Raw genomic sequence first — 143,282 nt, 5'->3', positions numbered from 1 at the left:
CCTACCTGAAAAAGAAGGATGATAGTCAAGAAGGGAAGGAGCAGTATTTCCAGTCAGTGGAGGACAGACAAAAACTGGTAAATTAACTAAATCTGCTCTGTGACCCGTACAGACCTTAGATGTGATAGAAGACATCCAGCTATCATCATGGAGGACTTCATGTGTTGGTTAACATGACAAAAAATGAAGACATGGTTCATAAATGCATTGTATGTAACTGAGAACTGGTCATGTTACCACTATCTTAGCATATTCATTAAAGATTTTTTTAGCAAGATTGTATTAAAATGAATGATATATTTAAAAGGATCACACTCAGTGATAGAGTGATGCTTTGTCGACAGAGTTACAGAAGACCATAGAGACAGAATAAGCTGCTAACTCTAACTCTTTCCACAGGATGGCCTGTATGAGTGCATCCTCTGTGCGTGCTGCAGCACCAGCTGTCCCAGCTACTGGTGGAATGGAGACAAATACCTGGGTCCTGCTGTCCTCATGCAGGTGGGTAAAGACATGTTAAAAACCTCTGTCTTATATGCATGTAGTTGGGTGATTAATATATCAGTCCCAGTCAGAGTTTTAGGGCTACAATATCTGGAAGTTCTACAGACACTGCCGGAGATCCTCCAAAGGCAGTGAATATTTCCATATTTCAAGAACACTCCGTTATTATCCCACAGGCCTACAGGTGGATGATTGACTCCCGCGATGAATTCACGGAGGAACGTCTGTCTAAACTCCAGGACCCCTTCTCGCTGTACCGCTGCCACACAATCATGAACTGCACTAAGACTTGCCCCAAGGTACTTGAAAATCACTGGTACACACACTTATTCACAGAGCTAAAAGAGGTTCTGTGTCTCACTGTCTGACGCATTACTCCACAGGGACTCAACCCAGGAAAGGCCATCGCAGAGATCAAGAAAATGATGGCCACTTACAAAGAGAAGAAAGCCGCAGCAACATGAGCATCTGAAAAGGAAACTGTCTCAAGGTCCACTAACATTACCTCGAACTGACTTAAGAGGAAGTGATGGGCCAACCACAAACTTTTGCTTACCTCGCCACCTTTTTTGATTTGAAAGCATATATGAGGTGTGGGAATATAATTATTTGTACGCGAGAAAAGTGTACAGGACATACTGAGTGTTGCAACATGTTGGACCACAGTTCTGCTATTTGTCTGCATGCTGAAAAAACCAGGCTCTTGTAAAATTGTATTCATATTTAAATATATGTTGATCTCTTTATAGAGGTTTCACACATATCCTGTAACTGTTTGTTGACTGTACAACTTACCTTGTAATAAAGTGTGCTAAATGATCTGTTGTGATGAGAAAACAACAAAACTTTTTTGTTGTGCGATAATTCTGTTTGGTTTTAATGACAAAGCGGCGCATAGTGAGAACAAGATTAAATACTGATAGAAACACCACACATACAACATATCACAGCCCATTTTGATTTGTCGCATCCAGGTCATGATATTCTTAGATGTTTTAAAAAAGCAACCTTTTGGTTAACCTGTCATAGAAGAGGATTCCTCAGGTCCAGGTTTGTATTGAGGACCATCTGCAGGCCAGAGAAAAAACTGTATAAGGGTAAATATATTAAGGGTACTATATACACTGCTCAAAAGAATTAAAGCAACACTTTTTAAGTGGCAAGGGAGGTTATTAATCAGTTTCCGCTGCTTTGGTCTTAATGAAATTAACAACAGGTGCACTAAAGGGGCAACAATGAGGTGACCCCAAAACAGGGATGGTTTTACAGGTGGAGCCCACTGACATTTTTCCTGATTGTGTTTCACTATTTTTGCATTTGGCTAGGGCCAGTGTCACTACTGGTAGCATGAGGTGATACCTGGACCCTACAGAGGTTGAACAGGCAGTTCAACTCCTCTATAATGCCACATCAATACATGCCATTGCCAGAAGGTTTGCTGTGTCTCCCAGCACAGTCTCAAGAGCATAGAGGTGATTCCAGGACACAGGCAGTTAGTCTAGGAGAGCTGGACAGGGCCTTAGAAGGTCCTCAACCCATCAGCAGGACCGGTATCTGCTCCTTTGTGCAAGGAGGAACAGGATGAGTCCTCTAGTGGGCCCTATGCACCATGAAGCTTGACTGGCATTTGTCACAGAACACCAGAATTGGCAGGTTCCCCACTGGTGCCTGTGCTTTTCACAGATGAGAGCAGGTTCACGTGAAAGGGTCTGGAGAAGCCGTGGAGAACGTTATGCTGCCTGCAACATCTTTCAGCATGACCGATTTGGTGGTTGGTCAGTGATGGTCTGGGGAGGTATACCCATGGAGGGACACACAGACCTCTACGGGTTAGACAGCGCTGCCCTGACTGCCATTAGGTATTCAAATCCTTGGACATATTGTCAGACCATACACTGGTGCAGTGGGTCCTGGGTTCCACCTGGTGCACGAAAATGCCTGACCTCATGACGAGAGTATGCAGGTGGTTCCTGGAGGATGAAGGAATTGATTCCATTGATTGGCCCCCAGGCTTACCTGTCCTAAATCCAATAGAACAACTCTGGGACATTATGTTTCCAGGTTGTACCTCAGACAGTCCAGGAGGTCAGTGATGCCCCTGGTCCAGATATGGGAGGTACAGGACTTTGTCAGGCATGCATACAAACACGTGGGGGCCATACAAACTACCAAGTACCAGTTTGAGTGGCAGCAATGCAACTACAGTCAAATAGACAACCCTGACGCGTTTTTTCTGGTGTCTTTAAATTCAGCCCTCTGTAGGTCGATCATTTTTATTTTCATCACACGATGTAGCATCATTTCATTCCAAATACATTACCCAGTCCATATCAGTATAGATATCCAGCATGATGATGATATGATGTGTTTTCAAAGTGTTCTTTTAATTTGAGCAGTGTTTATCAACAGCTTAGGTAACTTACAGTTAATTGAAAAGCCAACCTAAGTTTCTTAGGTAGAGTTAAGTGGAAAAAACAAAGGTATAAGTGGTGTAGGGTGAATAGACATATTGACATTATTGAAAATAATGACAAACATAATGATACTGAGCAGTACTGAGATACAGAGAAAATTTGTGTTTTTCTTTTAGTTGTGGAGGAAGCTCAGCAGCAGTGCTAAGAAATGCTGATGTTATAGGCACCAATGACCACCAGTAGCATAGCAGCAGCCGTAACCATCTCGTGCTGTGGGTGCAGCGGTCTCTGGATGAGGGAGTTAGATCCCAATTGTCTCAAACAGGAGGTGAGAGGAGTTGTTCAGGATGTCTTACAGTTTGGTCAACATCGTCCTCTCACCTACCTGTTCCACTGATTCCAGAAGACAGCCTCATAGACAATGGTTGAAATATTTAATATTCTGTGATAGCATCTCTCAGGGAAATATCAATTAAGCATTTGTTAACAGACATTAATATCATATACAGCTTGTCTGCATCGAGATCCACGTCATCATGGGAAAGCAAATTGAAACCTAAATAAAACAAGATGGACAACCCTTTGGTACAAAGTCCCAAGACATGAGCGTGCATTTGAGTGAATCATCTCTAACTTTTCAATCATCTCTTCCTTTTTGATCAAGCTTATAGTTAGGGCTGGACTGAACCATCCCTTAGTTATGCTGCTATAGGCCTAGGCTGCTGGGGGACGATGCACCAAACACATGTCCTCCTTCTTTCTTCTCTCTCCTCTCTCGCATCCTCCACTTTCTTTCCTCTGGCACAGAGCTCTTGCCCTCTAATTTCCTATCTAGCCTACTACTAGTCATGCAGTTCTGTGCTATTACTGTATAGAATGTTAACTGCTGTGTGTCCCTCCCCTCCCCTCCCCTCCCCTCCCCTCCTCCTCCATCTGAGTATCTCTGGCCTGGAGTTGTGTGTTTCCTGTGGAGCTACATACTACATCTGTTGTCGTGGTCTCATCAACCTGTCCAGTCTTCATGGAATCCTGCAGTTATCCACTCCTACCTGAATTTTTCAACCTGCCTATGATTCTTCTTACATTTTCAAACTGTCATGTAACATCATCAGTTTGTATCATCAGATTCCACATGTACGCTTTAGTCAGATATGTGTATCTATGACAGATGTATGTTTCTCCTGCTGTTCTCTTCTCTCTTTCTTCTGTCTGTACCCGGCTGGCCTTAGGCAGATGGGTCCCTCCATATGAGCTGGGTTCTGCTCAAGGTTTCTTCCTGTTAAAAGGGAGTTTTTCCTTGCCACTGTCGCCCTTCAGGCTTGCTCTGGGGGTTTCAGGCTGGGTTTTGTAAAGCGTCTTGAGATGATTTGTATTGTTATTGATGCTATATAAATAAAATTGAATTGAACTGATTTGAACTGAATTAAATACATTCAGGAAAAACACAGGTAACATCACTTGTGCCAGCACAGCCAGCAGTCATGCAATACCCTGAAACTGAAGCAGCTAGATGGAATCCAGCACTATCAAATTTTCAACAAGCAACTGTGTGTTATTGGGATATAATTTGCAGAACCTTGACAAAAAGCATATTACGGTAACAGTACACCATCTTATTTGTTCTAATCAGTCTGCAGTGGTTTTGGAAATAGAATGTAAACCAACCATGTCCTGTCAACAAAAGCTACTGACAATCTGGTCAGCTGACAAAGGCTTATAAGGGACAAAGATGCATGTAGTTATGTAGTTGAGAAAAGTCTCAAAAGAAAAGGTAGACACTTTTAACTCGTTTAAGACCTTATATATTATTCAGATACGATGTAGTTATTTTGATGAACAGATAAAATGATAAAATGATCAAGTGAGCTGATGATTGACAGCAGTAAAACACCATGGCAACCGCTACGTCAACCTCATTCCCAACCGCCATGCTCCTTGGGAAATTTGGACCGTGCCACTTGCCGTAGAAATGTTATCGCTGTTGTAGTTACATGTTTTCAAAGAGACCTTTCTGTCCGATCAGAGGACAGCTTGTCGTTTACTTTACAATGTTGTCAGAGTAGTTAGTCGGCAGCTGTCATCGTGACTGGAGGATGGACAGGCGTGGTAAGTGTGTGTAGAGTGACGCTTATTCAAGAGATCAGTCAGTGAGGTTTTGCAGCATGTTTGCTAACTGTTAGCTGCACGGTTAGGAGACATCTCTCCGCGCTGAAGACAGCTGGCAAATGTTGACTGACGACAGGTTCTGTTGCAACAACTGACACAGGAAGCTACTGCTTGCTCGGCTACAGCATTTCTCTGACTTTTCTTCCCCTTACAATAAACTCGACAATCTCCAGTCACTATGTGCAACACTAATAATGAAGCATTGAAGGAGAAACATTGGTTAACATCAGAACACCAACGACAAAAAAATATTGATTAAAGTATTTAAAATCAGATCTGTCAGAATTTACATGTTGTCTCTGTTCCTGCATGGGTTTTCTCCGGGAGCTCTCTCATAGTCCAAAGACATGCACGTTGGTTTTCAATAATAAATTATGAGTGTGAATCTTTGCCAATGACAGCTGGAAATTGCTGCGATAGGCTCCAGCCCCCTGCAACCCTTTGGGAGAAGCGGTTACAGATAATGAATGCATGAATGAATAGCAAAATATGCCAAAAAGTGTCCGTTTTGGGGCCCCTTTATCATTTTTGAACAGGGCCCCAAACAGTCCCGTGGTTTGACTGTCCTGACAGTGTGCCCCTGGTCCTACGTGGGGTCCTACGTCTGGGGGCCCCTGGTTCTACGTCATATGACGTGACAAGTTTCCATGATGGACAGAAACTTTGTCTATTGAATGAATTTACTTTAGTCAATACTTTGTGAGAAAAGACACTTTTTGACACACATCTAAAGAGTTATATTCTGATATTCTCATTGATGTTTTGTGGCATGTAAATGCATATATTTATTTAGCGTCCATTTAAACAATTAATTTGGCATCTCTGATCAGAATGATTTTAGTCAGATTGGATACCGTGTCAACATAGTGCTGAGTGCTCACAGTTCCTCAATCAGCTCACCTTCCACTCTCCTAATTAATTCCCTTGGTGCAAACTCTTACTCACTTCCTATTTTGTTTCATTGAACCTCCCTTGGATGTCTAGTTCCTGTGTATGTATTTCTGTCTGTCTGATTGTTGAATTTAAACCAGCTTTTTGTTTCTTTAGCCTCCCTCCTGTTTCATACTTTTGGCTCCCCTCTGGTCTAAACTCTGTCAGAGCAGCTTACACTTCCTGATCTGCTAATAATACTGCTGTTATGTCAGTGCAACAAAGTTACAAACACTGATTTAACAGAATAGGGAAAGTGGCCCAGGGCATCAGGGTGGCTATTGGACTTGACACGTGGTGAAGCCTGTGTTGTTCTATCTGAGGTCGTGGGGTGTTTTTGCATCCTCAGCTCAGATGACTGTCTGGCGTCTCTCTTGTCACACACCACTCACCACATTTCTCTTTTTTTTTAACATTGCAGAAAGCTTGCTCTGCGTAAAGATAAAACTGAAAGCCTGGATTTTTTTAGGTTTGCCCACAACTTCTAAGCAGGAGGTCATACTCTGTCCATGTGACTGTGATTCAAGCTTGTGCAGTACTTTTGATCAGTTACACTTGAGCATTTTCTCTCCATTTGTTGTATTTAACTATTATTCTTACTATTTTTGTTTGATATTATTCTCTGTTTTAATGAATATATTTAAATTGCCTGTTGAGCACTTGTAACAAAGACAATACAGAGCATTTTTTTCCCACAGGGAAGTTTTATGTTATTGATGAGAAGCTCTCCTCACTTCCAAATTTAGTTGGCCCCTTGAACAGGGTTCGCGATTGATATCTGCTACAATAATGTGTATCTTGCAGAAGCCTAGAATTCCTGTGGGTGTAGAGTCAGTCTTCTGAGAGAGAGCATGTGAATGAATTGGTTACTCGAAACCAGCTGGAATTCAACACCACATTAGCCATTATGTAGCTGCTATGTGCCACACAGCAAACCATCAGTATTGACTAGAAACTCTAAATCTAAAGAAGCTGGTTTGGTATGGCCTAATTAGGAAAAAGCATGTGATTTGGCAATCTAACTGAGCTGTGCTGAACTTCCTCATGGTTTTATTAGCACATAAAGAGATGACTCAGTTCTTTCTGCTTTTTGTGTCAGTATAGATGGGGCTATGCTTGTAAAACAAGTTATTCCGGCACAGGACACAAGTTCTGCTTGCGTACACTCACTTGCCAATTCATTAGGTACACTCGTGTAAACTAATGCATTCTAACATAACAGCCAAATCTTGCCTTCATGAAAGGGTATTCAGCATAAAAAATAAAATAACAGGTTCATAGTACATGATTCTATTATTTTGACAACCCCATTTAGTCAGTTGGTCAGGCTAAATAATAGTTTTGTGCTTAATGAAAGTCAGTTTAACAGCAGCACAAACCACATCATCTGAAATGATCATACAGTTAAATTACAAAAGGAATGTAATTTGGCAGATTTATATGAAGATTTTGGCATCTGATTACTCAAAGCTCAGTTACAGAATTAGACTTTAAAAAATCTACAAATTTACATTGTTTAAAGTATTAAATGGTAGTCTTTTCATTCTTGATAGAACATTCGCCAACATGCAACTTGCATATCTGGCAAGCTGTACTCTCTGCATCCTCCAAAAATGAATCTCTCCATGAATGAATGAATGAATGAATTACCACACCGTTCCAGCATGAACATTATAACAGTCATGAAGCTAAGAATTAGTGCAGGGCTGTTATATTAGAATGCATTTCTTTTCACTGGTGTACCTAATGTTTTGGGAAGGGAGTGTACATTGATAACCTTTCCAGCCGACCCAATCTCATATAATGTAGAACATGTAATTTGATGTTTAACAGTTTAAATGTTGATTTAAACTGTTGATTTTTAAATATTTGGTGCTTTAAATAGACTGTATGGAGATTAACAATTATCAGACATTTACTGATTATATCAAATTAAGCCAAAATTTGAAATTACTGTCTATCTTCCTATTGGGTTTTGGTGTTGTCATAATTTGTGATGATGTGATGATTATTTCCCGTGGTAGGGTTTGCAGTTATGTAAGGAAATAGAAGGGTTGTTAAATGCCGATAGTCTGATGCCTCTGAGGACACGGTAATGTTGTGTGGGTTTAATCGCCAGTGGTAGCTGTGGAGGACCGTGTCCCAGATTTTCCTCCAAAGCTGGTTGACAGGTCAGGTATCAAGGGCTCGAGGCGGCGCACGGGCGAGAACAGGAGCCGCAGCAAGGTAGCGTTCATTTAAATATACCGACTAAAAAAATGAGGAAAACATACATTTAATGCTCACGGCGTCGAGTTGACGGTAAGCTCAGTTTCTTCCTCGAAGGTGTTTTTAACCTTCAGAAAGCTGGATTTGTGTCGATAGCCTATTCTTTAAATCTTTGGAAGCGGAAGTGAGCATCTGTTCAAACGATACTTTACTGCATTTACGGCGTTTTTGTTTTTTGTGTTTTTTTAGTTCCCTTCGTTATTGTATATTCTATTATATCGACTTTACTGGTTTATAGCAGACATGCAATAATACTTTATTAGGCATTTTAGTTCCTGCCTTAGCTTTAAAAGTTAATGTTTATGTGGGAGCTCAAAGTGTTGCGGCGATACTGAGGTGCGTTTAGGGACCTTTTTATTGCGAATGGTGACAGTTGATTTTCACTGTCTTGCATATTTTCTTAGAGTTTGACTGTGTTTGTGTTGATGTTTTTTTTTACTGTGTCGACCTTTAAAGGACGAATAGTTGCAAGTCAATGAATGAAAATGAGTGGACATGTACAGCGTTTAACCATACTAAACCAGACTTGTCACTGCAGTGGTGTAAAGTATAGGCTACCTTCCTCACACTTTACATACAAAACGATGCTGCTGTATTTTCCACCACTTAGTTAATTAAAATAATATGATTTAATATATTGCCTCCAAAAACGTTCTTGCAGTTTGCAGCTAGAACCAGACAGGAGCTCAGCGTGTGTTTGGTTAAAGTGTTGACTTTGAAGGTGTGCTGTGATACGTGGCTCGGTTCATTGCCACTACATTAAAACCACCCGCCTTATATTATGGTATGCATGGTCTCAGGCACTAAATTAGCAGTAGGACTCAAGGTCTCCGTGAAAAAAATTGACGAGAGCATCACAATGCCTCCACCAGCTTGCCTTTTTAACCATAGCGTATCCTGCTGTCAGCTCTTCTACCTTATTGTATACGGAATAAAAATGAAATAATATCTATTACATGTTGTATCGTTCTTACATTTCCATTGTCAGCCCTCTTACTGGTCGATGGGAGTCAGCTTCACAGCCCTGTACAGCATTCTGATGACCTATCATATCCAGCATTAAGATTTCCAATAGTTTGTGCCACAGTTACTCTTCTATGGGATTTAGCCACACAGGCCAGCTACTTTTGGTAGTTTACTCACTGAAACTGGGAACACCTCACAAGACCTGGCCTTTTGGAGATGCTTTGACCCTGTCATCTAGCTGTCACAATTTAGCCCTTATCAAAGTCAGGATGCCTTGTGACAACTGCCTAATATAGCCCACTCCTCGAGAGGTGTCATTGTCACAAAATAATCAACGTTGTTCACTTATGTTTTTAATGTAGTTTCTTTGTGATCTGTGTACAGGCAGTGTGGTGGACCTGCAGAGCGGACTCCCCTCACCCAGTCCACGAGACCCCTGGCTCTGCCCTGACTCACACATGGTAAGACCCTTCTCAGTGTTTCTGCTGGACTGACGCTGTCCACCAGCGTGGCAAATGATTTGTTTGTTGTAGCAACAGCAAGTACGATGTAGAAGAAGAAGAAGAGGAATGACAACAAACAGGAGCCAGATAGCCAGGTAGCTTTCTTGATGTGGTGAGTGGCACCTGTCACCTGCAGATGTACTTGGTTTCTGTATCCTTACCATATATATATATATATAGATAGATAGAGAGGAACCAGTGGTTTTGGTTATTTGGTTTCAGTATCACAGCTGAAGGCAAATCTAATCCCACTGTCACGTTGGGTTTTTGACAGCAGCTCTTTATCATGTAATGTAGCGACTGGTGAGATTTATAAAAATGAGGTTCTGTTTGAATGTGGAAACAAACCTGTTTATCTCTTTGCCCCACCAGGATGTTCAGGGGTATAAGTGGGTGCGCTGGCGGATGTGGTTGTGTCGTCTGGCTACCGTGCTGTCCTTGGGTCTCCTCCTGATTGTGTTTCACTGGCGTCCGCGGCTTGCTGTCCTCGCCCGCTGCTGCTCCTGTCCTTTGGCTTTGGCGGACGTTCTGCTGCTAAGAGTGAGAAAATGAATCAATTGCTAGTCAGAATTTAAATCACCCTGACACGGGGACTTTTCACTGACAATGGATTTCTCTTGAAATTGCAAGGATTGTGACTGAGCTTCCTATTCCTATATTCCACATACGCATTTCATGACCTATGAAAGTTAGAGTGCTGTATTTAGGCTGATTAGATGAATCAGTCACATCTATTATAATACTCATCTATAATAAAACTCAGACTTTCTCGATATTACTTTTTAATTATGGTTATCCTCAAAAGAAGTGTCCATTGAGCCCTTTTCCAAATTACAAGAAATGAATGACAGAAATCATTTAATGGCTTGTTTTGCATCGCCAGTTTCTGGCTAGTATATGATGATCAGCTATAACATTATGACCACCTTCTCAATATTGTCTAGGTCTCCCTTGTGCCTCCAAAACAGTTGTGACTCATCAGAGTCAAAATTGGGTCAAAATTTCCCTGCAGAACATCGAATTGTTGGTAGATGGTCAATAGCCCTATTCGCACGGGACTAATTTTACCTGGGTAATTTCTAATAATACCGGATGTTGTCTGTAATCTTAATCCCTTGTGAATCGCCCAAGTCCGTCATTTGTAAAGTTAAAATTATACCACAAATTACCTACCTTATTTCTGGTTACACAGAGGTCCTCTGATAATACTAATTCAGTGCAAATAGGCATCTGTGTGATTTATCCCATATCCTATGCGAAAGCGCCACATGAATCACAGGACGTCTCCAGGTAAAACTAATCCCGTGCCAATAGGGCTAATGCTATTCACTTCACCTGTCAGTGGTCATAATGTTATGCTTGATAGGTGTATATTATTCACGCTTCCCATGATTCACATATTTCTAGTTGGAAGTGTGAATTATCAATTAAATAACTGTTTAATAATTAATATTCGTGATCACACTTTGACCCACTTTCCAGCAATGACGGATGTATTTACATGGTATTTTTTATTCAGGACAGTTTTGGCAAGCAGCATGTGGTGGAGGTCCTCACAGAGGAGATGGAGGAAGGCAGGTGAGCTCCGTGTCTCTGTACTCTCACAGTGTATCTTTTAGTCAATGCTATTCACATACCTGAAACAATTTTCACAAGCAAACTTGGGCCAGTGTTTCCTGTTTTACATGTGTAGCAGACAAAATGAGATCTGTGTCAGATGCATACCAAAGCATTTTTCCCACTACAACCTACTCCGTTCAAGCAGACATTACACAGACTTTGTACTAGAGAGGTGCCAAGTTAAAATATCTAGGTCTGGCCAGACTGATGTGGACATTTGCGTTCTCACGTACAGATCTTCCAATGGATTTCTAGGAAAGTTGCAGTGCATGTGTTGCAACAGCTTTAGACAAGAAAAAGGGATGGCTGTATGTTTTCGGCTCTACTTAGTTGGTTGTTTTCTTCCAGCTTGGAGTTGCTGGGGCAGCAGGAGGATACTGACTGGGGAGATACAGTTAAGATGTACAAGGATGAGGTAAGGAAGGGGTGAGTTTTTTGTTTTTGAAGAATAATGTGCTGAGTGATATTCCTTGCAGGCCTGAAAGTGACATTTACTGTGTTACAGAAAACGCTGCTGCGCTACTACATGTTTGAAGGGCTGCGTTACGTCTGGCTGGACAGGAAAGGAGCTTTCTGTCGTGTTAGGTACAGAAACAGCAAAACTTGAAAGCAGTGAGATTTAGCTAGACCAATGAGAGGTTTGGTTAATTGTTATATTAAAAATATTTTTAAACTCTTTCATCTTTAGCGTCCTCAACGAGGACTGGACTTGCAGGGACCTGTATGGCTTCCAGAACGGCCTGAGTCCCCTGGAGCAGAGCTTGAGGTAGGAAAGGTTGTATACATGAAGAAGTAAACAGATTATTTAATCTCAGAGGAAACTGGTCATTCATCACATGAATTCTTTCAGGAGACGCATGTATGGGACCAACCTTATTGACGTGCCTGTAAAGCCTTACACAAAGCTGCTGTATGAGGAGGTGAGATGGCAGATCACATTTATATTCATTTTCTTCCATAGTAAATTATTAAGCATTAAATAGTTTTTCTCTTTTGCTCTGCTTTTTAGGTCCTCAACCCATTCTATGTGTTCCAGATTTTCAGCATCATCCTGTGGACCATTGATAACTACTTTATTTACGCCTTATGTATATTTATTATCTCGGTTATCTCCATCATTATCTCACTTTATGAGACCCGCAAGGTGAGCCTCTAGTGGGTTATATTATCGAGTTACTGTTAGTTTGGTTTGTCTGTGGATATGGATGACAGTAAGAGGACAAAAACTTTATTTGACCTCACTCCACAGCAAAGCATCACTCTACGCGACATGGCTCGGTTGGTCACAGACGTCACAATACGTAGGAACTCAGGAGGTGAGTTTTTGTTGATGTTTTCTGATATGAATCTGTGCAGATTTTTAATGGGTTGATATTTGAGGATAATCTAGACTTGAGTTCTTAAATAGTTGCCATTTTAAGGTGGTAGAGGTATGGAGGACAAAGCTATAAATACATTTATATAAGAAATGTAAAAAGAAAAGATAGAAATAAGTAACTTTTGGAAAGTTAGTTCATGGAATTAAGCCATTAAAATAAATAATTAGAAATAATAGAGCAAATGAAAACATAAATATCAATTTCTCACATTTTATGAATTAATAAATACATACAAACCTTGCGATAGACTGGCAACCTGTCCAGGGTGTACCCCGCCTCTCGCCCTATAGCAGCTGGGATAGGCTCCAGCCTCCCGTGACCCTTCACAGTACAAGCGGTTACAGAACATACATATAGTTATTTATTTTTTCTGAAATATACAACAAAGACAGATGTTGAAAGTAAAGGTACCGTGTGGAGTTTCTGTTAAGAAGTTGTGCTAGGGAGAAGTGTTTGCAAACTGGTCATTACAGTTGCAAAAATAACAGGGAAGAAACAGACTGCAAGCAAGTAGAAAACTTGTTCTTCACAACTCTGACAAAGTCAGCTTTACAAATGTTTTCTGAAGAAGGACGTGAAGGACACACAAGTAAGCAACACTGAATGTGAACAAGAAAAAAAAAACTCCACCAGAGCTGTCTGTGTGAAAATGTTGCTTGGCAACAACCACAGGTGAGACATACAGACCTAGTGCATATAGAGAGTAATTTAGGACTGAGGATTGGGGTCTTGTGAGTGGATAGTAAGTGGAAAATAAGATGAGTACCATGGAAGATTATAATTAATAAATAAGTATGCCAGTAAAGTCAAGTAAATCCAGACTGCTTCAGTCAGATCATTCTGCATTAAACCCCAAACTCTCCACATGGACAATCACTCTTGGGTGTTTGTTTTCTCAGAGGAGGAACATGTGAGTTCTGTGGAATTGGTCCCCGGCGACTGTCTGATCATCCCTCAGGAAGGTCTGCTGCTGCCCTGTGATGCTGCCCTACTGGCTGGGGAGTGTCTCGTCAATGAGAGCATGCTCACAGGTAAACAACAGACGAGCACTAACCAGAAAGAGGATTTGTCTAACAACACTTTTTAATAGTTTGAAAGTTGCTGCAGTTTTTATTTATGATTGCATTTTCAACGCTCTTCAAAGCCTGGATTATGTCCAGATCAGTTCATTAACAAGTTCTTGTTAATTCTGTGTCTAGGTGAAAGTGTCCCAGTGCTGAAGACCCCACTGCCAGCTGGTGACACGAAATACAGCTCAGAGACTGAACGCAGACACACCCTTTTCTGTGGTACCCATATCATTCAAGCCAAAGGTGGGAACCCGGGAGGCGGCGGTGCTCTTGCAGTGGTCACAAGCACTGGTGAGCAGACAAACTGATGATGTGGCTTTTAGTGACATAGCAATTAATATATATGTATGTTAAAGGTACTTAGTGGAGTTTTTCACCACGTGAGACAATGTTTTGATGGGTGGGTCACCAAATAAGGATATAAAGATGGCAAAAGATTCAGAAAATTGGCTTTGTAATTGTATACAAGTCAAGGAATGCATTCAACATCTTTGTAAGTCACTGTTAAGACTAGAAAACTTCACCAGGCAACTTGAAGTGGTTTGTAAATTCCTACTTTGAGGCAAAATCGGTCACAGATCCATTTGTGTGGACAAACCTTTGTGTTAGCTCATGTTGATTGTCTATGTCATAATGGTTGTGCTGTGTGTCTCTTATTCACAGGGTTTTTTACAGCTAAAGGTAACCTGGTCAGCTCCATTTTGTACCCTCAGCCAATCAACTTCCGCTTTTACCAAGATGCTGGAAAGTTCCTGCTCATCCTAGGTTGTGTTGGTAAGAGCTCTTAACAGTGGCCACATTTACTTTCAAGACTGTAGAGTGAAGCTAAAGGTGTCTTAATGTTCAAGTTAACTACTCATATTATACACTTTATTCCTTTTTTGACTAATAATCTTTTTCATTCTGCAGCTTTCCTTGGCTCCATTTACATTTTTGTGGTCCTCTATAGATCAAATGTAAGTGCAAACTACAATCAAAATATTTTCTGGCCTGTCTTTACTAAATGAATTAATGAAAGTGCTGTCAGTGACCTATGGCTGGTCTGTGTCCAGGCGACCTGGACGCAGTTGATTATTAGGAGCCTGGATATTGTGACCATCGCAGTTCCTCCCGCCCTGCCTGCTGCCATTACCACAGGCACTATCTATGCCCAGCGCAGACTGAAGAGCCAGGGTATCTTCTGCATTAGTCCCCCACGCATCAACATCTGCAGCAAGGTCTCAGTCTTCTGTTTTGACAAGGTGAGGGAGGAATCTGTTAACAGGCATTTACTGTTTATGGAGAGAAGAGTTATGACTGATTGACACATTGGTGGTGAATCAGTGTACCTCTACATTTGGTTTCCCAGACAGGAACTCTGACAGAGGAGGGTCTGGATGTGTGGGGAGTAATGGAGGGGGGGCCTGCTGGATTCTCAGAGCTGGTCCCAGACCCCAGACTCCTGCCCGCAGGGCCCATGCTGTCTGGACTGGCCTGCTGTCACACTGTCATTATGCTGCAAGGTCAGCCACTTGGAGACCCTTTGGAGCTCAAGATGATGGAGTCCACTGGTTGGGTATGAACCTTATTTTATTCAATTAAAAGAACTTGAATGTGCATTATATGATCTTATTTTCAATATTAGTATCAATGTTCAGTTTTATAGTGATTCTACCTTACTTACTGTACGTACCTCTCTGGCATTCAGTGAAGTTCTCATATGTTAACACACTAAATGCCACAGATACATTTTGCCCAGTGTCACGACAATAAAATGTAAATAATTTTCAACAATATTTCCTATTGTTTTCACATTGAGCTGGAAGGATTATAAAGTACTCTGATAATAAATGTTTTTTCTTATTTCAAGTAAAGTAAGGGCTGCATTTTAAAACAAAACACTTTAGTTTTTCTGTAACTCCATTCCCCTCTTAACAGTCTCATTCATTTATTCTAAACACTCTCAACACATCTTCAGAAATTAACACCTTTAATGCCTCATTATCTATTTATTTTCCATTTTAAATTAGATAATAAAGAGCTTATCAGATTGCACAGATTATATGGCTGAGTAGCACGATAACAGATGAATGCATACAAATGGGTGGAGAGTTTCCTGGGCCACTAAACCAGTTCTGTAAAGGTTAGACAGGCTGTGCTGATTGAAATGCACTGCCACAGTTTTATAATATGTTTCTGATTAGTCCAGGTCCAGGTAATTTGATGTCTGATGATTTGATGACTTCGGTCCTCCTTTTAGTGATCTTGGTTCTAACCTGTGATGCAGCGGTACACAAAAATATAAGTAAAATAGTCTTCAGTAGTGGCCATCACCTATCTACAGTGTGAGCACAGGTAACAGGTAATGTTATTGTAAAATTTGAAAGAAGGCCTTTTAATTTGAATAAAATTAGGATTTAAAAGTTTCCTCCTTATTAACACTGTTGCTGATAGTACCACTTATAATAATGTTGTTTTTAATTAGCATTTTTATGTTGTTTTAAATTTTTTAGGCTCTCCAGGAGCCAGATGGAGATGAGAATGTGCTGAATGCTGAGTTTGGAGGCCACAGGGTTTTGGCTGTAATGAGACCACCTACTCAAAGAAATGTGAGTGTCTCTATAGCACTCAGACGGCTTGATCAATGGGCCTTATTAAAGTGACAACCCCATAATGACTGTAATACTGTTGTTCTTTTTCTATTAGCCTAACTTAGACCTAATTCCAAAGCCCCATGTGATTTAAGCAATGACACTGTAGGAACTCATCCGCTAATGTACATATAGATGAAGACCTCTGGATACACAAACCTCTGTGTTACTCTTTTTAGTGTGATCTTGCCTTGTTTATTGTGTCTCCACTATGTTCCTTGGATAATTTTAAAAATAGTGAACTTTAAAATTTAAAACATTATAAACTGGCTGTCTGTCTGGAGTTATGCATTTGTTCTTCTCTTTCATTTTCCTCTCAGTCCACAAGCGAGGCAGTGGCCATTGTTAAGAGGTTTCCCTTCTCCTCGGCCCTGCAGAGGATGAGTGTGGTAACGGCGGCCTACGGGGGACACTCAGCTATCGCCTTCATCAAAGGAGCCCCAGAGATGGTGGCAAGCCTCTGTCGTGCAGAAACAGGTTTGTTCAGAGACTTGATATTAGTCATAACTACTGCTCACTGAGATTTCTACAGGCAAATTAAGGTGAACCATTTTATTACAGTACTGCAGTACATCCTCTGTTTCCACAAATTCATCTATGTTTGCAGTGCCGGCACAGTTCTCCAGCAAACTGCGTGACTTCTCCAGTGAAGGCCTCAGGGTTCTTGCACTCGCCTATAAACCAATAGATGTGAACTCTGACTTGAGGACCATTGAACGGTGAGTATAGTCTGTACTTCTAGCTTCTTTCTGAGACTAAAACTTCTCGCAAACTTAATTAGCTCTTTGTGTCTGTCCACAGAGGGGAAGTAGAGAAAGACATGCAGTTCCTTGGCTTGCTGATGATGAAGAACCTGGTGAAGCCTGAAAGTCCAGAGGTTATTAATATCCTGAGTGTGGCACATATTCGTAGCATTATGGTCACAGGTGAGATATATTTTGGACCCACTACAGCCTAAGTGCTTTGTTCAATTTCTCTTTCTTTACTATAAATGTGTAAAGCTGTGGCAACGTGCACGTTTTACTTCATTTCCTGCCCTTAACATTTACACCTTGCTTTTAGATAAAACACAACAGTAGAGATTATTACACACTCTGCCATGTCAATTGTCTTCTCCACACAGGGGACAACATTTTAACCGCAGTCAATGTAGCAAAAACCTGTGGGATGGTGGGATCTGATGAGAAGGTGATTTTCGTCAGTGCTACCCCCCACACTGCCCAGTCTCTGCCCATCCTACGCTTCAGCCTGGAAGACGGAGAGCCCATTGCCACCCAAAACTCCACTGAGGTCATCACTCGGGTTTGTATTTCTTACTGCACATACATTACTGCTGTACTAAAACGAATCATAGTTCTGCTGAGGAGGATCTGAGGACTCATTTACTAACAAAAGCAGTTTTGACTGTAACAATAATTGTGCTGCTCTTTAACGAATATTAGACGGGATGACCTTTGTGGTGTAAGATGAAGTCAGAAACGCAGTCCTGCTTGTGGACTTGAAAGAGTCACTATTTTTACATACACAGAATATTCAGGTTTTTGCCAAAAAAAGACAATATTCCTACCAAGCTGTTTACATGGCTGACAAAAAGAATATTCAATCACAATTCCCATTACATGTCAGTTTCTGATCATTTTTTTAAAATACCAATTTATCAAAATACCAGTTGATATTCAAGTCTTTCATATTCTGTAGCCGTGTTCGTACTTCCAGTCAGAAATGTGGGTTTATTTTAATAAATTAAACAAAAAGGCAAAAGTCAGACTATGGTGAGCTTCAGTATCAAGAGTGGTGACTCCTGCAAGCCTGGTCAGCCATTCCTTTTATCCAGTTAACGCAGTCAGGCCCATGCACCACCCACAGACACTTGCAATTTCAGTGGGGGTGCAGAGGGACAAAACAATAAATCATTTGGATGTGAAGAGGAAACAAGAGCTGTGAGATAAATATTTTGATGATAAGGGAAGCATCGTCATAGAGTCCCAGATGAGGGTAGTAGATACCTGGGTCTAGGTGCTGGTGGTGGAGCAGACTGACAATGATGGAGACCTCAAGTGAGACCCCCTACACAACCAAGAGGAGGGCTGAACGACAGGCCGTCTGAAAGGCAGGGTGACAAAATTGCATTTAACTAAAAGTACGGTGAAAAATAATAAAATAATTAAGTGATTTTGACAGGGTGGGAAAGCTGAAGTGATGAAGCAAATGGAGCAGCAGAAAAGGCCCAGATGGACAGTACAGGGTTAGAGACAGAACATGTGAACAGATATGTTATATTATATTATATTATAATCTTTATTTAATAATATGAGTGGCCATCACGGTGGCATAAAAGTGCAGTCATGGCTGGATGAGTTTCAGTTGATGTTTTTCCCTCTCCTCTCAGGGTCTGTATCAGAGTGGTTTTGGCTATCACTTGGCTATTAATGGCAAGTCCTTTGCTGCCCTCTGTGACTGCTTCCCTGAGTATCTTCCAAAGGTAATTTAAGCTGTGTAATCCCAGCAGCAATATTCTGATAACAGAGCCCATTAATGCACCAGTGACTTGTCATGCTGTCGCTGCAGGTATTGATGCGAGCCACAGTATTTGCACGCATGGCCCCCGACCAGAAAACCCAGCTGGTGAAGGAGCTGCAGAAACTAAAGTGAGTTCAGTTCGTACTTCAGACTAAAAACAAAAGGGGGAAAACGGTGAAGAAAGAAATTGGGGAAATAAAACTCTTCAACCTCCGGGATCCTCTGAGTGTGTATTCTGAAATTAGACGGTTTGTATTACTTGAGCTTAAACACTCTGCTGCAGAATTTTGAAAGCCAAACCTTTGAAAGCTGATAATTAAACACGGATGGACAACACTTGCTCCTGGCTTTAACCAATTAATGATGAAACCATGCTTCTATTTCTGCAGCTACCGAGTGGGAATGTGTGGGGACGGAGCCAATGACTGTGGCGCCCTGAGAGCTGCTGATGTTGGCGTTTCCCTGTCTGAAGCTGAGGCTTCAGTTGCCTCCCCTTTCACTTCCAGGACAGAGAACATCAGCTGTGTGCCACTGCTTATCAGGTAAGAACGGAGGAGGCATTAAAACCTAGACACTGAAAGAGCAGGACAAATATGGATGTATCTGAAACAAAGGTAAAACAAAGGCAAATGGATTTCAATGTCAAATTAATTCTTCAGTTCTTTGACTGCTCCTCAAATGTAGTTCAAGAACTGCAAAAGCCACTTGGATGAGTGGTGAAACGTCTTCAAGAAGCTTCCAGTGTTTGTGGTAGTCTCTGCCAAGGAAAGAAAAATAACCTGTTTTTCTTCTGTATCTGTGCAGAGAGGGCCGATGTTCTTTGGTCACCTCTTTCAGTCTCTTCAGATACATGGCACTGTACAGCCTTATTCAGTTCAGCTCAGTCATCATTCTCTACACAGTGAGTACAAGCCAGGGAGATCATCATCTCACCATTTCTATTAAAGTGGCCATCTTTCTCTGTTCAGTCTGATGATTATGAACATTTTTTTATGGACAACTAAGCTACTGTAACCAAGCAATTTCCCTTGTGGATCAATAAAGTTTATCTAAGTCTTATCTAAGTCTTTTCCGCCATATCCTTGTGCTATTTAAGGTATAAAAAAAAATATATATATATATTTACATGTCAATCCTATAAGGCCAGTTTTCCAATCATTAACATATGTTTTATGCACCCATGTGCACATGCATCTCTTGGACCATGTGTCTGTTTCATTTTATGTTTAAATGTAAAGAAGTATCTTATTTTATATTTTTTAAATCTGAGCTCTTTTGCACCTCATTTTAAAATTTATGATTTCATAAAGTCAAGATTGCAGGCTGAATGTTGTGGGTGACATTCCCCTACAACTGTGCTTTCCTTACTGTAAGAAATCAAAATGTCTGCCAAGAAAAATGTCTTTCACATTCAGTACAAGCTTGCAACTCCAACAAACCACTTCCTATAGAACATTTTCCTGATATGTGTTCAGGTGAGCACGAGCATTGGAGACCTGCAGTTCCTGTATTTTGATCTTTTCCTTGTGACTCTGCTCGCCATCGTGATGGGGAAGGGAGGCCCCAGTAATGAGCTGTACCCCCGCAGACCTCCAGCCAGTCTCCTGGCCCTCCCCGTCCTGGGCAGCCTCTTTATTCACACCTGTATGATCATACTGGGCCAGGTGGCTGCGCTCCTCATCACCACCTCACAGGACTGGTCAGTAAAAAGACACAACTTCAGAGAGTGTATATTTTCCATCAGAAACATTTTATATTACATTATACACCAATCAGGCATAACATTATGACCACCTTCCCAATATTGTGTAGGCCTCCCTTACACCTCCAAAACAGTTGTGCCTCATCAGAGAATGGACATGGTCCTTCTGAGGGTGTCCTGTGCTGTCTGGCAACAGAATGTTGTTAGTGGGGGCCTTTGGGTCCTATGGGTTGAGGGGAGGGGCCTCTGTGGATCATCCCACAGATACTTGATCAGTTTGGGATCTAGTGAATTTGGAGGCCAGGTCAACACCTTGTGCTGTTCTTCATGTTTTTTTAGTTGTTCCTAAAGCGTTTTAGTGTGTGTGTCTGTGTCAGGCTGCATCCTGCTGGGGATGGCTGCTGCCATCAAGGAGTGTCATTGCTATGGGGTGGGGGTGCCTGGTCTGGTCTAGGTGGGTGGTACATGTCTAAGTAACATCCACATGAATGCCAGGTCTAAAAGTTTCCCAGCAGAACATTGAATTGTCACAAGAAGGTCAATGTTATTTACTTCTGTCAGTGGTTTTAATGTTGTGGCTGATCAGTGTGCATATATAATACCCAATATCTTCTACTGTAAATCTATCTAGAATTAATCCGTGTGTGTTTTTTAGGTATGTTCCACTCAATTCGACAGTGTGTGGACCAGCTAATCTTCCCAACATGGAAGACACCAGTGTGTTTGACATGTCAGGTTTCCAGTACATCATCATGGCTGTGGTGGTCACCAAGAGTTACCCCCATAAAAAACCTCTCTACCACAATGGTGAGTCATCAGAAAACTTAAAGCTGGAAGAATGGCTATATTTAAGATTACCAGGTTGGAGCCACATTTTCAGCGTTGCTTTGTTCATTCTTTCTAACACTTGTTTTAATAACACTTGTTGTGTTACCCGTTTCTGTCCCTTCTGGAAACTCATCGCCTCAAATGAGGATTACGACATGTGGACCAAACATGAGCGGAAATTAATTTTTCCCCCTCTTTCCTTCCAGTGGTGTTCGTCTGTGTGCTGGTCATCCATTTTGCTGTGATGTTCTGGCTGGTGTTCTATCCCGGGCCTATCTTTAGCAATGTCCTCAAACTATACAGGATCCCTGATATAAATTATAAAATGCTGCTCGTTGCACTGGCTGCTCTCAACTTCCTCATTTGTTTCTTTGTGGAGGTAAGTGATGATATGACACTATTGGTCCACTTTAACACGAATCATTAGCTCCAACACCTACAAGATGGCATACGTTGCAGTGGTGGCTCTAAAAAGTTTGTAATCTCATTTGTGAAGAGAGGCAGCGCTCTTACCACAACATTACTACTGAAGCTGACAAATATGTACTGATTGCATATACTGATGCACAATAGATGACCAGTGTTGTGTTTCATGTGTTGTTCATAAATTGTTGTCCTGTATTAGAAGGGGAAAAAAAACTCATTTTCATCTTTTCTGTTAAGGTGGTATGTTTCTAAAAGTAACATTTTGAACTGTTATTTTCCAGTTGCTGATAGACTTGGGGATTTTGAACTGTCTTCGACTGTTGCGTGGGAGGCGCCAATCCAAGAAGCAGTACAAGCAACTGAACGCCGCTCTGTCTGACCCCAGATCATGGCCGCCCCTTAATCAAACGCTGTCCCCCACAGATCACACAGTCATCTGCTGCAGCTAGCATCTGCCTAACCCTCTGCTGGACACCACCCATCACCCAAGCCAAACTATGCTATGGATGTATGAGCCACATCCACAACTTGACCAACAATGCAATGTTTACCCGTAGTAATGAAAACTATTTATGTATCTTTTGTGTTTTGGAAGACGCTAATTTTCTATCAGATTACTTTTTTTATTTAATGAATATGCATAAACACTTTTTTGGAAATCATTTTATTAAATCAGTATTTACAGGCAGTTATTGTTTGCACTCGGAGTTCAGCTTAAACCCATCTGTCTCCTGCTCTGCCACTGCATTTCCTTACCAGAACTGTGAGTTTACCCTCCAGATACTTTCAATGATAAGATCAATAACTAGAAAGTAAAGATGTGATACAGGAGGCACAAGCTGAATTCAACACTTACAAGAACCATTTTGTACTGGTGATGTTGCTCTACTGAATATGGCTTTGAGATCTCCTCAGTTTGAACAAATAAAAAGGTGAAAGACTTTTAACATCTATTGGGCACAATGTTCCAGAAAAGCCACAAAGCTCCTCTCTGGTTCACATCTAGCTGTGTCTAAATTATAGCAGTGGATCATCAGTTACTGAACAATCACATGGGGAGTGATTTTTGGATCCCATTGTGACCATGATGCTGACAGTCCAGACAAAACAAACAAAAACACATGACGTTCATTCATCTCTTGACATCATTTCAGTTACATGTCAATCCACAGAGCACTCTACGCGCCAACCCAAGCTTAAATACGGACATCAGCTGTTTGAGGAATCAAACCCGCTGGAAAAATACAATCTTAGTTCATTTCATTCATTCAGTCTCGTTCACATGCACCTGAGTTCCTACATGCTGCACTTCAGAGGAGGATGTGGAGATACAACAGAGAGGTTTGTGAAGTACAGCAGTAAATTTATCCCACCATCTCACCCTCCTTTGAGTTGCTGCCAACACCACCTTCAAACAATAACATTTTGAAATCATTTTAAAAGGGCTTTTGGTTCATTTCAATTAAAAATATTGCTGACATCGCTGCCATCCTATAAAAAAGGGGAAAAGCTACTTAAAAATGGACTTATATCCACTTTATCATTTGCCTCGTTGCTTTTAAAAAGAAATGAAGTGACAATCCAAGGAAGACAGCTGAAAAGATTAATTAAAAAACAAAAAACAAACCGTAAACAGAACTCGTCAGATATACAAGTTGACACACGGGACCCCTTCCGCCAGTTTAAGAACAACAAACAACAAATGGCAATTTCCATATTAGGGATGCGCTGATAATTCAAAACATATGAACCATTTACCACCAACAATGATGTCATGGCATATGTTCATCAAAACTGCTAATGTTTGATTTTAAAAATCTCATTATTAAATACTGTTTAACTGAACAGATTTGTGGTGGTGCATGGATGATAAAACGAAGTACTTGTATCTGTATTTGTTAGATATCAGAGCATCCCTAGCAATAATAACGACAAGCAAAAAACAAAAAGAAAAAAATTTAGAGAGCCGACATTTAAAAAAAAAAAAAAATTTAAAAACATGAAAGGTGATGTTTGTTATTGCTGAGAAAAAGTTGCTGCACAAGTACCAGCTCATCTCATTTTGATATGGCCCCCTCATTTCTCCTCCTCTCTGAGCCATCCTTTGTTCCAAGTCTTTACTTCTGCCCTTTCGGCATCCTCAGATGGAGCCACTGGGGGCCGACGGAGGACAGAGATGGAGGTGCGGGGTGTCTCTTAAAGGGGATCATCACAGTGAGTCCAGAGGATGTCCATAATCACAGTGCCTAGTCCTAACTGGAGTGGGGAGAGAAGAGAGCTCATTTCAATTTGACTTCCTCCTGGAGTTCCCCACTGCCCGTAAGGTCCACACGAGTGCGAGTGGGAAGAGGTGGGCATTGGTGCGGTTGTTCTCACACCTGATATCTGGGAACTGAAGGAGGGAAGTTTCAAGAATACAGTACTTGCTTTGCTGCAGGTGGCCTCTGACCTCTCTCTCTCTGTCTCCCCCCTTGATGGCTGGGTGGCCCTAATGGCCCACTTATCTGTGCTGTCGGAACCCGTGGGTGCCATCTGGGCCGGCTGGCTGTCGGACAGTGTGATTGTTTGATCGGGTCTCCTCTGAAGGCATTGTAGAGTTATTGCGCCCTGGCCTGGCAGAAAAAAAAGAGGAAATAGAAACAAATTAATTAAAAACTGTACACAACGCGTTGTTTTCAGTGGATGCCTTTCTCTTGAGCTGGATCTCGGCCTCACAAAAGACATGTTTTGCATATGATTTTAGTCATAGTGGTCAATCGAGTCAAATTTTTAAGCATCTGGTGGAAACTTGGTGGGAGTAATTACCCACAGGTGGTTCTAAATAGAAATCTGGAAGCCCCCACCTGTCAGTAAGGACTGAGTGGGATCTTAAATGAGTGATGAAACATCTTAAACAACATGTCTGTGAAAGTTCTCATTCATCCAGGCCATGATAATCTATAACCAAGAAAAAACAAAAGCCAGCTGGAATTTTGCTGCGCATTCAATTGGCTTCTTCAGTTTTCAAAAAGAAGTGCAGCTTCCTTCTACTCAAGGACTTTGGTTACAGTCACCCAAAGTGTACCTTATGTAAACATATAAAATTTTAAGCAAGATGATTTTAACTTCTTGTATTACTGTGGACACAGTTCACAGCCATTTAAATCTGTGTGAACTGAGCTTTTTGTTAGTCAGTAAATTAACCTGAAGTTGATCGAGCTATGCAAAGTTACACTGGAGAGCTTCCTGTGACAACTGTTGGTTTCCACCTCTATCGAAACCAAATCAAGACAGCAGTTAGACAAAGAAACATGCTGCTGCCAGATTTCTTATGTAAAATGAAACCAAAAGTGAGAGGATGAGTAAGAGTAAGCAGAATGAGAGGACAGCAACACTCTTATCAACCCAGACACTATGTGTATTCTGAAAAGTCCTCCAGGATTCCTCTAGTAGTCTCATTTTTAACAGCTAATTAGCCATACTTAATGGTTATTCATAATGCAAACAAATGTTTTGCTGCCATCAGAGTGCAGGTCAACACTTGTAAAGATGTGCAGACAAAAAAAGTAAAATGTAGTCTTCAGTGCAGCAAGCACTAAAGCAACTACCAAGTAGTAGAGTAAGCTCCTCAACTGTCAATATTTGGTGATTGTTACCTGTCAGTGTTGGGCTTGTCCTGAGGTGTCTCCTCTGGGCAGGCACTGCCCAGTATTCTCTTCCTGGCCTCAGCATACTCTGCTTCTCTCTGGGCCAGGGACTTGACCTGCGGCGTGGGCCTGTTCTGATTCAAGGGCGATCCCAGTGAGCCGTTACTGGCAGGCCGCTTCAAAATACGTATTTGGGGTGGGGGGGCTGCTGGTAAGGAGTCATCCTGTATCACCATGGTTGTCCTCAACGGAGAACGTGACTCCCTGGAAGCAAAAGAACAAGACGAAGCCCATGCAAAATTACTGGTATGACAGACAAGAGGCCACTACACTGAAACAAGTGATGGAGGGAATGCCTACTTAAGTACTTGCTTAGGTGATGCATTTCCCTGCTTACAATCAAAGCTTCTTATTTTCCTGCACTGTAAGTATCTGTTCTACTCTCCAGTACATCTTACTTTTCATAGATTGAACTGCACTAATTCTAACCTGTATGATGGATCCAAAATCACTTGTTGCGCTCCATGTACTTATGCCTTCAAGCAACATAGGTTTCTAAAGGAAGCAAAGTAAGCATGGAGCATTTTTCTTTAACCTTTTAAGTCCTTACTTCTCTTTCTGGCTGATCCGTAGCTTCTCTTCTAACCGCTTTTCCATTTCCTGTGTGGAAAATAGCACAAACAAGTTTTCAGGTAAACAAACATCATGGTCAGATGGATTTGGGACAGGCTACAGCAGGTACTGAGTGGGAGAGTGGATGGAAATGCAGGATTCAATTACGAGCTATTTATACTTGTGTAGAACAGCTGCCAAGTCATAACACAGTGTGCATTCAGCCAGCTAACATTAGCCGACTGATGTTACCAGAGAAGATTTTGAGTATAAGGTTAGCTGAAGTGCTGACTAACTGACTAACCACGGTTAGGTGTGAGTTCAACCTGACAAGCCGCTAACGCTGTGACCAGCGTCTTCCTGGAGCCGCGTTCTTGACGTCACCAGCTAGCGTGACGACAGCTAGCTAACACTAACATTAGCCAGCTAACATTACAGGGTAGCTATGCTAATATTAGCCCAGCGTTTCCAACTAACCAGCTTAGCAACACAACTAGCTCACAACTCAGACACTAGTTGACAACATGGCCGAAACTGTTGTCGAACAAACACCCGGCCTTTTAAACTAATGGAAATCCACCAAGTTAGTTCAGCAAGCTAACATTAAGCCCACTTTAACCCAGGCTCCGTAAAAAATATAACGACAGTTGAGGTATACATTAATACAAGCGACTAGGTAACCGATCTTAGTTGTTATCGTTTTCGCTTCATGGGCTATTCCTCCCAAGGAACAGACCGTGTTTCGCATGTAATTTTCCATAAATAAGTTAATAGATTTGTTTAAAAAAGGTGTTGAATGTGAGGCTAGAATTGGACATGGAGTATGCTTTGGTTGTCTTCGGCAAGATGCGCACATGTGCCGATAAGTAAACAAACATAAAACAGACATATTTTCTATAGAAACCATGCTAACTTAGCACTGCGTTAGCTAACCTCAACGTTAGCATTACAACTGAACTCTTACTCCGCGGGTTTAGCTCGCGTTATTTAGCCATACTCCATATCTGGTCGTAGTTAGATTACACGTATATTTAAATGTTATTTAGAGCGGAATAACGTTGGCACGACTAATATCTTTCGGCTACTTAAGTCCACGTTAAGCCGGACTCGCTTGGTAGCTAAAGCTATTTGACTGCAGTTTGCCAAGTTTCTTGAAGCTAACGTTAGCTTTAGCCACATTGTTGGCCCATGGGAGTCGTTAACAATTAGCTGCGTTATGAGCACTTATAAAAGCTAGCTAGTAGAGCAAAACAATCACACAAAATAATGACCGTCTTTAAAAGAAAGTATATTGGGTGTTTCATTATTTACCCCACTATCGCTAGCTTCCTCCCAACTTTCAGCGACCTCCTCATCCATGTTTCATTTTGCTCAGACACGCTGTGGAGCTGGCCGTGGCTCCTCCGGATCCGCCTCTCGGCTGTCTGCAGGCTGTGACATCACTCTGACGGGCTTCCCCGGAGCCTGAGAGCACCCCTCCCACGGAGCTGACAGAAACAAGCCACGACTGCACACAACACGATAAAACACAATCAAAACAGAGGCAAGTATTTTAGAAGTATAATAGGAAATGTGTTCAACAGAGGTGTACTGGGATCACTTCCTTGTTTGCTGAGACCCTCACTATCTGTTTCAAAAAGTATCCAAAATGTGGTAATTATGACATTTTGCTCATCTTTTTTTAAAGTTCTTATGATTCTTATGTTCTTATGTGTTATGATCTTAGTAAAACAACACATGATGAAGTAAAAAAGACAATGTAATTTCTTACTTTGACTGTAAAAATAACACCTTAAGTACTATTATTAACCTCGGACATTTCATATTCATAAAGATAAATGGTCTAAGAAGTCAGTCCCATCTGTCTACTCAGAAGTGTTTTCCTAAGCTTTACAATTTGTTACCACTATTATGGAAGGTCTGTCACCCCTTTTTATTTTATTCCTTCCAATACCTAGATTTATATGTTCTGTTCCCAAGTTGACTGATTAATCTTTAAATTTGGTTCGAAATAAAACTGAGCCAAAAAATGTGGTGAACAAAGTAACACATTAGTCAAACCCATATCTTAGACTTAGACATTATTCATCCACAAGGGAAATTGATGGTCACAGTAGCTCAGTTGCACATAATAAAAACAGCTCTTGAGAACGTTCACAAAATAAATATCTAATAAAATAAAAAATATTATATATGCTGGGGGGGCACAGTGGCGACTGGGCCTTTCTGTGTGGAGTTTGCATGTTTTCCCTGTGTCTGTGTGGGTTCTCTCCGGGTACTCCGGCTTCCTCCCGCCATCCAAAGACATGCTGGTTAGGTTAATTGGTGATTCTAAATTGGCCATAGGTGTGAATGTGAGTATGAATGGTTGTCTGTCTCTCTGTGTTAGCCCGGCGATAGACTGCCGACCTGTCCAGGGTGTACCCTGCCTCTCACCCGATGACAGCTGGGATAGGCTCCAGCAGACCTCTGCGACCCTTAACAGGAATAAGTGGGTACAGAAGATGAATGAATGAATGAATGAAAACCAGCTGCATTGATTGTGATGCTTTACAAGATTTTACAATGTGCACTGCTTTGTGCAAACGTCAGAATTGTGTTCCAAATTGATTCTGAACCAATTCTGACTGGAACAGCAGGTGTGGTCCAACAGTTAATGGCCCCATGTGTTTAGGGTTACCAACATCAAACAAAATATTCTCTGGTATGTAAGTATATGAATGTGTATCAGCCTCATGTTGGTGTGGATGATGCTGTTGTCTACCTGCTGCAGCGCGCTCACTCTCACCTGGATGGTGGGAAGGCCACTGTGAGGATCATGTTCTTTTATTTCCCCAGTGCTTTTAACACCATTCAGTCCTTTCTGATGAGTGAGAAGCTGCTCAGGATGGGTGTCAGCTCCTCCACTGTCTTGTGGATTACTGATTACTTGTCTCGGTTTGTGCGGCTGGGGGGCTCTCTGTCCTATACTGTTGTCATTAATGTGAGGGTACCACAGGGGACTGTCCTGTTTCCATTTCTGTTCACGCTTTACACCTCTGATTTCCAGTACAGCTCTGGGTCCTGCCACCTGCAGAAGTTCTCTGATGACTCTGCAGTGGTTGGGGGTATTAGAGATGGACAGGAGGTAGCGTATAGGACACTGATTGGAGACTGTGGAGTGGTCCCAGGCAAACCACCTACTCCCGAATGTGGACAAGACCAAAGAGCTGGCCATTGACTTCAGGAGGAAGAGGACACCAGCGGAGCCCATCACTATCCAGGGCCTGGAGGTGGAAGTATGTGGACCACTATAAGTACCTGGGAGTCGGTATGAACAGCAGACTGGACTAGAGGGATAACAGCGATGCTGTGTACAAGAAGGGCCTGAGTAGACTCTACTTCCTGACGAAGCTCAGGTCTTTGTATGTATGCAGCAAGTTGCTGGAGATTTTCTACCAGTCTGCTGTTGATTTTACAATGTGCACTGCTTTGTGCAAACGTCAGAATTGTGTTCCAAATTGATTCTGAACCAATTCTGACTGGAACAGCAGGTGTGGTCCGCGACCCTTAATAGGAACAGGTCCAGTGTAGTGGATGTGATGGATTGTCTATGATGGAGAGTGTCCTCCCGTCTCTCACTGAGGCGAATGTCTCCAAACAACTGCCAATAACGTGACCAGCCTCTTGGATCAATTTGGTCAATCCTACTGATGTCCTTTTTGCTGGTGCTCTCCCACAACAAACCACTGTAAAGTACAGGGTTCTTGCAACAGCAGACTGGTAGAAAATCTCCAGCAACTTGCTGCATACATACAAAGACCTGAGCTTCGTCAGGAAGTAGAGTCTACTCAGGCCCTTCTTGTACACAGCATCGCTGTTATCCCTCTAGTCCAGTCTGCTGTTCATACCGACTCCCAGGTACTTATAGTGGTCCACATACTTCCACCTCCAGGCCCTGGATAGTGATGGGCTCCGCTGGTGTCCTCTTCCTCCTGAAGTCAATGGCCAGCTCTTTGGTCTTGTCCACATTCGGGAGTAGGTGGTTTGCCTGGGACCACTCCACAGTCTCCAATCAGTGTCCTATACGCTACCTCCTGTCCATCTCTAATACCCCCAACCACTGCAGAGTCATCAGAGAACTTCTGCAGGTGGCAGGACCCAGAGCTGTACTGGAAATCAGAGGTGTAAAGCGTGAACAGAAATGGAAACAGGACAGTCCCCTGTGGTACCCTCACATTAATGACAACAGTATAGGACAGAGAGCCCCCCAGCCGCACAAACCGAGACAAGTAATCAGTAATCCACAAGACAGTGGAGGAGCTGACACCCATCCTGAGCAGCTTCTCACTCATCAGAAAGGACTGAATGGTGCTAAAAGCACTGGGGAAATAAAAGAACATGATCCTCACAGTGGCCTTCCCACCATCCAGGTGAGAGTGAGCGCGCTGCAGCAGGTAGACAACAGCATCATCCACACCAACATGAGGCTGATACACATTCATATACTTACATACCAGAGAATATTTTGTTTGATGTTGGTAACCCTAAACACATGGGGCCATTAACTGTTGGACCACACCTGCTGTTCCAGTCAGAATTGGTTCAGAATCAATTTGGAACACAATTCTGACGTTTGCACAAAGCAGTGCACATTGTAAAATCTTGTAAAGCATCACAATCAATGCAGCTGGTTTTCATTCATTCATTCATTCATCTTCTGTACCCACTTATTCCTGTTAAGGGTCGCAGAGGTCTGCTGGAGCCTATCCCAGCTGTCATCGGGCGAGAGGCGGGGGTACACCCTGGACAGGTCGCCAGTCTATCGCAGGGCCAACATGGAGAGACAGACAACCATTCACACTCACACGCACACCTAAGGCCAATTTAGAATCACCAATGAACCTAATGAGCATGTCTTTGGATGGTGGGAGGAAGCTGGAGTGCACGGAGAGAACCCACGCAGACACAGGGAGAACATGCAAACTCCACACAGAAAGGCCCAGTCAGCCCATGGATTCGAACTCGGGACCTTCTCGCTGTGAGGCATCAGTGCTAACCACCTCGCCACTATGGTTTTCATCCAATCATAAAAAATACATATGACATAACGTAACATAAGTCACAAAATGTTGATTATAGTAACTGACATAACCAAGCTGAGTGTGCACATGTGTTGGATCTTAATCTGACACTCTGATGACCCAACATACTGTGCCGTTCGATTTTATGGTACTGGCTACTGACAACAAAATGTTGTTTTATTGCTGTTGGAAGTATATTTGCTTACTCATTATCATAGTTCTGATAAGACACGTGATATGGTTTTATAGTGATTTACACTGGTATAGCTGATCAGAACAAAAAATTCAACAATCCAAGTCATATACATGTCAGGATGTCAGCATTTCATGTGAACCAGATTGTCTTTTTATGGACACAGAAGCAAAACAGTCATGATCAAAATAAAGAAATGTAGAAATAATACAATAAAAAACATTTATATGCCATTAGATATGAATGTAGGCATCCGTAATTCATGTTTCAATTCTCCACTTTCATTATATTGCTTATATAATTGTCCATTTATTTATTTATTTATGATTATGACGGTTTCCGTCCTCCAGAAATATGTTTGTATTGTATGGTACAATATACTGCAGGTAGATACATATATACACAGTCGCTATTATATATATTTTTGCTGCACAGATTAAACTCACAATAAGAGTGTGTAATCTGATGCTTGCAGTGTTTTTACCTGTTTCTGGGTCTGCCAGGTCACCAAAAATATTTGCATTCATCCTCTGACAAAAATGAACATCAGCCACGGATTTCATGGAAATATTTTTTCAGTTATCATCTCAAATTACTCCTCAAATTACTATTACAAGTGTTAATTTCCAGCACAACTCTCCCTGCTTTCAGAATGAATTATATTAACAGCTCTTTATACACAGCCAAAAGTTTTGACATCTCCAATAGGCATCTTGTTATAGACAAAGGGTTTGGACATTTCTATTAACATTACAGTGATTGGGCCCTCCTTCCAGCAGCAGCTTTATCAATGACACACAATGTAGAACTAAAACTGATAGTAAATTAGTTTTCAAAGTAAAAACATTTCACTGGCATTTTTAACTGCTAATAATTGAATTTTTTTTTTTCATGTTCTAAGCTTATTTGTGGAATCAAATCAGTGCTTTCGACTGTTACTGCACTAAGTAATATCTTACTTTGCATTTGCAGTGAGCACCCGTCATTTCCTTCTCTGAACATCCACTTGTAAGTTTAAGTTGGCTTAATGAAGAATTTTCAGTGATATATCAGATAATATGATAAGGATGCAGTAAACATCTCTCTTAGATCTCTCTTAAACACCAGGGCCAGGTCTGCAGGCTATAATGAATTGCATCAAAGGAAACAAAGGCAATGCATCATTAAGTGATACATTTAGCTGAAATGCAGAAGCGAGTGTTCATGCAGGAAGCACCAACTGAGAGACCTCATGGAAACCAGAAAGTCACCTGCATGTCAAAAAGACGTCCCGGTGAAAACTCTTACGAAAACTCTTTTCACTCTGTTTCTGCTTCAGCCAACAGAATGAATCCAATTCTATTCCTGTTTCCACCTCATATGGATAACATCTTACAGTTTAAATCTAAATCTATATCCTATTTTCCATTTCTGTTACTTACTCATTGTTGCAGGGTTTCTCAGATTGTTCATAAGTCCAAACCATCAACCTGTCAGTCAGATCCTCTGCCAACACATCCGGTAAAAAGATGCTTCTCTTCTTTGTCCTCTCTAATAACCAACATTATACATTCCTCCCTGATGTCTGACTATGTGTCTTCAGTGTTCACGGATATCTTCTATGTCTCACTGAAGTCATGTCACGTGCCAGCTTGCTTCAAGGCCTCACCATCATCCCAGTCCCCAAACAGCCAAGGACTACTGGACTCCATGACTACTGCCCTGTTGCCCTGACATCGGTTGTGATAAAGTCTTTTGAGCGCTTCGTGCTTTCACACCTTAAGGATTTAACAGACCCATTCCTGGACCCCCTGCAGTTCGCCTACAGATCAAACAGATCTGTGGATGATGCCGTCAACCTGTCCCTCCACCTCATCCTCCAGCACCTGGACTCCCCTAGATCATATGCCAGGGTCCTGTTTATGGATTTCAGCTCGGCCTTCAACACAGTCGTTCCGTCTCTACTACAGGACAAACTCTCCCAGCTGACCGTGCCTGACTCCATCTGCAGGTGGATCACAGACTTCCTGTCTGACAGGAGGCAGCATGTGAGGCTGGGAAAACACATCTCAGACTCCCGTACCATCAGCACGGGTTCCCCTCAAGGCTGTGTCCTTTCTCCTCTGCTCTTCTCCCTGTACACAAACAGCTGCACCAGTCTGTCAAGCTCCTGAAGTTTGCAGATGACACCACCCTCATCGGGCTCATCTCAGATGGAGATGAGAGCGCCTACAGATTGGAGATTGACCGCTTGGTGACTTGGTGCAGCCGCCACAACCTGGAGCTGAACGCCTCCAAGACAGTGGAGATGATTGTGGACTACAGGAAGAACACAGCCGCACTCCTCCCCATCATCCTGTCTGATTCTACAGTCAACACTGTGGACTCCTTCCGTTTCCTGGGCACCATCATCTCCCAGGACCTCAAATGGGAGCTGAACATCAGCTCCCTAATTAAAAAAGCACAGCAGAGGATGTACTTCCTGCGGCAGCTGAAGAAATTCAACCTGCCAAAGACAATGATGGTTCACTTCTACACTGCCGTCATTGAGTCCATCCTCACCAACTCCATCACCACCTGGTATGCTGCAGCCTCTGCTAAGGACAAGAGCAGACTTGCAAGCAGCGTGTCATTCGCTCTGCAGAGAAGGTGATTGGTTGCAGTCTGAAGTCTCTCGATGAGCTGTACGCTTCCAGGACTCTGAAGCGTGCAGCTAAGATTGTGGCCGATCCCTCTCACCCTGGACACGGACTATTCAACAGACTCCCCTCTGGCAGACGGCTGCGATCCATCGAGTGTAGGACCACTCGCATGGCGAACAATTTTTTCCCATCCGCAGTGCGTCTGCTGAACAATGCCAAGCCCCCCCCATGAACACATCAAACCCACTGTAAATGTTCTGGTGGAATATATATATATATTGTGTATATATTTTTTGTATTTTTTTATTTTTATATATCTGAGAGCAATACCATAGTTTTCTATATTTTATTTAATTTTATTTTATGCATAACAACACCAAAGCAAATTCCTTGTATGTACAAACATGCTTGGCAATAAAGTCTTTTCTGATTCTGATCTCTCAAAACTGCTGCAATTACCCCATACTCAAAAAACCTGGTGTTGACCCCCAATAACCCAAATAACTACCGTCCCATCTCAAACTTGCCATTTCTATCAAAAATACTCAAATAAACAGTAGCAACTCAGATCTTTGACTATTTAAGTACTTCCAATATGATTGAACAATTCCAGTCTGGTTTTCTCCCATCCCACAGCACAGAAACAGATGTCAAATGTCGTATAAAGAACTGCTGTCTAATAAATACAGTGAAATCAGTGTTGTGTCAGTGAACAAAACGGTTGCTCAGAATTCACACGAGCTGATTAAAACTGTTTTTAATTTTCAGTCAGCTGTCACTTTGACTGAAAAGTCAGAATGAATGACCCTAATGATCTTATACAGTCAAAGAAAGATGCACAATGATGCCAGTCAGGAATAAAGTCAACATCAATCTCTCCTCAGTTATTTTTTACTGCTGTTGCTACAGTATCATTGCCCCTGAATGGAGCTCAAATATTCTTATATTTGGTAACACAATGCTGTTTGGTATCGCAATGCTGTTTGCTCTTTGAAATTCACAGTTCACTACAGATCATCATCAGGGCTCTTATATAGCATTCATTTTCTTGTATCAAGATTCTTCTGAAGTTCTGTATGAATCGTGGCATTGTGTCATTTTCCAGTCCAGATGTCTATTAGCCAAGACATCTGCACTGAGTGCCTTTCAGCACAGTAACCCTTTATGGTTAACATAGTTTAAATGTACAGTTTATCCAGAATGTCTCTTCCTTCTCGTCTGCTCTTCACTATGAGCACCGATGGATGTAGTATCCCGTCACGTATCCTATGATGTAAATGGACACTAGTGCAGCTATACTTCCTGCTGTCTTCATTACTGCTCCAGTACTGCCGACACACACTCTGTTATAGATCCTGGGAGCATGGAAGAAAGGAAGACAGGGTCAGATGAAGAATTTTTGAGTCCACAGTCACCCCCACATTATTTTATAACCTGGTTTCAACATATCATAGACAATTTTGTTCTGGTCTTCTAAAGCTTATGAGCACCACATATAGTTGTACCTCGCCCATATCTAGTTCTATGAGTTTGCTTCTCAGTAGCAAAAGAAAATGATCAATATCATAAAAACTGTATGTTTTATCTTCATATTTACATTAAGAATTATTTTATTTCACCTCGTCCCAGTAGACTGTGAAGCCTCTACGTTCATGCTGATGTTGTCTTCGTTCCAACGATCATATTGGACGCTGCCGGCACTGTTGGACTCCATGTTGGAAGTTTTTCCTCTTCTCTGAGATTTATCTTCTGGGATCACTGCTCACTGTTCAGCCTGGACACATAAACTCTGTGCTGGGACACAGTGAGGATGAAGAGTTGTCTGCACGTAGACAACAATAATGATAAGGCATAGTCTCAACAGCCAAAGAAACTCGCTGCTGTTTAAAGAGTGTCACTTATCTTCATGCACTACATTATGAGGCACTTAAACTGACTGAAATGTGTTTTATATCATTTAGAAAGTATATATTTTTATCATCCTTGTTAATTAATAAGCCCAGAAACTAAATCAGACCCAGTGAGCCAGAAAGTAGTGACTAATGATTAATGACTTAGTTTATTCAAATAAAAGTTGCACTCACCTATACGAGTCTGAAACAAGCTGCTTAGAAGCTCTGCTCTCCAACACATTCAAATCTCAGACTGACACAGACAACCATGCTTCCTGCTCTGTATAAATCCTTGACCATAGTTCATGTGTTCACGGAGGTCAGCCTGCCATAAATCCACTGGCTGTAATCCAGTTGATGTCTTTCACCTCATTATACGACTCTTTCTCAGTGATAAAGGCCTCTTTAAGTACCATGTGGTCTGGTAGTCTCCGGTTTCATCACATCCTGGGCGATAGTGGAATGCAAAGTAAAGTAATTATGAAGCTGATGTTGTTCACGACACTCCCTTCTGTGCATAGAAGTTTGATTTTGATGAATACAAAATCACTTTTGTTGTTTTGTTGTTTTGACCCCAGTGCAGAGGATAAACATGCATCCCAAGTGGGGCTTAAATAACAGCGCCCCCTTGTGTTTGTGGATGTTCAAAATTGTACATTAGAAACAAAGACTTCAATTTGGTTACATACTGTTTTTATTTCGTTGGAAAGCTCAACAGAAAATAATTTTGCTGTCAAAATATCACAATTGCTAATATTACTTTTTTTATTTTACTAATGTGGTGGATATTATATTATATTATATTATATTATATTATATTATATTATATTATATTATATTATATTATGTTATGTTATGTTATGTTACGTTATAGGAAGTAATTGTTTCACACCGGAAGTGCAACAGACGTTCGAGAGACGTATTCGGACTTCCGGTGTGCAATAATACCGCTGCTCGTGTTTCAGGTTTGTTTAACCGTTACAGCTGCTCGGCCAATAATATCATTATCTATTGTATTTAGGCATTTAATTTGAGCTACGGTCACCGATATACATTCCACAGTTTACAAGTGTAATTGATATATAAGTTTTTTCTTTCAGCATGATGTAGTTAGCTACAGAAGTTGTTTAGCAACAGTCGCCCATGCTACTTTTCGCTAGCTAACGTTTGCTAGCTGACATATTAGCACCTTCCGTTGCATTCTCAACACACCGGAGGTTTAGACGTACAATTTATTTTTTGACCATTTTGCTACGCGTGTTGCCTTATGCGGTTGGTGCTTTCACGATCTATACAGTTTAACGGGGCAGCCGCTGTTTTCCCAGGCTCACATAGCTTAGCTACATTAGCTACTGTTCAGCTGTCATGCGTCTTAATAAAAACAAGCTCCGTTTAACATGGTAGAAATTGATTCCAAATCTAATAAGTGCAATTGCGCTGCTGCATTGGTAAATATGAAAGTTGATTGACGCCTACTTTGTGGTAGATATTAAATCACTAGTGATTTAGAAGGCCTCACAGTTTCAGCAAATATCGCCAGATATTCTTTATTGATGAGCTCATTTTGACATCTTACATGAAAGTTAAATGAATGATAAATTGTTGAAATCGGGACCTACCAGTGCAAAGTTCTTCTGTCATAGATCTGTTTCAGCTTTTAACTATTAGTTGTTTTTGTTTTACAAAAGACCACGATTGAAATGAATTAACCTTCTGTGTTGCTTGTGTCTTTTTGATGTGAAGCAGGCGGTGGAGAGTGGACGCTGATGGGGGACGAAAAGGAGACCTGGAAAGTTAAAACTCTTGACGAAATCCTACTTGAGAAAAAACGCAGAAGAGAATTAGAGGAGAAAACCGATCAGAAGCATCAGAAAAATGTAAAGTATCTAAAGTCATAACAATATTACACATGCGTAATGATGGTATTAAAACATTTCTTAGCTTTCCATTATATTTGCTGTGCTTAGTAATGTTATAGTTGCATTTCATTTGTTGTTCTAATCATACATTTATGTTTGATAAAGGGGTGGAATGTTTCATTTTCTCCTGTGAAGCAAAGTTTTAACCCTAAGACTAAGCTTATGCATTTATTTGTATTGTTAATGATTTCTCTCCAGCTTAAACTGCAAATTTTGCCCTTCTCTCCTTGCACAGTTCACACAGGGACTTGTTCCACAGGCGGATGATCGGGAAGCCAAACGAGATACTCCGGAGGAAGGAGAACTACAGGATCAAAGAATGGAAATAACAATTCGTAATTCCCCGTACACACGGGAAGACTCAACAGAAGACCGGTATGTACAACTGTAGGAAACAAATGTGAGGAAATTAGTTCACATGTAATTCAAGAAAGTGTTTTTTCATCTATAATTGTGTTGTGTTTTTAAAGTCTTATGTTGTTTTCTTTTTGCCTTTACCAGAGGAGAAGAAGATGACTCATTAGCAATCAAGCCTCCACAGCAGATAGCGAGGAAGGATAAATCTCACCACAGAAAGGAGGAGAAGAGAAAAGATAAAAGACGTCATCGCAGTCACTCTGCTGAAGGAGGTGTGGAAGTGATACTTAATTGAATTATCATGGCTCACAGTTGACTACATCATGTTTGGTACTATTTTTTTTTCTTATCTGCTTCTTCCACTCACGTATACAGCAGGGAAACATGCACGGCCCAGAAATAAAGAAGAAGAGAGAGAGAGTGATCGCAGGAAGCGTCAGTGGGAAGTAGAAAAAGCCAAGCGAGACTGGGAAAGGCAGAAACGAAGGGAAGAGGCCAGAGCTCATTCACGCAGAGAAAGGTGAGCGCCAACCCTAGAAATTATAAATATTAAATAATGTCAAGTTAGCTGAATACAGATAAATATATTAATTTGAATTTGGCCAGTGTATGTTTCCAAAAATTAATACCTGCTTTTTTGGATTGGAACTTATATTCAGTGTTTTTTTTTCTGCCAGTATGTTACTGTAAGTGTACATGTCGTGAACTGTTCAAACTCTCTGAATCTACACACAACATTGTTATTTCTTTCCTCACTGAAGTATTAAAGGCCACATAAATAATGCAAACTGAAGGTGAAACTGAACTGAATTCATTGTAAACCTCCAGTGTGTAGGATTTAGGCGGCTCTATTTACAGAAATTAAATATATTTTTCCTCATCATGTTTTTCCATTAATATATTGTCAAATAAGTTTGTGTTTTTTGTTAGCAGAATTAGTAAAATTAATACTAAAGGAGTGGGAGCTCTTCCACAGAGTCCACCATGTTGGGCTGCCATGTGTCTTCAGTAGCCCAGAAAGGACAGAACACTGGCTCTAGAGAGTGCGACGTGTGTTTTTGCCAGGATTGTCAGGCGAGGGGTTTTGTGGTGGATGTGGTCAGCAACCTTACCACCAGATGCCACTTAATCCTACACAGTGGTCCTTCAACTAACTAACTAACTAAATAAAACAGTGACAAGGTTGAACTTTTGATTATCTAAACAGACCTCAAGTGGACTCTACTGGGGTTTTTTTGGACCACAGGGACCGGCTGGAGCAGCTGCAGCGCGGACGTGACAGAAAGCTGCGTGAGCAACGAGAGCTTAAGGACCGAGAGAGGAGGGAGGAAGAGCGGCGCATAGAAAGAGGGTCCAGACGGGGAGGTCAGTATATGTTATACTCACTGGGAAAAAAGCACAGAGCTGTATAAAGATGCTTCCCCCTGGAAAGAGTAAACACACTTTTCCTCCAGTTCTGTAAATAAACCACAAACACAAGAACACATGTAACTTTGGTAAAGAGAGTAAATAGGATTTATTTGTTAATTTATTTGAACCACTAACTTAAAAGCATTGAGCATTGTTCTACTACCATTCGTACAGCTTCTGATTGTGAAACAATGGAACTATTTAGTAAAATCTGCAGTAATTAATAAGAAACTTTCATTTCCAAAGTGCCATCTCACCATCGGATGCTGCCTGAAGAGTATGATGACAAACCAAAACAAAGTCACCGTAGCCGTAGTCCCACTCGCGCCCCACGGGACAGGTCTGAGCACAGCGAACCACGGAAAAGTGCAGGTGAGTTTACCATCATATCATTTCCAAAAATCTGTTTTTTTTATATACAGTACATATATATATATATATATATATATATATTTTCTGTTTAACTCTCACTTTAGTTCACACTATGTGTTCTACTTCAGCATCAAAGGAGGAGAAGCCAGATATCAAAGACCTGCTTGCCGACCTCCAGGACATCAGTGACAGTGAAAGGAAGACAAGCACTGCAGAATCCTCCAGAGGTAATGGATGATATCACCTAACTTTTAGCAGACGGTGGAAATAAATAGCACTCTACAGCAACTGTACAATATCAGTATTACATGGCTAATAGTCCTTGGGAATCTTAATATTTTTCGACTTCTATGGGTTTTAGATGATAATGAGTAGAACAAGATGAGAATAATTTGTTAAAATCTAGTTATGTTGGTCATTAGTAGTTCTAAATAGGTAGTTCTATTCAGTAGTGTAGAAATATACTGGTGTTAACACATTGACTGTAGGACAACTTATCGGTTTAGTATTGCAGATGTTCTAGATTGTATTTAAAAACTGCTCTTTTATCTTTTCCATCTCATTTAGCATCGGGGTCAGGTTCTGAAGAAGAGGAGGAAGAGGAGGAGGATGAAGAGGAGTCCAGCAGCCAGAGTGAGGGAGAGGAAGGAGAAGAAGAGGAGGAGTCTGTTTCAGGCTCAGGAAGGTCGGAGCAGAGCGCAGGTAAAAGTTTTATCTGCTCTCCTGCTGTGACTCAGTCAAGACCAGTGATGCACCATGACAAGCTAAACACTGAGGCTTTCTCTCTTTCAGAGGACGTGAGTGAAGACGAGCAGTCAGATGAAGAGTTTGAAGAGGAGAGGGAAAATGGAAATCACATACCTGCAGGTGAAGAAAACTTTGATGTCACCAGGGATGGTTGTGTGTGTGTGAGATATATTACCATCATTTGAAAGTTTAGATTGGTCTTATTATTATACAAATATTCTTTGCCAGGACTCTTCACTGTAAGAAACAGTCTAGTTTAAGCAAGGTAGTGAAACCACGAAAAGTTCAAAACACATAAGAACCAAGATGGCTGCTTGCAGTACATCAAGTAAAACCTGAACATGAAATTTCAATGTTGATCTTGGAAATATTAGCTGAGTTAAAAAAACAACAAAAACTCTTCGATCTTTCAACAGCATCTTATCTTCATCAGCAGTGTCATCCATAAAATACTTTGAAGTTGTAAAGGATGTTCCAGACTTAGATTACATGATGCCAACTCAACCATCCTTGTCATCATAATGTTAATACATTTTTATTTGAACCAGACCGTCAATAATTGATTAGATAGTCAAATATTTGAAGCAAAAATTTTAAAGAGCACACACTTCCCATTGCAAAAACTGACCCTACCTTTCAACTCACAGTGCCAGAGTCCCGTTTCGACCACGACTCAGAGGAGAGTGGTGAGGACATGGAAGAGGAAGAAGAAGAGGATGATGATGAAGCAGGAGACGGTGACCCCACCCCTCAGTCTCAAACTCATTCTCGCTCCCCCACTCCTGAGGAGAACTACATCCCCGACTCTCCCCCGATTTCACCCGTGGAGCTGAAGAAGGAGCTACCCAAGTATCTCCCAGCTTTACAGGTCAGTGCCAACAGGACTCAAATACTCTGCATAGAAGTTACAAATGATGCCTTGGCAAATGCGTAATCTGGTGTTGGATTCCATTTTGTGTTCAGGGTTGCCGCAGTGTCGAGGAATTTCAGTGTCTCAACCGAATAGAGGAGGGAACCTATGGGGTTGTGTACAGGGCCAAGGACAAAAAAACTGGTATGGAAATAAACACATAAATCAGTTTGCTTTTAGAGTAGATGTGTGTATTGATGAAATGATTTATACAATGTTATATTTGCAGATGAGATTGTCGCCCTGAAAAGGCTGAAGATGGAGAAGGAGAAGGAGGGCTTTCCCATCACATCCTTAAGAGAAATCAATACAATCCTGAAAGCTCAACATCCAAACATCGTCACAGTGAGGGTGAGACAACTCATTTTAAAATATTTGTTTAGGAATTAATATTATAATAGAAAAGGGTTCAATCTAATTTTCCCTTTCCTCCTCTATCTTAGGAGATTGTTGTTGGGAGCAACATGGACAAGATCTACATCGTGATGAACTATGTAGAACATGACCTGAAGAGTCTAATGGAAACCATGAAGCAGCCATTCCTGCCAGGTAAAGAGAGGCACTGTTTCTCTCACTTTCTAACATTAAAATATGAGCTCATCAAAGCTCTTGTAAACTGTGATACGTTTCTTTCAGGAGAAGTAAAGACTTTGATGATTCAGCTCCTCAGAGGAGTCCGACATCTCCACGATAACTGGATCCTTCACCGTGATCTGAAGACCTCCAATCTGCTGCTTAGCCACAAGGGTATCCTTAAGGTACACTATTGACTTTTTGACACTGGAGATTAAGAATATATAGTTTTGAGTTGTCTTCTGAAAAATGCTGTAAGCATTTAGTTGGAGGGATATTGTTGGTTCACTGTCAACTACGAACGTGGGGTGATAAGTATGTTTGTTGAGCCACAGTGGTTAAGCAAGAAGACTCTTTGACACTGAAGGCAAACACAGGCTTTAGAATTTGTATAAAAGGGGCATGACTATCTTAAAGTAAGTCATGTGCAAATGTGCGAAACCTGTAGCTGGCCCCATTCAGACTATGCATTAAGATTCGTCCTGGGGAATCGGATCACAATGACCAGCTTAAAAATACAGGTGTGAACACACCCAGGACCCATTGAGATTGCATTTGAGAGATTTAATCTTTGACCACATTTGGAGGTGGTCTGGGTCGCATTTGTTCCCATTTCTTTGGTAGTGTGAACACCATGTATCTTGAGTCACATTAAAGACCTCCTACTCAACCGGGGTGCTCCTGCATAAGCAGAGTTTTGCCTCAGTCACAGACAAAAAACAAAAAACACACTGCTATTATAAATGACCAAAGGGAAAAACACCATACGTGATGTTTGTTGATTAGTAATGAGAGTTTTTTTTTTAAATATTTTGTCCTTGTAGCTGTTAACTAACTAAAAAATAAATAAATCTTAGGAAGTATTAATAAAGTATCAGCATGTGGTTAATTATTGATGCGGTCATGTTGACGTTTAAAGAGCCGTGTGTTGTTACGTATTTCCTTATTTAGCGGTGTCTTTATTTACCTTTATTCCTGGAGATTACAGTACATATGGAAACTTCCAGGGTTGGAGTTATAATCTGAGTTTTTCTCTGTTCTTAAACAGTAGTAGAGATCCAACAGAGGCGGCTGCTGTTAAAATTACAATTATACTGCGCTTCAAGTGATATTCCCATTTATTTTATACAGAGCGGTCACTTGCGTTAGGATTGCTCTGATCGGATCTTAATGTGAGGTCTGAACAGGCCCAAAGAGACACTCTGATACTCAAATTTTATTTAAAGAAAAAATTTCTTGAGCTCATTGTAGATCAACTCTAAAAAGTGACTCCCTTTAAATCCAACTAATCTTTATTTCCCTGACCTAGTATCATAAGCAACACAGTTGCTCAAACGAGACATGATAATCAGAAATCTATTCAATCTCTAACTTGTATGCAAGACCTGCTTCAGATTTGAACACATTTGATTATTATTTATTTATTTCATTATTATTTTTAGTGGTCCTTCAAGGGGAAATTCTTCCCCTGTGTCTTACTCATCCATTCATTAAACACAACAGTCCAAAGAGCAGTTTTGAGTGTTTGCTCAAAGCACTTCTGACATAGGCAGTGAGAATGGAAAATATGAATTGCACTCCCCTCTATTTTTGAGATAATGTATAACTGACCTGTACCCTTCTGATCATTTGATCACCTATGGAATGCATGATATAAACACCTTCAGAAATAATATTAATGAAGATGTCCCATTAGTAAAACTGTCTTAAAGACTGCCTAAATAAAAGGTCTGTTTTCCATCTGTCTTGAATTGTAGATTGGTGACTTTGGATTGGCCCGTGAGTATGGTTCTCCCCTGAAGCCCTACACTCCTGTAGTGGTGACCCTGTGGTACCGATCGCCAGAGCTGCTGCTTGGAGCCAAGGTGAGAATTCAGGCTCACACTCCCTCTCTACACCACAGGAGCCAGATAATATACCTGTGCAGTAGCTGAAACTGCGAACATTAATCTGATGTACTTTCCTAGAGATAGTTACATCATCCTGATTGATTGTTTTACCCAGAGATCTATTTCCAAGAGAATACAACAGCTGTGAAACATTTGGCTTGTAAGATACCAAATACCACAAAAAGCTATTTGAGTTTTTGGAGAGTATGATTTATACAGCCAGGCGGCAGAGGCCCAGCGACTCGTCAGAGCACATCCACTTTCGCACATGACAAACTCAAACAGCTCCATGCCAGGCAGACTGTCTACTTTATGTTTCTGCGGACTGCCACTGTGTTTGTTCTTCTCTCCGCAGGAGTACTCCACAGCTGTGGACATGTGGTCAGTGGGCTGCATATTTGGCGAGCTCCTCACCCAGAAACCTCTTTTCCCTGGAAAATCTGAAATTGACCAAATTAACAAGATTTTCAAGGTAAACGTCCTCATTTGCTCTTAAAAATAAATTGTGACCATAATGGGAGAAGCTCTCGTGTTTACTGCCTGTAAATCTACAGTAAAGCGTCTGGTCTGTTATATCATGTCAGCACGCTGTTCTGCTGTGCACCACAGGATGGAGCCGTTGGTAGCCATCAATCCAAAGTTATTATGAAACCAAGAAGCTCACCACAGTTGGCTGAATAAATTTCAGTAGATGATCTACATAAAGAATAACAGCTGTGTGGACTGATGTCATCCAGGCCTCCTGTGTTATATTCTTTGCCAGTGAGCAGTTAAAGTACTAAAATGTACCTAGGACTAATGCCACATGTCTGCGGTTGATGTATACATCAGCCAAAGTGAGGATATCTCATATCCATCTCTCCCTGCACTGACAGTATGTCTGCTCACTGGTGTGTGTTGACTGCAGGACCTGGGGTCACCCAGTGAGAAGATCTGGCCCGGCTACAACGAGCTACCCGCCGTGAAGAAGATGACTTTCACAGAGTATCCCTACAACAACCTGCGAAAGCGCTTTGGAGCGCTCCTGTCCGACCAAGGCTTTGACCTCATGAACAAGTAGGTTTCTTGAAGACTGTCACATTTAACACATTACACTTGACACGCTGCACTAAATCTTCGCTGCAGCACAGTCTGTCTAGTTGCTTGTGACTGAATGTGTTTTCAAAAGCCCCTCGGTGGATTAAAATTTAATTAGTTACACCAACCAGAATTTAGACTAATATTAAAGCATTAAAGTGTATTTCTTGATGAACCTGCCAGATCATTAGGTACACTAGTGAAAGCGAATGCATTCTAATATAACAACCTGAACTGAATCTTATGCTGGTATTCAGCATTCAGAGAACTGTGGTTTCATTATGGAGGCTGACATTTGTAGTACATGTCTCTGTTATTTTGACTATTGTTATTTGATTGTACTCAGTGGGCGAGGCTAAATAACAGGAGCACTTTAGTGTTTAATTCAATCCAGTTTAACAGCACCACAAACTACATCCACCAAAATGATCATACAGTTGAATTACTACCTTTCTGACGCTGTTTCAACATAAACTCAACCGTATAACTGTCATGAAAGGGAATTTACTGCAGGTTTGATTTGAAAATTTTGACATGTGATTAAATATCAATACCCAACACCAACTTAAAATAAGCATGGCTCTTACAGTGGAAATTGTCTTGCTGTACAAGGATAAACATTAAACATTTCATCCCTGTCAGATTCTGAGGCTTCCAGAGCTTGTAATTCAGTTTGTGTATTTCTGGCAAGCTGACATGAAACATGACAGCACTAGTGGATTAGTGAGTCATCAGCGTGCCCCAGCAGGAGTCCCTTTCCATTCCCAGGTTCCATCTCACTACACACACTCACCATGGTGATGCTCCACATTAAGGGAAAAGCTTTTTGAAAATACACTGTTAATACGGAAAATCATTTTCACGCACGGAGTAATTGGATCATAATTCTTTCTCGTACATTCCCAAGATCAGCATTGTTTAGCAGCTGCAGAGAGCAGAGTCTCTTCACCCTCAGATCTTTACCCACCCACGGAGCTTTTTTGTCTACACCTGTAAATGACAAAACCATACTGATCGGTCAGCTCACAACTGCCGAGGATGGCAACAACATGTCCACTGTGCAGCCACAGGGATCATGGTTCAGTGGAAGCTTGGCGCCTGTCCAACGCTGCTGAAACCTTCCAGCTGTCAGAAGACTCTCATGGCATTTACCCAGGGACCACAGCAGAGAAGTGTTGTTTGAAAAGCTTCAGAACAGATGAGTGGGGTTTGGAGGTGTAGCTTGGCAGGTAGATATCACAGAGCTGTTTGGAATATCACACCCCCATGTGTAGGAAAGAGTTTGCAGATCGAGGCAGTTCCTGTCAAACTCCAGCAGCTGCTTCAAAACACACTTGATTTTTTTTAACCTGCTACTTAAAAATGTTGGAGTTAAGAAAGTTTGATTTTCAGTTCTTATTTTAAAGATCTACAATACTTTGTTTTTCCTATCAAATAATAAATTTCCATCATCTGTCTCAGGTATGAAAAGGACTAACCCGAAGTTGAAGGGCTGTCCCTTTCTCTGTCAGTATAAGGCCTTGATTGTTTTACAGAGCTGGTGTCTGTCTAACCCCTATCAGGAGTCCTTTATTATAAAAACAGCTCTTTTAATTTGAAGTGAATGTAGCATTTGAAGCACGCCCTCATGGCAACGACAAGGTGATCCTTGAATCTTATGTTGCCCAGAAACCGTGTCATGTACGGATGTCTCAATCAAGTTTTTTTTTTTTTTTTTTTTTTTTTTTTTTTTTAACCCCGATCTTATCTTTCTTCTTATCTTACTTCTCCTAGATCATGTATGCATCATGCCACCCTAAGTAGAATAGGGTTGTCAAAGTTAATTTAGTTAATTTAACAAAGCGCTACAAAAGATTATGCTTGGACAAAGCGCGCTCACGATCCAATCATTTTAAAAATGCCTGCATTGGCTCGATACCAATCTCCCAATACCAGTTGGGCCGTCTGTAGTGTGATGTAAAAGAAAACATGATCATCAGACCAGGTCACCTGCATCCATTGCTCAATGGTCCAGTTCAGGGTCCCCGACAGCTACGCAGCCTCATACAAAATGCAATGTGTGTTCTGACGCCTTCTTATCAGGACCAGCACTACCTGTTGTGCAGTTTGAGCTGGTCTGTTGGATCAGACCAAATGGACCAGTCGTCACACCACACATTTAAACATGACCCTGTTGCTCGTTCACAGCTTTTCCTTCCGTGGTCCAGCTTTTGAGAAAATACTTGTCCTTGTCCTTGCCCAGTCGTCTAGCCATCACAGTTTAGCCCTTGTCTAAATTCTCTTCACTGGGCATAATGTTGTGGCTGATCAGTTTATCCAGTCAGTGTTTTATTTTTTTCACCTTAAGGGGGATTTCTACTCATGTCACATCATCAACTAAAGTGAAATTCCAATCAAAAACCATTTGACTGAACAGGATGTCGGTCTCAGTGATATCATTTTCCGTCTACCCAAAGCAGTTAGCCTCATTAAAACTACCTGTATAGATGTATCAGTCTCCGCTCTGCTTGCGTCATTTGTTGGCCCTTTCTTGTCACTTTTTTTCTGGCTTTGGCACAGAAAGATGACTCCTCCACGGCTAATCCTGTCTACAAAGGCATGATTGTTTTTCCAAACGGCCTTCAATAAGCTAAACGCCAGAACTATTTGAATTACAGAATCAAATCTGAGGTGAGAGCAGCCACTCAGGGTCCTGGCTCCAGGTTTCCTCTTTACCAAAATAAAGTGAAGTTTCACCGTGTTTAATCATTACTCTCATCCACACAGCAATCTGAGCTAGCTCCTGTATTGAAATATCCCTGAAATGCATCCGCTTGAACTCGATTTTTGATTGTTTTCCAGATTCCTCACCTACTGCCCCAGTAAGAGGATCCTATCAGACGAGGGTCTCAAGCACGAGTACTTCAGAGAGACTCCGCTCCCCATTGACCCCTCAATGTTTCCCACCTGGCCGGCCAAGAGCGAGCAGCAGAGGGTGAAGAGAGGCACCAGTCCTCGCCCACCCGAAGGAGGTCTAGGCTACAGTCAACTGGTTAGTACATTTGGCTCCACTTTCTCCATTACATACAGCTACCAAGCTCTCTGGACGCTGTCTGTGTTAAATAGATTACAGACCTACAGGCTTCTGCTTTGTGTATTTCCTCCTTGTGTTTTCCATGATGAGCAGCCGTTAGGACGTAATGTTTTCAGCAGTGGTCCCTCCCACCCAGAAGCCTTAGGCTAATATTTTTTTAGTGTTAATATTTGCCACCTCAAGCACAAATTAGACCACAACAAAGGTAGTAGTTATTTATCTCAGTTTTATTCTTGGCATCTTGGAAAAGCTTGTGAGACAGATCATGAGATATCCCAAGAATAATAACAACAATAATCATTTTAATAATTAAAATTTTCATGCATATTTTTATGGACTCACAATCTCATTTTATTAAGTAAATTCAGATTACTTGTTTACCAAAGGTAACCAGTGTAATATTGATCATTTCTGTAATAAATATATAACAAAATGCACGTTATCAGAGGTGTGATGGGCTGTGGTTTTTATTTCTGTCACTTAAGTCTGTTTCCATTGTGTCTGCAGGGTGATGACGACCTTAAAGACACCGGCTTCCACTTGACGACCAGCAACCAGGGAGCGTCAGCGGTCGGCCCAGGATTCAGTCTCAAGTTCTGAGCCTCAATCTGCAGGACACCTGGCTGTCTAAGAGATTACGACGGAACAAAGAGTTCTGGGACTTGTCTGTCTGTTTGTTTGGGACTGGACAGCATCGCCGGTTTACAACTACAGGCCAGATCAGCATCTGATCAGTTACAGCTGTTACCATGTAGTCAGGACTGTTCAACAGCAAGACCGATGACCCAAACATGTTGGATTCAGCTTTTTCTCTGTACTGCTTAGCTATTTCAGCACTTCAGATGTGACCATTTTAGTTCTGCGGGAGGAGACGCAACCATAAATCTATTAGAGGTTTAGTTCCCCTGTTTGACTTTTGTTTTATTTTTCCTTTTATACTTCATGAGAGAGGAGCAGATTTTATAAATGGTTGGTATTTCCTGGCTGCCTGAGCTACTGTGTAATGATGCAGCGTTGGCTGTGTGTTCCATCCATCATAATGTCCGAAAAATCTACACGGGAACGTGAGCTCACGCGATGACAGGGAGACGATGTTTTTGCTAGAAATAAAGTTTGAATCTTTGTTTTGTCTGCTGTTTTCCCTGTATTTATAAACTCTGTCCAAACTATGCAAACACAGACCCACACTGCCAAAGGAGAGAGAGAAAAAAAAAGAAGGGAAGTCGAGCCTAAAAGAAATCCAGCCTTCAACCCAGCTCGGTAGCTGCTCTCCAAAAGTGATGTCATTTTTTGCACTGCACACTTTGTCTCAGTACTTTGTTCTTTCAGGGGAAAAGGGGCCTGAGTTTTCTCTGCCTTTGTCTTTAAATGCCTCTGCGACTTCAGAATTAGACCAATAAATTCTTTGATTTCGAGCCAAAGAAAAACAAACAGAACGGCTTCGGGCCCTGCAAGACGGCGAGCTGCTTTCACTGGAACGGGCACAGAAAGATCCTCTGGCCCCGGAGCCAGGTCTAAATGGAAATGTTCATTAATCAGTTTTATCTGTCCCCTGCCCCCACCGGAGCCTCTTCTGCAGAATATTACACCTGATGTGTTGAGTAAGCTTGGAAGGAGAGAAGTGAGTGGAACTGACTGCTCAGTCTCTGGAGGCAGACTCCTGGCTTCGCTGTGAGGCTAGTAAAGTAAGCTAGACGTCTGAGGTGTTCCATATGTGGTTTAAGGTCCAAATGGCTCCAATAGTTGTAGACAACATTGCTTATTCTGGCTTTAATAGCTTAGCTTGGTCACTGTGTAAATTATTCAAATGGCATGCATCTACTTAAGGGCTTCTGTAACTTCAAGTCCCCGAAAAGAAACATTCAGAGCGTTCCTTGATGACACTTCTTCAGTGGCTTACACTTTATAGCGCGCTACGGTGGCGATGCTAATATCTTCTTAATTAAAGCATCACACCGTCCAGCGAATTAGTCCCCGTTTTCCACAGGTTCACCCAAGAACCTGTGGGTGGCCTTGGACGCAGCCTCAGCAGCAGTAGCTCTGAAGGAGTCCAGCCCAGATGAGTTCAGAGGAACAGCTGATGAGGACTGCACAGATTTTTCATCACCAAATAAAACGCAAAACCGCACCGTCTGCCATGAACAGCTTTTCACAGTCAGGTAGTATTTTCCACAAAAATACTACCTGTCACAGAGCATTTATTATTCGCCCATATGAAAAATGCATTTACACAGCGACCGTAGACATTTTTATTTTTTTTTTTTGTAGAAAAACAAATATGGAGGATTTCTTTTTAAATTTTTTTTTTTTTAGAAAAACAAATATGTGCCCTAGTGAATGAGGTCTCCTGGTGACCGTGTGCGTGGCCTTCAGAAGCGCACGCGTACCCTCCATGAGTAGTTGGTGAGAACTTTCTCTTTTTTCTTCACGATGCAGGTGTAGGTGCCCTCGTTGATGGCGTTGGCCACTATGGTGATGTGGTCGTCTTTCAGGGAGATGTAGTTGGGATGAGAGTACTCCAGCAGCTCTCCGTCTTTGTACCAGCTGAAACAGGAGCCTGACGTTAGACGGGACTCAGGGAAGCCATGCGAAAGCGATAACGGATCAGAGGGAGACACTCACGATACTTTGCCATTCTTCGATGCTATTTTCTTCCCACAACGAAAAGTGAGCTTCTTGCCCTCGACGACCAGCTTGTGTTTGGTCCTCGGGGGAGGTGGGGTGGGAGCAACAGTGGGGAAAGGGAATTCTAAAAAAGATGGAGAGGAAACACTTTAGTTGTTGCAAATATCACAAATCACAGTGTTCTTGAGCATCAAATGTTCTTCTTCAATGAGCATCTAAGAGGAAAGATGGGCTAAAAGAGATATGAGATGACCATAATCTGGAGATGTCACCACTGTCCCTCAAACACACCTCGCCAAAACTCTGATTACCGCCAAAATGTTTGATGCAAAGTTTATCACATCCCGTATTCTGACCTGCTGGCAGAGTGGCTGTCTTATCACTATAACCTCTCTCATCTGGTTCCTGACAAACACAACAGGCCGCCATTTGATCAACTCAAAGTCTCCGTAAAAAAAAAAAAAAAAAAAAAAAAGTCGTTCTCGTTAATGCCGCAAAAATCCAAATTGACCTTGTGTGTCTCTAACCCTCAAGCCACAGTCTGAAATTCCAGCGGTTTGGAGTCACTCAGGAATTTTCCACAGCCGTACAACGTCTCCCAATCAACAATGAGGAACAGATTACTGCGAGCCAGGAATCGTATCCTCTTGCCTCTCTCCTCGCTGTCCCTTGTTGCTGACAAAAAGCTCTGAAAGCCACAACAATCTATCGGCTGTGATGGTTAAGAGGGGCCATTTCCTGTTGTGCAACGGGAGAACCAGAGCATCCTGCAATGAACCTAAAGAGGCTGTCAGACTGCTGATGTGTCACACTTGGTATAAAGCAGCCCTTATTGAGACACCAATCAACAGGTAACTGTCTCTTCTGTGGAAATGTTCTGGGGCCATAAAGCCTCTCTGGGGATGCTGCTATTCTCCAGAAATAAAACAAACCAGTGTCAAGTGGAATCTCCCTTCAAATCAATTCCTTGAAAACCTCCACTTCAGCTCTGCTCTGCTGGACCTGTTGGCTCCCGTTGCTCCTTTGGCAAACAGTTCACAGCAGCTCCTTGCGCTGCTCAATTGACAGAAAACTTTCCCCTTTTTTTTCCCCCCGGGCTGTTGCTGCTGCTGCTGCTGCTGCTGCTGCATCTTACCGTAACAGAAATCACAGCTGGAGGGGCAGTGCTTCTGCATCAGCTTGCGCTTGCTGTCGCAATAGCCTTTCCGAGCCCAGGCTGGACAGATAAATAACCGGTCCAAACATCCTGCAGGAGAGGGGGAGGATCAGACAGCAGCAGAAGAATTTAGATCCCCAATCTGCTTTTGATTCCAGTCAAAATGACTCACCATAATACAAGCTAATGATGACTCATGAGTAGTTTGTACAGTATTCATTAATGCCACGTTGGTTTTCAGTGCAGCTAGTTCTGACTGAAATGCCACCACATGTTCTGTTGCTGCTGCTTTTTCCACAAATGCATGTAGACTAAATTCTTCTAACTTGTTCAGACTGCATGATATTTTTGCTCTTTGTGACTGATTAGGCCATCACTTAAATCTTTTAATTCTTGGACAGAATACACACAACAAACTACACATTGGAGAGAGACAAAAAAAAACTGTTCATGTCATGAAAGATGGCGATTGTGAAGTCAATGATCGACTGCTTCCACTTGCCGGGGATAAATAAGATCCTTTCACTTTGGCATGTGTCACCGATCCCGCTGTAGAATTTGTCAAACGGGGTGAAAGAAAAAAGTAATCTCCTGCTAGTCTTTTGGTCGGGATGTGGAACAGCTGCCCAGACTGCACAGAACTCGGTGCTCGTATTGGTTTCTGACACCCCGTAACTGTCAGGTTTCACCATCAGGCCCATCATGTAGTCTGATCCCAGTGGGAGGACTGAACTTACTGTTTAAGTTTTCGTTCATTCAAAAGGCTTTTGGATGCACTGCAAACATGTCATCAAGACCAAAAATAAAATAAAAATAAAAAAAACTCACTGATGTGTTTGCTGTTGCCAAAAGACAGACTGAACTCTTTGTGACTGTGAACATACCATAGAGACGGTGCAATCCCCACACCTCATCCTGAGTGATTAGCTTGCGCCCTGTCAGAGTTGCGTTCAGGTGCATTATAGCTTTCGGGTCCATGGAGTGCATGAGTCCCAGGACGTGGCCGATTTCATGAGTTGCCACGTGGACGAGGTCTGTTAGCCAAACCCCTGCAACAAAGATGCAGTTGATCATTTTCTCTCGCGAACCCCCTTGAGTTCGGCTCAGTGTCTGCTGCCTGCATCAGACACCATTTAAGGGATATATATCATGAGTTTCAACAAACATGATAAAGGTGCTTGCCTTTCTTCCAGCTGAAGCGCATGTTTCCCAGAATCCAGTACTCGTGGTCGTCAAAGTGGATCTCGCCTGTTGGCGGGAAGAATGCATGAGCCAATTCTCCTGTGATACCGTCGAAACAATGGTGCAAGTGGGACTGCCAACAGTCTGTGTGGTTGACGGGGTAGAAGCCTGCCAAAACAGAGAGAGAGGGAGAGACACATCTCAGAGCCGAGGAGGAAAGCCCTCACTCCATTCTCTCTGCTCTGTGTTAAATACAGCAGGCAGATGATGAATTACAAAAGACAGAGCTTTCTCTTCGGCCTTCACCCCGCAGGATGACAGCCATTCCTCTCACTGTCACCGAGGATTTATGCAGGACCCTGGGGTTTGCACCCAGAGGGACAGATAAAGCATAATTTAGACCGCTTCACCGTGGACTGACATGTATGGAAGTTGTTAGGCATTTCTTTTTTTTTTTTCCATCTAGAATTATGATTCATGCTGAATATAAGCTTGGTAATATAGTCACGGTGCTGTGATTTAACGGCTTTGGAGGCAAAGACATTTCAGCGATGACAGCATGGAGAGAGAAACAGTAACAACAAAGCCGAAGTCTGGAGCTCGAAGCCAAGCGACATCTGCTGGGGACTGATACAGACGTTTGCAGAGTACCCACCGATCTTTATGTCTGCCTCTTGGTCAGCTGGCACCTCCCTGAAGCTGAATGGCGAGACGTCGCTCCACATGCCAAAAGCCTTGGCGATGCCTCGGCGGGTGTCGCTGGCATTTATCAGGTTTGTCGGGAAGGAGAGCAACCTGCTCAGAGACAGCAGCATTATGTAGTTAATAGTGGACTCTGTGCACATTCCTCTACAGCAGAGGGATTGGCCAAAACACAATGGCTACTGTTCAGACACACCAGAATTCCCACAAGCACTGCAAGTACAGCTCCATTATGGAGACATGCTCATATATCTCACCTAATCTTACACTGACTTTGAATCAGTTTGTGCCATCCATTCTACTAACTCAACCACGTTTCATATTTGGCTAATTGTCCACTTTTTGTCAACCGTCTGCTAAAGTTTGTTGGGCCACCAAAACTGTCAGATTGAACCTCTCTAGCTCAGACTAATCTTCCCATAAATGGCTTTATGGGATCATTTTACAGCTCCAGAAGGTATAAAGTCACTGGAACTTCTCCAAACAGGTAGTGCAGCGCCATCCAAATGTTCTGAAGCCAAGCAACTGCAGAGAGCAAAAGTCCCATATGTGCTCTCTAATTTTCCAAATATGAGTTCTGTACAGTGATCACAGTCAGATGGAGGCCAACTTCTGGTAGACAAACTGTAATGCACATCCTAACTGAGACGAGAAGATTGTCCTTTTTGAGTGCAGCAAACCACGTCAACGGTAGTGAGATCTGAACATATTTAGAAGTGCATTTCTACTGTCAACTGTGACTAGAGGAGGAACAAACAGATAAATACTTGTATGTCAGCTTGAACTTGTCCCATTTGAGCTTCTCCGGGGTGAGGGTGTAGCGCTTGTTCCTGGAGAGGTGAAGCACTTGTGAGCGGGCCTCTTTGCGGATCCCAATGAGCAACACAGTGGTTTGAGCTTCTTCCTTGGACAAAGAAAAACCTTTAATGAATCACCTAACACTATGAAGTGAAAGCTTGAAGGCAGTTCTCCAAGATGATGCTTTGTTACAGTGTGTCTGATATCTGTTTGGGCATCGGCATCATCTGCTCCAAATAATCTCATTCTGACCTGTTTTATAACTGTTACAGTCTGTTCATAAGTGTTCTCTGATGGAAGTCATGGTGCATGTTGGCTGTGATCTTCCCTAAGAGTGAGCACACCAGCTGCTCAATCTGTAACTTTTTATGGAGTTGCAGATTCATAAATCAGACCGTGCTGTGCGTGAAAACAGGACGGTCCCATGTGATGATTTCAATAAGATTTGAACGATCTGTGTGTTACAACTGAAAAACTGAGGCCTGTACACGCAACTGGCAAGCATCTGGAAACTATCTGTGGTCAAAATATGGTTGCAATCCATGCAACACAAAATATGTCTTCATTTCATAACTTCTCATAACGCCCACTCTTGATTAAAAATAAAACACCCATTATCTGTGTGCTTCAAGAACTGACAAGCAAAAATACAGATATGAGTGGATGAAGAGACACTACCTACCAGGGACAGCTTGCAGTAAATGTAAAAGCTTCAATATGCGTTAGACTAAGAGTTGTCCTGTGAAATAGCATCCGAAATGTCCTTTCGAGATCTAAGAACTAGATCTGACAGAGCTACTGTCTATTTGTTGAGGTGTTATACTACATTTTTTGAAGTTTCTCCAGCTGCAGAAGTCTGCATAATAACTCCAAACTAATCCACACACATTCCAGTTAGTTGTAGGAGGAGTAGTAGAAGAAGTACTTTGCTAGACAACTCTAATGTGCGGTTTATACTCCTGCACCCATTCGACACCCTTGCTATGCCGTCAGTCCGGACCCCACACAGACCCTAATGACGTAGCCTGACGTGCACCTCCCCAGAAATGTAACTACACGTCTTGGCGACCTGGGCCGCAAGAGCTGTGATTGGTCCACTTGGTAGTAGCGTATTTCCGCTTTAGTATTTCCAGCTGCTTCTCCATCTCTGCAATTTTCTGATTGATTGTTGTGGATCAATAAAGATGGAACACATGGAGGAAGGGTTAACTGAGGAGGTTTGGAGATACAAACATTTGTATAACCCGTCACCACTGTTGAAAGTAAAGCACAAAGAAGAAACAGAAAATTAACCCGACTGGCAAAAAAGACACCGTGCCGACAAGCAGCGAGCCAGACTGATGAGTACAAATGGCTCACACCAGCGTATGCTCCACAGAGGTATAAACTACGCTTAAGTCTGTATGTAGTTAAGTTCTGCAGAAAACAATGGCCCCATCTGCATCCAGCAAATTTATGGCAGCTCACAGATAGTCACAGCATGCAGACTTCTTTACGTGGAGAAGGGTTTCACTTTATCTGGAGTACGTTTAGAAAACGCATAGTGTTTCCATTCTTTGTACTAAATAAATTTTTGTTATTAGCTGCATGAAGAACAAAAAGTGCCTACGTTTTACATAACAATGATCTTTTGAAAAACAGAACAAATTCTGATAATCGATCACCTCTCTCTGTCAGAACACATACAAACACTTTTGACTTTAGATGTATTCAAAGAAGACAAGTGGCGCTCATGCTCATCTGAAGTATAATGAAGCATTAATACCGCGTGCAATCATTCCAAACTACGCCCTGTTCGATCTATGAATTTTCTTTCCGAGGAAAAGCTCTGAGGATGGAGAACAAATATCTAAGCCGCTCCCTTCATTTTGTATTCTGTAGCCTGTCCTCTGGTTCCTGTTCCTGCTTCGCCCAGTCAAGACAAATACATGCAGTACTTCCTTCATTTCCTTACCAAAATAGTGAAACGGGGGCAGGCGGTCTGGCAGACTGTCCAACACTAGTGCTGGACTTGATGCTCTCACACTAAAAATAATATTTCTCCATTGAATTATATGCATGGGTTATTGTTTTATACAGCCTGACCTGTACTCCTGACCTCAGATGACACACTGCAGTCATGCGTTCAGGGACATATGAGGTGTTTCACTGAATTCAGGCCAATTCTTTCTCTGTCAGGTCTTGTTATATTCACTACAATGAAAATAACCTCCCACTTTGGCACAGATTAAGATGGACTGTACACCGTGAAGCCTGAAACAAGCCCGCCGGACTAAACCCTTGACGCCAGAGGTGAGCGCTGACTCTGAGGGCAAAACATCTGAGGACAAGCCCCAGAGGATCCTGAGGGGAGTCTGGAAGAGTTTAACAACACTTCCAGAAACTGCTAAACCAGGGATTATGAGTTTCTTCCTCAGTCTCAGACACACTGAAAGCTTTATTTGGAAAAAAAAGAGGAGTATTGTCTGTGTTTAATTCAAAACTCAAAGCGAGTCCGCAGCATGCACATCTGTTTGTCAAACTGCAGCTGTGAATTATAAATGTACACATTCAGACAGTAATGTTAAGTGATACAGACATAGAAATGCTTAATGCGCGTTCTGATACATCTTTAAATTTGGAATCATGTCATTACCTGTAGTTTATATCAAAAAGAAACACGTTAAAGTTGTTCGGTTTTGTCATGGTAGCCTACAGAGAGGTTTATCTGAGGCAGTTACGTAATCCCAAGCAGCAGTCTTCCTGATTGACACATAATGAGAATGTGTGGCAAAGGAAAATGACGTGAAGCTATCCCTCAGGCTCTGTATCACAGTGGGTGGGTGCAGGCAGCGACTGAAGTCTTGGGAGGAACACTGAAAATATTACTGCACAGGGATCCACTCCAGTGCTTAAACCTAATTATGGTATTCAACTCAACTCCACCTTAATAGAATCTGATGCCTATTAACATAACCAAGTGATTTCATCCACTGATGTTCAACTCATTATATGTTTAAGGGAGCCAGTGAAAACGACATGGACAGGACAGTCGATGAATGGAAACTGATGGCTACTGTGTTATCTGGTTTTAATCCTGATTCCTGCTGCTTTTACCGTACTCCAGGAAAGAATGTTATAATTTGAGGTTACTTTGCTAACTGTCAAGTGTGCACAGATTACACAGCACATGAAGAAGCAGGTTAGCAAACTCTGAACATCTGAGGTAAATTCTGGGTGTAAATGATTCGCCTCAGTATAATTTAAACTTTCACATTTGTGTCCATGGCTGCTGCCTGATAAAGACAGTGAAGATGAGTCAGTTACTTCCAAAACCTAGTTAGATACTGTGTGCAAACTTTGAGGGTGTTATAGGAAGAAATCATTTTGTGTTGCTTTCCAGAAACAAGAGGAAGAATGCACAGAATTCTGAATGGAGTTTGATGTAATGATCTTTGAAATGCTAAACGGCAACAATTTACTTGTATGTCTTAAATAGAGACAGGCAGTACACTGGACTTCACAGCTGCACCTTCAGCTCCTTGAAGCCATAACGTGGTCACAACAGCATACCTCTAACCTCCAGGAGGGAAACGCTGTGGTTTGTTGCATCCCTGCGAACAGAAAGCTGAGCAGCGCAGCAGACAGCAGAGGAGCGAAGCCCCAGTCGCCTCTTCGTAAACTTCTGGGAGTCTGACAGCGCACCATGGCTGCGATATCACACCTCCAGGGAAAAGAAAGCAAAAATAATCCCCTCTGCGAAGGCTTACTTTACCATCGATGCCCGTGGTAGGATAGCCCACTACTTCGTGGCCATCGCACGGGCCAGCCTCTGTACTTGCGGAGCTTCGGGGTCTGTGAGCGGCAGCGCAGTCCAGCCTGCGGACCGGGTGGTGAGAGCAGACTGCAGCAGCTCTGCTCGGCTCTCTTCCGCACGGCGCGCCTGCCAGCGGACTGGTTTCACATTACTGTAGATGGGGCAGGAGGTCAGCGTCGAGACAATCTAATGAAAACCAAACGCGCACCGTCCGTCAAGCCACTTGTTGCAGCAGCTCGGTTAAAGTGGAATCAGATGACTTGTTGTGAACATGCGTTTCAAAGGTTTATGTAATGCTGCTGGGAGGGGAAATGACATGATTTAGTCTGTTACTCTGTGGCTGCACAGATAGTTTCAGAGAGCAGAGAAGAGGTTTGATTATGGAAGACGTCACCTCCAAATGTCCAGCAGACAAAATGCAACTATCTCTGTAACCCTAGCCCTAATAGTTCATATTTAGAGCAGGAGCCACAGTAAGAATGTTGTTTTCTTCCACCAGCATTTAGGAGTTTAGTTTGCAGAGGTGCAACGCTGGAATCCATGGGATGGATAAAGATGAAATCAGCTGAGTTTGATTGATATATCAAATAAGCTATGCACGGGGTCTAATGATATTCCTATGATGACATCTCTCAAATATATTTTTTGTAATGTCATTTGTTTTTAAAATGTATTATTATTTTGGTATTATAAACGTCAGAGTACCGGCAAGTCCCTTCTTGAGCTATGGTATGACGTTCAGGTAAAATGGACCAATAAGTAATTGGTATCACTTTAATTTGAACAGCTGATGAATTCAGTAATACACAAAAATGTTCTCGCTTGCTAACATGAAATGGTAATGGTGGTAACCCTGATGAAGGCCAAAAGCCAAAACACGTCAGTCTATTAAAGTTATTCCAGTTTTTAGAGCACTTGTTACTCGTCAGGTACTGTTGTAGTAACAATCCTACCTGACAAGTAAAAATGGGAGCAGTGCCACTCCAACCTCTAGCACAAATGACCTAATAGCTTAATATAGCTAATTTCACCTGATTAGTTGATGCATTAAAATGTCTTTGAACTACTTTGATGTTTTTGCCCAACCTGCCTGAGCTCTACATAAACTCCTCAAGATATGACATGCATTATACATTTTGACTAATGTAGAGTGTGCCCGGCAAATAAACTGAAAGTGGACCATGTCGGTGCAAACTGTTTGTTATGTGTACAGAATTGTAACTCAGGGTAATGGTAATTGGTAAATGGCCTTGCTTTTATATAGCGCCTATATTGGTACCTATTGGTACTCAAAGTGCTTTACAGTCACAGACACATCTACCCATTCGCTCACACAAGTGGCAACACTGGGAGCAACTGGGGGTTCAGTGTCTTGCTCAAGGACACTTCGGCATGTGGCGGGGATCGAACCGCTAACCCGCTCTACCTACTGAGCCACAGCCGCCCATTTAATACTCTTTTCAAGAGAAATTTTGAAAATTGACATTGACTTCTCAAACTCCAGAGTCCCAGCTGTCCTAGCTCATTGTATTTTATAAGGAACTGATTTTTTTCCGTCTTTTCAGTCGGACTGATACTGATCAGCTTGTCAATGGGCATTTTAACCATTAGGAAAAGTATGTAATTAGTCTTTAATGATATTAATAGACCATTTTCACAGCAGACCATAGCGAAAGCGCAGGTGTATTGATGATGGCCGCATTCCACTTAAACAAGATTCTGCTTTTATGCTGCTTCACTGTCGTGGCTTACTGGGATACTTAAAGGGATTGAGCCCTCATTAAACACCTGTGCTTTTCTACTGTGACAAATGAAGCTGAGAAAGAGTCTGGGCCTGAGGGTTTCCTACACTGAGCATGGCCTTACCTTCTCCGTATCACGTTGGACCATGCTACGGCTGGATCTTATCACCAAAGGCTCTTGCACTTTTTCTATTGTGTATGTTGTTAAATCAAATCTTTATTGTTCACTCAGAACTAAGTTTCTCCTGATTGAAGACAAGATGTCTGGCTTGAAAATTGCCAGTGATTTCCCTAAGTACTTCTCAGAGCACATAAGTTGGCCACACACTAATCCAGCAGCAATAAAGAATTGAGACACTTTTTGTCCTAAAATACCTGCACATAATGTTTTTAAATAGCATCCTGCAAATTCTATCATGTTTGTATTTTTCATCAAAGTCATTTGAACTAGTAGCTGGATTGAATCATATAGTTGGGCTGAAACAGAAGTTCCCTTTGCAGTTATGTTATAATGAATTCATATAGTGTATTTTTTGTCTTATTAGAATCCTGCTGTTGGATTGGCATACCATAGTTTCCCACCTTCAATTCTTATTTTTATGCAGCTTCTCTAACAGCTTTTAATGGATTTAGAATAACTGCTGTGAGCTCAAACGGCTCTTCAAAACCCCAACTCTACATGTAAGAAGGACTCTGAAGGCAGACACCAGTTCATTAGGTACATTAGTGAACATGAATGCATTTTAATATAGTCCTCCATTAACTCTTAACTCTATGAAGGTTACGGTATTCAAGATTTGTTTCAAGTAACTGAGAGAACTGTTGATATAGCTGCTTTTATTTTGGAGGTTGTGGTTTGTGGTACTTTTAAATTGTATTGTGTTGTTCTGACACATGTTTCTATTATTGTGACAACCTCATTTTAGTCAGTGGACTAGGCTGAATAACAGAAACAGCACCGCAAATTACATTTCCAAGCGTGAATTACATATTAAGTGTGATTTTTTTTAATTTATCTCTGTTTCAACATAAAATGAACATAATGAAGGCGAATTTAGTGGAGGACTGTTATAGTGTAATGCATTTATAACTAGTGTACCTAATACTTCGGTATGTGAGTGTATGTAACTGGTAACTACTGGCTTACTTTGATCCATATAATCATTTGATAATAAATATATTTACACAAATCTCACTAAAAATAATAAATTTAATATTTAATATTTAATAATATTTTTCGTTAATTTCATTAAACCGCACCAAATCATAAAGAGGAACAAAACACAAAACGGAACCTTTCAATCTGGGCGTGCTTCCGTTGGGCCTCTCTTCGACGTGACACTGGCGGCGGAGGAAATGGCGGCCGTCAGGTGCAGCAGGGTTCACAGTGGCCAACCAGTCAAGTACTCTCGAAGTTGACACGTAAGCTTTCCTTACTGCCCCTCACAGCAACCGGCCTCGTCGCGCACAGAAATATGTTTTTAAGCGGAGAGACGTCCAGTTTTTGTCGGACACCGAAGACATAGCAGGTAAGAGCTGCTGTCAGACATTTCCTCCTCTCTGTCCCCGCACACAGAACGTTAGCTTGGGGGCTAACCAGTTACCTCTAATCTCATAATCTCAGTAGTTAGCCTGAAGCTGTCTAACTCTAGCGAGTGCGGTGCCGTTTTCTAGTGCGTTGGTTGCTCCCCATAGTAGTAGCTTCATCAACATGTTAGTGTGGGTGAGATATATAACTAAATGCCACGTGTTTTGACAAGTTAAATAAGTAGCCCGTTTGTTCAGCTTCAGAAACACTTGACTTTGGCAGTTCTGTCACATACTGTATCTACATTTAACATTAGTTAGCATGGCAGCATAACATGGTGTCTGGAAATCCTGGAAAAGAAGGTGATTATTTAAAAAGAATTCAAGTTACTATATGGATATATAACATATTAAGTCGTTTGTATATTTTTTAGGATGTGTATGTAGACTGTCTGCCTGACCAGGTCTCCCTTGGGAAAAACAAAGAGTTTCATTATTAGTAATGATTTTTATATTGAGAAATTGGTAAGTACCTGTCAAGACCAACACTTTCCGCCTCATGTAATTTTTTTCAATGTGTTTTTATTTAAACAGGAACACCACGACTAATATTAGGACGCATTGCTCGTGCTGCAAGCCCCGTGCAGAGGAATGGCCAAAGAGCAGACGCAAAGCAGGGTAGAAACGTTTGTGCTGGCTGGATCGAATGGTCATAATGGCCAACAGTGGCAGACTGGTATGAATAACGTGGTGCACCATCACCCTGCAGACACCAACCACATGTCCAGGATGGCCCGCGTTGCCTCAGATGTCAGGCATAAATGTGCGGCCTATGTTCTAGCACTGAGGCCGTGGAGCTTCAGTGCCTCGCTCACGCCTGTGGCCCTTGGCAGCGCATTGGCGTACAAACTGGAGGGCTCTGTGGACCTGGTCATCCTGATGGTGTGCGCAGTGGCCGTCCTCGTGGTCCACGGAGCAGGAAACCTTGTGAACACCTACTATGACTTCTCCAAAGGGATTGATCACAAGAAGAGTGATGATAGGACTCTTGTGGATGAGATCTTGGCGCCACAGGATGTTGTTATGTTTGGCGCTTTGTTGTATTCTTTAGGGTGCTTGTGCGCCACTCTGCTCTACTTCCTGTCTACACTTAGACTGGAGCACCTAGCTCTTATTTACTTTGGGGGACTTTCCAGCTCTTTTTTATACACCGGAGGTAAGTGATAGATTAGCTTAAATCTGTTGAACTACTGCCCCTCTGTTTATTAGCCACTGTAGTGCCTGAAATCACACATTTTACATTTAAGCTGCACATGACTGCATTGCATATTGGTGGCTCTAGAAGCAGCAAAAGGTTAATACTAAATACGAAAAAAAAAAAAATACAAAAGTGGAAACGGCACATTTATATTATATCGTCATAGTCACTGCCATGTTTTGATAAAGAACACAGAATAAGCAGTCAGTCATTCAGCTGAAACAGAAATGTTATCACTTGCAGTTGTGGTTTCTAGCTGTGCAAATTAAAAAAAAAACTGACATGAAAATTTGTAGAAGTGACTTTCTGCACTGAAGAGTTATATTTAAAATGTTCTTCAGTGTTGTATCTTAAGTGTCAGGTGTTTGAGAGAAAGAATACTTAAATGCTTGAATATCCCTGGTCTACAGTCTCTTCTGTTTGTTGGGATTTGTGCGAATAGTTTCAAACATGAGACAGATGTGTCACATTTCTACATGAAGTGAAATCCAAAGTGTGTGCTTTCCATCATTCTAGCCATCAAAACATGAAGAATACTGCAGTTTGTTTTTAAGGAAGGAACCTCTTTTGTTCCTCTGTACAGTAGTTAGTATTTTCTGCAGTCATTTCCTGATATTCAGAAAAACAGTCACTGACAAAATCACTGATATATAAAATGCCTGGTTTAGTTGTCATGGTTAGTACTTCTAAGCCTATGAAAATAGATGTATAGTTCTAGGGCACTTGATGAGATTTCTCAAGTCTAAATAAAATACCTGGACATTTCTTAATGTTATCTCAGCCTTAAGATTACAAATCTTTGACAGATTCCTTGTGTTGCAATCAGGGAGCGTGGAGCTTGAAATACTGAGTTTATCTCAGACGAAGGGTTTGATAAAAAGCTGATATTTGTATTTGCATTCTAGAAGTCAGTGATTTTGACCATTCTTTCTGCTCCAAGTTAGGAGTCTTTATGGAGATGCATTAATAAACTGCTGGAACACTCTTTTAATCATAGCAACTTTTTTAGAGTTAGCCTGTGAAGCCCAGTAGAATACATGTATTATTCTTAGAGCTGACCTCCTGAATCTGCATATGTCTAACTTAAGATCATAAAAGAAGAAGTGATATACCTCTGTACTAACTGAATTTGATGGTACCATAGTGACAGTCAGTAATCTCAAAGTTAAATGTTTCTTCCTGATTCTCTTTTCCCCAGGCATCGGCCTCAAATACGTCGCCCTGGGAGACGTAGTGATCCTCATTACTTTTGGCCCTCTGGCGGTCATGTTTGCTCATGCGGTGCAGGTCGGCTACCTCTCTGTGCTGCCGCTGGTGTATGCCGTCCCGCTGGCCCTCAACACAGAAGCTATCCTCCACAGCAACAACACCAGAGACATGGACTCTGACAAGCAGGCAGGCATCGTCACCCTGGCCATCCTCATAGGCCCCACGCTGTCTTACATCCTCTACAACCTCCTGCTCTTCGCCCCCTATGTGGTCTTTTGCATCCTTGCCACGCGCTACACCATCAGCATGGCGCTGCCTCTGCTCACGCTGCCCATGGCCTTCCCTCTGGAGAAGCAGTTCCGCAGCCGATGCTACGCCAAGATCCCCCAGAAAACGGCCAAGCTCAACCTCCTCATGGGACTCTTCTACGTGTTCGGGATCATCCTGGCACCTCCTGGCAGCTTGCCATTACTGTGATCCGTTGGCTTTCAAACTTTATTTTGTTGTTTTAATACAGACTAGTTTAAGTACCTCTTTGTATTTGTACAAAGCTTATGCGAAGGCTTTCACCGCCTTTAATTTATTGTTTAATTTATGAGTTGAACAGAGATTTAGTTTAGCACCTCCTCTGTGAAACTGAATACCTAATCGGATGTATTGTTTTTTTTTTTCCCTCCAGGATTAGGCCCACTGTAATGTGTTGGTGGAAGTTGAAGTGTTGGTGTCATTTTGTAGGGGCGGGCAACATTTCAATGAAGTTGCCATATTCGTAGTGATACTGACACCAAAAAGAAGAACCAACCATTATTCTCGCCATTGTACTCTCTTTATGGTACATCATGTTTATTTGTGCTTCTTTTTGTTTTCTTTTTTGCAAGCCAAATAGTATTTTACAGGATTGTAATAAAACTCACTGATGCTGATGTGCCATGTTGTTTACTTGTGTCTTTAAATGGAACAAATATGACAATACACTGAGAAAATGACGTTTAATGACGACCTGTTGAACCGTGTGACAGTATCTGTGGTATATGGATATAGTGGTATAGGGTTCAAAGAGTGGAAAAAATAATTACAGAGAGGTTTCAGTTGACACGTAAGATAAAACTGCAACTTCAGTATGAGTGTTATATGCCAGTGTGAGTGAGGCAGCATATATATTCCATTATAGACATTTCATGTGTGTGCCAAGAGAAACAGATTGAAAAGCAGCACCTCTACTGACATATTGTTGCTACAGGAATATCACGTCTGTTCATTGTTTCTGACCCCTTCATGCAGTGTTTTATGTTTTCTGGCTGCGTGCACAATACAAAGAGATGCTACTAGAATCCTTTTTTTTTGTCACATGCTATCTGAAGCTTAACATATACAATAAAACCCCCATTTTTATTTAAATGATAAGTTTCAATTGTGTTAAGTCACAGTGAATAACGTGGCCTACAATGTTGGAGGACATAAACACTATTTATCAATGTTGACTCAACATTTAGTGCCAATTTGTAAAATGTGAGTAGTTTGTCAGCAGGTGGCAGTGTTGAACAATTGTTGTGACTGCTCTTAAATGCTCTATGGGGCAGATATTTTAGTTCAGCTGCTGGGTGCAAATAATAATAAATTGTCTTTGAAGGACAATATCTCTGTTAATAACTTCAGTTTGGTCAGTGGCGAGACACTTCGAAGACCATATAATTGTTTTGTTACATGTGTCTCCTTACAATTATTATAACACACCAATCCTACTGTAGAATTAATAGATATCAAAACAGGTGTTTTTATGTATATATATGTATATATATATATTTTTTTTGCATGAAATCTTTCAGTGTGATCTATTTTACTTTGCTCTTAAAATTTTTGTTTGTTTTGGGAAAACATTTTCCTATAATGTGGCCTTTTCACTTTAGTGTTTGAGTGCTTTTATACTCAATCTTTTAACTGGATTTTATCAAGTAGCTCATCATAAGCTTCATTTTAATAATTACCCTGCCTCCCACTGCATATCTGTGCTCCGATATCCACCCACAGCCCCGAGACATGTGTGTAAATGAACTGGCAGCTGAAAACACTGACACTCCCACCTAATAAATTTTGGAAACAGCTGCAAGACGTCTGCATAAAACGTTCATGGATTATGATATTGATAGGACTATTCTATCTGAATTAATAAAGCCACGCTGATTTTAATGTACTGTCACCGCCGTCCTCACAGGAGTAACGCTTGCAGTTCATTTGAGGTGATGAGAAATGAGAAACATATCAAACCTGGGCCATTAGGGGGCTAAAAGGCTAACTGCTGAGGGCTCCATCACCAGCAGGGGCCTGACAAAGACCTTATTCCAGTTAAAGCTTTTTATTGTTAAATTGCTTAATTGAGACATGCTATTGTGTTGCTTTTATATTAGCACTTCACATATAAAGGAAACTGCATTGAGAGGACCCTATTGTTTAAAGATGTGCGCAGACTGGTGTTTTGCACCAATTCAATTCATTCAAGTAGCTGGTTGTCTTTTAGGATGCCTGACATTTAGAAAAGGAACAGCTATGGAGTGTTACATTTAAAGGAGCACGTTTTGTTCGGTATTATTAACATCAAACTGCCACTACTCCTTCTCATACTAAATATTGTCTATTTAAGTTTAGTTTTTTAACTCAGATGTCTAATTTAATTTTAGTACATGTTTTATTAAATTTATTTATTGTTTTATTTTGTTGAAATCATTTTTAGGAGTGTTAATTACGAGTAGCGCTGAAGGCAGCATCGGCGGTGACGCAAAGCAAGGGCGTGTTGTCATGGCTGTGTGCAGCAGAAGCTCCCAGTGTAGTAAACACTTGTTTGTCCTAAAACAAGCCATGTCAGCGTTGGTAGGAGACAGCAACGTGGGGTTTTATTTTACCACAAAGTAAACACGGTTGTCAAAGACCCGGTAAGTAGCTACACAACGACAGAAGTTGTTTTTAACACCGGGGACAGGGGGTGTTAAACATGAGTTAGCTAGCTAGCGTCAACGTTAGACAAGCTAGTACCACACACTGTCCTGTCATCCTGATAAAGCCACGCATATTTTTATTTATCATGTTGCTAAATTAATGTTTACACCGTGTTTGTCCGTGTATATAGCAGCATCTTGCCGGTTGAATATTTCCATCTGCATGTGATATAGCCGGCAGCGTTTCACTCTCGTACAGATGAGAGGTTAATTTTCCAGTTAGAAATGATCACAGCAGAGTTACTGTGTGGTGGGCGATGGGAAGCTGCTTGGACTCAGCTGTTAATTTTAGAAACGAACATATAACAAGATATCCTTCTCAGTAGTGTGTTTAATCCAATTAATTCATTCCTTTGTCATCCCAAATGTACTTCACAGTATTCGGAGTAATTAATTTGCCAATTTGTGAATGAGGTTTGGTGTCACCTTGCTGGAGGACAGGCTGTATCTGGGCTTTTATTTGCTAATGATGAAAGCTAACATCCTATCAGACTAGTGGGGTGACATTGTTGTCACACTGAGCTTGTCAGCAATGACCAAGATGTAAGAGTGTACCTTATGTTGTGTTGGATCGTAGCATTCTTTGTCACCAGACTTCAGCTCAGACAGGACAGACAGTACTGTGAATTTCGTCAATGAAATTATCACTTTTAGAGGAAAAAAAATGTGCTGATATTGCTTCCTGAGTTTGCTGTAAATGTGTGGACGGACATTGACCGCTGACCTTGCGATATTAAGCGTCACAAGTATTGCATGAAAACTAACCCGTTACAGCTGTCCTCTTTCTGGACATTTGTTAGTCATGATGCAGTCAGCCCAGCTGCAGCTGCCACACACTGGAGCTGCCCCTGCTCTTAGCTGGGCTCGCTGCTAGACACACTTACTAGGCAGTAGATAAGTCTCACTCGTCGGCTGTGTTTTTGTCTCGTCTCTTACTGGCTCCACAAATCTATATCACAGTAATTAGGCTTGAAACACTCGCTGGCTTATATCACAGAAAGTATCAGAGAGAAAGAGGTGATCAGTTGTGAAGAAATGGGGAAGATATTGTGTGGAAATACTCAAGGTAAGACATCCTAATTCTTGGTTTTGAACCTTTGGAAAAGGTGTTTGACTCTGTCTGTCTTTGTGGTTGATTCAAGTGTAGCTTTTAGCAGTGATGGTATTATGTTGCTCTGTTATTGTTATTGTTTCCATTTTAGTGCTTGGTGTCTGTAGAGATGATTTGCGTCAATGCTTGTTATAGCTGTCGGTGTTTCAAAAGTGTTTTTGCATAACATTTAAGTAAATTATGTGACTAAAAATAGAAAAAGAAGAAAGGAGCATTTTACTTTAAGAGATTGCATAATATTGAAATGTGGACCTTCACAATAGTTGTCACTGGAGTACAGTGACGGGCCTAAACCTGTATTATTTGACTGAGGCTGTAGAAAACATTTCTATGAAATTGCTACCTGGCTTGTGTTACAGCCAGCCTCTGCATGATCCCCTCCAAATTCTGGATCCAGGAGTGACCTTAGTCTCCCTAAAATGGGCGAGGTGGACACAGACCCACCCCTCTTTGTCTGGCTCCTTCTTTGGGACCAGCTTTTGTTGGGCCATCCACGATCACGGAGACTTCTAAATTCATCCACTACACAACACTATTGAGGGGGTGATTATCTGAGTCTGGAGCCATTTTCTCTTCCACTTAATTGTGAGTTGCTCCCTCTACGATCGGCGTGAGTCTGGAATTAGTTCCAGTTCCAGATGACGGCGTCAAATGGAGCATGAGACTGACAGGTGGATTGGTGGAGAGTCACCAGGCCTGTGGTCATGAGTTTTAGTTAGTAACTGAATGAATGAGATTGAGAACACTAGCAGCCGTAATGGCTTTTTGTTTCATTCAGACATCTGGTGGGAGCTGGGAGTGGAGCTGCTGCTGCTCATTTGTGTTGAAAGGAGCCAGTCAGGTGGTTTGGACATCTGATAGGGTTGGACTCATGCCTGCCATTTGTGGTTTTCCGGGTATGTCCAACTGGTGAGAGACCCTGGGGCTGACCCAGAGCATTATATCTCCTCTGGCCTGAGAATACTTCCAGATCCTGCAGTAGAAGCAGGAAGTTGTTGGTGGGGCGTCTGGACGACTTGATTAGTAGGACTTCTTAGAAAACTGATAGATAGAGTACACTAAAAATGGGCTGACGTTTAGTTTTTCTCTACTGAGGTGTCTGTCTTACCAAAGCTTTGGTTCTATTACAGGATTGCAGATGACATGAATTATCAGGACTGAGGTTAACTAGTTTTGATTTGAACTAATTGTCATGTGTCAAATTTTCAGATCACACATTTCTGTTGTGCAGTTATCGTGACACAGATCTACGTACATGTGCTCTGATAAGAAGATTTCACCCACAGCAGTCAACCCTAGCTCTGCCAAATGGCCTGCTGACACACAAGTTGTAGAGTAGATGCTCTAACTTTACTGTTCCCCTACCAGAGTCAAACTAGTCCTGTGATAGCGCTGAGAAGTCTAACTGAATGAGATGTGGCTAAGATTTACCCTTTAAAGACCACCTGGAATTTGATTCAAAAGTTACACTAAGGTTAATGTAAACAAAGACAAATTAAGAAAATGAACTCCAAACAACTATGTTTATATTTCATACTGTTACACTTTGTGCTGGTAGCAGCCAGTGTTCAGCACCGTGTTGCCCATAGTAAACAACCTTTGTGACATTTTGTAAAGATCTCTATGGGCACCAAATCCTGTGTTGGAGGTGTTAAGGCCGTGATATGTCAAGACGATGGTCGATTGTTGTCCAGTGTCAGGCTGTCAGGGAACGCCTGTGGCCCTAATTTTTCCAGAGTGTCCCACACCGTGGACACTAGTCCAACCCCTGTCACCTGCTTTTCAGCCAGTTCAGCATGTTGAATCGGTGGCAGATCGAGCTGATGAGAAAGATCTCTCTGACTGACTGTTCAGCTTAAAGAACCAGGCCACAAGAAGGAGAAATGGAAGCGATGAAGTTCAAAGGGCTTACAAGAGGCACTTCTTGGTTTACAGCTTCATCTGATCTCAATTTCCACACAATCATCTAGACTGAATAAACTGTAGACCAGATCATCAGCGTTAGTCAGTTCTGTACGGCGGTTTTTAGCTCTTCCTAGGCTCCAAGCTAATAGTAACTTCCTGTTTCCTGGAAGAGATATTTCCTTTCATGAATACACAGAACATACAGTATTTGCCAGCTGGTCATTGACCGTAGTATTTGTGTTGTGTTCAAGTCCAGCTTTTTGGCCCAGACACGGACGAAGTGAGATGACGTCACAGTTGGCCTTTGTTGTGAGAATGTAGAGAATGAAAATGTGAGAATGTGAAAAACATTCTGCATTCTGCAGGGTCACATAGGTGTTCAGTGGTGACCAACATCAAAATCTTATGACTGTCACAGTATGTTTTATCATCATTAGTTATGGCTTGCAAAATTATAGAGGAAAGGAGCAAAAGGAGAAACTCTGATGCATTTTGCTTTCATTTATTTACTGTTGTGCTTCCACAAAGACTAAATAAACCTTGCTCTTCATCGTGAGAGTGTGTAGTAGATTTGGAGAAGATTAACCTGTTGTAGATACAATCAATTCTTTTCAGAATATGAGCCTGGTGGATTTCATTATGGGACGTGTTTCAACCCGTACTATTCACGTACAGAGAAAAAAAACTGCATCCAACTGGTATAGTCCTACAACCAATCAGAACCATTTTGTTAAATAAATTCAACTTCATGGCACTCAGGTGATGTTATGCTTCTGTCCTTCACTGCTTAAAGCCCACCCAAGCAATCTGACTGGCCTGGAGCATAATTAGTTCCCAATGGAGCGACTCCAGACCAACTTTCTGCTGCTAAAATGTTGTGGACAGGTGAAATCGGTCAACTGTTTCAGCCTAGGAGAAGATATGATTAATTGATTATTAATTAAAAAGAATACAGCAGAAGCAGTGGGTCCAGATTAGGAAGCCATGCCTTCTTCCTCGACGGTTTCGTACTGTTTTTCTATCAGTTTTTCATGGTGTTGGAAACATTAATGGCATAAGTGAAGGGGAATTGTGGCATGTCATGATAGTGAGATGGAGGTAAACATTTTAAAATGATTAAGGATCTCTTGCTCACGTATTCCAAGCCAGAGTAAACAGGAGGAAAACAGAAGTGAGTATTTGATTTAATTTTGTCATCCTAAATATGTTTACTGTCCCCGCTTGACTTTTGCAATGTAATAGAGGATCTAAATAAAGCTAGGTTACCTTGTTGTCAGTGGTTGTTTGATGAGACACACATAGCAGTTATATGCCAACATCTAAAATAAGTGTTTATCATATTTCAACAGTCCTCCCAGTCTGATGGCTAATATCTAAAGACAAGTTTTCTGTGTAAGTCAGGGGATGCATTAGTGAATGCTTCCTTTTATATGTCAAAGACTAACACGTCTGTTACATGGACAGCAGCAGATTTGTTTACAAGATGGAGGAGTGGTGTGATACACTTCATTATGAGTCCGTGTCTCTGTCACTTCCTAGGCCTTCATTCATTCAGTGGCTATTCACGTCCTGGCATCACCAGCTGTACATGTGTGTGTGTGTGTGCCAGCATGAGCAGAATGCCATTTTGGCTGGTTTTTGGAGCCATATTGTTGATGTCTCCCACAGCTGTGGCTAAGTTAAAGGGAATTGTTCAAGGCGAGGAAAGAATTAGGAAACACACCCTCTCTGTCATCTTTCTCCTCTGTGTGATCCTGGAGGAGACTTACTGGCAGCGGTATCGCAAACCAGTTTAAGGCTGAAAATTAGGGACCCTGGCAGGTGCCCATTCATCAAAATCATCACCAGCCCCACCCCTTTTCTTTTTCCTGAGCACCCCCCCACCACAACAAAAAAAAAAACGTCCCTCCCCCGAAATGTATGCCCCTCCCCCCTTCCCTCTGTCCTCTGCTTGTCTGCTCATTGGCAGCAGAGCGAATGGTGTCCCCGTGGGCTATGAAAGAGTGGGCTGTACGTCCTTATGCAGAGCTTGATGCGCATGTGTTTGTACATATTGGTCCGTAAACACATTGTGTTGGCTTCACATGCGTGTTGCTGATGCTTACGTCCCCCCAGTCATGGAATTCAGCATCAGAGGGAGCCTATACAGAGCGAAGCCCATTGGCCTGTTTTTATGCGAGAGCGAGGGAACGTCAAACTGAATGCAGCGCTCGTCGGGCAGCCGCTCTCCCCGGCCATTCTCCTCCCTCTCCTCTCCTCTCCTCTCCTCTCCTCTCCTCCGCCTCCACGGTGGTAATCCTTGCTGACACAACGCACAAAGGACTAAATGCTGGCAGCATCCTCCAGCAGCAGCAGCACTCTCTCCTCTTCCTCCTTCAGCTCTGATCCACTTCACCCAGTCTGTTCGTCTAAAGCAGGATGCCGTTTCCGTAAGACCGCTTGCAACTGTATATCACATCTCTGGAATACCGGCCTGGCCGTCCGACTCCTCCGCCCCCTGTATCCGCTCCTCCTTCTTGGCCAGTTCATTCAGGGAGCACATCAGAAGAAGGCTTGAGCCCTGAAGAGGCAGCCTCTTTTGTTTTATCTTGCTGAAAGCTTGAGGGACCACTGGTAGCTTATTTTTTTCTGTACCTGATGCGTTTATATACCAGGAGGAAGGAGCTGCCTCCGCTTCTTCCTGGTTTTGTTGCTCTATCTCTTTACCCTGCTCCACATCACTATACCAACAGGTAAACGATTTAAAAGGACATGCTTTATTTATTAAGGGAATCCACTTTCAGTCCACTTGAGTAATGATTGCACGTCCTTCTTGTGAGACAGTGAAATCTCTGTGATGTGGCTGTCTATACGTTAAGATGAAGCATTATGTGCTCTTCTCGTCAGTTCGGACATTTGCAAATCATTTTTTCATAGCAGACATATTGGCTGGTTTCAGAGTTTACTTCCTAGAAAGCTAAAATAATCATCTGTAAAGGCAATGTGCATGCAGCCGGTATGTGTCCATGGCCATGTTACTACAATCGTGCCACATGTCATTGCAGTCTGTAGTAAAGCTAGAGGACGTGCTTAGCAAGCTGACATCTGGCTGGCTTCGCTGCTGTTATCACTGTGTAACTAACTGATGAAAATGTTTGACCTGATCTGCAGACGCTGCATCGCAGTAATCAGTAATCAGTAATCCTAGTGTGCAATGTCAAAGTTGAGTACTATTACATTTTAGTGTGTGAACTGCAGGTAGCCCCATCCCAGTGTGTTTAGTACCCAGGTTAGGGGTATTTGAGTTAATTAGTAGCTATCACAATGTGACGCACTTAGTAATTAAATATATCATACAGACAGTGGCTACTGTGCTTTGAGGATCGTTATCCAAAAGATTAGAATCATGTAGACTCATTTAAGGAGGATGATTGTGTTGTTGAGAATAGTGCATTGATTTGTATCTTTCAAATGCGCTACGAATGAAGTAGGTTAGGTACAGCCCAGGTGACACTTAACCATTTATTTGTTTTAGGTGAAGTTAGTACAAACTGGATTGGAAGCTGAATGCACTAGTAGCAACATGTGACTAAATATTGACTTTTAGAGTGACCGTTTGCATGAGGTCTGAGCTTGGGAGATAGAGTTTAGGTTTGGTAGAGTTGTGTGACTTGTTTTACCAAAGACTAGCCTCAGCAGGCAAACATGAGAAATGAAGTTCCCCCACTGCCTTGATGTGACAATGCCCATTATTCTACAGAGTATTTATTTACCTGAACACAGTCCTCTTGTTGAATCAATCATTTCTTATTTGACTCAGCCGGTGTGTGTTTTTTCTTTCTTTCTTCTTCTTTTTTTTTTAGATAGGGCATCAGGCCGGTCCAGTCCTTGAGCAACATCTGTCAGATAAAAAAACAACCACAGAAAAAAACTGTATGTTCTAAAGCAAAGACCAAAGTTCACAGCAAACCAAATACTAAGATTGTGTCAGAAAGGGTTCACTCCCCTGTTAGCAGAGTGACTGCTTCACAGCACTGGAGGTTTCAGATGGTCCTGCTGGTAGACTTGGGATAATAGCAGTGCAAGGGCTTACAGCAAACTGGAATCACACAGCTGCCAACATGTTCAAAAGTGGACTGAAGATCATGGGGAGTGAGTATGAAAATCCGCAATCTATTTTATGACGATGGCACACATTTTTTTCTCTATGGATAAAATTGTCTTACATGAGCAATGCTATGAGAATTTTTGTTGTAGTCATTCAGCTTTGTATGGATGCCTTTGGACAGTACATTTTTGCAGTATTTTTGCTGATATTGAGTACTGACATGAGTACACACAAACGATTTGGGCAGTGTAAACATCTTTTGACAACTGATCATTTTAATGCCAGGATCCTCGTCTGTTTGTTGGGTGACAGGGTCTTACTTTTCTGTTTAGCAGAGCCAGAACTGTCGGCTTCTTTTCCAAAAATATCCAATGGTGAGCAGAGAGATTGTCAGGGAGCTCATTTTTGTACTCAAGTATTCCCAGAGCCCACTTCTACTCCACGAGTGGGATCATGCTGCGTACTCCATGCTGTACAGTGTATGTGCTGGTGGAAAATAAAATACGTCAGTGATTGCCGCCAAATCTGAGTTAAAAGCTAGCCAGCGCTTTCTACCTCCTACCTTTTGCTTTGGGGTTTATTGTCATTTGATAAATCAGCTTTATGGCAACGTCAGGTGGTATCAAGTTCTGTGGTATGGGAGCAGTTGTAGGTGCAGGTGAGCAGAATCAGTATCTGACCCCATACTGATACTGGTATTGATATCGAGACATCCATAATAAAGGATTTTGTGTGTAATGTACAAGGAATCTACATGAACTGAAGTCCGCAGAAGTCACTTGAGTGTAACTGAAGAAAAGGAATGCAGGACAAGCAGAAACCTGAAATGGAGAACTTTTGTTTTAGGCTTGACACTTGTACTGAAGAAATCTTTGTACATGTACTATTTACTCAGGGTCCTTGATTTTCCTGGAAGTCCTCTGGCCACCAGATATTTCTGACACAAACCAGTTCCAGCAGGCTTTTGCTAATTTCTGATATTAAGGCTGATGTTGCTAAACTCTCATGGGTAGATGACACTCTGCTCAGAATTTAGGTTAAAAAAACAAACAAACAAAAAAAAAACAGGCTCTTATTAAAAATTTGAGTGAAAATATAAGCTTATTAGACCATGTGTCACAGCCTAAGTATGCCTTTGCTGGTTCACACAATAGTGCACATGTAATGGCACTGGGTGTGCCAGTAACAGTCCTGACTCACTTTCCATTTGGAAGCTGCTCAGTGATTTTTATCAAAGGGACAAAATAGGTCTCACTGTTGGTTGTGTAAAAAAGATGAATATGCTGTATCTGCTCAGTGAAACCATCAAGGTCTGGAGATAGTTTGTCATGTCACTGGCCTGCAGCTCTGACGATTATGTAGCACTGGCTCTGTTAAACTTAAAGTCAGGACATGTGTGCCATTATTGTATTGATTCTGATACATTTCTTTAATAAAGGGCTAAATACAGTCCGATAACTGTTGCATTTATGCCTGCCTCCCATGGTGGTCATGTGGGACCGGTGGATCACAATCCTAATGCGGCACTTCATTTGGCCGTGTCTAGAGGACTGGTGTGACTGTATGTTTTTAATTTGGATGCCCTTTATCACAATTCAGAGGGAAGTGCTGATTTGCTTTACAGCACAAATATGCTGTGGAGCACAAATATGAACATGATACGGCCCCAGAGTTACATGCTCACCGTACTGTAGCAGTGTTTTTTTTTTTAATATGCAGTACACAGCATATTAAAACTGTATATTCCATACTGGAACAAAATCACATGCACGCTTGCTGATTTTAGCAATTTTATAGTATACAATTTCTAGTACTAAAAACGTAATTTCTCACAGCATATTAAACTCCAGAAAGCATTACTACAGTTATAATCTTTGCAGAAAGTACAAGGATTAGTTGAGACTAATGCCTCCTAATAATACTGATTTAATTCTCACGTTATCCACAAACATTTTTATTTGATCATCACACTATTGCAGTTTCACAATTATCAATTGTGTATCGATGTTAAATACACAAAACATTTGCTATAGCTGTGTAGAAGTAGCTTTCAAATAACATAATATTCCTGAGCATATTTCTAGTGTGTGCGTTTGTTTATGGTGTGTATTTGTGTCACGGCCAAAAGACTGTCTGGTTTGTTTGTGTGAAGGAGTTTGACGTTGCCCTCACAGATTGGCCCTCAGCAGCCGGTCCATCTGTTATTTCAGGCAGAGAGCTGTAATCCCGCCTGTCTTAGTCCTCTGTCGCGGATTGGCAGTGACATTTCAGCAACGCAGGTGGTCTGGTCATGACCGTCTTCAGCGTCCTCCCTCTTCCTCAGAGAGAAATGTAGAAGGATGCACATTAGAGAACCAACCTCTGGGACGACAGAGCTCACGCTGCCGCTGCACTTATTGCTTCTAAACAGATGTTACCTTGTATTCATGAAATACAGCACATACCTTACATTACTGTGTATTTAAAGCAAAAGGATATTGTTCTGTCTTGTGATTGCTAGTTACCCTGTTAAAATGTATAACCAAAGTAACATTACGCATTATAATAGATATACTTTTTTAACAAATGTTTTATACAAAGCAGATTCAGACAAGGCAGTGCAAACCTCGCAACGATATTCTGCACTGATTACTGCCAAATATTTATTATCTTCAACATAAGTTAGATGCAAAAATGCAGTTGAAGCATAAATATTTAGCCAACTGGACGTAGAGCTAAATGACGTCTTATTTTTTATATGATTGCATTGAAGCAACCTGTCCTGGCGTAGTTAGCAGGCATGGCAGGTTGCTTATATGGCTCAAATTTGTCCCAACGGCTTTGCTGACCCACATTGTCCTGAAATAAGCAAAAAGAAGACACTACTGCACAGTCAAAAGATTCAAAGAATAGAATGAATGTTATGTTTTACATGTAAGCTTTTTGCTGAAAATAATACACTGATCAGGCCTAACATTATGACCACGTTCCTTATATTGTGTAGGTCTCCCTTGTGCCTCCAAAACAGTTGTGACTCATCAGAGAATGGACATGGGCCTTCTGAGGGTGTCCTGTGGTGTCTGGCAACAGAATGTTGTTAGTGGAGGCCTTTGGGTCCTATGGGTTGAGGGGAGGGGCCTCTGTGGATCATCCCACAGATACTTGATCAGTTTGGGACCTAGTGAATTTGGAGGCCTTGTAGTGTTTTTCATGCTTTTTGAGTACTTGTGTCAGGCTGCATCCTGCTGGGGATGGCTGCTGCCATCAAGGAGTGTCATTGCTATGGGGTGGGGGTGCCTGGTCTGGTCTAGGTGGGTGCTACATGTCTAAGTAACATCCACATGAATGCCAGGTCCAAAAGTTTCCCAGCAGAACATTGAATTGTCACAAGATGGTCAATGTTATTGACTTTTGATAGTGGTTTTAATGTTGTGGCTGATCAGCATATATTCAGACAACCACTTTTAATCACCAGTGTTTTGATTAGTTTAATCACATTTTTTTTCTTCCATTTATTAAGTATTTAAAAACATAAAGTACGTTCTGGATAGGTTGTGTCTCTGAGGGTATTCATGAATGCTCTATAAAAACTAGAAACTGTTGTTTTTATTAGTCACTGTGTGTCTCTCTAGTAATAGCTGTTGTCTGCATTGTGCAGAGCAACACCTTACAGACTTCAGTTCAGCATTTCACATCCGCCTTTTAGTTCGTGAGTAAACATTCACGAGAAATTTCATCATCAAGTCCATTGGCACCGTGCTGTTTTTGTCGACTGCTGGCGACTGCAGATAATATTACGCACAAGATCTGGAAATGCAAACATAGGTAGATATAGAGGAGTAAATGCAGAAATTGAAGCTGGAGTGCACGCCTTTCAGACCAGGCAAACATCTGTCAGTGTAGAAAACTCTAGTTTTTACGTCTGCATTATTTTTGTTTTTTCTCAACTTTTTATTTGTTCCCAAAACAAGAACACTAGACACTTTGAACCGTTGACTGCTTCCCGTGGTAAAACACGCTCTTTGCTTAATCTTTGGTGTGAGTTTCAACATGAGGCGGCTTCCATTTTTTCAACAGATCTCAACAAGAGGTAACATCTTTGTTGTACTAATCACCCACTGTTGTTTAAGAGGTAATTCTGGGATTCACCGTGGAGAAGATTTTCTGCCGGTGACCATCTGTCAACATTTAAAGAAAGGCTGTGGGATTAAAGAAGGTGGCAGTATTATACAAAATATGTTTGCAGAGTGCAGCTATGTTCACCCTTCTCCTGCAGTTTGTAAATGAGCTTTTTGCAGAGGTAAAAAAAATTTTGCTCTGAGGACTAAGTGGTGACGTGGGTAAGGTCCTTGTTGTATAGGTGGAGTCACCCATTGAATCCCCCATGTTGTGTCTACATGTCAGTACTGGTCTATTTAATAATGATAAGCTATCAGTGCTCGCTCTGAGTTCTCTCTGGAACATGCACTGGGCTGGGGCTGCAGAGGAGGGGGAGGACATGTGTGGGTTTTAAATGTAGGTGGTAGGTTAGCTTTGGCTGCCTGTCTCTGCAAAACACTTCCTCAACTCAGAATGCTGGATTGCGCACAGCTGGCTGCTTTTCACTCACCCTGTTTAACTGCAAATTTAAGTGTTTTACAATTATTGAATTACAACTCTTATCCCTAGGTTTAAGTGCGGTGTATTTTGGCTAAGTTTGGGATTCATCATGATTATATAGTCGGCCATTCCATTTCCATCCACATGAGAAAAGCCGTCCAGTTTCCCTGGCTGCTCCTCCGTGTGCATGGTGAAATATTAGAGGACAGGGGTATTATTTCAGTGCAAAAAAGAGGCTAAGCTGTCATTTTGAGCAGAAAATTGAGTATAAGCAGCCTGCTCTCTCTCCTTTGATCCCCTACATCCCATATGTTTTCATTCCTAAGCAGATGCCAGTAATGCCAAAGTGACATTGTAATCTTGATAAGCGTGCGACTGTAAACTCAGCTGCTTACAGACATCTGTCTATCCTATTATTGAAAGTTTTTTTTAATGAATGCTGACTGAACTGTAAACTGACTGGCTTTATATTTAAAACACGTTGGGTGGAAAATCCAGATAATACAGGGTGTTTGGTAAGCATAACTATATTGTCACACAAATACAAATAAACTTTAAAATGGCATTTCCAAGTTGGGCGTTTCCTATCTGCACCAGTGTTTATAGCTCATTTGCTAAATGTTCTGTGACAGTGAAATCTCTACATTGTCCTTGTGATTTAAGTTTATCGTCATTGTAAACAGGGAAATGGTGGATTAACAACACAATCTGCTCAGGATTATGCTTGGATAAGACTTTTGACACACATGGCACTTGATTTCAGGGTGAGCGCTGATACTTGACTTCAGACTGTCTTGATCCATGTTTTGAGTTACATATCATCCAGTATAGATGCTGTCACTGGTTCATCTCCTTGGCTCTGTCTTGGTTTTGGCTCTTGACAACAGCAAAATTGTAAAAATAATTATTTGATTTAGGGTCATAAACTCTATCAGCACTAATGGTAATCACTAGGTCTTCTTAATAGTGCAGGGACACTGAACCCAGGCGGCAAGTTAGTGAAAGGTTTTTTACATTTCAATTATATGTCAACATTGGACTTAAAAAGTCAAATTTCCTTAACTCCACCACAACATGTAAGGCCTCTTTGATAGTGTTGTGTGGCATAAATACATAGACTACCCTCTGTGATGACAACCATAGGATCCTTCAGAGGAGTTTTGAAGCTCAGTGTGGGTAGCTATGATTTCCGCTATCTTGGAAATGCCTTTCCTAACCCTAACCTTCACCTAATTCAAATGTTGTGTCTCGATATAATTGAAACATGGAGGTTTATGTCAAATATCATCAGCCAACAGTTCTTTAAAATTGTATGTTTTAGGAATGAAGCATAAACATAAGCTGACAGTAAATGCACTTTGTGTTGGCAGCACATGAGGAAGAATAATATGTTCTTTAGACTTACACAAATTTAACCTTCAGTTTCTACAAACTCTTTATTGAATGATTGAATTGAATGATTGAACACAGAAATAACACTGCGCTATGAAATCTTTTTGTACTGGTTGAGATGGAACCAGCAGTGTATGTAAGGATATTTCTGATGCACCACATGTGATAAATGATTGTAATTAGGTGTCTGCTCATGATCATGCTCTTCAGCAAAAGTGCCTTTCGGTATCGCTGACTCAAGCTTCCACACATGCTGAAAATGCTGCTCGGTTTCAGTATCACTTCTTGTCTGTATCACCCAGCGGCATTCATTTAAACCACTGGTACCGTCAGTCGGAGGTAATGTGAAACGTACCTTTGTCCTTCAAGGAGACTCTACTATTTGTTTGCAGATATGTACAAATGAATAGAGATAGACTCAAGGGACTTTTGCATTTTTGGCATTTTTGTTTTTTCGCTGTTGTTGCTTTGAGCGGCTGCCAATTGTGGGTGGTCATCTCTCCATGAACAATATGAGAACAAACTTTTTGTAAAGAATTCCTGGCTAGAGGAATGTGGGTGAGATTTCCCTTGTGATTAACCTTTTGTTTTAGCAGCCACAGTTTCAGGAAGTTCGACTTGATGCTTGAACGGTTCATCATAAAGGCTGCAGCACAGCTTTGTGTATCTATGACCTGGACTCAAAGTTTTTTCTCTATTTTTAATCATTTAAAAATGGGTTGCTTTTGTACTCTTGTAGGACGTTCAACCTATGTGTTTAAACTTGCACCCTGTGATTACTAGTTCAGGTTAGGTTTATGTTAAGGGCATGAAAGGGGCCAGTGCCTTGTCCTGTTAAGGATGTAAGTACAAGTGTGTGTGCGTGTGTTTGTGTCAGGTCAGGGCTTGATTAGCGCAGCAGGGCGTAGCATTTGTGTCCAGCTGCTCTCTCCAGAAGTGTGCCATGACACACAGCAAGGCCTCCAGTGAATGATCCACCAGCAAAAAGAAAAACTGCTCTGAAATTAATGAGACATATGGCATGTAGCTTTACGACTCCCTTAACAGCCACTGACAGACACGTGGCGAAACAGCACACAGGTTGTGTGATGTACTAGTGGAATGGATCCAAAAGGATCAGCTGTTTATTTAGTGTGGGTGTGAAGATGACACTTTGTTAAACCCATTTATGGAATTAATTTGTTTTGTATTTTAATTTTTCTTCACTGCAGTTACCCCTGATCTGTTCCCGGAGACACCCCTGGTGCCGTCACTGCCGGCGATATCGTCGGCGCGAGCCGGCTCTGCACCTCACAAGGCCCGGAGGCGCAGCAGCAGCGGAGTTGACAGCGTTGCCAGGCCCCGGCCATTGCCCTCACCCTGTAGGCCAGGCACCAACAGAGGCAGCATGGAGGTGGGCATGCGTGTGGTGCGTGGCCTAGACTGGAAATGGGGAAATCAGGATGATGGCGAGGGCCACGTGGGCACTGTGGTGGAGATCGGGCGGCAAGGCAGCACTACCACTCCAGACAAGACAGTGGTGGTGCAGTGGGACAGTGGCACACGGACCAACTACCGCACTGGCTACCAGGGTGCCTTCGACCTGCTGCTTTATGATAATGCTCAAATTGGTAAGCACTCAAAACTAGATCATTCTGGTGTCAGTTAGAGCAGGGAATGTGACATTATTCAGTACTTGCGCAAATGCGATTGTAGTTTCACTGCAGGACCTGTCATTTTCTGTAGTTTATAAAACTAAATATTGAAGAAAAATGAATACATTTAATTCACTGATGTTCAAGAACTATTACTAAATGAAACGATGAGGAGCAATGAGGTCAGTGCAAAGGATTGTTGTTACACTTTTAATGAAAAAACGTATTTATTCGTTTCTGTTTTATTAGTTTGCTCCCTGCATGCTTGTGGAAAAAAAAAAAATATATATATATATCTAATACAGAAATTCTCATTCTTTGCTGCTGCTGCTTCATGAGAATTTGGGAGCTAGATATGTTGCCTGGACACCTGTCTTAGCCTGATCAGACATAACTGTTGACAAACCTGTCTGATGGTCATACATTTTACATTTGTTTAAAACATATGACTTAACGTGATATTTTTTCATTGTCATGTCTCACGTTGTCTTCACATAGTCCATTTTGAGATAGCGTACTTACAGTAAAAATCCTCTCTCATTGTCAGCCATGCAGCTCTATTTTGAACTTGAATGACACACACATTAAATCAGGACTCATTAGCATTTTGCTCCATTTAAAGTGACATTTTTCTGCCTCAGTAGCTTGCCCTTCAATTAATGGAGCGAAAGAAGAGGAGAAGATATGAGGAGCCGAGGGGGGTAGTGGTATTTTTGTCATGCTGTTTGTGCCTCAGTTCTTGCACATCTCATGATATTAGCCACTGTAATAAGTAAGATGAGAACATGACATATGCTTTGAATGTTTCAGTGGCTTTGATATGGAGGATAGACAGTAGCGTGGTACTTGATATAAATGTCATGACAAGCTTTGCAGAAACATTTGCAACAAAAACAGAACAGAAAAAAGGGAGTTTTTCCTTGCCACTGTCTCCTTCAGGCTTGCTCTGGGGGTTTCAGGCCGGATGTTGTAAAGCGCCTTGAGACAATTTGTGTTGTTATTGATGCTATATAAATAAAATTGAATTGAATTGAAACCTCAGGTATGTTGAATTAATGACCCCCTGACTTTTCTTAAATCTCTTCTTCTGCTGAAGGGGTGCGTCACTCCAATATCATCTGCGACAGCTGCAAGAAGCACGGCATCATGGGAATGCGATGGAAGTGCAAGGTGTGCTTCGACTACGACCTGTGCACCCAGTGTTACATGAACAACAAGCACGACCTGAGCCACGCTTTCGAACGTTACGAGACGGCACACTCCCAGCCGTGAGTACTGCCAGCTCCCCTGCACAACTGATCCTCGTTAAAATTCTGATTATCGTGCCGTCTGTTACGATGTCTTTGCTGCCTCACTATGTTCGAATGCAGGTTGACTCACAAGAAGATGGACTTTATTAGTGTTTCGTCCAATTAATTGTTGGTCTAATATCACGAGGTGTCTGTTGCTTTTTGCTGCATTTCATAAACAAAATGTGTCTACATAACAGACCATTTAACACTTGTTTTCAGACGTTATGTGGCTAAACTCAAACAGGAACAATGAGCTAATGTTAAACAACACTGAAAGTAGTGTATTAGTATGTTAACGTTAAGGCAGAAAAGTTTTAGTTCAGCCTAAAGCCATGCTCTTGAGTAGAGTCACTGTGTCTGGTCACTAAACACAAATGTTGCTTCATTTTTAAAGGCTTGGAGTGAGCCAAGAGAGAACAAAAGGCTCCTTGATAGTTCTTTTTTTTCTTACCCAACCTTTGACCAAGGTTACAAGCAACAGTTGGGTTATTTATCAATTGTAATGTGAAATATATGAGTTAATCAATCTATTCTGTAAAATATCAGGAAATAGTAAAAAAACAAACAAAAAAAACCTGTCACAATATATTTAAACCCAAGGCGATTTAATTAAATGGCTCCCTTTATATAACTTAAAGATATATTTAGTTAATCAAATCAAATCAAATCAAATCAGCTGTAACAGTTTGTCAATAAATCTTTTCAGTCTTACCGTCAACCAGTAGCCAGTATTCTCTGACTGCTTTAGGATACACTTTATTTCTCTCTGTCAGTCCATTCTAGCTAACACATGCTGCCGTCAGCCATAGCTGTATTCTATACACGGAAATAAGAAAAACCTTATTTTGGAATGTTTTTACATATACTCTGGAGCATATTTTAACTTGATCCTGAAGATAATAGAACAAACATATTACAGAATACTCAAATGCAATGACCTCTTAACATGCACTATCATTAAATTATTGCACAATGAGACTATCTTCAAAAGCAGATCTTTTACCTGATGTTGTTTCAAGTCATTTTAGGTAAACCACACTAGCCTGGCTGTGATAAATGTTTAGTGATCTGATTCCAAGTGTCCCGTGTATCCAGATTTACTGGAGTGAGCTCTCCCTTCAGAATCCACTCTTCTGCATCAGTTCACAGTAAAGCTCCAAACGGCTTCGGGCACTGTCTGAATGTCAGCTGGATGGCCTGTTCTCATTTTAACGAGGTGATATGTATGACCCAGATTTCCACTACAGTTTAGCCTGGTCTAGGTCCAACACTGTTCCATCTATTTTTCTGGGTCTGCTGTCCAGTGAATGCTGCGAATATGTGCGTGAATCATGACTCATGTAACTCTTTTCCATTTGATTAAATCTTCAGGTTTATCAGATTTAGGTCTTTTCATAAAGAGCTTAGGGACCATTAAACTGAGCCATATACTGTATTTATGTTCATTTTTTTTTTTTTTTTTTTTACTATCTCATTTATTCATGACTTGGATCTATTGCTGTGTTGGTATTTTTTTGTTTTCACTTCCTGCTTTGATCATACATCTTACCAGAGCCTCATTTTAGATCTGGCTTGGCTCTCTGTTTGCTCTTGGGCTGTGGATTGAAGGTGGAAATGGAGCTGCAGTGCAATTGCAGATTTGAGCTTTAAGTGAAACCTGGTCTTTGCAGGGATCATTTAGCATTCTGACAGTTGTTGGAATCTCATTTCGTCTCTCACCTCAGTTTCTCTTCAAAAGTATTGATTTGTCATTGCGGCCCGAATGTTGTTTAGCTCCGCTGTGTCCTTCATTAAGATGGTGTTATTTTTGTAGAACAAACACCTTTCTGCAACCCTCCAAATAGGTAAAAAAATAAAAAGGTCACTGCGTCTATCTGTTAACACTGCAGAACTAATGGCTCATACTCACTGACAGGTCATTTTTCATTGTGTTGAGTTTGGGGGAAACATATTCAGACATACTGTATTAACAAAGAAGATCATTTCTAAAAATATAGATTATATAGCTATTGCCTCATACATAACATTTCAGTGAAACGAGACGAAACTAAAAGCTAAAAAATAAGTCCATGTTCTTTTTTTTTTTTGGATGAGGAAACGTTATATATAAATGTTAGATATATATATCACCTACCCACTGTAAGTAAGCCTTCATACTGGAGGAGTTTTTGTCCAGGTTTCGTGTGGCACTGATAGAGATCAAAATGTATGATGTGTGTAGATTTAAAAGATGATGGTCAGGTACACTGACATTTTTTTGCCACATTTTATTAATGGGTGAATATGCCCCTTCAAAAAGCTGGAGTCCCTTTTAATTAGTTTCACTAATGTGCATGATATTTAGAAAACGGAGGTCCGTTCAAGGAGTTCGTCTGCAGCACTTCTGAATGGTTTGACGTCACTGATGGCACACTCTCCATTATGGCTCTCAGGGAGACGACTTTTATAGAGTGTGAAACATGAATGGTCAAATGATGTCCGTGAGTGGCGTAAAACGCTGTGACTCAGCCAAAGTCAGTCAGATGGCCATGATGTGAATTAAATCTCCAACAGCACTGCTCAAAGCTTTTGTAGCGAACATTCGTGGTTCACCACTGTCAACTTTTACAGTAATCCCATATTGAAAGTGATATATAGATACATTCATATCTTTTATCTGAAACTTGTTAGTAATATGTACATGAAGAGTCAAACCAGCTACTTGATCCTTAGTGAATGTGTGTAGTATGAAATGGAAAGTACTCCAGACTTGTCCAGGGTGTACCCCGCCTCTCGTCCGATGACAGCTGGGATAGGCTCCAGCCCCCCCCACCCCCACCCCTTCACAGGACAAGTGGTTACAGAAGATGAATGAATGAATGAATGAATGAATGAATGGATGGAAAAGTACATAATGAGATGAGATTTTTATTTTATTATTATTTTATTTTATATAACATTTTATTACACGGTTTGTTAAAGTTTTGCTAAGGTTACCATTTTCTCAAAACTAGTTTTAGATTTGATTCACGTAACACAAAAACTACACTCTCTTCCACTTGGACGGATGTGGCTCAGGTGACAGAGCGTGTTGTCTGCTATTTCTGGTGTCCATGTCCAGAGGTGTCCTTGGACAAATCACTGAACCCCAAGTTGCTTTGGTGCATTGTTGCGTGAGTGTGTTTTATAAAAACATTATAAACATTGTTGCACTACATTCAAGTGTGTTGTAGAACCACTATGATTAAAAAGTGGTATATAAACCATTTCCCATGTATTTAATTCTGTATATCCATATACATGTATATAAAATTTGCTTATCTTTATAGCTGAGACATAATTTTCCATAACAAGAAACATAATATTTACCTAAATCCTACCTAATTCTTGTAACCACTTGATTAGTAAATTGTAGTATGACATATATAAGTCTGATGAGACATACAATACGTGTGTAAAAGAAACGTTTAGTATCGGAGGCTGCTATTTTATTTCCATAAGGGAATGAATAGTGTTTTATATTTAGTTCCTACAGCAGTGAGCTTGAGAAATATAAATATTTACAGCTGCTTGACGACAGCATTGCTTCTTCTGTTCGTCTCAGTACTGTTATACAGGCCCTGGAGCTGAAATTAAAGAGAGGTTTCAGCTTTTAGAAAACACACTTTGCTCAAGTATTTGATATTAATGCACGAATGAAGAAATTAAGAAACTTGTGAATGCTCCATTGGAGTGAGGACTTCTCTGTGTAATCTGGGGGAAAACTTGAGTTGTGACTGCTGCCAAGTGCTGGTACAAAGAGGACATCTAGGAGAACATCTCATGAAAGTCACTTCTTTTTTCACTAGATGAATGAAATGGCCAAATAGTCGCCGATATGTGCTGTCAAACACATAGTGCTTCTTTATTTCCACACCACATTGACCCATATTTCACTGACTGAATTTCAAAAGACTAATTTATGAACTGGCAGTCATGGGACAAGCTGATATTTGCCTGGAAAGTCAAATTTAGCTTGGTTTCACAATTTGTGCCACTGTATGCAGTGCCAGCAGTGATCTCTGTGAAGAGACCGTTAAGAGGGACTCCTTTCATGTGGGCCAAACATGTGTGAAGGTTTAAGAGCAGGGCTGATCTATTTGTAGTTTATGGACATACCGCGGACAAAAACTTTATTAGTGTCCTGAGGGGACAATGAGAAGTGGTAAACCCTACAAGCTGCTGCGGCACACACTCGAGGAGTGCCATTGCAGGCATGCCGTGAGATCTGAGCCTCATGTACCGTACATGAGTGTTCCATTGTAATTACAGCAGATTTAACTAGATTAGCATGCTACCATACTCAGCAGTGCGGATTACTATGTTAACATTGTCAACTTCCTAGTAGACATGTATTAGATAACAGGTGTGGGAAATTAATCAGATCAAGGCGCAGTAATATGTGCTGTTCCCAAGCCTGTATATAGCAGCGTTGCTTTATTTAGCTCTATTACGGCTGATAAAAAAAGACTGAAGGAATATTTCTTGCTTATGTAAACATTCAGGAAATTATTTTTAATATATATTGCTCTAAATAGCCCACATAGTCCTGTGTTTTGTTAAGGATCATATGCCAAAAAGTACATTGAGACGTGTATGCATACACTGATGATGCTCACGGCAGCATATGTTTACAAGGGGGCGGTTGGTATGCAGTTGGTTAATCGGCTCTTCGGGACATAAACAACACGCACGCAGGTCCGGGGAACCTGTTGGCCTAATCCTTCCATTGCACGTCAAGCCACATTGCCCCAACTGACCTCCTCAACTCTCCATCCTGTCCTCAAGTTGAGGGTACATCCAAACTGTCATTGTCCACACCCTGCAGGTCTTTCTAGTTTCTAGACAGGACTGAGAGAAATTTACATTTTGGTAGCTTTGGTAAGTCTCATAGAGTTTAATTTTATTAAATGTCCGTTGCTATCACTGAATCACAGAAAGAGATAACACCATGGTGACTAAGCCTATGGTCCACTCATGAAAGTTTTGCAGTGCTGAAGTATTTTCATCATTATGAACTGGGTGTCTGAGGTGACATTACATGAAAAAAAAGTTTAATGTCACTGCTAATATAATCTCTACAAATATATATCTGGATATAAATGTAGATTGATACATTATCATCAGATGATATCTGATGGTTCAGAGATTGCTACTACTGCAGCTTCACATTAAAATCATTAAACTTCCAAAACACAAGTTGACTGTTATCATGAAGTAGTCACAGGGATTGCAGTGTGTTTAGCTTAGTACGTAGTACTACAATCGATCAGTAAAAATGATGCATCTAAAACACAAGACAGCGGTAATGTGTGGCACTTTTTGAAATCCGTTTTAAATACTTCAAGAGGTCATGGAGCAAGATGGAGCAGCCAGAGTGAGCAGTTATATGAAGAGTTGTATTTATCAAAGCAACAATTCTGTGACCTGTGGCATTCCACTGGATTTACTGTCACCACTAGAAACTGCATGTGTCGTCAACACAACCAGCAGTGAAATGTTCAAGATTACCGCTTTCAGCAAGGTTTATAAGAGCTTATGACAATAGATGGACTTCTAATTATTCAACCAATTCCACTAGACTGTAACTGACATTTGTGTTTATTTCACAGTTAAAATAGGGCCATCTTACTTTGAAGTGACAGTCCTGATCCGTCACAACACCTACTTTGTTTTTCCTTGAGAATATCCATTTGTTGTTGGTTTGTTTGATCAGTTTGTGTGTTCCACTTCTTTGAGCTCACCCTTAGCTGACTGTTGATCTAACCTTTGTGTCAGGAGGTGTAGGTCTTTTGTCCTGATCTTGTCTGCGAGGTAACATTTGGTCAAGCAGGATTAGAAATCCTGATCCCTGGAATGAGTGGCTGCACTAGAAAACAAACACTGAGGTCATGTTTGTCTATCATAACACAGGGACATCTGTCAATTTACATTATAGCTACCTTGAAAATAATCTTAGTTTTAGTAAAAGCTTTTAATGAGATGCTGTTGCTGTCATAACCAGAGCTTCTCATGTTAGTGTCTCAGAAAGTCCAGTCTTTCTGAATTTAGATACACACACTACTATTACATGTGTATACTCTGTGATTTGCCCTGAGGTGCCCCACTTTCTGATAGCTCTGCTGTCTGGGATTAGGCTCAAAGCTCTGTGCTCAGATGCACACCATTCTCCAGACCTGTCCATGCTCAGTGTACACTGAGATTACCGGTAGTTGGCTCCAAGAGTCAAACGCATTGCTGTTTCCTGTGATAGTGTCCAGGAACCTGAAAATCTGGCTAGGGACGGGGATGAAGTTAGTCAAGGCGAACTTGGAGCAAAACCCCAGCACTAGGGAGACTTGTGGGAACAGCTCTCACAAGACTCTTTTTCTCTTCATCGCCCTGGATTTTAAATGATTTAGAGTAGATCCAAAAAGCTGTGTGATTGAAATGAAAGCTGGGTTTTGATCTCGTCAAGAAGTATGGGAATAGGCAGCTCCTTTGCACCAAGATCTGATCAAATCTTTACCATAAGGTATGTCTGACTTTGAAAATGCGAGTCTGTGTTTGCAGTTAAAGCTGTTGGTCAGTGTGATAATGGATTGATGTGCCTTCCTCGGATTATGTGTTTAGATGTTCACAATTCCTGAAATCCTGACAAAAAGAGCATTATCTAAAGTGTGATATCTTGACCACTTAGAATAGAACAGACATTGTTCAGCATTGATGGTTTGACGTGAAGGTAGCTGTGTTTAAGACTTTTGGTTTGTTTAGTTCCAGGATTAGATCAATATCAGTGGGCCATCATATTATTTGTATGTTGTATTTTACCAGAACGCACAATAAGCTGTACTTTTTTATATTGTGCACAGTCAGATAGCATTACATTAATAAAAGATGTGTTTTATTTCCAAATCATCATTAATGCATATTGGTGTGAATATATTTGCTTAGTTTTTGTCTTTTTGTGGCTTTTGTGTATTTTTATGCCATGACTTGACACAGATTCAAAGTTGTGTCTTATAAGACAAAACCTTCTCCGTCTGTACATGTTTGGAATTATAACTGAGACAGGATATGTTTTAATAAGGTTAACGTGCTCCATGCTCTTATCACAGAGTGAGCTTGGCGCCGAGGCAAAACCTCCCACGGATCATCCTCAAAGGAATCTTCCAGGGGGTTAAAGTGGTTCGTGGACCAGACTGGGACTGGGGCAACCAAGACGGTGAGTGGTGCATGAGGGGGGAATTGTTAATACCAATAACCTGGCACTGCCAACTCAGCAAACTTCTTCAAACTTCTTCAAAGTGTTTCACTATCCACAACCCATAATAACATTCTAACCTCACGCCTCATTAACCTGCAAAATGTTGTGTTAGTATGCGTCTGTGTGCACTTATGTTGCCAGTGACTCATCCATGTCTGTCTCACAGATGTGCCTGCCTGTTTGTGTCCATGTGTGTCTTTATTGAGTCCTTGTTTTGTAACGACTATGTTCCTTGAGCTTCTTTCTCCATCCCTGTTTAGTGGCATAAACTGTGGAGTGGGTTCACTTAAAGCCTGTGGTACGAGTTTTGAGAAAATAGAGACTGGAGAAGATTTATGGCTTCTCTGAATGTATACAGTTTTATATTATGTGACAAAGTGTGAGTGTTTTTTTTTCTTTCTTTCAGATACAAACAGCCTGCAATGTTTGAAAAAGTTTAAATCTTAATAGAAAACTATCTTCCACCTGAGTGGGCTAAATTAAAATCCTTGAATGTCCCCTTTAGAGAAAAAGGCAATGCGTTTTTATGTTTGCTGGTTTGGGTTTGGGGTCAGTGTAAGAATAGCAGTGCTCCGTTTTCTTGTTCAGAGCGAATGAGTCAAAATGTCCTTTTGGTGTCTTTGAAATCAGCACCCTGGGGTTTGGTTAAGTCACTCATCAGGCTTAAATGGTGTGTGCAGTAAGTGCATACAGGACTCTGAGCATGCTCGGAATCCCTCAGCCCACCATGTCATCTTACAGGTCACTGGTTTACTTGGTGTGGCTAGGCACTGAAGCAGTTTGACAACATTTATGGCTGTTGTTAGGTGTCTAACAACTTGATGCATAGATCTTTGCTCTAATGGGGCTTTATAATGTTTATTGTTCAGTGGTGATTTTTGTACTGTCATATTACTCAAGAAGGGGAAATAGCCGATTGATTCTTTAAAAATGGAAGTGAATGACTGACACATGGCAGCTTATGTCTCTACAGGGAAAATGTTTCTCTCATACATCTGTCTATTGTTTTAATTTTACATGAGTTATCTGATTTTCACACATTTTCCTGTTCATCAAACATCACAATCCTCTCTCTAATGGCTTTTCTTTCTTTAATGGGCTGACTCTCCTTTCACTGTTTCTGTCTACCAGTTGTACCACAAACTGATGCGTTGTTGTTTCTTGCATATTTTGTGTGCATTTATGTGTGTGTAGGTGGGGAGGGTAAGGTTGGGAAGGTAGTGGACATTCGCGGCTGGGACACAGAATCTGGTCGCAGCGTGGCCAGTGTCACCTGGTCGAATGGCACCACCAATGTCTACCGAATGGGCCACAAGGGCAAGGTAGACCTCAAATATGTGTCCGACGGCCAAGGAGGCTTTTATTACAAAGATCACCTACCAAAACTCGGTAAGAGACATATCGCACATCACATTCCCCAAATCAAGTTATTTATTTTTTCAGTTCACTCTCCACAACCCATAATATCATTCTAACCTCATTCTAAACCCTGCTAAGTTGGTGACTATTTATCGATGCCGATACTTGTCTATCCAGGAGAGCACGCAGAACTGCAGCGTCAGGAGAGTGCGGACGGCCACTCCTTCCAGCAGGGGGACAAGGTCAAATGTCTCTTGGAGGTGGACATCCTGCGACAGATGCAGGAGGGACACGGAGGATGGAACCCCAAAATGGCAGAGGTATTAATACATTTGACAATAGACAGCTTTACATTACTTCATATTGGGTTCTTATAGATTGTGGAAGTACAAATTTTTGTACTGTAACCACATGGATGCCTTATGTTTTCGACAATCATAGCCTCACAGTCGAAACACATGTACATCTAGAATCTGGCATACTGAGGATTTATAAAAGTGGCTCAGATGGATTCTGCTTCAGAATGAAAAAAACGGAGCACCCACCTCTTATATCAAATCTGCTCAAGGGAACATTAACGTCCCAGCCATGCGGAGGGTGACCCAGTGTGAAACAGCATTTTTTATGTTTGCAGTATATTTGCCGTATTGGAACCGTCCATAGAATCACCGACCGAGGAGATGTCAGAGTCCAGTACAGTAACAACATACGCTGGACTTTCCATCCAGGGGCACTCACAAAGGTACTGACTTATAGATTCTACTATATGACCTTAAATTACATTTTAAAAGCAGGGAATTGATTTTAAGATTATAGTGACTGTTAATAATTTGTCTTTCTGTCTAGGTGAATACTTTTGGGGTTGGTGAACTTGTAAGAGTTTTGGAGGACATGGAGAGCGTGAAGAGGCTGCAGGCTGGCCATGGAGAGTGGACAGACAGCATGACTCCTGTACGCCCATTTAGCCTGATAATGCTAATGCTGCATGGCATTTTAGCATTAGTTATGAATGAATCTCTTCTCTGTGCTTGTCGAGCAGATCCTTATGACTTGGAATAAACAACCAATGATCTTATTATTTATTGTAATGAAAGCATGGCACGGAATCCTATATTAAATTTAGTTAAAAGTGCATAATAACTTTTTTTTTTAACAATTTGGATTTGTGATTTGGGGCTCTTGAATTGGACTGTATCTGAATGTGCGACTCCACTGAGGGTTTCATACCTAGAACCTGAACCAATCTGTATTCTGACAGTCTTCAGGTTGTTTCATGTCTGTGTGCATGAATTTAACTGTGTCACTTGCTTAGGTAAAGCCTCGATTTGGGAGACATCTGTCTGAATTAAGGCTGACCTACTTCATGAAAACTGGATGTTCAGAAACTCATCAAGTTTAGAGACGCTTCTTCAAACATGGCCTTGTTATTTACCTAAAATTAAAGGGGGACAGAAATTGGACTTGTAAAATAGTTCCTGGATGGTTTGTTTATTTGCTCCTGTCGACTCTTTCTCACCTAATTATCCCACATCCACCTTACTTAATGTTTTTTTTCCGTAGGTGCTCGGCCAGGTTGGGAAGGTGTTGAAAGTATATGCGGATGGTGACCTACGGGTGGCATTTGGAGGCCAGACGTGGACGTTCAACCCAGCGTGTCTCTCGGTCCAGCCCGTGGAGGTGGATGCCAACCTCATGACAGCTGAGAACCCCAACGAATCTGGAAGTAAGGCCTCTGCCGGGACGAGAGGGCTCATCTCTAACGCTCCAGCTCCAGCTTTACCTCCTGCGTGCATAAACTCATCCTCCCCTGCCCTAATTCCAACTCTGCCTCTGCTATGCATGCTTTCTCATACAGGCTGAAACTGTGGCATCAATAGCCTGAGTGTTCTCAGCAATGTGTGAACAAGGTGTCCATTTCTTGAAGTGTTCTTCTTTATAGCATGCCATGATCCTGCATGTTGACAACCACAGGCTTTGGCAGCTCAGTCATCATGTCAGAAATTCTCAGCAGTCTCTAATCGTGACAAAATCTTCTCTGTTGTGTTCACCTCAGTGGATGAGAGGTTGACAACGCAGTGATAAGAGTGTGTGCGTGTGTTTGTAAATGTGTGTGTGGTCAGACTCCACTGCATGGAGGGACATTTTGACTCATTCCTGTGGTTTTCTTCACTCTCAGCTTTGACGAATTCATTAACCAGTGTGGCTTCTTTCTCCTTCTGCAAGGCTTGTGTTGTGTTACTAAGAGGCTGAAAAAGCTAATTTAATCTCTGTTGTCTGTCCCCTTTTCACAACCTACTCCCTTTCTCCCTTCTCGTGACTATGTCTCTGTTCAGGTACTGTCATCTCAGTGCTGGAGAAGCTGCTGTCTCAGTCCACGGAGCAGGACAATCCCAGTCGGCTGGTCATTGAGGCAGCACACGGCAGTGCCAACAAAGTGCGGGAGCTGGTGCAGAAGTATCCTGACAAGGTTAGTGCAGCACTCCGTCTCTTTGCTGCAGTCCAGTGTCTGTTCCAAGAGCTCTTTCCACCAGGGCACCAAGAATGGGGGTGGGGGACTTTAAGGGCCAGACTGATTTATTCAGCCAGATATGGCAAAGCTATACACCGGCATTTACAAGCCTGTCTGATGAAGTTGTCATCTTCTTTCCATAAAGTTATTAAATATATTCTTTATTTGTTATATATAGTGACTTCAGGAATGATTAAATACATAAAGAAATCATGTGGTTATCCACATTGGCTTTTAATTTCTTATATTTACACAGTGTGTATAACAGAGAGGCAAAAAAAAAATAATTGTCTCAGCTCAGTTCAATTCTATTTAATTTTTATGTTGCACCATACCATACTGAGACCAAGACCTCGCAAGATTACAGTGAGAAACACAAATCCCCCCTTATTTGAGTAGTGCTTGGTGAATGACGGAACCAGACTCAAGGTGGATGGTTGTCTGCCGCAACCAGTTCAGGTAAGAATAGAGCAGAGGAAGAATTATGTCAGACACTCTTGAGACTGATTAAGATTAATGATGGAAGAGCAATGACTGAAGTTAAGTTGTAAGGAAGCACAGTGAGAAAACGATGTTGTTTTAAGGATGAGTTTAAACTTGAGAATAATATAATTTCTGGAGCAGCTTGGAATCAAGGAATGCTTTTGAAATTGTCTCTTAATAGAGAATAGACCTGTGTGTCTTATCGCACTGTGTCTTCCTCATTCACACAAAATATGTCTTGTGGGGCCCTTGTTGGGAATAAATAGAGTGCGCGGTTAGCAGGTTGGATGTACTATATAATTTCCTTTTTCTTGGTAACAGAATTCAGTGACTGTTTAAGCCTCCAAGATATTTACTACTGCGATAACTGATTGTGAATTTGTAATCATCTGTGCTCGAAATAGTGCATAGCATAAAAGCTCCAGCAACACAGAAAAGAATGAGTGATCAGATGTAGACTCCCAACAAAAGTCACCGGTTGCATTACTTCAGCTGATATTGTTTATTATATCTCTTGATCATTGACAAGGAAAGCTGTATGGGTGCATACTAGACATTCTTGGTGTGCTATGAAGTCATAAAGGGGATTTTCAGTGCAAATGTTTTCGAAATTTTCTTTTTGGTATGTGCACACTTGGTAATTTTAGAAAACTATCTAAATATGGTGTGTCTTTATTTTTTGACTTCATCATTATTTTCTTCTTCTAAATGGCCAATCTGTTCATTCTGAGCCTCATGTCATACACATTTGTGTATGAACTAACAGTGTAATGACACCCAGCTGCTAAAAAGTGTCTGGTTACTTTTGAACATTAGCTTTAAACATTAGCATCTTATGTATAATGATTTCTGAAATGTACTTCTTCTTTACAATTAATTAGAAAAGTAATAATAAATCAGGCATGTATTTGTTGTTTTCCTGCCTGAGGAGCCACTCTGTGATGACTACCGTACTTATGGGGATTATGTGTATCAAGTGTATGACAACGTGTTTGCTGCTCATGAACAGATTATTTCCAGCCAGTCCATGTTCAGCTCTGTTAGTGTTCAGTCCGCCATCACCTCTGATGAATCTCCACCGATGTCTGTACTCCTGGCAGGTGGATATCAAGAACCAGGGCAAGACAGCGCTGCAGGTTGCAGCTCACCAAGGCCACATGGAGGTGGTGAAGGCCCTGCTGCAGGCCAACAGCTCGATTGAGGTCAAAGACGAAGATGGAGATGCAGCATTGCACTACACTGCCTTTGGGTGAGCACACACAGTTTTCCTTCCCATACACTGTATGTGTAGACATTTTACAGTGGATGAGTTTGGATCAAGAGCAGCTTTGGAGTTCCTGAAAAATCTTGTGACTGACAGGTTTAGAGTAGAGATCCGTCTTGTCTCATTTCAAGTAAGGTGATAATCTGTTCACAGAAGTGTTGCCTAAGTCCGCCATATATTCTTGTCTCACCACAATCATGTGTGCTCAGGAAGTCAGCATCTGATTAGACCTATTTAGAGATTAAAATAGTTTACAATACCTGTCACTTCTGGTAGCAGTGGTTGAATATGAAAACAAAATAAAGAGGTTTGAAACAGATATTTGTGTAAGTTAGCAAGTTACTCTTGGTAGGTTTCAAAAACTGATTTGAGTATATATTTGGACAATTTAACGCACAAAAATCAAGAAGAGTCAGGATTCATTGTTTGTGTTTTTTTGTGTGACATTTTTTTTGTTGGTTTAGTAATCAGGCAGAGATTGCACGGTTGCTGTTGAGCAAGGGGGCAAACGTCAACCTCCTGAACAACTCCATGTGTACGGCTCTCCACATCGCTGTCAACAAGGGCTTCACTGACGTAGTGCGGGTGCTGACCGAACATTCGGCTGACGTCAATCTCCAGGTGAGAGGCCGTAGTATGCCTAATCCTGCACATTGGCCAGCCGTTGCAGATCCCAACATCCTAACAAGGCCAACATGTTGCCGTCTTGTTATTGACATTTTTCCAATGTAACAGTTCCCTCCTTATATTTATATTTGAACTGTTATCGACTGGACTGATTCTGAAGTCCGACTTCTTCAAAAACACAGTTCTTTAACTGCTACGTAATCCATTTATCAGGCATCCAGTCATATTAATTCTTTGTTTCAAATATATGTTTTAATATTAATTACATAAGTTGCTTGAAAACATTTAACATGCCTCTCACTATTCAGAATTTATTAAGCTTTTAGCCAATGAAAGGAGTCAGACCACTGACTGAGTGTTGGGCTGCCACTAAGTGAGCTTCTTTGGCTTTTGTTATATGTTGTAAGCTACTCACAGATAGCTCTTTCAAGCAGATGTGAACAAACGTTTATGGTATTAGACTGTGACCCTGCATCACTTTAACCCTCAGCTTCATTAAAGTGATTTAGTGTGTCATTTTAGAGTATTTTTTCAGATGGTCCAACACGCCTGAAACCAGCCCCAAATCTCACTAACTAACACATTTGTTTCTGCTTGAATAGTGTGGCTACTCAGCTAAGAACATGCCAGCCTAGATTTTGTTTGTGTGCGGTAGTGCTAGATTTTTTTTTTAAACCTAAACAAACTGATTAAAAACGTTCAGATAGAAAGATAAAAATCACAAAAAGTTCTGTTATATTTACTGGTCATCAGGTCATTTTGCATAGAAGATATTTGCGGATTTTCAGTGGTTAAGAATGCTGTCATTGCATTTCCCGTTTCCTTCCACTAAGTCGCTTTGATTTTCCATCAGTATGTTGTAGTTTGCAGCCTACGTGTCAAGAAAAGGCCTCTGACTCTGCAGTTTTCGTTTAGTCTAATGTGTCCATCAGCTTCACTCATTCTGCCCTATGTCGATTATTGCCCCCTCTCTCTGTCAGGATTCATACGGGGACACACCGCTCCATGACGCCATTGCTAAAGATTTCCGTAATATCATTGAAGTCCTTGTCGTGGTGCCCAACATTGACTTCACCCAGCAGAACCACAGAGGCTTCAACCTGCTGCACCATGCTGCTCTGAAAGGAAACAAACTGTGAGTAGAAACTCATGGTGGACGTTTGCTGACATGACCCAATGAGAAGTGAAATTAGGAACTGACCCTGAATCGTAGTGGTAAAAAATGTATTAACACTGTAGTTTTTGAAAGAAATTAGGTTTTTTCTCAATGTCCTACGCATAGACGGGGATTTTTTTTTAACTTGACAACTAGTGGTATTAGAGGAACAGCATCTCATGGTACTGACTCAGTCTGTCTGCCTTGTGGTTGACATTTATAAGATTAGGAAATGTTCCACATATGGCTTAACATAATTAGTAATGTTTAATACTGATTTGGTGGTTAAAAGTGGTAGTAGAACAAGTCAGCACTAGTTTTGAGTCCTATTTTTGATCATTTACATTTTGAGAGCAACACAGGTTATAGACAGTGTCATTTTCATTCCCTTCAGTCTGCTCAATTGTCTTGGTACTTTAAAGGCATGTTGTATCCTTTGTGAACACTGGAAATGATGATTATGGGCGTGTGTGTGTGGGAATCTCTCCTTGTGGGCTCAAATGAGGATTCAAAGGTCGACTCACAGTGCTATCCATTACAGAAAGAGAGCTCATCTCCCACACAGCTTCTGCTGCTGTCAGCAGGCTAGCAGTCAATATCAGGCAAAAATGCAACAACATTATCTTCTGCATCGTGTCTCCCCATGCACACACTTGTCCTCCAAATGTTTCCCATTTAGTGTATTAATTTTACAGCAGTGCAGATTTGGAAGGGCGTGCTTGTTTAACATAGCCAAAGCTTTTATGGCTTTAGATTGTGTCACTGCTGTGTAATAGAGCTTATTGAGAAATAGAGGGACGATTTCTTAAAACTTCATTCTTCCCAAAAAGGCTCCGGGTATTCCATTCCTTACTGAAACACATCAATAAGAACTTGGTTAAAGATTAACTTAGCCATTTTGTTCCATACTGAGGTTCCATCCTGCCACAAAGGCTCCATCGTTGGTGTGTTGGTTTTGGGCTGGTTCGTAATCACAAGCTGAGCTTTGATGTGACACCGACCAGGCAGGCAGAAAGACAGACAATACCTAAGTTATTAAGTTTGATCTGGCCGTAAAACAGCTGTTATAGCTGCCCCCAAAAGACCATTCATATGGTGCAACATCAGATACTTTGTTCTTCAAAATTGTCCTTTTTAACTGGTGGTTAATCGCAACTATCCTAATTTTGTCTAGTAGAACTCTTGAGTGAGAAAAGAGTTATTTAAAGTGTAATAATGTGTAATAGCCATGAAATAAGTCAGAGTAAGGTGTGCTTAAATCAAGATATATGACCAAAAGATGAGATAGTGACTTCTTAAGATTTGTTGCTTCATCAAGTGCACCAAGTCACAGTGAAGTTCCTGTTTCTTTGGGGATTTTTTGGCCTTAGATGCACTTTCCTTGTGCGTGTAATGGAAAAATTGTCCCTGGCTCTTTGGAAAGAGGTGCCATGAAAGAAATGAAGTAAGAATGAAAACCGCCAGCATCACCATAAATTCCTGCCCTGAAGTAAAGCCATTTCATTCAAGGTTTCAATTAGAGTCTTGGTAAGTGCGTCTTATGTAATTTGATGGATAATATCCTGGAAATTTATATTCCAGTGGTTGGGATCCCTGTTTCTGTCATCAGTTATGATTTTCAGGCTGAGTGCATCACCAAAGCTTTGTGAAATGCCTGCAAAATCTCCACCATGTATTTCTGTGCCAGTTTATTAAGTATGAAACAGATCTTGTCAAATCATCTTTCTCATCAGAGGAAAGCTTTGAAGTGCAAAATTCTGACCTCCAATCTTAACCTTCCAGCAAACTACATTTCCTTATCATTCCAATGGCCCGACCCCTGCGAGCTCAAATTGACCTTGAAAACAGTCGTGCATTAAATATAATCTCAGGACAGCCCCCTGAACGAACACAATATGCGGACAAGTGTTGACAGCAGGCGTTGGAAAAAAAAGACACTTGGCAAATGAGAGAGGAAAAGGAACGGGAGTGGAGGCTGCAGTCATTTAATAAACGTCTGATCTGTTCTGGCAAGTGTCATATGTGCAGTAGATTGCACTCTCCAGCATTCATTTAGCCTGACATTGGCCACTGCACTAAATGTAGAGACACAGGATTTAGAGTGTTCAGGATCAACTTGCTTCATCAGTTCATTCACATATCATCAGCAGGGCAGGTTTTGAAAGTAGCCAGACTTTAGATTAGGGGTGACTTTAAACGTTGTCAATTAAAGATGAACATTATTTTTAAATCTATACATATACAGGTTTTTGACTGTCATTAATAGTTTATCCAGCTTTCTGCTTACTATTACCACACCTTCGTTTTCCTTTGTTTGGTAACTTGGTAAGAGTTTTACTGTCCTGTCCTTTTAAGTGCAGACTATCTGTTAAGAGTTTCTAAGAGCAGCTGCGACTCTCTGTTTTTGAGACAGAAAGACAGGAATGTTTTGTTTATTAGAGTATTTATTTATTGTGAGGAAATGGAAAAAGAGGGGTAGAGGCCAAGTTCACAAACAGTCCTGGGAAAGAAAAGAAACGAGGCCTGTTGCCAGATTTCAGCTTGACACAAGACGCCAGTGGATGCACAGGGTGGTTAATGTGTTTACTGTATTTACTTTATAAAGTAGGACTACTTGGCTGAGTTTCATTCTCTTTCGTGCTATTTCACTTCCTCCATAGCTTTGTTTTCTCTTCACTTTCACCACATCCCTTTTTTGGTTATCGACATTTTCTTCTGTTCTTTGTAACTCTTATCTTAGTTTCTGTCGTGTGATACAGCTAGACTTCACTGAATACTCCCTCACAAAGATAATTGTAAGATGGAATCAGCTTTACTTTAATTAGGTGTCAGTGAACCAGTACTCGTATATTGTATATTCGTCTTTTATCTAGCTCTGATCAAGCAAGTTACAAAAAGGCATAATGAAAACTCCCAAAAATAGCCAAGTGATGGCTTCACTCCTCCAGGAAAGTCACTTCCAGCGTGCCTGAGATGGCCTCTGGCTGGTTGTGTGTGTGTGTGGCAGCGCGGGTTGCTCAAAACTGCCTGAAAACGCCAGCTCACGTCTGAATATTCATGAACACACAGGAGTAACGATTATGGAAACGAAGCCGAGGAGGGAGGCATGGTGGAAACAGAGGTGACGCAACTGTCTGTTAAGTGGAAGCTTTAGGTTTACAAAGGTGGTCAGGAACTATACAACCCTCTATCAGCTCCTCACCCACACACGTGCAGGCGCACACACGTACAGATCTGCGTTGCAGGTACTGATAACCTCTAACACCCAGCAGCCTTCAACCTTTTAAACACAGTCGTACGTGACTGTACTTTAAAAGGTAATAGAAGTCTGCTGCTAAGGAGACGGTCAGTTGTAATATATTAGCTGTCATGATTAAATCTGTGCTTGTTACACTGATGCTAAAATCATTACAATTAGAACATTAGAAATTGAATTATGGTCAATATAATTTGGACTGTCAGTCCTAGAGAAAATAGATTTTTACAGACCATAATCAAGATTAATAGATGCACCTTTGGCTGCAAGCACAATTTACCTAAATATATTGTTATTTAATAGTTTGTTCATATGCTACATCATATAGTACAGTAAAATAGTAATAAGTAGACAAATCAATACATGCAGACATACAATAATTATAATCATTTTTGGAAACAACAAGCCTCCCCTGTGTGCTCTCTGTCATTCTGCTTCAAACTGATAGTTGGCCGTTAAACAAATGTACACCAGCATCATCTATCAGCATGAGCAGCACCTTTTGTTTCTTAGCAGTCAGATCCGGCAGAGCTACCGTTCAGATTGACCTAACATCCACGGAAAGTTCGGGTTGTGTCGCACGGAGCGTCCGTGGTGACATGCCGGCTTCCTGTGCGCTCGCTAAGGCTGTCAGCTTCAATTTCACACGTCATAAAGCAGACTCGGCGACAGAGCAGAGGGCAACACAACTGCCCAGCCTCGCACTGCAGCGTCAACCGGCTGCACGAAATGCACAAAAAGGTCTCACTTCACAGAACTTCTTCTGTGTTGTTAACCCTCATATTCAAGATAACATGCCGTGGTTTGACTTAACCAGATGGATGCCAGTGAGGAAAGTGTTTGACCTTGACAGCATTGATGGCGTCAGCCGTGTCAGGTATTGAGCTGTGAGGTGCTGATCGAGGTGTTTGTGATGTTCTGTCCATGTTGTAGCACACTGGCCTGAATACTGAATATGGAAGAGAGCGTTCTTGTCAGATTGTTATCAGCTTGTTAGCGGCTCTACAACATCTGCGTCCCTGTCCAAGCTTATGTCAAGTACTCAGACGCAGGATAATATTAGCTTCCTACTCTGAGAGCTTCATGCTCTGTGCATGTTGTTGTCACTCTTGCACATAATCATATGCTTAAATTTGAATGTTGGTCAGTCTGTGAGGATAAATGTTTTTCAGTTAAAAAATAGTGCTCATTAATACTGTAAGGGTTTTTCTTTTTTGATGATAGAAACATTCAGCTGCCTGCAATATGTATGACTGTTTTTTTAAACTTAAAAGCTCCAGGGCAACTGCTGATTGATGTAATTGTTCTTAATGTAAGCCTTGAGCTATTAGGAGTGTTGTAGCTAATCTAGTCTTGCGTCTTTTGTCCTAACCACAGGGCCACAGAAAAGATCCTGGCCAGAGCACGACAGCTGGTGGATGTCAAAAAGGAGGACGGCTTCTCCGCATTGCATCTGGCCGCTCTCAACAACCACAGGGATGTCGCAGAGATCCTCATCAAGGAGGTGAGCTGGGAACAGGAGCAAAGAGTCCATTAAAAAAAAAAAAGGTTTTCACACATGCAGCATAGAATGCAACCACCATGTTCAGGTTTTTCTTTCCTAAATTTAATTTTAATCCACAGGGACGCTGCGACATAAACATCCGCAATAACCGCAACCAGACGCCGCTGCAGCTGGCCGTGACACAGGGCCACATCGACCTGGTGCAGCTGCTAGTGGCAGAGGGAGCCGACGTCAACATGGAGGACGAGGACGGTGACACGGCCATGCACGTGGCCCTCCTCCGCCCGCAGCTGGCCAATATTGTGCTCAGCCCCTCCGTGGGAACCAGCAGCACCGAGGAGGGCAGCGAGGGATGCTCCTCCACGTCGCTCTACTGCAGGGTGAGAACTCACAAGGGGAAGTGGCATGTAGTTAAACCTGTTGCTTAAGCTTGAAGAATTAATATATTTTTCAATGGGTTCATCAGCACAATTTTGAGACTGCAGAGGATGTGTTTGCCTACACTAACAACCAACTGCAAATAGTTAAAACTTAAAAACAAAAGTTATTATGTGACTTTGAAGAGACAGACAGCTGAAAAAAACAAAAGATGTGAAAACAGGATGATATAATGGCTCAGTAAAAATCGACAAGAGGACAAATAGATGATTACTAAAGAGTGATAAGAGTACTAAAAATAAAGTTGGAAAAACAGATTAACATGGTGTTAAGAAGCTAAATGAAGGCTATAGTGGCGTAAATAAAAGCTGACGGAAGGGCTAAGGACAGAATTGTAAACAAAAGCCTAGCCAATGAATGTTAAGATATTTGCTTATAGTCTAGGGGGCTAATTTAAGGTTAGGAGGTTAGTTTACATTACCAGATAAACAACAGGGTGAAAGGTAAGATGATGGAAAAGCAGTGAGACAGGTGGCGTGGCTTTAAAGAGAGTGCTAACAAGGGAGAAAGGACTTTGGTTTATTGTCTAAACATGGATGGAGAGTGGGATTAACTGAGAAGAAAGTAATAAGGTAGGAGTGCAGTGAAGTGGTACTCTTCATAAATTAATTGTGTCTTACGTCTACCGTGCATGGCTTTTTTGAGAAAACTAAAATTTAAGCATTTATTATACTGCTGGAGAGCTACATGAATTTAATCAATTAACACTCAACATTTAAGATTTATTTTCCTAGAAATAAAGATTACCACGGCTTTGGCTTTAATCTCATGCCGTGGCTTTAAAAGAAAGTACTGGCAAGAGACTGAAAGGGATGCTGTAATAAAGGGAGAGCGGAAGTACTGAGGGGTTGAGAAGTGAAGACGCTCCACTTAGTGTAGCAATATAGGTTTGGCAAAGATGGAGCTTTGGTTAAGATGGCTGTGATAAATTTAGGAGGACAGTGTAAACACACCACGTCTTTTTTCCCCAGTGGACGTTTTAATAATGATGCCAAAGGGTTGGAGAGGATAATGCTAATGGTAGCAGGAAGACAGTTATCTGAAAGAACCCCCATTAGTTTTTATTGTATTAAACTGAAAGCTGCCTGTGACTTCTCTAACATTTACTGGCTCGGTGACTGCAGTATGAATTCATTAGTCACCGAATCAGTGACTAAGCGAACAGCACACAAAGAACAACACATTCATTTTGAGTTGAGTTTCAAGTTAAATAGTGAAAAAGTTTACAGTTTCTCCTCAGTTTTTGGTTTCCGCCTTCTCCCAGAACGGAAAATATCTGCTTCACTTTTGTACGTTCGCGTGATGTTGAAATAATCTGAAAAAGCAGTTTCCAAGCGGGAGAATTCAAAGTCAGAACGAGAATTCGGAAAGTGAATATTGTTTGTTTACTTAATGTCATACGTGCAGATACATGGTGGACCTAAACCCAAGCAACCCTAAACAAAATGTAGCAAATGCAACAACTTTGTCACCTTCATACTTTGGAGCAGATATAGACATTTTTATGGTTAAACTGCATACATTTGAAATCAATCATATATTGTGGCACCTCTGTTTTATTGTTTTGGCTTCTCTTTGCCCTTCATTGCTGTCAATGCATTGTTTTAAATATATTAGATATGTTTTTTGCAGTGTCCATACTGTTTCGACATTTCAGCATACCCACATATGAACACAACAAAGTTCAAAAAATGACTTCCCAACCAGGGAAATGAAACCAGGAGCATTTTTTCCCAATAATATTGTCTGCTGCTGCTAATAACGCCCGAAATCTGAGAGACTGAATCAAACTTGTAAACCTGCAAATAGGAAAACCAGATCAATGAGCTGAAATACACTAAAAATCTCTAAAGCTGAGGGGAAATGCAGAAGTGGGTGATAATTCTCAGTGGATGCATCACACTGAGCGACACCTCTCACATTATACACAGTCATCTGGCTCAGTCTTAATCTAAGAAGATATCGATTTGTGCAGCTTTAAGCGCCGGCTGAAGGATTTGTTCACCGGATGTTGATGTAATTGTACCCACCTGGTGATGAGTTTCAGAATACTAATGTCACGGTGTGTCATTTAACTTTTTTGTCAGAGAGTCATCCACTCACCAAGAGCCAGTTTCACATTCTTCTTTAAGAGACCTTGAATCTGTGCTGCTCTTTTTATACAAGCGTTTTAAACACTGTTCTGTCAGCTGGTGTTGATATCACTGCACCAATGAAGAACGTCCTTTCCAGTCTACATGACCGCAAACACTGCAGCTCTACTCAGCATCCTGGACCCCTGCCAAGCCAACACACGCACGCGCACGCACACAACCATGAAGGTGGCTAGACTTAAGTGCTCAGGGCTGTTTTGGCTGCCGTCAGCAGATGAGTTATTGGGGTAGTTCTTCTGTACTGATTAGAGGTGGTTTTATGTATTAGCTGGATTTTGCTAGAAGTATCCTCCACTTCCACCATTTGCACAATGTCAGCTCATTGTCTTGTTTGTTTTACCGTGCTCTAAATCAGACTTTTCCCTTCTTTCTTCTGCGTCCTCTCCTCCAATCGTCATCTTCTGTATTCGCAGCTGAACTCCTCGGGTCTTCTCGGGAGCACCGAGCTGAGCGTCGGAACAGCTATCGCCTGTTTCCTGGCGCAGGAAGGTGCGGACATCAACTACGCCAACCACAAGGGCAAGAGTCCTCTGGACCTGGTGGCAGACAGCAGCATGCTGCAGCTCATCAAGAGCTTTTCTGAGAAGCACAGGTAGTTGTCTGACAAAATATGGTTGAAATTATGAAGCTGTTGGATTATATTTCTATAGATACACTGTTCTGTTTTAGACTGGCAGCGGATTTATACATGATTCAGGAGTAATGACGAACAGAAATAAGTTGCAAGAAATATGAGTTGTGGGAGTCACTTTGGATGAGCAAAAGCTTGTGTGCATTATTAAAGTTGCGTGTTGTTTGTCAGGTTGCAGCGTCTACAGGCCATCACATGTGGACAGGGCCTTAGCAGTGCCAGCCTGCGGCGGGTCCACACAACGCCCAACACCATGACCAACCTGGTTCTTCCCACACCTCCGGGGCCCAGTGAATGCCTCATCTGCTCCGAGCTGGCTCTGCTGGTTCTCTTCTGCCCCTGCCAGCACAGTGTGGCCTGTGAAGGTGGGTGGAGATGAGATGACGCTGTGGTTAGTGGGTGGGTGGGGTTATAAGTTAAGATAAGATAATCCTTTATTTATCCCACACAGTGAGTGACAAGGCAGATAACTGCTGTGTAACCTGACCTAATGTACATATCAGGAATCTTAAAAAAGAGTCCTTCTGTTTGCTTCACTTTATATGTAGGCAACACTTGGAGTTAATGATGGTGACTGCAAATGGTTTAATACTACAGGTCGCAGACAGTCAGTTTAATAAAGACACTAATTGGGGCTTTTCCATCATTCTCTGAGAGAAGAGGGTTTGATTCTGTGCTGCTCACGAGAAGGTGGAGGTGTGAAGCATCTAACAGCTCACTGTGGCTGCTCATTCTTCTTCCATTACTCAAGCAATATTTTAAACTGATTTGTTGTCACTCACTGACAAAAATAACAATTGTCTTGTTTCATAGATGTATGTTTAGAACATAGATGCATTTTTCCTGTGACTGCTTCATAATAAAAGCCATTTTAACAGGAGTGTCACCACAAACACTGAGTTCATAATAATGAAAAGTTATAAGTACTGCAATCAATGTTTACATCAGTGGGCCACAAGGACAGTTACCAGCGTTTTACCTCATTCTGCGTTTGATAGGGACTCAACAGACATTTACTCAAATTAAAATTTAACATGTAGTTTGCACTGTAAAAAATAGTCTTTCCTGTCTGAACAGAATGTGCCCATCGGATGAAGAAATGCATCAAATGCCAGGTCACAATCACCAAGAAGATTAGGCAAGGTAAGAAATCCTTTGTAAAAATCCTTTGTATTCTTGTTATCTGGTTTCAGACCAATGTTAATTTTTAGTTTTTTTTAAAGTGGAGCAATCACTGTTTTTTGTGTGCGTGTTGTGTGATTTTTGAGTCATGCTACAGTATGACCGTGCTCATTTGCTATAGTGTGCAGCCTTATTGTATTTGATCCAGCTGCAGAGAGAAACAGCAGGGTAGTCTCATCTTGCACAGTACTGCACAGTTTGCAGTAAACTGGCTTGACTTGACTAAAATTTACTCTGAGTGACCTCCCTCCCCAGACCAAACGGAGGTGGACTGCAGCCCTGGCACTGAGAACTCGGAGCAGCACAACCTGCTGGAGCAGCTGCAGTCCCGCTACCGCCAGATGGAGGAGCGGATCACCTGCCCCATCTGCATCGACAACCACATCAAGCTGGTCTTCCAATGCGGACACGCCTCCTGCATCGACTGCAGCGCCGCGCTCAAGACCTGCCCCATCTGCCGACAGACCATCCGTGAGCGGATCCAGCTATTTGTCTGAGCTCGTCTTTCCTTTCAGCTCTTAACGGTCCAAAGAGGATATTGGAGTCTAGGGATGGAAAGGGGCAACTGTTACCTTGGATGACCCCGTTGAGCTATACTTCACTATAAGATGCTGTGTTACATTGCTGAGAGTCCACAGTTTGTTACATTTTCAGTAGTTTCCCTCTCGAGCAGCGCAGGCAGGAACATGTCCATCACTTTAATTTGGCTTTTCAGCGCCAGAACTGTTCAGCTGGGCCCAACGGGAATCAGACAAGTCGTGAGGTGATTCTGCCACTTTGAATACTCTAATCGGAAAGCTGGGAGAATAAGACCCCCCCCCCCCCCCCCAAAACCTCTTCTTTTCCTGACTCCCACCCAGCCTCCGCCTCTTGTAATCTGTCCTATTTTTGCTGCTTTCAGTGGATGTCTGTTACCCATCATCCTCTCTGGCTTTCTGGCCTCTTCTGTTTACAAGGCTGCACAGAAATCCGTACTCGTCTTCTTGCTCCTCAGCCTGTCCTGTGAATTGTTTGCTCTCATTTCTATCAATCTCTTAATAATCAGTGTTATTCTCTGCAGAGGGAGTTGGTATAACTAAAGGCTCTCTATAATAGTCCCCAACCAATTGTCTGTATGCAAGGGGAAATACACACTATATATGCATGAATATATGCATATTGAAGCTGAAAATGACTGTGTTGTCATGGGTGATTCGTCGTTTGTTGTTGTTTATTTCTGTCTGGTTATATTTGTGGTTTTCAGTGTACCTACGAGTGAGTTTTATTTATGTGTGAAAGGTGGTATTACTTAGTAATGTCCTTTTTCAGTTTGCTTGGAAAAAAAAAAAAGTTTCTACTGAAGTTCACCCCAAGCCTATGTCCTCTACTCAGGGTATCAAATCATTGAAAGCACTTGGGATATCCATCAAGGGTTAAAGAGCCCCTCCAGACACACATACAGCATAGAGCTTTATAGACCAATAGATTATGTTAGTGGAGGGTCACTGTACAAAAATATAAACATACAGTTGTGCATATTGTTGAAGAAATGCAGTAGAAATGCTCGTTTCACTCAATCAGCTACATTTACTTTAGTGAAATGAATGTTTGCAGAGCACATTCTGAAACTAAACTGACATTTTCCTCCAAAATACACACAAAAGAAATCATCAAAGCCTCCCTGGTCACAGGTCAGCTTTATTTCTGTTTCACTCGGTCTGCCCGTTTGTGTATGAATACCACATCTGTGTATCATCCGACTGGGATCGGGTTCACACTTTAAAGGAGGATGTTCATGTTTTGTTACCTACCCACCAGATGTATTGTAAGATATAGAATCCGAAGGGCAAAAACATGACATTGTTGTGTAGCGTCTGTAGTTCTCCCTTCCCACGTCCGGTCATTTCAGAAGAAACCCCAACGCTTTCTCCTCTGGAGTTCTGGATTGTACATCCTCTTCATCCTTACTATTGTTTTGGTGTGTTTTCTTGAAGGGCTTATGAGAAAAAAAATCTATTTTAATCTTAATTTAATTTTTATTTTCTATGGTAAAAACTTCCAGAGACAGGAGTTGTTCTTTTTGTCTTCATTAGATCCCAAATTTTGGGAGAGCCAATGTTAAAGATGTACATTTGAATGTTAGAGGGGGGGAAATGTATCCTGTCTCACTCTGCCTTTTTTATGTGTAAAGAAAAAAATATGTAAGAGAAGGAGCTTGAGAAAGCAAAATGTTCCTCAAGGTTTACTTTGATGAAAGATCTGTTACATCAGTGCCAAATCGCATGAGGATGTGCACGGGCATGCACGCCTGAAATTATCTAGACGCACCATGCTAAACCCCTCCGATCTCTAGTGAGGGTTCAGTTATTCCAGCAGCGTGAAGTAAACTAAAAGCAAATTTTATATTTTGTTTAGTCCAGAATAGACGTATTGTCTCAGCACATTACAGTTGAGCTAATAGTCTTCTAACTTCAGCAGTAGTGCTCTGAACCTCCTCATGTTCTCAATGAAAGACGAAGTTACACTCACTTACGAAATACTGTCAGTCCCGTATGGTTTGGACCTTTTTACAAGTATATATATTTATATTTTGAGAGACATTATCAATCAAAGGACAAGTTTCTTACAGAAATTTCAGCATTTTAAAGATTGGTGTCCTACGTTGATGGTTTTACAGGCAAAGGCAATAATGTTTTAGAAAAATGGGGAACATGTTTGAGGTTGTTTTTTTTTCTTTTCTCCCCATTAAGGAGGTCGCTGTGAGAGCGGGAAACATTTTATGTATAAAAATACTATTAAAGCAGCAAGTGTTACTGTTGGTGTTTGTACAGCTCTTGGAGTTCTGATGTTGGCCTTACTGTCCATTCCTCCTCTGTTGATGTTTTTTTCAGTTGTATTCTGTACAAAAATATTTTGCAATAAATATGGAACTGTTTTCTAAGGACTTGGTGGACGTCTGTTTGGTTTCATTTATTTATTTATTTTTTCATTAGAAACTTTATTATTATTATTATTTATTATTTCAGAAAATGTCAATATAAAAGATTTTCAACAGAGTGATGTTTTTTTTTACTAATTTTACTGGACATTGTCTTTAAGAGTGTCCGTCAACTCATCAGTGTCAGCTTCAACCCAGATAATGTTAGCTAACATTGGACAGTGGATAGCTTTTCACATTTCCTACCAGTCAACCCACTTTCATTTACAAGCCCAAAATTATTTAAAAGTTGCAATTATTGCAAAATGCAAATGTTTTGGTTCGCTGTAACCCATTTAGGCTGTATCTGAGCAGCGTCTCCAGTTAAACGCTGCTGTGCGCTTCCTAATTCCTGTGCGTCTTCCTAATTGTCTTACGGCTCAGATGGCTTTGGCATATGACTCAGCACTTTAGCAGTGACGTCTTCTCAGAGGACAGGATGAGAGCTTCAGAGACTGGGACCAACCGTGAAGACATAATGTGATAATGACATGTGGAAACACGTCCTGCTTTTCCATGACTGTCACACAGCTAGAGATGTATTACCATAAAAAACTCATCTATGTAATAATAATAGACTGCACTAATATGTGCAGTGTATGGAATTAGTCATATATATTTGGCCTGAGAGATAAAAGCAATATTCAAGATATGGTACAAATGTTTGTTTGAGGGTTGCAGCAGTGCAACGTAACATATACTAATGCTCTGCTAAATACCAATATATACATACATAGTCCAACAAACATGATGCAGTTTAATGGTGATAGATATTCAGGACAAAGCAAATGCACATCCACATGAAATTAAATTAATAAATTAAATATGATGATTTTAAGCATCAGTGTAACAGAGAAAGTACATGAAAACACACATTTGTTGACAAATTCTTCAAAAGCAGAAAAATGTACCATTAGAAATGAGGGAAATTTTTGTCATTAACAAAGATGCAGCAGCTTTGCAGTGTATATGCCAAATTATTTCAAATACGTTCAGAAGAAAACTGCTCTATCAGAATTAGTTTTATTTGCTTTGTAATTTTTTTATTTTTTTTTTAAACTTATTGTGATATGTGCATAATTTATAGGGGTCTTTGAAACAAATAAATCAATAAAATACACTAATTGTGCATTTAATCGTACAGGTTAACATATCTGGGTATAAAATACATTTCTAAGCAGGTAATGTTTGATGCTATTGAGGTGTTCCTTTTATTTTGTCCACCTCTTGTGTGTCAGATTAGGAGAGCTTGTGTAGACAGATGAGGTTAGAGCACCATCTAGTGCAGGCAGAAGATGAGAGGAATGCATGTTGCTTCCTCCTTGATTTTACTTTTAATGAGTTTATCCTTCCTATAAAAGGTGAGCATGTTTATTGACACACACACTTCCACTTAATTTTCTTTAGCAGACTGTATGCGAGCTGTATGTAAAGAAAACAAGCACAGTAAAGCAGAGGAGGTGTAACAGCTCAGGTTTCCTATGGGGGGCGCACTTGCTCACGGAATTGCCCCTTGAGCTCCATGTGCGCTGAGGTCATGGAGGCATTAAAGGGAAAGTTGACTTTCTTTGAACTATGGTTGTACGAGGCACTTCTCCAAAGTCACTGTATTAGATGGTGGGCAACAGAATTTTAGCCACATAACACAATGCCCATCCAAAGGAAATAAATAAATAAGCTGCCTGAAGCTGCCGCCAACTGTCAACCCTACATTTACTGTGTGTTAAATTCAGCAAGAAACTACAGGTGGCAGTTGATTAGCTTAGAGCTAGGCTAGCAGTTTCCAGATCTTTACTTTATTTCTTCTGTGAAGAAGAATTTCTATTATTAATTAACAGTATTTAATATAATTGCCTGCTCTCTCTAAGCCGAATAGCGTTTTTTAAGGCCATTTACTTAGCTTGAGTTAGCTTTACACAGTTATATTAGCGTAAGTTAGCTTTACTGTGGAACAAAGACATGGTTGGCTTAGCTTGTGTTAGCTTGAAGACACAGTTAGCTTAGCTGGAATAAACATACCTTGTTCTCAACTTATTTTTGCAGTAGGCTACCATTTTATATCTATTTTAGTATGATAGCCATAAGGCTTTCTTGCTAAGAATTTAAAATTATTTCTATTTTTCATTATAACTGACTGCTTTTTATAAGCTAAACTGCCATCTTAAGGGCATTCACTTAGCTTGAGTTAGCTTTACTATGGAACAAAGACATTCAGATTAGCTTAGCCAATAAAGTTACCTTGTTTGTTAAACATAATACAATGACAGACTGTTTCCAGTCGTCCTGCTAGCTAACCAGGTTAACTAAATGTGGCTGTATTCTGACATTTGCCATCAGCATTTCGGTTAAAAGCAACTTACTGATTATGTTCTCTGTTCATTCATAATGAAACATGCCTCATTAAACGTTCATTTAACATTCATCATTTAACAGGAATTTAGTGGTTGCATCTTAACAAAAGTATCACTTTTCGACTGGATATCAAATGTTATATTACAGATTATTTAGATATTTAAAGCGTTTCTGACTATGTGTCTTCGAGAGCAGAGACAATAACAGGAAAGAGTGTAGTTTAATTGCTGAAAATCAGTGATGAACTTAGTGATGAACTTCTTAATCATCACAGCCTCGGGTTTTGTTTCAGCTCAATTAATTCATAAACCGGTTTCCAGATAATGGTCTAGTAAAAGGTCTGCCTCCTTTTGATTCACTCTCCTGTTCAGGTTCAATCAGGCTGTTACCTAATTCATTACAGCACCTGCAGTACAGGTCACAGAAACAGGTTTTGGGAAACATTGGTCTGAGCCTGTGTTTTGTCATTAGCAGCCGTCTTTACACACCTGGCTTGGCTGCAGAATATTTCAATCATTCAAGTATACAGTCCATTATTATGGTCTTATCCTCCAACTTGAAGCAGGATCTGCTGGTTGACAAGTCTCTGATTCCAGTTTTAGGTTGTTAGCAGGTTTTACAAGTCGGCTCCGACACTTACTGTGTTTGCTCTATTGCTTGGTTACTGTTAAAAAAAAAAAAAAACAGGTTAAACTACAGTATATTTGCATGTGAACGTACCTTGTTGACGTCAGAAACAGATATCTGATAAAACAAGGTTTACTTGCCTGGGGAAGGCCGTGGGATACTGAAAGTTCCAGTATGAGAGGCTGTCAGTTTTTTGGCATATGACTAAAAATCTCCCCCAAAAAACTATTTAAAAACTATAAATAAATAAATGGAACAAAATGACAGATTGAAAAAATATGCCAAAATAAGTAAGTGAAAATAAAAATATATTTTAAAATATATATATAAAAAATAAATGAATGAAAAAAAACGGATGAATATAAAAAAACACGGCAATTTGCCAAAATAAGTAAATGAAAATAAAAAAAAACATTTTAAAATGTATATAAAAAATGAATTAGATTAGAAGACAAAAAGATTAATTAAAAAAATATATAAAAACAAGTTAAACAAAATTTATATTAAATTAAAAAATAATGTGAAAAAAATGAAAGAAATGAAAATAAAAATATAAATGTAATATAACACGTTTAAGACTGATAAGTATCACGCCTCCTTTTACACTTTTTTTTTTCAGAGGCTATATAAATGCTCCAAAGCTTATTCTTTCTGCCTTTCCTTTTGTTTACAGAGGAAACAATCAAACACCAGCAGATAATTTATCACTTAAGATAAAGATAATCAGAGAAGTTACTTTAAAAAGTAGTTTATCTGGAGCATTGCTTTAATCTGATTAATGAATGCTCTGACTGTGAACGACAAAGCTGCAGCCAGGTCTCCTGAGAGTTAGCTGTTAGTTACAAGGTGTGGCACAGTCACATCGATCCTGTAGGTTTATCTTTACAACGTAAAACAGATCTATATTTGTAAAAATATGAAAATGGCCAATGTTTCCTCCAAGCTCACCAGTCTCTTCTTTTGCCACACTGACAAAATAATGTGTCGGGACAAAGAGTCTGTGCAGCTCTTTGTCCTTGGAACTCTATGTGCTAATCAGGTCTAGATGGAAATTACCACGAGGTGCAGGTGATCTGTGAAGGTTCTCAGTCATTCAGGTCATGGTATGTCTAAAACAAAGCAATTATTTGAGTTTTTTGTTTTGTGTGTTTTGTGTCTCATCCAAGTGGCTTTTTCAGTTTGAAATGACTGAAGGGGAGACTTTTACTTGGATGAGAGGCGAAACCTTCTTCAAGAAACCCCTACAACTCCAGCTGCCGTTGTTTTAGGACATAAGATGTAGAGAGTTGAATCGACTCCCCTGTTGCTGGAGGAAACCAGCAATTCAAGGTTGCTTTGTTTACACTGTCACTAAACACCTGTTGTTCCATCAACAAGTTGCACTGCATCGGCTGCTTCTCATTCCACATACAAACCAAAAAAAAAAAAAAAAAACACCAGCAGGCAAGGAGTTGCTGAGGATTTGCTGATGTGGTTTGTATAACTGAACAGGTTTTGTCGCAGGGAGTTGCTGCTATTGTTTCGTGAATGGAGAAACAGAGTGTTCCCCGCGGGATACCCAGGCTTAATCTCTTCTACAATATCTGTGGACAAAGAGAAGACGCTGACTATGGGAAACTGACGTTCCTTCTGTTTTGGATGATCTGAAAAGTGCCAGGTCACACAGTTTCACTCACTAAAGTAAGACAACAAGGGAGAGGAACAAATGAAGGGAGATGTGACATGAGAGCTAACTTCACATAGACACTCTCTTTTGTAAGGCATTAGTTTGTGGTATTCTTGAAGTACACTCAGATGAATCAGAGGCTTTTATTAAAAGCACAAGAACAACACTTTATAGCCCCAACAAAAGAATACAGATTACCTCAATCTTAGCACTAGTTGCCAGCACATGTTGGAATAAAATTGTAATGAATGCTGTAAGTCAGGTAAGCGGTTAGGCCAGGATTATGATATTAGAGGTTGAGGTCTCTCATCTATTTCCTCAGAAAGACCTAGGTATTCTACAGCTTTCAATTTCCACATCTAAAACAACTTCAGTATCCTCATATGAACCTTTATACATGTATATAATTTTAATACTATGAGTCTTTAAGGACAAATGGTTTCTGTGGTGAACATTTTTCTATTACTTAAGGAAGCTAATTGACATATATTGCATATTTGTGTGGCACAAAAAGATTTTTTAACTTACGTTTAGTCCACAAGGACCTGATATTTGGTACACAACAAACTTTGACTAACAATGGTTAAAGAAATTTATCTTGGCTTGGCTGTCTGTATTTTTAAGTCACAAAATGTCCTGCTCTGAATAAACACCATGTACCACACTCTGCTGCTGAATCAAACTGAATTAATGATTTCTTATTTAATTTAAAGGTGTGGTGACTTTTTTTGTGTTACAAAACCACTCAGCCTGTTTGTGAACGTGCCTCAGTCGTTGCTCCCTTAACTATTTAAATTAATCTCAGCGGGGAACCCCATTCACAAGACTGTTTGTTCATTTCATGAACCTGCTCTCCCAAAGCTGTGCCTTTATCACACAGGATGGACAGAGATTTATTTACAAAAAAGATTTCAGTTCATTATTACAACTGTGCCCAGTATTTTGCATGTGTACCTTTAAATAGGCATTTCAGCTATTTAGTGCGGCACTTCCATAAAGTTGAAAGAAATGTGAAAGACAGAAAGAGTTCAATCAAAGCAGCAAAGGTCAAGATATCCTGATTCATTTCAATTCATCGGCAAACCTCCAAACATGCTGTGTTCTACCTATTTTTAAAGGTTTACTGCACCGCTCTCAGTCTGACCTGGCCAGTTTATTTTGATAGAGGTGGTTATTAATTAGTATTATACCAGTTTCCATCTAAATGAACCAACTGCTGTAAAAATGTACCCTAGATCATTATTCAACATGAAAAGCCCCAACATTACAGTCACATCAGGAACAATACAGACTTCACTGTCTTAAACAAAGGCCACTAACTCTAACCGAGCCAACATACGCTAATCAGTCATAACATTATGACCACCTTTCTAATATTGTGTAGGTCTCCCCTGTGCCTTCCAAAACAGTTGTGACTCATCAGAGAATGGACACGGGCCTTCTGAGGGTGTCCTGTGGTGTCTGGCAACAGAATGTTGTTAGTAGGGGCCTTTGGGTCCTATGGGTTGAGGGGAGGGGCCTCTGTGGATCATCCCACAGATACTTGATCAGTTTGGGATCTAGTGAATTTGGAGGCCAGGTCAACACCTTGTCCTGTTCTTCATGTTTTTTTAGTTGTTCCTAAAGTGTTTCTGTGTGTGTGTCTATGTCAGGCTGTGGGGTGGGGGTGCCTGGTCTGGTCTAGGTGGGTGCTACATGTCTAAGTAACATCCACATGAATGTCAGGTCCAAAAGTTTCCCAGCAGAACATTGAATTGGCTCTCCTTATGACATTAATATATAAATTACACCCCCACTCTCCTTCCCCTCACCCACTCAGTCATTATAAATACAAAGGCTATGACGTTCAGTCTTAAAGTGAGATTAAAGTTGATGATGCAGGGCCATATGGGAGAGGATACAGAGTTCAGTGCAATAACGGCTGTTGGGTAAGATGGCCATTGTTATTTAGTCCACCTGTCAGTGGTTTTAATGTTGTGGTCGATCGGTGTAGAGGCCACTGGTGTGACTCACTGGATAATTCTGTCTTAACCTGATGTTCTCACACAAACAAGGGAGTAGTACTCTAAATTATTTGACAAATGAATGTCTTACATAATGATTATTTGAGGATTTGGAAATTTAGTATCAGCGAAGAGATAACTCACATTTGGCAGCTGATTCTTCTTTGGTGGTTAATGATTGATGATGGTTTAGGGTGGTTTGCTCCACCTTCTTGTATCTTGATCGGAGTACTGATAATATTCCAGAAACTAAATGTGCAATAGTCATGAATAATACAGGAGTTTGAGCAACATGTTGCATTCAGAGCAGGAGGAGAAGTGTTAGGACCTTGTTTTTCTATGTTCCCTCTGTCCTCCCAGCTTTGACTGCAGGTTGCTATGATGGGATTCCCGCTGATGCAAGCTTGGCTCAACTCTCTGGGTACTTGAACCTTGTCTAATTTTTATCTGAAGTGTTTTCTTCCTCATGTTATATTTGGTGGTTATGAAACAGTTCTGACAGGAACTTGTTTCTTTGTGTTTTCCAGCTGCAGTATATAATTTCTATGTGATTTCATGATTTCCATGAAGCAGACATCACACTTTTCCTCCATTAAAACTCCTCCATTGTGACAATAAGTCACCTGGAGAGCTGTGTGTCAGTGCAGTGCCTTCTTTGAACTCCCTGCAGACACACCACACCTTTGTCTACCTTAACACTTCAATAACCCACCCTTTACCACAACTTGTGAACCCCCCCTTTCCCCCCTCCCTCCAATCCTGCCCTCATTGTAGTTAACCTGCTGTCGCTTTGGCCCACAGTGCCCCTGTTATAGCAGATTTGTTAAAAAGGTGGTCATTACATTTCCTATAGGAGAATACAGCCCATATGTAAAGGGACCCACCACAGCAGATGGATAAAACCTAGATGGGGAAGCATGTTAATTATGGTCTGATGACACCCGGAGGACATGTGTTGCCCTTTCACTGGAGGCTACCGCATCTGAGTAGAACTTTACTGAGGGGTTTTAATGAGTTGCCATTGTTTGAAAATTCAAAATAATATCAAATTTTGTCAAAGCGGGAATTCTGTCTCAAACACTGTTCCAGAAAGTTCCACCTTGCTTCGTTCCAGTTCTGCATCTCTGCCGTTTCGTATCGTTTCCGTCGGTTTCCTTGTACAAACTGTGGTAGACAAAAGCTGTTGCCTTTGCTGCGCCTGCTGCTGAGGCCAGTTTTGCATCTTGGTTTGATTTGAACAAAAGAGGTCAGGAAGAGACCTGAGCATGACAGACAGAGCAGCCTTGTCTCCTGCAGCCGGTACTGGAGCCACTCAGTGAATGCAAAGTTATTTGCATAGGAAAATACAAGTCTTTGGGAAAAGTGGGGTTAGTGTATGACCCTTCAGTGGATGATTCAGTTTGTGGACAAGCAGATTAATACTATATCTGCACTATGCTGTAGAAACAAACCATACATTATACATTGTGTTATTACCATCAATGTATCCATGTATGTGGCTAAAAATGCCTCACTTACTAATTTAATAAACACAAGCAGTGATGTAGAAGTGAATGAAAGGTACTGTGTTACAAGCAGTAATGCAGTCCACTACCAGTAGTGGGCAAATAGACATTTACATTGATGCCGTGCTACCAAGCGTACTGTATTGCTTATATGTTCCACTCAGCTGCTACACAGTCTATCACTCAGAGAGTCTGACTGATTTGCCTCTAATGCAAATACCAACTGAAGATGTGCTGCAGTGATGACGTGGCTCAGGCAGCAGAAAATAATTGTTGCTTCAGGGAAAGGATGTGGAGAGATTTGACTTTCTGTGTCCGACAAGGATTTTCTGTAACCGAAAGCTCCACAGAGAATTAGGATATAAGTTTGAGCATCACATTTTATTTAGAACTAAAAAGCAACGAAAAAACAGAGTCCAGGTCTAATAATAGCCGTTATTATCGCTCCATGGAGAGGCCGTGGTAATTATTGCCTTTATGTAAACACACTGAAATAGAAGTCCAAAACGTAGACCATGTGGTTCTGTGGTGGTGCAAGATAGATAGGTATAGTGTGGCTTCAGCCTAACCTCCTCCACCTACTGACACACACCCCGTGTCTGCTGATATCATGTTGTAACGTCCTTTGCGTTTGTGAAAAGCAGTCCCCTTTTGTGGTTTTCATGACTTTGTAACTGGAAATTTATGATAACATCCAAGTTTATGAGTTACCTAGAAATGGTGGCGGTGGATGGTAAACTACTTGCAATTTAATATTTGAACGCCAATGTGAGGACTACGAGTGCATGTCTTCCTCTTGCCCGTAGTCAATTCTGGTATGACCTTTGGCAGCTATGCATGTAAGTACAGTACATGGTAAATCCTCTTATTCAGAACTCTATAAAATATATTTCTGTGTGGAGTGCTGTACTGCATTAAGGACAGCTGGTTAGAGTGACAGATCGATGAATCTGTTCAAACTGCAGATGCTGGCTACACCTGCAGTTCCCCATCAAGCCTCACTGAAAGCTCTATATTAAAGGCATCAGTGTGCTTCAGTGTGCTTGGTGTACAGCGTGCCTGAAAACCCCACACCTGCTTGATATTATTCTGATCTGACAAACACTTGGTCTGAGGTAAGAAAAAAAAGTGGGAAGGTTTGGATCTTCTTTCTCACGCTACTTTTCATTCTTTTCACAACTGCTTCCACCACATTCTGTATGTACACGCAAGAGCAACACCACAAAGGCCTTTGAAGACATAGAGAGAGAGAGAGAGTACAGAGTTAATTATATGAATAATTTCAGTAAGGCTATATATGATATATGTTAAATTTACAAGATATAACAACAGAAAACACTAAATAATTTGCTTTGTGGACTTGTGCTATGCTAGGCTAACACGTTCTCTGCACCGGACACAAAGAGATGTAAGTGATACTTTGCGCAGGGACAGACAACAAACAAGGGTATTTCCCTGTTTCCATTTCCAAGTGCCGGGTCTGTTTGAATCCAGGAAGTAGGTTACAACAGCTAGCAACACATCAGAGTCAAACCAGACATCGGCAAGTCCTGTGGTTGTTTTTGCATTAATAATACAAGTCTGATGTTGAGATTACATGAGTACATATGCAGTTATGACTTAAGTGATGTTAAATGATGATAGTAACCGTGTGAATCTGATGGGAGACACGCTGAGTGAGATGCACACTCGCAGAAACACACACACACACCTTCCTTTGAAGTGTGTGTATATGTTGGCGTGGTCTCTGTCTGTGGCCCCCGCCACCCCCGACATGAATAGAGCCGGGCCTTGTGCAGTCGACAGCTGTCTCCTTTGAACGCCCAAAGACAAAAAGCCTTAAATCCAGTGACCTCCCTCTTTCATGTGTTCATCTGATATCAGTCTTCCTCACCTTACTGTCACTCCATTCAGCTCTGTAGCCTGAGGCTACAGCTTGTTACTGCTCTGCGTTCATCCTAATGAGTCTATGGATTCATTTGCTCCCATTCACACAGACAAAAAGTTGTCAGAAAGCTCAAGATTGCAGCTGTTTGTCTGTGTTAGTTTGTTAGTCTGTGTACGGATTCATCTTAGCTGCTGACTAGATACTCAACTATTTCCACACTTTGACAGAAACACTGTAAGAATTGCAAGGCTGGATAACAAAATAAGAAGAATTTTTAGTCCAAGATCATCATGTTTGTTGTATGTGAAAAAGTTATAGGAAATTTTAGTAGCTCTCAAGCCTCTCAAACGTCTCACACATTCATCTGGGCTGATTTAAATTATGGAAGATTATGTCAGCACTTTCACAACAGCCAATTAGAGAAAAAAAAAAAACATGAAACATTCCAGCCACTGACACCGACATTAACTAGCATACTATTGTACATACAGTGAAAACATCACCTCCATTTCTCACTGAATAACCTCTGTTGTTCAGTTCAAAGTATTACAAAGTTACATGCTGCACCACAGTTTCCATTTTGTTTACATCCACTTCCCTTTGACATTGTGTTATGTGGTCCATTAAATGCTCTCTGACCTGGCACGATAAATATCCTGCTTTATATCCCGCAATTCTATATCATCCACAACACACACAATTATTTGTTTCTAATTTAGTGCGTTTGGGTTTGAACAATAGACTGTAAAAAAAGTGGATGCCATAACAGCTCCTCAAAACTAAAGCCAAAGCATGTGAAGCTCCCCCTGGTGTCTGGCTGCAGTACAGGTCATAAGCTCCACCCCCTCCATGTTAGTGGACGGGACTTGGGCCAAATTAAAACATTAAAATCCAAGTAAATTTTTTTTCAAGGATGGTTTCTGTCATGTCTATTTAAGAGCTATTTTTTTCTGATAAATTTTTGTTTTAGTTAACTTATTTGACAACTGAAAAACAGAAACTTTGTTGTGACTGACAGCTGCTCCATGAATGCATGCACCTCAAAATAACTGGTTGTCTGTTTGAAACCCACAAAAGTAAGTTGTTGTGCTGTAAACTGTGCATTTTTTTCTTTGTGTTAACCTGTAACATTATAAGTGAATTGATGTAATTAACTAGCTAAAACAACACTACAACATAAGCTCTATGAGGAAAAAAGGTGGCAATCGTTGCTTGCATTTACAGCGTTTGAATCTATTCATGGGTTTCACCAGGTCCCTTTCCACAGGTGTTTAAAATCAAGCACCTAGATTATGAATGTAGACTGCATGGTGCTTGATTAAAACACCTGTGGAAAGGGACCTGATGAAACCCATGAATAGTCATGCTTGCATATATAAAAAAAGAGGAAGTATGGGTGGGTCATCGATAACGTGGCTCCACTCTCAGACAGTACTACCCAGACTCTGGCTTCTAATTAGCAAGATGGTGCAACAACCTGTATCCCAGGAATTCTAGGCTCACTTTGCCCACCAGAAAGAAGTGGACACATGTTTTTCTACAGTCCATGGTTTGACCCAGTGGCCACCTGGGACCTATTTGTGTGGAGATTGCATGTTCTCCCTGTGTATTTCTCTGGGTGCTCTGGCTTCCTCACACAGTCCAAAGACATGCTTGTTAGGTTAATTGGTGATTCTAAATTGGTCGTAGGTGTGCATGTGAGTATGAATTGTTGTTTCTCTCTTTGTTCACCTCTCTCCCAGCTGGGATAAACTCCAGCCCTCCAAAGCAACCCTGTTAGGATAAAGGTGTATAGATAATGAATGAATGATGTTTCCTGATAAAGACTGGGCACAGTTTTAAAACTATATTGCTGTAACACTGCTTTATGGAAGGAGTTCCATGTCCAAAATATAGTATTAAACTTCTAGTGGGTCAGCTGAGAGTTCCTTTGTGAGGGAGACACAATAGGCAGAAAAGTTTTGGCTTGTGCCACAATGCTGCGCTTAAACCTTGTGCCCTCTGAAGAAACAGGGGCCAGAGATGAAAACTAAATATAGTACTGTCTATTTGGAAGAAGAAAAGGGAGTGTAGTGTGTGTGCGATAACCCCAGCGGCCGGCCCTCTGTGTGTCCTACTGCCTCCCATTCACTAATTAGAAAATCTTCAGGGCAGGATCTGCTTGGCTCTGTCTGTGTATGTGTGTGTGTATGTGCCTGCCATTGACTGTGTGTTCAGTCTGTCCATAAAGAGGCTGTGGCCAATACTGTACCAGGCAAAGGTTTCCACCGAATCGTTCTTGCATAACTCAGTGAGTGATAACACTGCTGCATTCCTCTCAACACACATCAGAGCTGCCAGCATCTTTTCCTCGGTTTTCCCCAGTTCACATTTGAATACAGCCTGTCTGTAAGGTTCCTGTTCTCAGTCGTTCAAGAGGAGATAGGAGTTAAGGCAACACGTTTGAAGATTCTCTTGGTTTTGAAGTGATTGGGTGATCTTCCAGGCCACAGGTTATGTTCTTCAAGAGGTAGGTCAGCTGGGGTTAAAGCTGCAGGTGTTCCCACATCTATTGAGTGTCTTTACCCTCCAACCTGATGAGAAACAGGCTGAGGGAATAGAGAAGGGAGGTTTGCCTCATGGGGAGTGCGCAGACTGTTTGTAAAGTTTGCTCATATTTAATCCTTAAAAAAGATGGCGGTAGATCATAGAGGTGCGTTTGTTGAATTTGAGCAGATTTTATGCTGTTTGGTTAAATTTCAAAATGATTCACAGCCTCTTTAATGCCAGCGTCTTCCTGGATGATCACAGATTAGATGCTATAAACACGCTGCTATGTGCAGGCCATAAAACACTAGCATCAGTGTAGCGCTCTCCTTTCCAAAACACAACCTTTACCTGAACTCCCAACACTTCCTCACCCATTGCTCGATGAACAGCTGGTCTCCATGGCGCCTGCTCTCTCATAGGCTCTCATGGGAGCGTATCGCACCTAGCTGCTTCTTTTCAATTGGCTGCAAGGACCATACAAACCTTGCATCTGGAAATTGCAATGTTGACAGAGCGGCACCCGAATCCAAAGGGTGTGTTTGAAGGGTTGTAAAACCCTGGCTGAGAAAGCTGCTGGATGTGTTAATGTGTAGCTTTCTTACTGTGACAGGTTTGTGTCGCAGAGAGGCTGAGATAATGTTTACGTCTGTGGACTTTGACACTCATTTCTTCCTGATTCATTCAAAAGACTGAAATGTGGAGATCATTGACTTACAGAGAGCTGTAAGAAATCCTTGTGTGGACAGACTTTGAGTCATTCTGGGTCAAAGTGTTTTTGAGATGCATGCATCGTGATTTCCTTTCATACAAGTCGAATGATCTGCAGTTCATGACTGGAGCCAACACAGCAGATTACAATGATGAGTAGTTGAATTCACTACTTCGCTCACTGTTATCTTTCAGTGTAAAACATTTTTACTCCATGTATTACATGAAACAAATGTATTTTCTAAAATCCTCATTACATATTAGGCAATGCATGTTTGCACAGAGACACAAATATTCAAAAGGGTTGAATCAGCAGACCGGAAAACTGGGTTCCTCTGCATTCAACAACCCTTTTCATGTTACATTCATTTTACAGCTGAGGAACCTGAACACTGTCTGCATGAGGAACAAAAGGCTACCGACATAACCAAAGTCATTTAGTTTATGTGCACAGATAAGATGTGGCTCATGTCCAGTTACAGTGAGGAGCTATATAAGCCAATCAATAAGCTGCTGGTAACACTTCCCTTTTAGAATAATTTGTCTAAAAAAGCAGTGATTCTTGTTTCCGACAAGCTGTGGTTGTGTGATAATTAAGAACCTGCTTTATAAGAGCTCTTCTCCTCCCTTTGTTTTTTTATATTTTGAGTGGGATGGTTGAATATCTCGGTATCTCCCCTTGCTGCTTAGGTCAGAAGTATATTTTGGCCGTGGCCATCAGGATTACAAAGAGCAGCACATTTCCTCTGAGCTATAAATCTCCCTTAATTGTGTCTTTTTTTTTTTTTTAACATTCCTCAGTCGTTATTTAATGGCATGAGAAACAATACGTTTATGGTGGTTTTTTATATTGAAGTCCTGCAGAAACATGGCAGTTTGGGATAAATTGTTTTGTACAACAGTATGTTGAGAGACTGATGAAGTTTATTCTTAGATTAATCTTCCTATCAGAAAATAATTATCATAGCAACCTAATATCATAATAGATGTAAATTCAGTAGTCACTACTATGTAGTATGTATAGAGCTCCGGTAGCTGACATCACCCTGCTCAAGCAATCACAACACCGCCATATTGGCAGGAAAGCGTGCTTTTCGAATTACTATTCGGTTGACAACTGCGAGCATCTAACTAACTCGTCCTTGTTCCAGTTACATCCAAAAATGGTCGACAGCTCTTGTGCCCCAGGATGCCAGAATAGTCGGGGACAAGCAAAGGAATGAGAAAACGCAGAGGTGGGATCCCTCAAGAAACGGATTCGGCTTGTGTAGAGATCACTTTATATCAGGTACAGAATCCAGTGTTTTCCCAGGTGTAATGTCTTGTTTATTTAGCATGTTTTTAACACGATGTCCAACAGATTTCTTTTCATAAAGGCAAATTAGGCTAATGTTTATACCGTGGATTACAAAGGGGCGTTTGCTCATTCAGCACTAATACTACTCACAATGAGAAAGAAATTTGGGATTAAACAGTTACTTGTTATTGTAGTTGCGTTACTGTCATGAACCTCCTCAGAAAAATTCTTCAATATAGGTCATTTAGCTCAGTGATTAGCTAGTTACACTATGCTGCCGTTATGACAGCGTATCTGTGACGAAGAGACTATTTTGCATCACGAAGCCTGACTGTGTCCATTCATACCCCTCCAGGCTCTTCTATGCTTTCAGTGACTCTCCGGAGTAGTACCAAGGAAAGTTAATGAGGTAGTTATATATATCGGGATACTGCAGGTCAGGAACATTGTCCGCACAGCTGTTTCAGTGCTCAAAAAAAGTACACTTGGGGCATGATAAGGGTCTGTGATATATAATCTGTCGAGTTTTGCCTTGTACAATTTCGATCTGTTTAAAGTGTGCAGTAAACTCTGATGGCCTGAAATCAGCACTGGCGCCATTCATTTTCCTCAGAGTTTTCCTGCCAATGTAGCGTTGTCAACACAAAAAGTCACGTGACGCCCAGAGCTCTATGGAAAGAACTAATCACGTTACTGTTGCCTGCTACTGCCTACTCTGCGTTGTTGTTGTTTTTTATACAGAACATGGTGGCTGCACAATTATGGTCAGTTGATCTTCTTAATTGGATTCTGTTTGTGAAAATACATTTTCTGGCAAATGTATATTTCAGTATTTCCATCACTGCTTTAAGTGAGCAGCAGCCATCCCCAGCAGTATGCAGCCTGACACAGACACGCACACAAAAATGGTTTAGGAACAACTCAAAAAAACATGAAGATCAGCACAAGGTGTTGACCTGTTTGATTTCAGTGGCTGGCGTCCGATATCCTTTAGTCTCTGCTTAAGTCAGTGGCTTTGTTTTTGTCATAGCCCTGACACACAGAGGAAGTGGAGAGGTGCAGTACATGTGAGGATGCTGGGTGGAGGAGGGCTGTGTTTCTTGGTAACTGGTCCCAGTGGGTGGCTTCCTGGCGGTGTCTTCACCTGAACCCTGCCTCCCCGGAGGCCATCCACATCACAAACACGTCTTGCATCATTAGCTCGACCTGCTGCTGCCCTGCAGCCAGACCCCATGATACGAATGAGATCAGTCATTGCCCAATGCACAGTGAATGTACGGTGCATGTCAAGGCTTCATGTCATATAATTATGTAGCTTTACAAAAGAAGAACAGAAATACAAACAATTGCATTAGACTGAGGTCATACATTCTCTAATGTAACTGACATTTAGTATTCTCGTTCAAAAACATTTCAGATCATAAAATTTAAATTGTGAGGATCGTGATCAGTAGATTAGGCCCATTTCATCGCCCATTACAGAGAGATTTATCACAGCCACCTGGTTCAGGTTTTATAACTTTAGTAGTGGAAGAACTGAATAGGTCTTTGACTCTTATTTGCAATCTTATCAATAAACTAAACCACTTCCTCCTTAAGTTCACATGGACTTTCTCTTTGAACCTTCTTACCTATATAGTTGTTATGGATTCAAAAGAAATGGGGTGAAAACAATAAATCAGTGTTGACACAACAAACATCAACCTAAATCAGGCTATTGAGATACTTAATGCATTTAAATGACAGGTAGTGTAGTTTATACATTATAAAATGTTATCTCTTTTGCCATTGATCCTGTCCACCACTTTGTCCCTACTGGGTACAGTCCCTGATATCTCACCTGGTTGTGTGAGTGCCCCATAAATTGAGTTTTTACTGCAAACGCACAGGTTTGATTCTACTTCACTGCTAACTATCAAAATAAGCTGCAACTACTTTAGAAGTTCAGTCTTCTGTACTCACTGTCTCCAACTGGCTGAATACAAATGTAGAAGCTGCTACAACAACAGCATTCACAACAACAGTGGAATATTAAGTATCACCTGCCAGCAGCATCAATACTAGGAGGGGGGAGGACATTTCATGTAATGTTTACTGATATTCAAAACTGCAGGCGACCTCCCTGCGGTTGTGTGTTGTGGTCATGGCAGTTCAGATGTGGTGGAAAGGTACACCGATCAGGCATAACATTATGACTAGGCCAGGTCAACACCTTGTGCTGTTCTTCATATTTTTTGAGTTGTTCCTAAATGTTGTGGCTGATCTGTGTAAATTAAACTACAAGAAGGACTTTCAGTTCCTTATTTAGTTACAGGAAATATTATGTTCCTGGTACCATCTGGCTGAAAGGGGCTAATTGTGATTTTATTTAAAAAATATTGTCAGGTCGTATATTATTGGATATTATTATTATGTTGTATATTATTATTATATTGTCAGATTCCCTTTTTAAATTAACAATAAATCTTTTTTTTTTTTCATTCCTGATAACCATATTAGCTCATGTCATGATAAATCTATGATTTAAAATGCAATAAAGGGAGTTTATTTGAATCCAGCTACAACTGCTGAATGTACTGCTAATTTCAAAATTATAAATTTACACATGGCAACTGACTATTGAGACAAATGATAATCAGCTGCATGATTTCCCTTTCAGGATTATCTCTGCCCTGAAGACTCAAAAGACCTGTGTAATGGGTACTCACCTTCTGTTAGTGCCATTCATAATTGGACATGCCTGAATGAGCTGAACATACAGTGAATCGTATGGCTCTTTTTTTGAATATCATTGTCACTGCTCTCATGCTAATGCCTCAGTAAACACGTTACCCAGCGAGCTAATTACACAAGGCCAAATAGAAAGTCTTTTGGAAGAAACAGGCAGGTGTGTTTGGAGATGGTACGCCATCATAGCACCTCATAATGCACCCAGACCGAACACACACAAACCCTTTAAAACCTGACAATATCACATTTGGCCGCGAGGAAGGCAAGGCTGGGGCGGGCTATTTAAAACAGAGCACAATGAGGGATGACCTTGAGGTCAGCATTTATGCTCATTTCCTAAACAAACTGAGATGTCTCAACCGTGAATGACTGAAACTTGACCCGGCCAACATCTCTGCAGGTGTGTTTGACAGGCAACAAGAGTCAAACTTTAGCTGATGTGTACGTCTTTGTATGTGTGTGTGTGTGTGTGTGTGTGTGTGTGTGTGTGTGTGTGTGTGCTTTGTTATTTTTACATATTTTCTTTCATAATGTTCTCAGTGAAACCAGCACTTTTTATTTAATTTTTCAGCAGTTCATCATCTATAGATTTAAGTTACAGTTATATTATGACTATGGGCTTAAGATGCTGACTTACAACTTTAATTTAAAGACAGGATACTGTGTATGAATTGGATGAGTTCCTACAACTTTCCTCCTATCTGGATTTGAATACTCCCACATTATGAGAGTTTGCACTCTTAGCACTCTACCTTTCTATGTAGAAAGTAGAGTGACATACTGTATATCCAGTACAGTGCTATTTAGAGGCAATGCAGTGTGCAGAGACCAGGATGGTGGCAAAGTGGTGCTGAGTTTTGTTATTTCATGATATCATTAAAGTTTACATTTAGAACCTGGACACACGTAGCCTGACCATATTACATTTGCAGTGGATTAACATTCAAGGAATAGTCACAGATGTTAATAGGGAAGTTTATCAGAGAAAAACGTAGGATGTTGATTGTGTTTGGATCCAGTATATAACTCAGTTTATCTATGTGCCCGTCACTGCTGTCAGGACTGATCATGGCAGCGGTTTGTCTCCAACCAGCAGATGAGCCAAACAGGTGTGTTGTGGAATAAGATGTAGTAATAATTGGTATGCCTCGCTCCGTTTCCCTATAGCAACATGCCCCATTGGAGATTATGGGATACGGCCGCGCCATCCACACACAACATCCCGCCCTAAATCCTCTGGGGCCAATTACCCGCTGCTGGTGGCGGGTGACAAGTCAGAGCACGGCTGTGGCTGCTAGACCGCTTGTGTGCACGCTGCTCCCTTGGTGATTCTCGTTGGCTCTGTGAAAAGAAACGAGGCTTGTTTCTTCTCGCACCGAAGCAAAGACAAAAGATGAACATACAATTTTAAGTGTAGAAAAAGTCCCATAAAACCTAAAAAAACCCCCAAAACTGATGTATTTATTATATTTATCTGTTGTAAGGGGGCAAGGGGCTTTGCTGCCCAGCCAGACAGGGATTTAATTGGCGAGAGACATGGTAGAAATCAGAGTAATTAGGGCCCTTTAAACATCACACCTGGGCTAAGTCCTCCAATTTCCTCTAAGACAATGTAAATCTCTGTAATTATCTTATTGTCACCTGAGTCGAAGGGCAGGACAAGGAGACAGGTGGATAAAACAGGAGAAAAGACTGAACAGACAGATGTTGCATATTGAATGAGATGAAAAAGGCCTCTAGTTTGGGAAACCCTTGAGAACAGCAGCTATTGAAGACTTCACATCGACCCTGGGACTTTTTAGAGACAGTGGAAAGATTGTTATTCATTATTCATCACTGATGAATATGTTATAAGACACAGCATGCATCAGTGTCATGAGCTATCTGGATAACAGCACAAGGTGTCTATTTACTACAAGACAAGCAATGCAAAGTATCCACAAACAGCATCATTAATGTGGTCTTAGTTATTTATTACATGGTGCAATATGTTTCCTGGAGTCCATCGGTGGGTACAATGATGCTGGTCATGCTGGTTAGGGTATTTTAGTTTACAGTGTCAGTCCATGCAGAATTAGTTTTTGTATGAATATTCTGAATATTCCTGATAATGTATCAAAGAGGTAAAAATGTAATGATCCAAGTTACAGTATGTATATATGGCCATATTGGTCAGTGACAATATAGGTTTATACATTTTTCAACTACAGAATAGATTAAAAAATGCAGACATTCATACTTGCCAAAAGATGAAGTGATATTTAGCAAATTCTGAATTCTAATTTATCATTTATGACCTAAAACCTACTAAATGACCTTCCCACAGTCAGTCAATATGCACTGCAGACAAATTTCCTGTCACTGCTACATTTCAATATGAACAGCATGATAACACAATGAGTAACACTGAACACTGTTTTGTCTCAAAAGTGCCAACCCATTCAATGTTTTTTTACATAACGCATTTCCTCCTTTGCATGTTGCCCCTGGTTTCAATTTATTTATTCAAGGTTGTATGAAAATCAGCATGCGCAGACTTCACATCAGTCCATATACAGACTTATTGATAAGTACTGAGCATCCAAAACTTTTGACTCTGAAAGAAACACAGCATCTCACACTTTGACTTTCTCTTGTACTACTATTAATGATAGTTCCTTGATTCTGAGCTGTTAGTAAGGAAAGCATAGATGGGTTTATACAGTCTGACAGGTTACATTAGGTAATATGGGATGCACTTTTAAATTCTGATGGTCATATCATAATGCAGTCAGTGATTGTGTATTGAGTCCATGTCAAATGATTAATTCTGTTTTAAAGGGCTAAGTGTGACCTTAAAGGTTTAACCTTGAGCGTTTTGTGATTTTCAGTTGGCTAAGCACCATAAAAGCAACATTGTGGTTTAGAGGCCTCACCTTGGATACTAAATGCAGATTAGTGAAGGGCTACATGGAAATGTTCAGTAGCAGTACTCATGTTAGATAAAACTAACATGAGTCACTGTTTTCCTTTTCTCAGTTGACAAGCTGTGGCATTGATCCAGACTATGGTCCGCATGTCTGCTGTCCGGTTCCTGTAAATCTAGTCAAAGACAGTTTTACAATGTGTGACATTTTATTTCTTACACCTCATCTCTGAATCCCAAGAATATCTACTGTAGGCGGATTCAGGATGGTGGATAATTATGCCAGGTATCACTAAAAATATTAAGCCAAGATCTATAGGCCAGATAAACAAAATCATAAATCACAGATTAGGCTTTGAACTGGGTCAGAAAAAGTACACCTTTACAATAATAAATAAATATAATAATGTTAAATCACATGTCATGTCTATATTTATCAAGCAGGTATCACAAAGGACAAAAACGTTTGTGCACTAGAGGTTGAACGACTTATGATTTTTTAAAGTCAACTAATATGTGGTGAAAGTCGAGTCGACGTCGACTAGTCAATCACACATAAAAACACAATAGAAAGTAATGCTGTACAACAATGAAATCGATATTTTTGACCTGAATACATATTGTAGCGTCTCACACAAAAGAAGCTATGGGGGCTTTTCTGCAAGGTAACTGAAGCTTGAACACGGGCTACTGTCGGCTGTAGCCCACGGCAACACCTTAAACACCATCAGTCTGACATTTCTAATATGTGGCTCTTGCTCGGCAAACTCTCAGCATTTAATAGTACTTCACAGCGTGTTGGAAGATAGGATACTGCAGCTAAAGGTTTAATAACTTTAGACAATAAAATTGACCAACAAATTGTTCATTTGCAGCCTCCTTCTCTCTGTTACTGCAGCACATTTGGTGAAGTTGTTAATTGACTGCCGTTGAGAGGATTTAACCGTTCCTGTGCAAGAGTTAGCAGATGCCTTTTCAGATGGGTGTGCATTGCAGTAGTACTTTTGTTGTATTTTACTATTTACTTTTACTTTTGTTGGCTCCTCACCTGTCTTCTTTAAGGCGTCCATGTTGTTATTGTCATGTGATTGCAGCCTAGTCGACTTCCTGCTTAAAGTGTCATGGCACAGAAGTAAAGTCAACTAGCCGACAAGTCAGTACAATCCCTAATGTGCAGAGAAATTATGAACTGGATGACATCTCCAGTAAGATCCATCAAAGTAGCTCCGTTACTCTAAGAAACAGAAGCACACTGTACCTCTATTAAAAACAATATCTCCACACATTTGGAGTGTTTAATGATTGTTTTATGAAGGTCTTGGGACAGCTGTGTGTTTGCAGTTTTCAGTTTAAGCATGTGGTATGCAGGCAGATGTGTTATTTGCCTCTGTGAGCTGGTTGTGCATCTGAAGCTGTTTGCCCAGTGCTGCTGATGGATGTCCTTACATCCTGTCTTGCGTGACTAGCGAGCCAGATAGCCATCAGTACCCAAATAAGTTCAGGCCAGACCCCTGTGCTTCCCTCCAAACCTCATTTGGTATGCAAATGAAAAGCCTAAACAAAGCAAACCTTTCAGAGCGGAGAAATTTACTGACTGCTGCCTTTGAAGAGAGTTAGGTCCACTCAGTGTGAAAGACAATAAAAGCTAATGGAATATTTTAATGCTTAAAAAAAGCTAGTCTGGGTCTGGTAAAGTAGCAAATAACAGCAAACTAATAACTTAAAGAATTTCTGAATTGGTTCTGTTGACTTGAATATAGTTTAAGTATATGATGATGCTTCTGTTGTTTAAGCTTGTTACTTTAAAAAGAAAGGGATTTGTTTGCTTATTTAAAAACAAAATACATGTAGTATCCAGTTTTTTTGCCATCTAAATGAAGGTTTCAATCAAGGAAAAATAATCACTCATCCACAATTAGCTCATTATGCACTATGAACTAAGGGTTAACATAAAGCTTTATTGTTTTCACTATCTCAGAATTTAAATGTAAAACTGACTGATTATAACAAAGTATTTTTGTAGTTTTGATCAGTTATTCACAGATGTCTATTTGTTTTAGGGCTTACAAATTCAAACAATCGCCTTCTTCCATCTTTGTCACTGAAGTTCTGCAGCAACCTGTGCCACGCCCCTGCTGAAACAGGATATGGCTCTGGCATTGTGCTCATTGTTGAGAGACTAATCCCGACAATTACACCTCAAGACCGAAAGTAGCTGCCTTCTCCAGCATCCATCCAAGCCCCGGCCAGGCTTTGGAATTTGGCCCCTGTTTGGCCTTAGGGGCCAACCAGCCAGGCCCTGTCAATGCTCCCCCACCTCCCAGTACTCAAACTGACCTCAAAACTGCTGGTGTGTCTTCTCAAGTTTTACTCACCTGCACTTTGCTCACCTGTCGCTCTTGCTGTAACTTAGCCAGGTTATTGTTAGGGCAAAAAAAGGTGTGTGGACACAAAGAGAGGCAGAGGGAAGTCATGAGTGCAAAGGCTAGATATTTCAGGTTATAGCAAGATTATTCAGTTGAGAAATAGATTTGTGCTTGTGATATTACCTTTCATATATGAAAGTTTGAATTGTAGGCCCCCATAGTGTGACAGGCCTCACGATATTTTTTTTTTGCGTGGACAGGATGGGTGTGTTCGGCAGTTGGGGATGATGGTGGTTTAGCTGTTGTCTGTGTTGTAATAGGAACAGAGGAGGTTGTTCCCACAGAAGCTTGAGCTGACATCATAAAAAACACACAACAAGGTACCTGGGGGCCGATGTGGAGGGCGGAGGTGAGCCAACCGGTGAAGTGGGAGTCGGAGGGGTTGGGGTGGGGGTTTCGCCTCATCCACCATTGGTTAAAGACAGCGCGGGGGACACACCTGTGAGAGCCAGAGGCTAAGGAGATTGGCTGAGACCTGAAAATTACACCTGTGGGGGAAAAGAGGAGGAGGGCGGGTCAGGCTACATGTAAACCAAGCCCTTTACAAATTCAGCCTCTGTCTTCTTGAGGAGCTTAACTGCCTAACACCGCCAATGAGAGCTCATGGAAAAAAACAAGTTTTGCTCCGGCAGCAGGAAGATAAGTGACGCGCCACAAACTGGTTGGTTTTGTTCCGGGGTTTGGCTCTTCCTCCAACTCTACGGCGGCATCTACCTGAGAGGGACGGCTTTTTCTTCTTTCCCTAATCGCCACTCCAGAGGTCGACTGTCCTTCAGCAGGAGCAGGAAAGAAGAAGACCAGCCAACGGGGCGTCAAGAGCCCTCATACAATGATGCCTCTTGTCTTGGGTTTCTGGCTCGATGACCGCACCTGGGAAAGACTGGGTAAATTCACGAATGTGATCCCTTCTTTGTCTTCATTCTCCATCTTTAAGACTTGAGCTGTCGTCGCGACCTGTTGCTCGCCGTCGGCACAGTTAAAACTTTAAGGATATTTGGTAATCGGCTAAGGGCAGGAAATGTGCGGCACAACAAATTAGGTCATCGTACGAAGCCCTCTGCGAGTGTGTGTCGGTATAGGAGGGTCTAGGTAGTTTCGATGGGAAGCGAAAATAATGTGTATCAAATTCCAGCTCCATTTAACCAGAGAGAAAGAAGAGGAAACAATAGAAGTCAACGCTCATTCCTAAACTGGACAGACCAGTTGGGGCAGGTAAAGGCAAACTGCCAGACTTGTCAAAGGATACGAAGAAGAGAAGCTGACTCCTTCTTTTAGAGCGTTAATACGTGCTTTACAAGGAGACACCCACACTATTACGGTACGGAACAGCTTTACAAATTAATAACTGAAACAGAAATAGCTAATTAGTTTAACAAAAATTATTAGTCTTAAACAACTCCTTAGGTAACTTTTTCTCAAACCTGTTTGATTGGAAGGCCTTTATCTGTTAAGATATAGTCTAGTTTTTGTTTCGAAATTTTAACCTGCTAATGCTTTTCGCTTCTCATCATGAAGTGGATGCGAGTCAGACGTAAAATGTCTGCTCGTCCGTTTTTTCCTGCCTCTGAGGTTTTGGCTGCAAGTTGAGACAGAGCGCAGAGTTGGATTTATCAGAGGAGAGAATTTCCACTAGTTAGAAGGTACACATTATTTTCTAGGCCGCTATTAAGGTATATTCAAGCAGCCGAGGACTGTGGAAGTCTGGGAAGGGGGGAGGGAAAATGGAGGGAAAATGTCTACCGCATACTGTACGGCAGCAACGGCAGAGCGAGGTGGAAGATTGTGATTGGTGGAACATTTGTTCATTTCTTTCATACACCTGAATAGCTGCAAGTCACATGAGTACTAGTTGCTCGGCCAGTGTGTGGCAGCGGGGCGGAAAGTGCAGAACAGAGTTTCAAAGGGGAGGCTTTTAATTATTATGAGGCTGGAACAAGTGGCGGACTTATTAAGTTGTTTGTTCGGGTTTGAGTCACAGGTTACAACTGAAAGGGAAGTGCAGCTCTTATCACCTCATGAGGGTGAGAGGTTAAGTTAAAGCTGCACCATGATTCAGCTGATAGGGTGAATGACACTGCATTATGGGCCAGGGCCATTTTAAAACAAGTTAATGGTAATCTAATATTTGAGGAACACAGTTTACTTTTTCTACATTAACAATTATTAAGAAATAGGGTTAAATTAACTAAATAAATACAAATCTTTTTTAGTATCATTCAACATTGAATCAACTTTAACATTAAGCTGTTTTCTGCCTACAGCATGATAACAACATGCTAATATGAAATTATTTCTAGCAGTATGGATACTTTTAGTTTTCAAGTTTCTTAAATAGTTTATTTATTATATATTTTATTTTATTTTATTTGTAATATTCAAAAAGAAAAAGGGACCAGCCAGTAAGCAGGAGGAGAGGAAGTATGTAAAGAATAAGTTTGAAAGGAAAAGTTCAAATCCGTTTTGACAGTCAAATTTGATAGTCAAATTTACAGTATTCAAAGCAGACAGATGATTATACCGAGCCTCTGGGGGTGGGGGTCTAGTACAAAGTATACATCCTCTATCACTAAGTATACAATTGAAAGAAGTTTGAGTGGCACACGATAAGCAGTATCATGGCCTAAATATCACGGTTACCTCTGTAGTCTGAGGCCCAATTAGGTGGCGCTGAGATAAGCTCTGAAGTTAAATAAGGTTTTGGGTTTCCCCGCCATTGTTTTCTCACAAAGACAGCAACTATTGATTAAGGGCCAGGCCAGTTTACCTATCGGGTTGTTCGCTTCACAGCAGAGTCACATTCCAGCAGAGAGGGCAGAGTTACCTGATCACGCCTCACTTCCAGCAGGCAAAAAGCATGGGTAGTCTTCAGCGGTAGAGACTCCGACTGCACGGAGAACTACAATGGCAATATCTCTCTAGGACCAGAAGAGGAAGTATTTGGACAAATGGAGGACAAACTGACAGGATGTAGGGGTTGCTTAGATATTTGAAGTGACACATGGCATGCTCTACTTCGATACAGGTACTGTTATCTTCATAGCTCGTTTCTGCCAGCTTGAATTTTCTGGGCTAATCTTTTTTCTTTTTCTTTCTTTCTTTCTTTCTGTCTTTCTGTCTTTTTTTCTTTCTTTCTTTCTTTCTTTCTCTTCCTCTTGTCTTCCTCAGAGGGCCTGCAGCACTGGTTTATAATGCTGATGATTAACTAAGTAGAGTCTGGGAGAGCAGGTCTGCTTGGCTTTCTCATTTCATGGGGCCTGCCTGACCGGGAGGAAGACGACGCGTTCTCAGGCAGCGGGCTGGAAATTCAAGATCTTTTTTTTTTTCTTTTTTCTTTTTTTTCAGCCCCCTCCCTCTAAATGTACTCACTTTACCTTGGTTTTGTTACACTCTTTCCTTGGGGTACCTTTCATGACGGTAAGGTTACAGGTGTATTCTCTATTTTCCTTCTCCACCTTCTTTCCCCTAAACTTTTCCCTCCCTTATACTCGCTTTTCTCTCTCCCTCCCCCTCTCTCCCCGTGTTCTACTTTTGCATTGCTTACAGGATGACTGGAAGCCTGTTCTTTCTTAATGAAGACAATAATACTGCAAATTTACTTTACGAAAGATTTAAACAGGAGAGGGACACTTCTTATTTCTTTGGACACATAAATGTACATGAAATCAAGTCTTTGGTGAAGGAAACTACTAGGTAATGGCCAAACTACTTTAATGTTTAGGGAATTATCATGTATATTAAAATGTCCGTATGGAGTGTGAGGATTTCACGCGTTTTACCTGTGAATGATCCAGGTTATTCAGTAAATGAAGGCTGTTTTAGTGACCTTCTGCATACACGTTGTTAGCTCAGGTCGAGCCAAGCAGCATTCCATCAGCCTTTCATCACTCCGCAAACACAAAGACATCGGCCTTAGAGGTCCACCAACGGAAAACCAGAAAAAAAAAAATACATGGGCTTTTCCTTTCTTTGATTCCATAAAACATCTGCCGGTACAGACGCTGCTTTATTATGTTGCAACTTAAAAACGCAACACCCATCTGCTGAGATACTGCATGACGTGGAAGAGAGCCGCATTTTTGAAGTTGCGTTTTTGAGCGGATGTGCGCGACGTCTGGCGTTTAAAATTAGTTAACAGCCATGCATTGTGTGAAAAGCAGCACTCCCAACCTTGCCGTGTCATACATTTAGACTAGTCAGGGCAGGCTTTGGCAATCATTAACAACTACTGTGGCCCAGTCTTCTGTGAAGTTTAAGCTGAAAACCCCAACCACAACAAGGCAACAAGGGCTCAGCAGTTGCACAATGGAGAGGTGGTCTCCAGATATGGACTTTCCCACTCCTATTTACGATGCTATTTTTGGGCCAATGCATATCTAAGTTTTAGTTTCACCTTTACCACAACAGCAACAGAACTTAACTAGAGTAGTGGGAGGGAAAAGCTGCCTATCTTTGCACATATTTAGTCTTAGTTTGTGTCAAATGCTCACTCATTACATGCTGGACATTATCCGCTTCAGTAGTTTTCTCATCTTCAAGTGAACGTGTCACAGTCTTTATATCAGGAAGGGTATTTGAGTTAGGAGGTAGTAACTTTATGTTTAAGGTGATTGTCTTCATCTTACGAGGCAGCATTGGATATCATCACTTTCTCTAATACTGCCTGGTAATGATGATGATAGTCATCTGCTGACGGCAACCTGACAAACCACTTTAACACTGTTAGCAGCAATGTGCTCTTGACTTGGACCCTGAATCAGCTCAAGCAGTTGAGCAGCAACAGAAATGTCTCTCAGGATCCATCTTACCTGACAGTGCTGGATTGTACAATTGTTGTTCTAACACTGTCTGGTAACGATGTTTCCTGGGTGACTCTTTGGATCTCCGGTGTGACTGTGGGCCGGTTGCCCATCAAAGTTTCTCTTTAAATCGCAAATGACTGTTGCGACCTACAAGAATCGCTAGATGTTAAGCTTGTACAGAGCAGGCAGCACGACTGGAGAATATTTTTTTTCCACACATTTTAGCCTGAAGTTAATAGTAAGAAAGTCTTTTGTTTGCAATACATTTTGCATTGTAGATGCCCCAGGCTACTGTACTGATGATCAGTAAAACTAAAAAGGCACAGACATAGAGCACAGACAAAGCATTTGTTTGAGTTAAACATGAACATTTATGTCAAAGCCTTTTTTCTTTATTGCATTGAGAGTCCTGTGAGAAAGAGAAGATCTTTTATGCAATTATAGACCTAAAGGTCAGCTTTTATGTTTTCTTTACCTCTTCACTTGCCTCCTTGTTCTTTTTTATTTTTTTTTATGGCAGCTCCGCCCCACCCAAGTTAAAGAATAGCAGTCGGTTGATGGTTCCACCGGTCCTGCAGGGCCTTATTTCCTTGTTCCCTCCCCTAAACAGCGTTGGTCTTTGTGTTGTGTGGCAGTGATTGGTCCACATAGTCTTACCTGCGTGGCACATCCTGGAACTGACACATGAGCTTACCCGAGCGTGCTTTACTGTTAAAAAAATAAAAAATAAATTAACTATAGACGCTCTGGCTTTGTCCAAGCTTTCTAAAGCTTTTGTCCGCCAAAAGAAAATCAAATAACTTAGTAACTTTGATATTCAAAAGTTAGTTTATGAAAAGAAAATAAAAAATAAAAAATACTACCACACACTTCAGGCAGTGTATTTGAAGGTAAACACTGATATGTCTCCCACTCTCTTAGAACAATACAGATTAATCAGCCTGGACAGACATTTGAATTTAATGGGTAAAGCCTTCAAACAGACATCAGAAACAAAGGCAAATAATAGGCACAGAAAGAGCAGAAACCTAGTGTTTGTTAAAGGAGGGAGAATTACCCCACAAATATTGAGCCACACCTTTATTTGCACACCCAGCGCCATTATCCACGCCACAGAAACATAAAATAGCTCTTTTTGTTCCTATAGCCATTCCCTCTTCTTTGTGTTATTGTCATATCTTTATGGAATAATGTAGAAAGACTGGAACTGAAATAGTTAAACTGCCACCCCACCTTTGTCTGTGTACTTGTGGCTTTTACTCTCTCTCTCTCTCTCTCTCTCTCTCACTCTCTCTCTCTCTCTGCATGCTTGGCCGGTCTAAATGTACATATGAATGAAAGTACTTTGTAGTGTGTACGGAACCTGTGATTGCAACAAAAGAGGAACTGCTCATTTCAAACTGTTTCTGCTACTCTATTCTGTATCCTCCATCTCTTCCTCTTTGTGCAGGTGAAAACTCAGAGGTCATCCTTCCAGCCTGTTGATAGGCGTCTTACCAGACATGGTTAGATGTAATTACTTTTGTCTAATACTGTCTGGTAATGCCGTCCATTAAATGGCATTACCTTCTGCTCTCTTACTTCCCCTTCTCTTGCTCTTGTGCATCTGACATGTGGCGTATTGACAAAGGGCAGTCCAGGGAATCACATCATCATATTAATAGTAGAGGCAGATGGGGCCGAATGACGATGACTATGGAACTATGATCCTTGCACTGGAAGATGGATTGTTTTCTTGTGGTTTCTTCCATGTGACTTGAGTCAGAGTTTCTCCTTTGAGCAGCAGTCCAGGATGAGATAGTACTTCTTACTGTAGGCCTTTTCTGATAAATGCTGTGCAGTAAAATTCATTTCTGGCAGGGATCTTAATGCAAATATCATGTAAAGAAAAATAAAAACTAAAATATTCTGTGACTTTTATCTGTTGTAATATCTGCTTTCCTCCTAACCCTGCAATAACTGAATTCTTTCAGGGAACTTGGCTTTTCTCCAGGTACAGAAGAACAATGTACACAGTTTTTGAAACTCTGTTATCTATGACACACCGTGTACGTAATGCTATTCACTGTAATATGATGCTATGTAATGAAAAAAAGAAATATTAAATAAAAGAGACTGAAATATGAAATGTGTGAGTGATTTTTAAACTATTTCAGGCAACCTGAATGCCGGCCCTTTGTAGCAGTTTTTTCTAGTTACTGTGAACCCTTCCCTCGGCTACACCGGAATGCCGTGCCCCAGTCAGGTGTGGATCAGGTTACTGCTGAACAGAGCTTCTTTTTAAATGCCTCAATTTACCCATGAGCCCTAGCCCCCACCCCCCCATCAGCTAAGCCCTCATTGTGTCCCAGTCTATGGCGGAGCACAGTAGGCTAGTTTGATAAACCGAGAAGCACAAGGCATGTTTTCACTGCCACTACTTACAGTAGACTGCCTGCAGAAATCCATACGCTTAGACTGTATAGTGAGGGGCCACATTTACAGACTTACAGGTGTACTTTTTTTAGCACTCCTATGTCTGCCTCACAAACTGAGCTAATAGTATGGATATGGTGTTTAATTAGGCCTGTTAGCTGAGGGGTTCATTTGACTGGTTAAATGTAGCTCTGATTTTATCAGTTGGAACACAAACACAAAATCCATTTAGTCGTTTAGTATAACTGACCTCAGGCCTCATTGATCTCCTCTACTGAGGAAAGAGTTTGTGAGTCCCTGTAACATTACACCCCCTACAGCAATATCCTACACCTTATGAATTTAAATGCGTTCTTTTTACTTGACACTTTCAGATCCAGCAGCCTGTCCATTTTTATGTGCAATTTATCTCATTAGCAATGTTTTATGTTTCGGTGCCAGTTTCATGACAGCCAGAGAACAAGACCTAATACCTACTATAATACTGGTTCAACAACTGTTTCTTTCTTTAAACAGCTTAAATAAATACAAAAATGAACAAAGACAGAAGAAAAAACTTAATCAACTTAATCATTAATCTCAGCCGCCTTTCATGTGAATGTGATCAAAAGACACACAATGGCATCTATTTAACAACTTAGGAGAAATAACAGGGCAGTCCACTTACTTGTAGACAGTGTGGTGCGATGAGGTACCGTATCGTAAAATATACATCATAGGAAAAGTGTCTGTAATTGTATACTGCAACCCATCAGCCACAATGACACTCCTTGATGACAAAGGCACACATCAGTGCTTCTATATTACATACAGAAAAGTGAAGTAAAAACAGATACTTTTAATTTTCATCTGTCAAAAGAAATCTGCCCTCATCTGCTTTCTTTTTTGTTTAAGAATATAGTAATTTCTTTGAGAGCTTAAAAAACAAAAAAAAAACAAAACTTAAATAATCCATAACAGATTTTATAGCAAAATCAACAGAGTTAGTTCTGTAGAGTTTACTTGGCAGAAATTGACATGAATGCATTTGCATTATTTTAAACTTAAATAATTAAAATTTTCAGTAGACCAACATATTATAATATCAAAACTATGCAAATTATTATTTGATAGCAAGTGAATAACTTGAATAATTTCTGCATTAGAAAAATAGACCCTCCAAAAATGATTTGTTTGATTTTTTAGATTTTTTTATACTTCGCCATATTTTATATCTCATGCTGGTATCTCAAAAATATTATCTTTCCACCATCTGTGGGGCTCATTTTGTTCTCTGTTTATTCATGGTTTACACAGCACTGCCAAAAGACGCATCATGTTAACCACATGTCAACCACATTAGTGTAAAACTACTTAAAAAGCAACTGCAGAGATTGCATTCAGTTCCTTAGTCCTCTAGTGACGTCACATCACGGAATCACATTCCTGACTGGCGGAGGGCCTATTGAGGATTCCTGCACTGGTCTGTGCATGCTTGCAGTCAGACCAGATTCCAGCATTTCTGCTGGCGGTGGATGAGGAGGAAGCTGGATTCACTAAATCAGGTTTGCCATTGGGGTTGAACATGAACACAACTGAGCTAAACGGCTGTGACGTGCCGGCAAGTGTGTTGACAAAGAGTGGAAGTGAGGAGTAGTCACGCTCCTGTTCTCAAAGGAGCAGGAGTAACTGGTAACAGGTATGGGCGTCAGCATTACCAGATGTCAGTTAGATCTTATTTATCCTTGGAGAAAGACTGATGTAAATATAAAACTCAATCATTTAATTCACATTTGAGAAAAATGTTTCACAAACGAGCCTCAATTAGAGTTTTTGGCAGTTTTCAGATACATTCAAAAAGAAAATGATGGCATCAACTTCTTTTTCATCTGAGGTACAAAGCCTTGAACCTAGGGTTTCTTTAAAACTTTTAAACTCTCCAAGCATGAAAATAAGTTTGACAAACTCCACACACTAGTCTTAGCCTTGGGAAAAGGGGTCAGATGTTTTATCTAAAAGCAAAAGATATTTCATTAAAGACATTTTAGTTAAGATTTTTATTAGTCATAACCCACATGACTAGTGTCTGTTGTCGGCCCAATACTCACCTGCTGTTAGAGGATGTTGTTTTGGTGTAAATATGGGTGGTATCTTGTTTTTCACAATTGGTGGTTATCTAACAACCCATTAATAGCCAGACACTCCAGACTCAAGGTGTGAGACAACAGGCCTAGTTCCCTTTGTTTTCAGATAGGCTATACCATAATCTGAATCTTCACCAACATACAGAACATCAGATGTGTGATCATGTGGGTCGTATACTTCCTTTCAAAAACAAACTTATTGTAACACTACTGCTCAGCTCAGTTCTGACATATCCAAAAGATATTAAAGGCAGCACAACTGTTAAAGTGACTCGATCATAATTTAGTAGCAACATAATCAGTCATCCATTGTCGGTTCAGTGTTTGAACAGATAATGTACCTTAATAAAACTGGCAGATAAAGAGTTATGAGGTACGACAGACTTAACACGTCCCCTTACACTCTTGTGTAGGAGTTATTAGGCCGATAATAGATAACCACACAACACAGGGCAGCTACTTCTCACAAAACATCTGGCACTCAAGATGGCAGTCTGCTGTGTCTCGTCTTATGCCTCATTCGTTTTTTTGCTTTTTCTGTTGTGGGGAAAAAACAGAACAGTTTGCTATCATTATTGCAGACATTATGCTAAATTTCTGTTTAATGTCCTCTGCATATTTAGTGGCTATTATTGCCTATGTTACCACAAAATAGTTTGATACTCTGTAATGCATAATATAAATAGACATAAACATTGAGACTTGATGATTCTACTTGTCAAAAGGAAAAAAGAGGGCTGTTTTAGCATGCTAGCATTTGATAGCTAGCACAATTCTAGATGTAGCAAAAATAAGTAAACATAAATAGATACTTTATGTGACAACAACAAATAGTGGGAAAGGTAAGAGAAGTAAGTAAATGTTAACTCCCAACCTAACTTGGATTCTTCTAGGAAAATTTCATTACACTGTCATAGCAACAGTAAAAATATGTCAGCTAACTAGCAACTCTTGGCTAACATGGTGGCCATGAACACAATAATACAAATAGTATAAAGTTACAGAAACTACTTACCTGAGTAATTACCAGCTCTCTACAATCCATCCAGCACCAGCAGCTGAAAGAAGAAAGTCACCTGATGTCAATGCTAAACATAAATTGGTGAGTTTATAATTAAATAATGCGGTAGCTCCTCATGAACAGCTTTAGAACAGTTAAACATTCTGAAACTGTCAAAACTGTTTTTTTTTTTGCATTTCCTCAGTTGAAATAGATAGTACATAGTAATATGCATATTATTTAGGTATTTTTGAAAATAAATACTTCAGTATGTATTTTACCA

General features: G+C 41.0%; 7 protein-coding genes across 19 annotated transcripts in view; 5 read left to right on the top strand and 2 right to left on the bottom strand.

The window, feature by feature from the left end:
• The window catches only part of LOC311493840 (succinate dehydrogenase [ubiquinone] iron-sulfur subunit, mitochondrial-like), a 3,512-nt gene extending 1,907 nt beyond the window's left edge, over positions 1-1,605 (top strand). Inside the window, exons 5-8 of the mRNA XM_084552627.1 lie at positions 1-77; positions 400-501; positions 681-803; positions 888-1,605. The exon at positions 1-77 is cut by the window's left edge and continues 40 nt beyond it. Coding sequence (XP_084408753.1) covers positions 1-77; positions 400-501; positions 681-803; positions 888-968 — 383 coding nt within the window. The 3' untranslated portion in view covers positions 969-1,605. The remainder of the gene's footprint in view (positions 78-399; positions 502-680; positions 804-887) is intronic.
• Positions 1,606-4,807: 3,202 nt separating this feature from the next.
• On the top strand, positions 4,808-22,380 carry atp13a2 (ATPase cation transporting 13A2). Of its 3 annotated transcripts, none has more exons than XM_084552865.1 (29): positions 4,808-5,024; positions 9,633-9,709; positions 10,124-10,291; positions 11,271-11,329; positions 11,720-11,786; positions 11,877-11,956; positions 12,060-12,137; positions 12,222-12,291; positions 12,381-12,515; positions 12,621-12,687; positions 13,650-13,781; positions 13,950-14,111; positions 14,496-14,594; positions 14,730-14,776; positions 14,873-15,061; positions 15,169-15,375; positions 16,313-16,408; positions 16,771-16,927; positions 17,058-17,169; positions 17,252-17,376; positions 17,574-17,752; positions 18,840-18,932; positions 19,019-19,098; positions 19,360-19,512; positions 19,775-19,871; positions 20,446-20,669; positions 21,328-21,479; positions 21,707-21,879; positions 22,208-22,380. In XM_084552865.1, exons 1-29 carry the CDS (start codon positions 5,012-5,014, stop codon positions 22,373-22,375), a joined length of 3,459 nt encoding a protein of 1,152 aa, XP_084408991.1. In that variant the 5' UTR covers positions 4,808-5,011; the 3' UTR covers positions 22,376-22,380. The 3 variants fall into 3 exon arrangements, with proteins under 3 accessions (XP_084408991.1, XP_084408990.1, XP_084408992.1); XM_084552864.1 differs by having other exon boundaries at positions 14,484-14,594; XM_084552866.1 differs by lacking the exon at positions 4,808-5,024 and adding an exon at positions 7,559-8,240 and having other exon boundaries at positions 14,484-14,594.
• Positions 22,381-22,402: 22 nt separating this feature from the next.
• On the bottom strand, positions 22,403-27,636 carry szrd1 (SUZ RNA binding domain containing 1). Of its 2 annotated transcripts, XM_084552867.1 has the most exons (4): positions 27,476-27,627; positions 26,163-26,212; positions 25,562-25,816; positions 22,431-24,538 (listed from the first exon to the last, which is right to left on the bottom strand). In XM_084552867.1, the coding sequence occupies exons 1-4, from the start codon at positions 27,521-27,523 to the stop codon at positions 24,427-24,429; spliced, it is 465 nt and encodes a 154-aa protein (XP_084408993.1). In that variant the 5' UTR covers positions 27,524-27,627; the 3' UTR covers positions 22,431-24,426. The 2 variants fall into 2 exon arrangements, with proteins under 2 accessions (XP_084408994.1, XP_084408993.1); XM_084552868.1 differs by lacking the exon at positions 26,163-26,212 and having other exon boundaries at positions 22,403-24,538; positions 27,476-27,636.
• Positions 27,637-36,850: 9,214 nt separating this feature from the next.
• Positions 36,851-49,383, top strand: cdk11b (cyclin dependent kinase 11B). 7 transcript variants are annotated; one of them, XM_084552979.1, is made up of 20 exons: positions 36,851-36,898; positions 37,680-37,810; positions 38,088-38,227; positions 38,354-38,481; positions 38,585-38,729; positions 39,456-39,574; positions 39,866-39,991; positions 40,120-40,218; positions 40,559-40,693; positions 40,784-40,858; positions 41,386-41,606; positions 41,702-41,792; positions 41,878-41,999; positions 42,092-42,197; positions 42,285-42,406; positions 43,979-44,086; positions 44,466-44,582; positions 45,018-45,166; positions 48,029-48,218; positions 48,768-49,383. In XM_084552979.1, the coding sequence occupies exons 2-20, from the start codon at positions 37,700-37,702 to the stop codon at positions 48,858-48,860; spliced, it is 2,397 nt and encodes a 798-aa protein (XP_084409105.1). In that variant the 5' UTR covers positions 36,851-36,898; positions 37,680-37,699; the 3' UTR covers positions 48,861-49,383. The 7 variants fall into 7 exon arrangements, with proteins under 7 accessions (XP_084409105.1, XP_084409104.1, XP_084409103.1 ...); XM_084552978.1 differs by having other exon boundaries at positions 39,417-39,574; XM_084552977.1 differs by having other exon boundaries at positions 39,417-39,574; positions 40,096-40,218.
• A 149-nt stretch (positions 49,384-49,532) lies between these two features.
• Positions 49,533-59,079, bottom strand: mmp23ba (matrix metallopeptidase 23ba). Its single transcript, XM_084552981.1, has 8 exons — positions 58,276-59,079; positions 54,693-54,829; positions 53,879-54,018; positions 53,224-53,391; positions 52,926-53,090; positions 52,021-52,131; positions 50,883-51,009; positions 49,533-50,804 (listed from the first exon to the last, which is right to left on the bottom strand). The coding sequence occupies exons 1-8, from the start codon at positions 58,408-58,410 to the stop codon at positions 50,630-50,632; spliced, it is 1,158 nt and encodes a 385-aa protein (XP_084409107.1). The 5' UTR covers positions 58,411-59,079; the 3' UTR covers positions 49,533-50,629.
• Positions 59,080-61,548: 2,469 nt separating this feature from the next.
• On the top strand, positions 61,549-65,981 carry ubiad1 (UbiA prenyltransferase domain containing 1). 2 transcript variants are annotated; one of them, XM_084553402.1, is made up of 3 exons: positions 61,549-61,790; positions 62,383-63,004; positions 64,245-65,981. In XM_084553402.1, exons 2-3 carry the CDS (start codon positions 62,440-62,442, stop codon positions 64,730-64,732), a joined length of 1,053 nt encoding a protein of 350 aa, XP_084409528.1. In that variant the 5' UTR covers positions 61,549-61,790; positions 62,383-62,439; the 3' UTR covers positions 64,733-65,981. The 2 variants fall into 2 exon arrangements, with proteins under 2 accessions (XP_084409528.1, XP_084409529.1); XM_084553403.1 differs by lacking the exon at positions 61,549-61,790 and adding an exon at positions 61,843-62,151.
• Positions 65,982-67,029: 1,048 nt separating this feature from the next.
• Positions 67,030-109,994, top strand: mib2 (MIB E3 ubiquitin protein ligase 2). 3 transcript variants are annotated; one of them, XM_084552971.1, is made up of 19 exons: positions 67,030-67,182; positions 81,530-81,928; positions 83,049-83,220; positions 90,360-90,466; positions 91,703-91,897; positions 92,045-92,187; positions 92,502-92,609; positions 92,714-92,818; positions 93,428-93,590; positions 94,201-94,334; positions 95,960-96,108; positions 96,588-96,744; positions 97,731-97,885; positions 102,540-102,666; positions 102,786-103,046; positions 105,671-105,849; positions 106,060-106,253; positions 106,966-107,031; positions 107,326-109,994. In XM_084552971.1, the coding sequence occupies exons 2-19, from the start codon at positions 81,706-81,708 to the stop codon at positions 107,565-107,567; spliced, it is 2,880 nt and encodes a 959-aa protein (XP_084409097.1). In that variant the 5' UTR covers positions 67,030-67,182; positions 81,530-81,705; the 3' UTR covers positions 107,568-109,994. The 3 variants fall into 3 exon arrangements, with proteins under 3 accessions (XP_084409097.1, XP_084409096.1, XP_084409098.1); XM_084552972.1 differs by lacking the exon at positions 67,030-67,182 and adding an exon at positions 74,257-74,392; XM_084552970.1 differs by lacking the exons at positions 67,030-67,182; positions 92,714-92,818 and adding an exon at positions 74,255-74,392.
• Positions 109,995-143,282: the final 33,288 nt, after the last annotated feature.

The sequence above is a fragment of the Chelon labrosus genome (assembly GCF_963514085.1).
Source record: "Chelon labrosus genome assembly, chromosome: 10".
In the NCBI taxonomy this organism is placed as follows: Eukaryota; Metazoa; Chordata; class Actinopteri; order Mugiliformes; family Mugilidae; genus Chelon; species Chelon labrosus.
Note: the sequence above shows the minus strand (reverse complement) of the source record. Positions and strands in the feature narration are given on the sequence as shown.

Coding starts and splice junctions, on each gene's coding strand:
- mib2 (XM_084552972.1), top strand. CDS start 74,362: ATGTTCAAAAGTGGACTGAAGATCATGGGGA. Junction 92,819..93,427: donor GGACAGACAGCATGACTCCT/GTACGCCCATTT, acceptor TTTTTTCCGTAG/GTGCTCGGCCAGGTTGGGAA. Junction 96,109..96,587: donor TTGCACTACACTGCCTTTGG/GTGAGCACACAC, acceptor TTGTTGGTTTAG/TAATCAGGCAGAGATTGCAC.
- ubiad1 (XM_084553402.1), top strand. CDS start 62,440: ATGGCCAAAGAGCAGACGCAAAGCAGGGTAGAAACGTTTGTGCTGGCT. Junction 63,005..64,244: donor CTCTTTTTTATACACCGGAG/GTAAGTGATAGA, acceptor TCTTTTCCCCAG/GCATCGGCCTCAAATACGTC.
- szrd1 (XM_084552867.1), bottom strand. CDS start 27,523: ATGGATGAGGAGGTCGCTGAAAGTTGGGAGGAAGCTAGCGATAGTGGG. Junction 26,213..27,475: donor AGGAAGCTAGCGATAGTGGG/GTAAATAATGAA, acceptor TTTTCCACACAG/GAAATGGAAAAGCGGTTAGA. Junction 24,539..25,561: donor GACAAGCCCAACACTGACAG/GTAACAATCACC, acceptor TTTTTCTGCCAG/GCCAGGGCGCAATAACTCTA.
- cdk11b (XM_084552973.1), top strand. CDS start 37,700: ATGGGGGACGAAAAGGAGACCTGGAAAGTTAAAACTCTTGACGAAATC. Junction 39,992..40,095: donor CGAACCACGGAAAAGTGCAG/GTGAGTTTACCA, acceptor CTCTCACTTTAG/TTCACACTATGTGTTCTACT. Junction 42,407..43,978: donor GCCACAAGGGTATCCTTAAG/GTACACTATTGA, acceptor CTTGAATTGTAG/ATTGGTGACTTTGGATTGGC.
- atp13a2 (XM_084552864.1), top strand. Junction 15,062..15,168: donor CAGTCTTCTGTTTTGACAAG/GTGAGGGAGGAA, acceptor TTGGTTTCCCAG/ACAGGAACTCTGACAGAGGA. Junction 16,409..16,770: donor GACCACCTACTCAAAGAAAT/GTGAGTGTCTCT, acceptor TTTTCCTCTCAG/TCCACAAGCGAGGCAGTGGC.
- mmp23ba (XM_084552981.1), bottom strand. CDS start 58,410: ATGGTGCGCTGTCAGACTCCCAGAAGTTTACGAAGAGGCGACTGGGGC. Junction 54,830..58,275: donor TTCCCTCCTGGAGGTTAGAG/GTATGCTGTTGT, acceptor TCTTTGTCCAAG/GAAGAAGCTCAAACCACTGT. Junction 51,010..52,020: donor CAGCTGTGATTTCTGTTACG/GTAAGATGCAGC, acceptor CATCTTTTTTAG/AATTCCCTTTCCCCACTGTT.